This window comes from Cyclopterus lumpus, chromosome 23, assembly GCF_009769545.1.
Source record: "Cyclopterus lumpus isolate fCycLum1 chromosome 23, fCycLum1.pri, whole genome shotgun sequence".
In the NCBI taxonomy this organism is placed as follows: domain Eukaryota; kingdom Metazoa; phylum Chordata; class Actinopteri; order Perciformes; family Cyclopteridae; genus Cyclopterus; species Cyclopterus lumpus.
Window position 1 is genome coordinate 844,498 of NC_046988.1, and position 144,179 is coordinate 988,676.

At 43.0% G+C, this 144,179-nt stretch overlaps 2 protein-coding genes and 1 long non-coding RNA gene across 12 annotated transcripts; all 3 read right to left on the minus strand.

The window, feature by feature from the left end:
• Positions 1–20,325: 20,325 nt before the first annotated feature.
• On the minus strand, positions 20,326–55,307 carry braf (B-Raf proto-oncogene, serine/threonine kinase). 6 transcript variants are annotated; one of them, XR_004608952.1, is made up of 20 exons: positions 55,119–55,307; positions 49,387–49,488; positions 48,950–49,237; positions 45,722–45,825; positions 44,885–44,987; positions 42,878–43,026; positions 41,208–41,327; positions 40,931–41,090; positions 39,441–39,480; positions 36,065–36,201; positions 35,874–35,991; positions 35,258–35,342; positions 34,947–35,123; positions 34,823–34,869; positions 34,579–34,697; positions 34,339–34,470; positions 32,387–32,521; positions 28,519–28,672; positions 24,510–24,702; positions 20,326–24,361 (listed from the first exon to the last, which is right to left on the minus strand). XR_004608952.1 is itself a non-coding variant. In XM_034525842.1 (20 exons), the coding sequence occupies exons 1-20, from the start codon at positions 55,272–55,274 to the stop codon at positions 24,680–24,682; spliced, it is 2,469 nt and encodes an 822-aa protein (XP_034381733.1). In that variant the 5' UTR covers positions 55,275–55,307; the 3' UTR covers positions 20,326–24,679. The 6 variants fall into 6 exon arrangements, 3 of the variants coding, with proteins under 3 accessions (XP_034381733.1, XP_034381732.1, XP_034381731.1); XR_004608950.1 differs by having other exon boundaries at positions 20,326–24,392; XR_004608951.1 differs by having other exon boundaries at positions 20,326–24,055; positions 24,154–24,702.
• A 2,699-nt stretch (positions 55,308–58,006) lies between these two features.
• On the minus strand, positions 58,007–118,113 carry arhgef39 (Rho guanine nucleotide exchange factor (GEF) 39). Of its 5 annotated transcripts, none has more exons than XR_004608964.1 (13): positions 118,052–118,113; positions 113,956–114,127; positions 112,011–112,105; positions 103,044–103,164; positions 100,571–100,689; positions 90,442–90,512; positions 86,624–86,752; positions 77,204–77,433; positions 70,552–70,640; positions 65,982–66,096; positions 61,450–61,547; positions 60,374–61,338; positions 59,621–60,163 (listed from the first exon to the last, which is right to left on the minus strand). XR_004608964.1 is itself a non-coding variant. In XM_034526125.1 (12 exons), the coding sequence occupies exons 2-12, from the start codon at positions 114,103–114,105 to the stop codon at positions 58,189–58,191; spliced, it is 1,251 nt and encodes a 416-aa protein (XP_034382016.1). In that variant the 5' UTR covers positions 114,106–114,127; positions 118,052–118,113; the 3' UTR covers positions 58,007–58,188. The 5 variants fall into 5 exon arrangements, 1 of the variants encoding a protein (XP_034382016.1); XR_004608966.1 differs by having other exon boundaries at positions 113,956–114,151; positions 118,052–118,101; XR_004608965.1 differs by lacking the exon at positions 118,052–118,113 and adding an exon at positions 117,792–118,040.
• LOC117726076 lies at positions 59,621–60,277 on the minus strand. The gene is made up of 2 exons (XR_004608968.1): positions 60,164–60,277; positions 59,621–60,118 (listed from the first exon to the last, which is right to left on the minus strand). It is a non-coding gene; the product is annotated as an uncharacterized LOC117726076 (long non-coding RNA).
• Positions 118,114–144,179: the final 26,066 nt, after the last annotated feature.

Consider the following 144,179-nt stretch of genomic DNA (forward strand, 5'->3'; position numbering starts at 1 on the left):
GCCTCCTGGACGCCTCCCATTAGAGGTTTTCCGGGCACGTCCAACTGGTAAGAGGGAAGCCTGGGTCGGCCTGCTGAACCTGCTGCCACCGCGACCCGACCCCGGATAAGCGGGTGATAATGGATGGATGGATGGATATTGATAATGATTGCCTTAGTGCTGCATTTATCTCATTGTGGGACTCGATTGGCTTTTGTCAGAGTACAGAAACCCACTCACTGCTTTGGCCACACCCTCGACCTTGTTCTTGCATATGGCATTGACGTTGAGCATTTGGAGGTCTTCCCACAGAACCCTCTTTTGTCAGACCATTACCTCATAACTTTTAAATTTATACTCCCGGAGTATACACCGTTAGTCAAAGGTTTCTACACCAGATGTCTAACTGACAGTGCTGTAGCTAAATTTAAAGAAGCGATTCCTTCTGCATTTGATTCAATACCACATCTCAATGTGACGGAGGACTCCTGTGCTAACTTTAGTCCATCCCAGATTGATCATCTTGTCGATAGTGCTACAGGCTCACTGAGAATGACACTAGACTTGATCGCCCAACTGAAGAAAGACAGTGAGGCAAAGGAGGTTTGCTCCCTGGTAGAACCCTCAGACCCGCAAACTTCACGAAAGCTCGAAAGCATATGGCGTTCCACCAATCTGGAAGAATCACGCTTAGTTTGGCGAGATAGCCTTAAAACATATTAAAAGGCTCTCCGTAATGCCAGAGCAACCTATTACTCATCAGTAATAGAGAAAAATAAGAACAACCCCAGGTTTCTCTTTAGCACTGTAGCCAGGCTGACAGAGAGGCACAGCTCTGTGGAGCTGTGTATTCCTATAGACCACAGTAGTAATGACTTCATGAACTTCTTCAATGAAAAGATTTTAACTATTAGAGGCAAGATTGATGATCTCTTGCACTCATCCAGTGCCGATCTGTCATCAAGAGGAGTGGCCTTGGAAATGGCTGTATGCCCTGGTGTATATTTGGATAGCTTTTCTCCCATTAACCTAGACCAATTGTCTTCAACGGTTTCTACTTCTAAACTGTCTACCTGTCTCTTGGACCCCATCCCAACGAGGCTGCTTAAAGACGTGTTGCCTTTAATTGGCACCTCTCTGTTGGATATTGTTAATGTGTCTTTGCTAACAGGCCATGTACCACATTCCTTCAAAGTAGCTGTAATTAAACCTCTCCTGAAAAAGCCCACTCTTAATCCAGAGGTGTTGGCTAACTACAGACCGATCTCTAACCTTCCCTTCCTCTAAGATCCTTGAGCAGACCCGTAGAGATCACCCCGCAGCCCCCGCACCGCGGGGGGGCCTCGCAGGGACAGGGGGCCTCGCATGTCAATTTTTTTTTTTTTAATCCAACACTAGCCAGCGGACTCGGCCGTATTGCGGCTAAGTGTCGGCTGACTCGGCTGTGTTCCGGCTCGATGCGGCCAAATGTGAGCCACCTTTGGCACATTTCACTGTTGCCATGTCTGGCCCAGGTGTAACTGTTACGGACATGGGCAGATTCTGTCTGAGACATGGCAACCCGTTTAGCGGTTTATCGGAATCTGGGCCGAATAATGTAATAAATAAATAATATTACATTACGTAATAAGATTAAGATATCCCTCAAAGTTGTCTCTCTCATATAAAGCTACACAATGAAAACAAGTATTTAAAACTGGCTTTATAAGTTTTAAATAATAGTTGTAAAGGCAATCGTAACAGGCAACCACTAGGGCCTCCTGCTACGCGGACTGGTGTTATGCTGCGTTCACACAAAACGCGGCGCGAATATTCGCGTCGCTTTACTCGCGTGAGTTTCGACGCCCGACAAGTTGTGCTGTGTTCACACCAAACGCGCGTTTAGACGCGAAAAAGGGGGCATGGTTTATCTCCGTGGCTTGTCTCCGTAAAAATAGTTATAACTACCGCCGTCCGCCATGAAATAAATAGCCACTATTTTTACTCTATACTTGTTGTGGAAATACAACAAAGGTCGGAACACCAGACGCCCTCGTATTTGGGTTCAAAACATCACCCGTTGCCACAGCTCGGTGAATTTCACTGTCTTCTCCAGAAACTGCGTCTGGATGACTGCCGCTTCCAGCGCTACTTCAGGCTAACCTGTAGCTGTATTAAAGAGCTCGGGGGGTCCGCAAACCGCTACGATGTCCTCCATTGTTTTCTGATCTAACAACGGCAGGACAGTGACGGGCGGAGCATCTCAACGCTGATTGGCTATCGTATGGTGTCGAACGCAGCACTAAGGTCTAACAAAACAAGTACAGAGAGGAGTCCTCTATCTGATGCAATTAGGAGGTCATTTGTAATTTTCACCAGTGCTGTCTCTGTGCTGTGGTGTTTTCTAAATCCTGACAAACTCCTCAAATAAACTATTCTGATATAGAAAGTCACACAACTGATTTGCGATGTGGTACATGGCCTGTTAGCAAAGACACATTAACAATATCCAACAGAGAGGTGCCAATTAAAGGCAACACGTCTTTAAGCAGCCTCGTTGGGATGTGGTCTAAGAGACAGGTAGACAGTTTAGAAGTAGAAACCGTTGAAGACAGTTGGTCTAGGTTAATGGGAGAAAAGCTATCCAAATATACACCAGGGCATACAGCCGTTTCCAAGGCCACTACTCTTGGTCTCTTTTTTAAGATCTAAACTTATTTTTTGTTTATATTGATTGTGTGTAATCTTACATTATGTTGTGTTTGAATTGCTGCAAATGTATCACTACAGTAAACATGATCAAGAGAGCAAAACCAATTTGCAGTCTTTTTAAACCCAAACCATAAGATCTTTAAATTGATAAAACTGAACAGATTATTTGGCAATTAAGGAAACAGCAGATGTCAGTTGACATTTCCGAAGAAAAAACTTGCATCTGCATGCAAAGCAGGATACTAATTCACACTAATGGAATGCAAAATATTCCATACAGCTGGAAAATGTTTATCTGGGGGCATAACAATGCTTTGAGAGATGGGCAAGAGCTGGAGCTACGCTTTCTGGTTGTAAACATGGCATTTGTCTAGACAGTCGTATATTCATTCCAGAGCTGTATACAAAGTCTACCTCCTGAATCCCATTTCCATTTTGCTGCACATATTCAAATATTCTCCAGCATAAGTTTCCTTCTTCTGGCATTATATTGACCTGATGAAAATGAGAGAATTATCAAAGAGCCATTACTCATGATGTCCAATTAAGTCCTGGTTTACTGATGAGATAGGGCTTTACCAAAACCTATATCTACATGATTATTGATGAGTCATGCAGTTTTAAACCAACCGTAAATGACAAAGCCGGTGACCCTGCTTTGCATACAGCACTATAAAACTCCCACTTTTTGTGTGTTGAAAGTGGTGCAGTGAATAGTCTTGGATGCACCTGTTGTGACACCAGTCAAGCAGTCAGCAGCAGGGCAGATTTTTAGAACCCAGAGCCAACGGGCGAGCCACTGAAACAAAATATACGTCATTTACCCCAAGTGTCATTCGCGGATCAAATAAAGGCTTTGAGTTGCCCAATGTCTAGTACAGCAGTGTTCTTTTCAAGCTGCACCACTTAATGTATTGCATTGCATAAACAATTTCCATTTTCGCGTGAATACATTGAACAGTTGAATATGGCATATGGCTGTTATTTAATAAATGCTTGTCATAAGATCACAAGTGGAATGGAAACATACATGGGACATGGGGATGAATTAAACTGTCAATTGCATAAGGATGTATTATTGTAATTACAAAGGCATGTGTTTTTTCAGTTTTATAAAATTACATATTTTCCTCCATTAAATTCAGCCAAACACAACAACCTGTCTGTTTGAATACGGTGCTGGAGAATATGTTGTCAAGCTGGCTATATAGCTGAAGAATACATTTCTTACAAAATACTTTAGTTACATTACATTTCATTTATCCAAAGCGACTTACACTCATACACCATAGACACAGCTATAGGGAGCAATTTAGGGTTAATTGTCTTGCTCAAGAACACTTCAAATAGGGCAGGAAGTGAGCGGGGATCGAACTGCCAGTCCCTGAATGAAAGATGGACCTGCTAGCCACTCACCCACAGTCGCACACTGAGCTAAGTGAAGACAATACAGTAAAAGGATGCTCACCTACTGTGGTATTTAAGGAGGATTTCAAGATAGACAAGCTACACTGCACTTCATTACCATGGAAACTACAGCCAAGTCAGAGGTTCCAGATGAACACGAAGGAAAAGGCTCACAAGATGGTGTTGAAACAGGTATAGTCCTCTCTCTCCATCGCTCCAGAATATCTTGCTTTTCATGCTCATCAACAAGCTCTAGAGTCCGCTTAGATGCAGCAAGGGCCCGTGTTAAAGCAGAGGCAGCCAAAACCAGGTTGGCTTTCACAGAAAAGGAGAGTGAACTCAAAATTGAGTAAGCCAAGCTGGAAGCCAGAATTGACTCCATCAATCTACAGCAAGAAGATGAAGCTGCCCATGCAGAGGCTGTAGTGCTGGAGAGAGCAGCTGCAGATATGGATGGCTCGGACCGTAGTAAAGAAATGGAGTTCTGGCCCTTTCAAGAATGTGCACAAAAAAGAACATATGACTGTCACCCACCATGCCCGGTATCATCTCCCACAGGGGAAGGATGTTTACACCTTACGTCCAATACTCACACTCCAGCACGACATCAAACTCAGTTGCACATCATCATTACCAGCAAAGGGATACAGCAGCTTCCCACAGATGTGTTGCAGCCAAGAAATTATGATCATCAGCACAGTGCTCTCCCCAGGCAAAAGTCATCACACTCAGAACACAAATCACAATACTGCATCAGCTGAACTTGCCAAGTTTCCTGCTAAAAACCAGGTTCAGTTTCAATTTTCAATTCAGTTTATTTTGTATAGCCCAATATCACAAATTACAAATTTGCCTCAGAGGGTTTTACAATCTGTACACATACGACATCCCTGTCCCAGGACCTCACATCGGGTCAGGAAAAACTTTAATAGTGCTTATAGTTAGGGCTGAATCAGGTTTGCCCTGGTCGAGCCCCTTGATATGCTGCTATAGGCGTATAGGCTGCTGGGGGATGTTTTAGGATACACTGAGCACCTATCTCCTCTTCTCTCTCTCCTTATGGATGAATTTACATCTCTCCATTGCACCTTATTAACTCTGCTTCCTCCCCGGAGTCGTTGTGACTTCACATCTTATAGGGTCCATTGGACCTGGAGGTGTCTGATGCCTGGTGAGCCGGCCTCCTGCGTTGGCCCTGCTGATTGCCCCGCCCCCCCTCCTCTCTACCTCCTTCTGTTTCATGGATTGGAGTTCCATTCATACATTGTCATATTCATGTAATGTGTTTATGTAACTTTGTAAATGCTGTTCATTCTGTACACATGACATCTATTGCATCTGTCCATCCGGGGAGAGGGATCCTCCTCTGTTGCTCTCCTGAAGGTTTCTTCCCTTTTTTCCCTGTCAAAGGTTATTTTTGGGGAGTTTTTCCTGATCCGATGTGAGGTCCTGGGACAGGGATGTCGTATGTGTACAGATTGTAAAGCCCTCTGAGGTTAATTTGTAATTTGTGATATTGGGCTATACAAAATAACTGAATTGAATTAAATGAACAGAATTACAGAGTTACATAAACACTTTACATGAATATGACAATGTATGAATGGAACTCCAATCCATGAAACAGAAGCAGTTAGAGAGGAGGGGGGGGGGGGGCGGGGTGATCAACAGGGCCAACGCGGGAGGCTCACCAGGCATCAGACACCTCCAGGTCCAATGGACCCTATGAGACGTGAAGTCACAAAGACTCCGAGGAGGAAGCAGAGTTAATAAGGTGCAATGGAGAGATGTAAATTCATCCATAAGGAGAGAGAGAAGAGGAGATAGGTGCTCAGTGTATCCTAAAACATCCCCCAGCAGCCTATAAGCCTATAGCAGCATATCAAGGGGCTGGACCAGGGCAAACCTGATTCAGCCCTAACTATAAGCACTATTAAAGAGGAAAGTCTTAAGTCTATTCTTAAATGAAATGACTGTCTGCCTCCCGGACTGAAAGTGGAAGCTGGTTCCATAAAAGAGGAGCTTGATAACTGAAGGCTATATTAAAGTACAAGGCAGACAAGAAGACTCTGTATTTTAACAGTGTCAAGGGCACAAACCTGTCTGGACTGTGCAACAGGCTTCCCACTGTGTGGTCAGAGAGACTGGGACAAAGAGGGCCTGGCCAAAGTGGAGGATTTTATATAAACCTCCCCTCAAGAAACGGACTGCCAACCTCCAGTGGAGGATTTTACACGGTGCTGTCGCCTCCAATGCTTTTATTTCTGTTCTTAATCCTTCTGTTCTGAGCCAGTGCCCCTTCTGTGACCTTCGGGAGGCTATCTACCATGTTGTTACTGAGTGCAAGAGACTTTCAGGTTTCTTCTCTCTTTTAACATTGTTTTTTAGTCTTTTTTTAGTGTTTTTTACTGAGAAGGTTTTTATCATGGGAGCTGCCTACAAGAAAGCAGACAAAGAAAAGTGGCAGCTCCTTATCTATCTTTCTGGGGAAGACAAAATGGCCATTTATTTAAGCAGGAAAAGGCGAGTGGAGAACAGGGAGGGGCAGGAGGCCAGGGCAGTGTGGCTCTGTAGCATTAGGGCCAGACTGGCTGGTGTTCCGTTTTTATAAGTACATTGGTGATTTAGACACTTTTAAACAACGTTGGTGTTTTAATAATATTGTTTGTTCTGTTGTTGAAGAGGAGTTGGTGTTTGCACAGTTTATCAGATAAAAACTGTATTTATTTTTAAAACAAAACACCCTGTGATTTTAACGCATTAGCACTATATTTGAAAAATCGAATCGCTCTCCCTCTCTCTCTCTCTCTCTGTGTGGGACAGTGCAGCCGGATCAGTGTTAACACCGGAGAATGGCAGGGCCGGTAAGAGTGCTGGTGTAAAGCAGGAACTCAGAATGAGAAGCAGACCACTGAGATGACCAGGTAAGGTAAGTAATGTTCCTCAGAACAATTTATTTTGTCAGCCGCTCACTAGCACACCTGAGCTTGCACATATAATACACATATACATACAGTTCAGTATGCTCGAGGAAACGGAATAAAGGGAATAAACGTCTTGCTAACAGAGATGAAGCAATGAATAGCCTCATCAGTCTTCATATGTGCATGCCTGTTGTATATGTACCATGTGTGGACAATGTGATTACAGTGGGGAATGTACACTACCATTGCACCAGCTGCAACAGAATGATGGTTTAGAGGAGGTGCTGTCGTTCATTTCCTAGAAACATATTGGGGTTGTGTCATGGATTTTGGAAGGACACCCAGCTGCATCGGCCTGCATGGGTTGAAAGGTAACCTTTTGACCCGGAGGCTCACCTGACAATACAGCTGGTTGTGGTCAGGTGTGATCATTGCTGTGTGTTAAGTACAATTAACCTAGCTTAGCATGAAGACTGAAAACAGTGAGACTGGCTCTGGCTAAAGTTAAAAGATCCATCTACCAACATCCAAAGGTTCTCCAATTTACACGTATCTCATTTGACAGAAATGTATAAACAGCAGCATGTGTCTACTGCTGACCAAAATACTTTTTTAATGCTATTCTTTCACTTATCAAAAAAGACAGTCATCCTTCCTCTTGTAGGACTATGTCCATGCTCTAAAGAACAATGGCTGTGTGTGTGGATTGCAAACTTCAATACAGACTGTTAAGAGAGGATATTGACCACTTGAAGTCAAACTCTGGCAAAAAGATCAGCTCGAGATCAAAGGTTGTGTCTCTGTAGCTACTGCCCAGGCAAAGCATATCTACCAATCTGCAGTCCTAGCCTTGCTGTGCCAGTGTTACAATTAGTCTCGGCCTCTGCGGCAACGCTTCTCTGGCTGTCCTCAATACATGCCGGCATTGCTCAGGTCTGCTTGGAGGGTCCAGCAGCCGAAGTGAATGAGTGAGAGCCGACACCGGGCACTACTACCACTACTGCACCACTGGACAGGAATTTTGCTGGATTGACGCAGTCGGAGGTCCCATGGTCCCTGTTCATAGGTCCACTCCAAAGCTTTCTGCCGTTGATTAAAAAAAAAGGATACCATTGTGGGTCAGTGTGGGGTTCTCTACAACCTCTGGCTCTCTAAAACTGCTTCATATTCCCGATGGATGAGGCTCCGGTCCATCCTGGCAAGTCATCTGCAGTTTTCAACTTCACTCAGTATGCAGATCTCACATTGTCTTCATCATGTGGTGCGGTCGCAACAACCTAGAGCTGAACACGCTTAAAACCGTGGAGATGACAGTGGACTTTAGGAGAAGCCCCCCAGCACTGCCCCCCCTCATCATACACAACACTACTGTGTTGGCTGTGGAATCCTTCAGGTTTCTGGGATCCACAATCTCCCGGAATCTGAAGTGGGAACCCAACATCAACACCATCATCAAGAAGGCCCAGCAGAGGCTGTACTTCCTGCGCCAGCTTAGGTTAGCCAAAACCTCCAGACTCAAAAACAGTTTCTTCCCCCTTGCCGTCTCACTACTGAACAAATAACACCACTGTAGCATATATATACATATATATATTTATATTTATATACTTTAAATCCCTGCCCTTCTTGCCCTTCTCGCACTCTCCACTTCTTCTTGCACTACTGCTGTGCAACATTCCACAGCCACTGTATATTTGTTTGTTTGTATTGTATTGTATTGTATATTGTGTTGTATATTTGTATTAAGTTGTATATTTTGTGTAAGCACACAGAGTCACCTTACCAAGTCAAATTCCTTGTTTGTGCAAACTTACTTGGCCAATTAAACCTGATTCTGATTCTGATTCTGATCATTCATTTGAACTTGTTCTGAAATCTTTATGCTTCCATGTTTATAAGAGACAGGCTTCATCCCAACAAACAGAGTAGCCAAATGCTTTTGGCTAAGATTTAGCATGCTGTCTAATCCTCTTCATAAACATGACTATTTAGACAGTGCCCACTTTAAAAAAAAAAGTTTCCCTTTGGAAAAATAATGAAACTAAAAAGAGAGTGAAGAATTGCTGAACGCAGATGGCAAAGAATACAATTAGTAATCCATCACAATAATGTTAAACAACAACAAGAGAAATCAAACATCAGAGCAAGCATATTTTTTTCTAATCTGATAAACATCAACACTCACAATCCCAGATTGACTCTGGGTGCAATAGATTCTCTAGTAAATCCCACAATTAACCACTGTATCAAACTTCTGTTTTCTAAATGTGTTTGCTGGCTGCTTCAAGGAGAAAAGATTAGATCTGGTATCTGGCACCAGAGAAAGCACACTGCACTTTTAACCATATCTTGTACATGATGCTAAGTTTAAAAATGTTGACCTGGTTGATGTTTAAACTCTCAGGAAAACAGGAACATAACTGAAGCCCGCTATTTGTTCCCTTAACCATCAAAGTAATTGTTTTACTTTATCTGAAGACATCTTTGTCATAGTAAATTACTCTCTACAGCGTTGTGTCTTTGCGACTGATTTGAACTGCTTTATTAAAGACTTGTACATTTTAACACCCAGCAATTTTAAACTGTTTTAATCAACTGGATAGACTATTATTGGAGCAGCCTGATGATAAGCAAGTGTGGTACTTGATCAGGACTTGTCATTTAACTCACATGTGAAGCAAATCTCAAGGCTTAGTAACTATGGCAGGGCTAGAGTGAACGCATGGATACAAGGACAGAAACAAACACACTGGCACAGGACAAGGGCAGACTATAAGTACACATGAGGGAAGTGGAGAAACAGGTGGACACAATCAGGAATCAGGGAAGACAATCAGACTGGTGACACAAGAGCAAGGGTAAGTGACCTGAAACGAGAGGAGAGTTACTATTTCAAAATAAAACAGGAAATGACAAGACAAAAAGACCCAACAAAAATAAAACAAACCCAACAACTTCACCGCGGTGCGACAGATATGGTTTCTCTAGATGGCATTGCCCTGGCATCCAACACCACTGTAAAGAATCTCGACGTTATCTTTGATCAGGACTTGTCCTTTAACTTCCACGTGAAGCAAATCTCAAGGACTGCATTTTTTCATCTACGTAACATTTCAAAAATCAGGCACATCTTGTCTCAAAAAGATGCAGAAAAGCTGGTTCACACGTTTGTTACTTCCAGATTAGATTACTGTAACTCCTTATTATCAGGCTGCTCTAATAAGTCTCTTAAGTCCCTCCAGTTGATCCAGAATGCTGCAGCTCGTGTACTCACAACAACTAACCAACGACGGATCCGAGAGGGCGATGAGTGGAAGACAGCTTTCAACACCCCCACTGGATATTATGAATACCTGGTCATGCCCTTCGGTCTGACTAATGCCCCAGCCGTCTTCCAGGCCCTGGTGAATGATGTGCTGACAGACATGTTAAATAAGCAGGTGTTCGTCTACCTAGACGACATTCTTATTTTCTCGAGGGCCCGAGAGGAGCACGTTCACCATGTCCAGGCAGTCTTTCAACGCCTCCTGAGGAATTCTCTGTTAAGGCAGAGAAGTGTGAATTCCACACCTCTTCTGTCTCCTCCCTGGGTTATATCTTTGGACAGTGGATTGTGCAGATGGACCCTGCCAAGGTGTCAGCGGTTACGTCATGGCCCATCCCTGAACCAGGAGATGGAGACGGCTCTACAGTGTTTGGTCTCCGAGACTCCAGCATCCTGGTCCCAGCAGCTCCTGTGGGTGGAGTATGCCCACAACACCCTGACCAGCTCTGCCACTGGAATGTCCCCATTTCAGTGTGCCTACAGGTTTCAATCTCCATTGTTTTCGGCCCTTGAGAAGGAGGTTTCCTGCCCCTTGGTCCAGGCTTTCATCCCCCGCTGCCACTGTACCTGGACCAAGGCCAGAGTTACTCCGCAGCAGCCAACCGGCGCCGTTCCAAAGCCCCCATCTACCAGGTTGGCCAGAAGGTGTGGCTATCGACCAGGGACCTACCCTTGCGAGTAGAGGCGAAGAAGTTGGCACCCAGGTTCATCGGGCCAGCGGCGGTGAGGCTCAAGCTGCCCCGGGCCATGCGGGTCCATCCGTCGTTCCACGTCTCCAGAGTAAAGCCCGACACATCCTGAATGCCCCTCTCATGAGAGAGTTTCACTGCATCCACCATGACCAGCCCTCGAAGGGCTCTGGGCCCAAGGGGGCTACCCAGCCAGACTCTGTTCCCTCTCTTCTTTTGGCAGCATCAGACATCGGGGAGGATGAGGAGGAGCCATCTTCCGATACGGACAACTCACCCGCCGATGAGGAGAGAGCAGAGATGTCTGAGGAGTATTAGGCCTCCTCCAGATCCCGTCCGCCCACCCGGCGTGGCGATTGTTTTGGGACGTCAGGAGTCGTCCCTTAGAGGGGGGATTCTGTAACAGTTCAGCTCCACACCTTCTTTCTCTTAGTAGTTGTTTTCATTCTGTCTGCCTGTTTACTAACTCATTTCATTTCAGATCCTGCTTCATACCTGATCATCTCTCATTCCCTTCACCTGGTCCTCATGCTCGTCTCACCTGCAGCCCATTCCCTCGTTAGTCCCTCACTACTTAGGTCCCCTCACTTGCACTTGTCCTCTGCCAGATTGTCTTGTGTTTTTCTGACCAAGCTCTCCAGCATTCTGTAGTGTGTTTCCCTGTTTCTGTCTGTACTGTTCCTGCCGTAAATGATTATTTGTTATCTCTGTCTCGTGAGTCGTGCTTTGGGTCCCTGGTTATCGCCCCGTGACAAGATCAGGTTTTCCCCATAAAGTCTGCCAGTTATCTATGTGGCCCACATTGTTTGCAGGGCACCACCTTGACAACCAGCGGTTGAATGACAACATGCGGCTATACATGTCATCATTGATCAAATTGGGGATAGGGCCAGAGAAAATTACAGAGTCCGACATTGTCTTGGCATAAGTACACACCGATTCTACATTCATTTTAGTAAACTCCGAGCGGCGTAGTCGGGAGTCATTTCCGCGACGTGTATCACAATCTTACTGTATTTACATTTATCTTTAGCCACCAACAAGATTCAACGTTGCCTGCTCTGGACCATAGAATGCATATGACTGGTCCCTGGCCTTCACGTTTCTGACTATGGAGCTACCGATAGCCAGAGTGTGTTTCTCAGCGGGTGTGTCACTGAGTGGGGAGAACCGATTAGAAACGTGAAGAGGTTGGTGGTGCATCGTGGTCTTAAACTTATTTTTCCTTCGAACAGTTACCCAACCTTCCGGCTGCTAGGGAACAGCTAGCAGAAGCTACGTCTGGTTGGTCCACACCGGCTGTGGGTGGGGGCAGGCTAACTAATGTAGCTAACGTCAGAGCTTCGATGGTGCAGAGCCGTGCATCTAACCCACAGAGAACTGCCTCCAACCTAGCAAATTAACTTTTGCATGTATTGCATGTACCGTTATCATTAAGGGAGGCAGGGGAATAGCTATACATGTGACACACTGAGCAAGAGAGAGGCGAGGAAGAGAAGGAAGCCATCTCTAGCTGTTAAGCTAGTATGGTAGCTAACATTAGCAGAACTAAACAATGTGAAAATGAGTCAGTTTTTTTAAGTCGCTAAAAGAAAGAGATCCGAATATTTAAAATGTATAGCAGGTAATCAGCCACTTGTACTAAAGAATACCACACAATTAGCTGGAGCTGAGAATACGCTATCATAAATAAGACATGCTGGCAACTGCCGGAAGTAAGGCAATATGCTTACCGGCAGAACTGCTATGAACAGATCAGGTCCAGTCTACATCCAGGACATGGTAAACCTCACACCCCAGCTCGTGCACTTCGCTCTGTTTCTGACAATTGGCTCGTAGCTCCGTCACTGCGAGCTAAACACTCAAAAGTCACGACTGTTTGCTGTCTGGGCTCCTCATTGTTGGAACGAGCTCCTCATTGACATCAGGACAGCAGAAAGTCTCTACACCTTCCGTCGCAAACTAAAAACACATCTTTTTCGACTATACCTTGAATAGGGAAGGTAGAGCCGTAGTAGCACTTTAGTAGCACTTAAATGTCTCTTACTGATAGCACTTTGTAGTTTAACTTTATTGAAGAAATTGTACTTTCTCGATTCTTGTTGTTCTGAGTTGTACTCATGGTTTAATGCACTTATTCTAAGTCGCTTTGGATAAAAGCGTCAGCTAAATGACATGTAATTTAATGTAATGAAGGAACACGTCAGAATGGAAACTGATGATATGACTGCAATGACTGCATGCTAACTGAAGCTTGAAGGTATTGAATAAAATTACAACAAATGCATCTTTATTTTTCAATTGGCATTTATTACTACATGATAAATATGTATTATGACATTCATTATTATTTATTTAAATCTATGATTTACAGTTTTCTTTCTATTGCTAACATGCATTAGTCAAAACTATTGTTTTGGTGGTTTCAGTGAGTTTTGGAGGTGAGATTAACTGTTTGGCCAAGTTGCATGTTGGTAATGCAGACTAGGAAGTGTTTTTGAAAGTGTCTTCAGTATTCAGCAATGCTTGTTAGTAATTGAACAAAAATGTAACAGATTCATACTGCCATCTACTGACAGAGAGGGTCAACATGTTCAATCTGTGTCTTCTCATCCAGTCTGAGCTCTGCATTTAAATGGTAACTGGACCCTGTACTTGTATTTCTCTTCTAGTCTTCCAACCACTCAAAGCGCTTTAACACTACATGACATTATTCACCCATTCACACACTGATGGGAAGAGCTAAGGTGCCACCTGTCCATCAGGACTAACTAACATTCATACACCGTAGTCACAGCTACAGGTGACATTTGAGGTTGTCTTGCCCAAGGACACATCGACATGGGCTAGCAGAGCTGGGGATCGAACCTCCGATCCTTTGATTGAAGGACTATCCTGCTAACCACTGAGCTACAGTCGCCCATTTACTCAAGCAACAGTGCATTACGTGAAAACTAAATAACAACTCTGCACATACAGCGATTGCTTAGACTTAACTATACTACAAACTGTATTGCAACAAAGAATGCACTCTTTAATGGACAACTGGATAAATGCACAATATTAAACCACATGTAATCACTATTGCTAAGATGATCCCATTGGCCCAGGTTTATTTATTTGTATATATATATATTTCCATCTAGTGTTACCCTGATATGTGCTTGCGTAGAATTACTTTAAAATAATTGTACTTCCAGGTCCCCTGTCTTGCTTTGCATCTTTCTGCAAAAAAGAAAATGGCAAAAAAATTAATTGGCAAATTGTTTTTAATTGGGATATCTCGGCTCACCCTTTCTTTTAGTTAGTTAGTTTGGTTGTCACTGTCAGGTTGTCTGTTGAGTTTTCTGTCACTCACCTTGTCTCTCGTTTTGGACACCTCCCTCCTCGTGTGTTTTCCCAGCGTTTCGATCACTTCTGTTACCGACAAGTTTTTGCTTACCAATTCTGATACCTTGCCTGTGTGACTGATCCTGATTGTACTGAACCCACCTTGAGTTAAGACCTGGTTTTTGCACCCTACTACCGAGTCTCGTCTGTATTTGAGTTGTCCTCCTGGACCCCAGTCCGTAGCAGTGACACTAGTATCAGTTAATATTCAAATGTTTTTATTTGGTTTTCAAACATTGTACATTATACGTACGCCAACATCTGCATCCCAACTACTCCACTCACTACTCCTGAGGGGAGATGGACCAACACACCAAAATACAACAAAAGATAGAAAAGAATAATAAAAAGGAAAGACTCCTGTGGTAAAATATATGAATAAAATAAAGATTGTACACCAATTCTATCAAAGTAATGTTATTAGCAACATGTTATATTTCTTGTATCGTAACAACCTGTCACAATCCTCTGGCGACAGAGGAATCTACCAGTAGCCCTTGGTTAAATACAGGGTCCAGGAGATCGTCGATCCGAGGCATCGGGTAAGCATCGAAACGTGACACCCTGCGATAGTCCACGCAGAACCGTATAGACCCATCCTTCTTGACAACAAGAACAATGGGGCTACACCAGGTACTGTGGGACTCTTCTATTACCCCCATCTCCAGCATCGCCGCTAATTCCCTCTGAACCACTTTTCTTTTGTGTTCAGGTAACCTGTAGGGTTGTGACGTTTCAATCTGATGCATGATGAGGTTTGTACGTCCTGGCAGGAGGGAGAACACGTCAGTAAACTGCTGTTGCAATTGGGCAATGTCTGTTCTCAGGGTCCTGGAGAGATGGTCTTCACAAAGGAGCGAGTCCAGATTGGTGGATTTTTGGACCTCAGGCCCCAGCTCCTCTCTCTCAGATACTGCGGACACCACAGGACTCCGCCTCCTGGACTCCATGCTTTTAGGAGGTTGAGGTGGTAAATCTGTGTAGCTCTGCCCCTGTCAGAACACACCACCTCATAGTCAACATCCCCCACTCGCCGTGTGACCACAAAGGGCCCTTGCCATCCCTGACCTTTAACCTCATATTGGATCAGGAAAAACTCCCCCAAAAAAGAGAAAAACACCTTTCACGGGGAAAAAAGGTTAGAAATCTTCAGGAGAGCAACAGAGGAGGATCCCTCTCCCCGGATGGACAGAAGCAATAGATGTCATGTGTACAGATGAACAGCGTTACAGAGTTACAACACATTCAATGAATATGACCATAAATCTGTACTTCTCCGTAGTCTGCTGGGGCAGCAGCATTGGAGCTGGAGACACCAACAGACTCACAAAACGGTGAGGAAGGCCGGCTTCGTCATTGGCTGCAAACAAGACTATCTGGAACAGGTGGTGGGGAGGAGGATACTGAAGAAATGATTGTCCATATTGGATAATCCGGACCATCCTCTCCACCACCTACTGCAGGGACAGTGGAGCACTTTCTCCAACAGACTGCTTCAGCTCCGCTGTCACTAGGACAGATACAGGAGAACATTCCTGATACAGGAGAACATTCCTGCCTACTGCTATTAGACTTTATAATAAATCACCTCTGGCCAGATCCTTCTCAAATGAACATCAATAAACCTTGCACCGCTGTCACTTTATACTTTACATACACTGTATACACTTTCATAGCCCTGCTATTTTATTTTATTGTATATTTGTAAACATGTTTTCTGCTGCTTCACGTAATTTCCCCCTGGGGATGAATAAAGTAATATCTAATCAAACACAGCCAGGTCCAATGGACCCTATGAGACGTGAAGTCACAAAGACTCCGGGGAGGAAGCAGAGTTAATAAGGTGCAATGAAGAGACGTACATTCGTCCATAAGAGAGAGAGAGAGAGAGAGAAGAGGAGATAGGTGCTCAGTGTATCCTAAAACATCCCACAGCAGCCTATAAGCCTATAGCAGCATATCAAGGGGCTCGACCAGGGCAAACCTGATTCAGCCCTAACTATAAGCACTATTAAAGAGGAAAGTCTTAAGTCTATTCTTAAATGAGATGACTGTGTCTGCCTCCCGGACTGAAAGTGGAAACTGGTTCCATAAAAGAGGAGCTTGATAACAGAAGGCTTTGGCTCCCATTCTACTTTTTAGGACTCTAGGAACCACAAGTAGCCCCGCATTTAGTGAGCGCAGCTCTCTAGTGGGGCAATATGGTACTACAAGCTCCTTAAGATATGATGGTGCATCACCAATCAAGGCTTTGTAGGTGAGGAGAAGAATTTTAAATGTGATTCTTGATTTTACAGGGAGCCAGTGCAGAGCAGCTAATACAGGAGTCATGTGATCTCTTTTCTTAGTTTTTGTGAGTACACGAGCTGCAGCATTCTGGATCAACTGGAGGGATTTAAGAGACTTATTAGAGCAGCCTGATAATAAGGAGTTGTAGTAATCTAGTCTGGAAGTAACAAACGCGTGAACCAGCTTTTCTGCATCTTTTTGAGACAAGATGTGCCTGATTTTTGAAATGTTACGTAGATGAAAAAATGCAATCCTTGAGATTTGCTTAACGTGGGAGTTAAAGGACAAGTCTCGATCAAAGTTAACGCCGAGATTCTTTACAGTGGTGTTGGATGCCAGGGCAATGCCATCTACAGAAACCACATCACCAGATAATTGATCTCTGAGGTGTTCAGGGCCAGTAAAATAACTTCAGTTTTGTCTGAGTTTAACATCAGGAAGTTGCAGGTCATCCATGTTTTTATGTCTTTAAGACATGCTTGAATTTTAGCGAGCTGGTTGGTCTCCTCTGGTTTGATCGATAGATATAATTGAGTATCGTCTGCATAGCAATGAAAGTGTATGTAGTGTTTCCTGATAATATTGCCCAAAGGAAGCATATATAAGGTAAATAAAATTGGTCCAAGCACAGAACCTTGTGGAACTCCGTGATTAACGTTGGTGGTCATTGAGGCTTCATCACAAAACGGTGAGGAAGGCCGGCTTCGTCATTGGCTGCAAACAAGACTATCTGGAACAGGTGGTGGGGAGGAGGATACTGAAGAAATGATTGTCCATATTGGATAATCCGGACCATCCTCTCCACCACCTACTGCAGGGACAGTGGAGCACTTTCTCCAACAGACTGCTTCAGCTCCGCTGTCACTAGGACAGATACAGGAGAACATTCCTGATACAGGAGAACATTCCTGCCTACTGCTATTAGACTTTATAATAAATCACCTCTGGCCAGATCCTTCTCAAATGAACATCAATAAACCTTGCACCGCTGTCACTTTATACTTTACATACACTGTATACACTTTCATAGCCCTGCTATTTTATTTTATTGTATATTTGTAAACATGTTTTCTGCTGCTTCACGTAATTTCCCCCTGGGGATGAATAAAGTAATATCTAATCAAACACAGCCAGGTCCAATGGACCCTATGAGACGTGAAGTCACAAAGACTCCGGGGAGGAAGCAGAGTTAATAAGGTGCAATGAAGAGACGTACATTCGTCCATAAGAGAGAGAGAGAGAGAGAGAAGAGGAGATAGGTGCTCAGTGTATCCTAAAACATCCCACAGCAGCCTATAAGCCTATAGCAGCATATCAAGGGGCTCGACCAGGGCAAACCTGATTCAGCCCTAACTATAAGCACTATTAAAGAGGAAAGTCTTAAGTCTATTCTTAAATGAGATGACTGTGTCTGCCTCCCGGACTGAAAGTGGAAACTGGTTCCATAAAAGAGGAGCTTGATAACAGAAGGCTTTGGCTCCCATTCTACTTTTTAGGACTCTAGGAACCACAAGTAGCCCCGCATTTAGTGAGCGCAGCTCTCTAGTGGGGCAATATGGTACTACAAGCTCCTTAAGATATGATGGTGCATCACCAATCAAGGCTTTGTAGGTGAGGAGAAGAATTTTAAATGTGATTCTTGATTTTACAGGGAGCCAGTGCAGAGCAGCTAATACAGGAGTCATGTGATCTCTTTTCTTAGTTTTTGTGAGTACACGAGCTGCAGCATTCTGGATCAACTGGAGGGATTTAAGAGACTTATTAGAGCAGCCTGATAATAAGGAGTTGTAGTAATCTAGTCTGGAAGTAACAAACGCGTGAACCAGCTTTTCTGCATCTTTTTGAGACAAGATGTGCCTGATTTTTGAAATGTTACGTAGATGAAAAAATGCAATCCTTGAGATTTGCTTCACGTGGGAGTTAAAGGACAAGTCCTGATCAAAGGATGAATAAGAATGGTTGGTGGGGATGGAAGGGCGGCAGGGAGAAAGAATGTGTGGAGGATAAAGAAGAGGAAGACCAAGATATAACATTATTGACTTTGTTGTAAACCATGGTCTCTTTTTGAGAGATTTGGGGAATATGTTTTTTTGTTTCAACTCTTTATTCTGCACAAGTAAATTACTATATGCAAGGATATAAATAATATAGGATTTCTGATTCATTCTTGTTATGTTTATTTTAGTACAGTCAATAAAGTGAAAATCTTCAATAATGAAATAGTGATTTATGTGAAAAATCATAAAGAATATGTTACTGATTTATGTAATACTCCTTGTTGTCAGTGTGTTATAAGTGTTTGAGTAAGAATTGTTGCCGTGTTTTGGGACGTGTATGAAGTGTTTTAGTGGTTTCAGGTTAACTGTAATCACAGCTTTTTGCTGGAATTATTACTTTTAGAAGGTAGATTCTACATTGCTTTTGATTCTGCTAGAATAGTTCACAGTTCATTACATTTCCACATACTTTGTACATATTTAAACAACTGATGTGTTGTTTTGAGAGTTTGATTATATATCGTGATGAAGCCAACTCCTCTGCTGTCCTGCCTCACATACTGTCCGGATTAATTCATATGCCAAATTTTAGTGACAGCTGTTGCATACTACTGCACTGTGTGGGAGGATTAGCATCCAGTAAATATTACATACCTTCATATAAATAAAGGTATCCATAGTGTAAGCATGGTGTTGATGGATTATGAATAGGATGTGTACAGATTGAAAAGCCCTCCGAGGCAAATTCGTAATTTGTGATATTGGGCTATACAAAATAAACTGAATTGAATGTGAGAGACAGGCATCCTCTATGATTTAATGAAGGGTTGTAAATATGTGTGTATTATATTTTAGAGACGCAGACTGAGCACTGTTAGTCACCGTGTGATGCTCTGCTCCTTCCTGTTCCACGACCATCTGTCCATACGGACAAAACACAGTATTAGTGTGCTTAGGCCGTAGCCTCGTATGTGTGTGTGTGCAATGTGATATTACATTGATAAACACTTTTCCAAGTGATCATTTTAGTTTGACAAGCATTTAATAGAGATGATTGAATTTCTCCTGTATAGCATTAGAATTAGATTTCCAAGTCATCTGATATGTGTGACACTTTGGTGTCTGTGAGTGTGACTAAGTGTTTGTGACTGAGTGTCTGAGTGTGTGTGCATCAGAGTGAGTCAATGGAAACTCTACAGCAGCTCCTTGGTGACTCTTGCAGCATCAGTGGAGAAATACCTTCAAACAACAAATGGTTTACCTCAAAAGAATTTTCATAAACAAAAGGAAAATAAATGTTACTAGTTTTTACTTAATCAAACCTTTTCCCTGTTGATGGATGTCTGTTGGTCCAGTGATCCATCCATGCATCTGTTCATTCTGTACACATGACATCTATTCTTCTGTCCATCCTGATAGAGGGATCCTCCTCTGTTGCTCTCCTGAAGGGTTCTTCATTTTTTTCTTTTTTTTTTTTTAGTTTTTCCTGATTCGATGTGAGGTCAAAGGTCAGGGATGTCGTATGTGTACAGATTGTAAAGCCCTCTGAGGCAAATTGGTCATTTGTGATTTTGAGCTATACAAAATGAATTGAATAACTCAGTCAGAGGAAATAAATGACACATGAAGCACGCTACAGTTTTCATGCACTTCTTTAATATATCAGTTTTTCATATTCACAACAAATACATTAAGCTCTTTCTCCTTATGATACAGCCTTAAATATTTTTACACTCAACTGTTTTTTTTTCACAGAAGTCTGCCTATCAAAATGTCTTTTATTCTTCAATCTCTAAATGTTGAACATTTTATAATTTGTTACATTTGTAGTCTCCATGCCTCCGAGCAAACTGACAGTGTCTCCTTTGTACAACTATTTACAGGTGAAAAATAAATCTAAATCAAAACAGGTCTCCATGAAGTTTTTCATTACAGTTGATGGGTTTGAGGAGGATGTTTCAGAAGAGAAAAGGAAACTAGAGAACAGAAAGGTTTTGGGTAAAGAGGAGACAGAAGGGTGTGTGGCAGCCTCAGTGTTTACTACTAAAGATTCTATGAAGGTTCAGCAGATATAGGTCAAAGGAAAATAAATACAACGCTGGGAAAGCCAGCACCTCCTCAGGTCCCGTCAGGTGAGCACGAGTGTGAAGTCTGAATGAGCAGCAGCAGCAGCAGCAGCAGCAGCAGCAGCGGGGGGTACTGATGTCTGTGGAAGAGGACCAAGGCTGCGTGCTACTTCTAGAAATACTACTTCCCAAGATCAAAAGCTCTAGAACAAGCAAATAAGTCAACCTTGAGTTGAGCTTATATGTTATATATCCTTAACCACTCTTTGAGAAGAATGAACACGTCATCGTCAACATTTAAGCCAATATAGAAATGTACAGGAAGTTCTTGGAATGCTCGCTCACTCTGAGACTAAAGCTGCTCTGAGATCAGTCCGGCTTAAAAAAAAAGAAAGCTGAATAGGTTCGATTCTAGCCTTGAATCAGAATTATGTTGAAAAAAACAACTAATTGAATCGGAATTGAAAAAAAAAAGCCTGTAGATTTCAATGATGAAACTAAGAATCCTTTTCTTGCCCACACAACCTCAGCCCTTTCTGCCAGTACCAGTATTATTGGGCTATTTTAGTTTTACTGATGACAGAACATCCACATCATCTTCCAAAATGTCATGACAAAGAAATGAGATATTCCTATCTCTAGTGACACAAAGTCTCCTTCACAACCCAAACAAGCTCGTCTTCTGGTGGCTATACCAGTGGAGGTCAAGTATGGGTTGGAAGCCCTTAGAATCTATGGGTGGAACCAGGCACTGTCTGCTGATGGCTGGTATGTGGTCCACGGTGTTTGTGTCAACGTGCACTCACACCAGCGCATGCTCAACAAGTGTCTCCACAGCAATGGACACACAAGAAGGCATGTGCTGGTTTGCACCGCCATGTTTCTACAGCAGCCCAGAGGGGACAAACCCAACCCCGGCTCTAGTGAGAGCGTTGCACGTTTTCACCTGAAGGCCACCGTAGTTCTCCGATGAGTGGAAGACCAAAAGGTACTGCCAGTCGCCCGGCACTCAGCGGCTCACGCTACCGCAGTCTCAGAGAGGTGGGGGTGAGTGGAGGGGTATCCAGTTACTATTTTGAGCTCTCAGAGCAAAAGGTGACAGTCCTTCTGTGTTCCCTGACCTCAGCCACAAACCTGGCGAGTACTGAGACAGGAAAGTTGACCAGAACCAGGAACATTAGAACGACGTTGTAATAAACCTGGAATAGTCCACCCGCTCCACGTTGCTGCTGTACGACACTCGGTGTGCTGCAAGGCGAGGTGAATGCACCTGTATCTGCAGAGTGGTATCACTCGAACCCACAGACCACCCAATAGCAGTTGGACATTGAGAACCTTGCTTTTACCAGTAGAGATCAGGCGTTACACACATTTGGGTGAAGTTACTCTTCGAATATGAATCTGTTAAGGATATGCTTTTGTCTACGGTCTTAATCTGGGTTATATGACGTCAATAGAAATATCATCTTTGTGTATTCAGTCCAGAGATACTATAGATTATGTTTTGTAGTGTCTTTTTCTGGGCTAACAAACAATCACTCTTAACGTCTTGAGATGTGACGGGTTTCAGTCATTGAATGGCTCATCGAATTTAGTTATTACAATCTGAAAAATACAAACTCCAAGATATGGAAGAAAAAAGCAGCTGGAATGTATGGGGCGAAATGTCCAAATTACTGGAGGTGGTGATCAAAGGCCATAATGAAAACACTCCGGGGTCAGGGCTAGCTCCGCCCCTGCTTCTACTCTTTGTGCTAAGCTACGCTAAACTCCCCACAGCCCCATCTCTGTCCTGTACGCACAAAGATGAGAGGCAACAAAATGTTTGGTAACATGGTTGCTGGTGGGGGGTCAATGATAGAAAGACATACATCCTTGATGATGAGAAGAACCAATCTGTCAGTGTTTGGCTAGATGTTCAGCTCCACAATATCCATTTCTCAGACCAGCTGTCTCATCACTGCAGGTAAGTTGACATACTCGGCTTTATCGAAGAAGTTCTCAAACAACAACTGAGCCTTCCAGGCAAAAATATTCACAGTTCAGCCCCTGCAGATGGCTCATGCATTGGACATTTAATTTTGGGTCATCAGCTCTGTATGTCACAATTTATTCTTCAAGAAAAAAAAGAAAAAAAAGGCAAGTCGCTCATTTGCTTCTCTCCATCTCTACAAAGTGCAGGTACACAAGTCACAAAGACTTAAACAAGCGTCAAAAGAAAGACTGATAGCTTCAAAATAAACCAGTACTGAAAATAATTCCCACATTAAATAAAACAAAAATAAAAATCACATAAATAAGTAAATATCTGCAGGCCTGCCTGTACAGAAAAAGGCAAACACTGACTATAACAAAAGAAAAACAACCTGTAATAACACCGGCAACCCTCAACACACACTGGAATGAAAAAAAAGTAAAAGGTGCATGTTTGTAGAGAATGTAAATAACGTTTCAAACTTTTTATGACAGATCTCTCCAGATAATCACTGGTCCTTTAAGCAGGAAACACTGTGGCCCATCAGTCAGCAGCTGCAAGCGAGGTCCCCATTGTTAAGGTGAGTGCAATATTAAAGCCACGTGAGGGGGGAGGAAAAGAAAAACGACATGCAATTGGTATTACAAAGAAAAAAGAAAAGAGATGGGAGGTTGGGTGTGAAGCAAAAGAAAAGCTTTGTCGAAAAGCTGCTGTGTCACAACTTACTGTACACACTCCGTAGCTCAGTGTAAAGGCCGGCCATCAGCTTGGCTTTGACCCGGCGCTTTAAACTACATAAGAACCCAACTCATCTGCATTTCGCGCTGTAAACAGATCCTGTGGTCACAGAACACGTCACGCTTCTGCTGCTTTCACATCAACATGAGAACCTTTGAAAAGGCAGAGCGTGCGTCTCTTTCCAACATGGCTAAAGCTGGCTAATTAACAAGCATCTCATTGGTTGGCTTAGACCAGGTGTTTTTATGAGGAATGCCTCTGGGGGATCTCATAACACCAAACTAACGAGCAATTTTCCTTCCCAAAGAACTGCTCCTATTTTCGGTGGAAAAGCGTAGGCCCCAACACTTTTCTACCAGATTCCTGTTTTCATTTGAAGGTTTTGAAGTTTGAAAAGATAGAACAAAATATGTCGGTAGGTAAACAGCTGTTTCCTCATGGGTGTTGAATGTGTTGGAAGTATTTTGCAGAATGTCAGTGTTGAGCCCGCTGTGGGGGCTCAACATATGACCTGTGCTGTGTGAACGGAAAGAAAGCTTTCTTCTCAAATAGCCGCCATAAACAGAACAAAAAAAAGTAAAAAATCTGAAACATGAGAAACAAATAAGTCAGCTTCCTTCGGGGTTAACCATGCTGAGTAACTTCAGGCTCATCTCTGGGATTGGCTAACGCTTGGCTCTCACCTGGCCTTCCATCTCAAGCGGCGGACGGCAGGCCTCGTCTCCTTCCACAGGCCCCGTTTCTGCAGTTCAGCGCCTGGCTGATGAACAGCCTCACCTGCACAGGAAATGATGGGACGAGGGGCGCCCGACGCCTTGACTTCATCTGACGTTTGGCCTCCATCTCGCCTTCCTTTGGTCTTTATCTTTTCCCTCCAGCAGGCAAGTCCATCTGTGGAGTTTGACGTCTCCTCCTCAAAAACCTTTTGGTATGAATAGTTGTGTCTCTTGTTTTTCTTTCCCTTACTTTTTGTGCAATTCAAGTTCCTTGATTGTGTTTTGGGTATTTCCTAATTGAGTGGTGTGTGGTCGCTGTTTACCTGCTGGACAGCTTTTTGTTGGAAGGACTCCAGTGAGGCTGCCTTCTTCGGTTGACAGAGGAAGAATAAAGCACATCCTTTGAGACTATTTTTTTCAGTAATTAATGAATCCACCGCATGGACTTTTGAGAAGTGACGAAGAGAGATGGACTCCTGGGATCTGCAGCAGCTTACTTAAATGCCGAAAACTCCCCTAAAAAGCAATAAAGACAGAAGATTAGTGTGCAGCCACAGGAATGTCCATTCAGATTTCTCCGTGGGTACTTCATGATGTACGTCTGCATTAAAAACAGCAAAGCAGTTTTAACGAGGATGGTTCGCCAGGAAAACATGGCTCGTACTGCTACTACTACTGCTGCTGCTGCTGCTCGTACTGCTACTACTACTACTACTGCTGCTGCTGCTCGTACTGCTACTACTGCTGCTACAACTACTACTCGTACTACTACTACTGCTAATACTGCTGCTGCTGCTACTGCTGCTCGTACTACTACTGCTGCTGCTGCTGGTCGTACTGGTACTACTACTACTGCTGCTACAACTACTACTACTACTACTACTGCTGCTACAACTACTACTCGTACTACTACTACTGCTGCTACTACTGCTGCTGCTGCTGCTGCTACTACTACTCGTACTACTACTACTGCTGCTACTACTACTGCTGCTGCTACTACTCGTACTACTACTACTGCTGCTAATACTGCTGCTACTACTACTGCTGCTGCTACTACTCGTACTACTACTGCTGCTGCTACTACTACTGCTGCTACTACTACTCGTACTACTACTACTGCTGCTAATACTGCTGCTACAACTACTACTGCTACAACTACTGCTGCTGCTGCTACTACTACTACTGCTGCTACAACTACTACTCGTACTACTACTACAACAACTACTACTCATACTACTGCTGCTGCTACAACTACTACTCGTACTACTACTACTACTACAACTACTACTGCTGCTACAACTACTACTGCCGCTGCTACTACTGCTGCTACAATTACTACTCGTACTACTACAACAACTACTACTCGTACTACTACTGCTGCTGCTACAACTACTACTGCCGCTGCTACAACTACTACTGCCGCTGCTACTACTGCTGCTACAATTACTGCTCGTACTACTACTACTGCTCGTACTACTACAAGTACTACTACTACTGCTGCTACAACTACTACTACTACTGCTACTGCTCATACTACTACTACTGCTGCTAATACTGCTGCTACAACTACAACTACTACTCATACTACTACTGCTGCTGCTGCTACTACTACTGCTGCTACTACTACTCGTACTACTACTGCTACAACTACTGCTGCTGCTACTGCTACTACAACTACTACTCGTACTACTACTACTACTACTACAACAACTACTACTCGTACTACTGCTGCTGCTAAAACTACTACTGCCGCTGCTACTACTGCTGCTACAATTACTGCTCGTACTACTACTACTGCTCGTACTACTACTACTACTACAACTACTACTCGTACTACTACTACTGCTGCTACAACTACTACTACTACTGCTCATACTACTACTGCTCATACTACTACTACTGCTGCTACAACTACTACTGCTGCTCATACTACTACTGCTCGTACTACTACTACTACTACTACTACTACTACTACTACTACTACTACTACTACTACTACTACTACTACTACTACTACTACTACTACTACTACTCGTACTACTGCTCGTACTACTACTACTCGTACTACTACTACTGCTGCTACAACTACTACTCATACTACTACTGCTGCTGCTACTACTGCTTGTACTACTACTACAACTACTACTACTGCTCGTACTACTACTACTACTACAACTACTACTCATACTACTACTGCTGCTCGTACTACTACTACTCGTACTACTACTACTACTGCTGCTACAACTACAACTACTACTGCTACTGCTGCTACAACTACTACTACAACTGCTCGTACTACTACTACTGCTGCTACAACTACTACTCGTACTACTACTACTACTGCTGCTTGTACTACTACTGCTGCTACTCGTACTACTACAACTACTACTACTACTACTGCTCATACTACTACTACTGCTACTGCTACAACTGCTGCTCATACTGCTACTACTACTGCTGCTGCTACAACTACTGCTAAAACTACTACTCATACTACTAATACTGCTACTACTACTGCTGCTACAACTACTACTACAACTCGTACTACTACTACTGCTGCTCGTACTACTACTACTACTACAACTACTACTACTACTGCTGCTACAACTACAACTACTACTCGTACTATTACTGCTACTGCTGCTACAACTACTACTACAACTACTACTGCTCGTACTACTACTACTACTGCTGCTACAACTACTACTCGTACTACTACTACTACTGCTGCTTGTACTACTACTGCTGCTACTACAACTACTACTGCTACTACTACTACTACTACTGCTGTTACAACTACTACTGCTGCTCGTACTACTACAACTACTACTACTACTACTACTACTACTGCTCATACTACTACTACTGCTACAACTGCTGCTCATACTGCTACTACTACTACTGCTGCTGCTACAACTACTGCTAAAACTACTACTGCTGCTCATACTACTACTACTGCTACTACTACTGCTGCTACAACTACTACTACAACTCGTACTACTACTACTGCTGCTCGTACTACTACTACTGCTGCTGCTACAACTACTGCTAAAACTACTACTGCTGCTCGTACTACTACTACTGCTGCTACAACTACAACTGCTGTTGCTGCTAGAACTACTACTACTACTACTACTACTGCTCGTACTACTACATTACATTACATTTCATGTCATTTAGCTGACGCTTTTATCCAAAGCGACTTACAATAAGTGCATTAAACCGTGAGTCCAAACAGACACTTTCAAAAACACTTCCTAGTCTGCATTACCAACATGCAACTTGGCCAAACAGTTAATCTCACCTCCAAAACTCACTGAAACCACCAAAACAATAGTTTTGACTAATGCATGTTAGCAATAGAAAGAAAACTGTAAATCATAGATTTAAATAAATAATAATGAATGTCATAATACATATTTATCATGTAGTAATAAATGCCAATTGAAAAATAAAGATGCATTTGTTGTAATTTTATTCAATACCTTCAAGCTTCAGTTAGCATGCAGTCATTGCAGTCATATCATCAGTTTCCATTCTGACGTGTTCCTTCATTACATTAAATTACATGTCATTTAGCTGACGCTTTTATCCAAAGCGACTTAGAATAAGTGCATTAAACCATGAGTACAACTCAGAACAACAAGAATCAAGCAAGTACAATTTCTTCAATAAAGTTAAACTACAAAGTACTATCCGTAAGTGCCATTTAAGTGCTACTAAAGTGCTATCGGTAAGGGACATTTAAGTGCTACTACGGCATTTACTACTACTACTACTACTACTACTACTACTACTGCTGCTAATACTACTGCTGCTAATACTACAACTACTGCTGCCAATACTACAACTGCTGCTAATACTACTACTACTACTACTACTACTACTACTACTGCTGCTGCTAATACTGCTGCCAATACTACAACTGCTGCTAATACTACTGCTGCTACAACTACTACTAATACTACAACTACTACCAATATTACAACTACTACTGCTGCTGCTAATACTACAACTACTACTGGTGCTAATACTAATGCTGCTACAAAGAGAGTATGTATTGCCCCATCTATAAAGGGCTTCCTTTATATGTTCATTGAATATATTAACATAATCTATTTCAGATCAAGTCTGCTAATCAAGTGTACAGTCTGTGTAACCATGATATCAGTCTAATCCATATTTGTATCAATGTTTCTTTGGAGGAGTTTGTGTGAACATAATTGTGAATTGAGGCCACTGCCGACTTCCTTCAGTTCAGTAGTTTGCAGCACTAGTAAATCTCCTGAATCACAACATCCTGTTGAGACTAATGCTTGTGTATGAGCTCACCATAGCAGCCGGCTTGGATGGGGGTTTTGGGTGAGGCGCAGGCGTACAAGCTGAAGTCCTCAGTCTGAAAGCCGGCTCGGTTTAGCGAAGGCTCCGAGGCGCTGCGGTGGATTTTGGGTAATGAGCGTGCCAGCAGCTCGATGGACGCCAAGATCTGACAAAATACAAAGCAGAGCCGCATGGTCATCAGTCAGAATACTAACAAACTAACTCATTAGACAAACGCATCCACAATGCTGTGTGCTGTGGAACTAGTGAGTCATTGCTCAGAGGGCTTTACAATCTGTACACATATGACATCTGTCCTGGGACCTCACATCAGATCAGGAAAAACTCTCCCCCAAAAGACTTTTCAGGAAGTACTTCAATAAGTTACGACCAATCAGTGTCACATCTGTCAACCTTCCCGTTTATCTCTCGGCCGCCTTCCATATTTCACCCACTCTGCCATGCAGTTTAAATATTTCACCATAAATCGTATTTGAAAAAAAGATTGGTAGAAGAAATAACCGACGGGCCTATTTGATGGGTTTGCTACATTTGCCTCAGGTAAAACAGGTGGCAGTATGTCGGACATCTAGTGACCAGAAGAAAGGAAGAAGTACAGTATAAGAAGATAAAGTATTCACCTCATTCTTTGCCTGAAGTAGGACGCTAGTAGGACGCATCAATAATTGTGTAAAATACAAATGTTACTCACGCTAAATCAAAAAATAAATACAATTCAATCCATGGTTTTACAATAACATCACATCCACGGCCCTCCTTCTGGAGCTAGACCTGGAGGGGAGTTTGCTGGCGAGTATCTGGTGGCCGGGCCTTGGCACACAGGGCTTTGCCGTGGAGATAGGGTGAGGAGCTCAGACATCTGAAGGGAGCTTGGAGTAGAGATGCTGCTCCGTCAAATTGGAAGGGCCAGGCTGAGGGTTAGGGCCTCTGATCAGGATGCTACCTTAGAGATTACGTATCTCGTCTGGAAGAAGTGGAATGCATTGCTGGGCAGAGGGACGTCTGGAATACCCCCCTAAGGCTGCTGCCCCCACGACCCGGCTCCGGAAAAGCAGAAGTAAATGGATGGATGGATATGACTTTCATCCTTTTACATTATTGACTTATTATGTTGGTGATGACAGGCAGAGCATCTCAACGCTGATAGGCTCACGTTACTCTCATCCATTCACGTCTTTGCATTGACTGTGTAAGTAATCTACTTTGTGTTTAATTTACTTTGCAGCATTAAAAACATAAAAACCTGGATGACCTGCAACTTCCTGATGTTAAAACTCAGAACACCTCAGAAATAAATGATATAGTTTCTCTTGATGGCACTGCCCTGGCATCCAACATCACCGTAAAGATTCTCGGAGTCATCTTTGACCGGGATATCTTCTCTAACTCCCACATGAAACAAATTTCGAGAACTGCCTTTTATCACATGTAACATTGCAAAGATCTGTTCTTGTAGGCTGTTGCGACGTATGAATGGTTAGGTAGTCGTGATGAGCATGTGGCCCCTTGCATGTCATCCATGTATGAATGTCATGTAGTGTTAAAACGCTGCGAGTGGTCGGAAGACTAGAAAAGCGCTGTACAAGTACAGGTCCATTTACCACTAACTGCTCTCGGTCAAATAAATACATTTCAGTCTTACTTTTGCTCCCTGCACAATGCGACTGGTCAGTCATCAATCAATCACCTACAATCCTCCTACACAGGCCTGTATTGCATTTGAATTCTTCTTCACCTTAGCTCAGCATTCATTACAGTGGCCCACTATGTCTTAATCAGCCGTCTGAAGAACTATGTGAGCATCAGTGGTGTGGCGCTGGATTGATGGATGTGCTCCTCTCTTCTGTGGGTTCACTCAGGGCTCTATTTTGGGTTGCGTCCCATTTACCATATACAGTATATGCTACCCCTTGGACAAAACATACCAGGCACAATAGTGACTTTCATTGCTATGCAGTTGTACATCCGATTAAGCCTGGCATCATGTCCTGCCTTGAAGAGATAAAACATTGGATGTCCAAAAACTACCTCAAGTTAAATGACTCCAAATTGGATGTAAATATAATGACCCCCTGAACAGACTTTGAACACTTAGCTGATCAATTTGTGTAGTCTTGCTTTAATTAATTAAGACAGATATTTCACCTGCAGACCTAAAGAGTGCTTCATGTCTGGCTTCTTCCTGTATCTGCACTCTGCTGACTTCCTATGAGCATGATTGCTGCTTGAGATCATCCATCAAGACCCTAATAACAGTTTCAAAGGTTACCGGGCACTTACTATGGCTTATTTGCTGATGTTTTTATTATTTAGCAATTTGTAACTTTGTTCTGAAAGTTATTATTAATATTATAAAATAGCATAAAACTTGACTCTCCTGTCTGACATTGAACAAGAGTAGGGATAGATAAAGTTAGGACTATTGATACTCCTCATGGGTTTGGTTCTTAATTGATCCTCATGCTGTGCGTGTGTAAACATAGTGCTGCTGGATGAAATATCACTTTTCTAAATGTGTATCGACAGGCCTAAAGTATTGGCTTTTTACTTGGCCTTTCAGTACTGAGCGTAGTTTTTGTACCTCGGCTTTGCTCTGTGTGCGTGTGTGCGTCTCCTACCCATTGCCGTAATTAAACTTCCTTGTTCATCATTATGTGGAGAACTTCTCTCTCTCCCTCTGGACGAATTCATGTATCTTTATTGCACATTACTAATAATACTTCCTCCCCGGAGTCTTTGTGCCTTTTTGCCTCACAGGTTTCCATTGTTGTTGGCTGTGTCTGGAGTGGGTCCTGGCTCCTTGCCCCTGCCTCATGCCTCATGGGCCCGGCCTCCTGCCCTCTTAGCCATGCCTCCTGCCTGAAGGGCCCGGCCTCCTTCTCCCCTGCTCTGGCCTCATGGGCTCGGACACCTGCACGTTTGGCTAGGGCCCGGCCTCCTGCCTCCGTGGCCCTGCCTCCTGCCATGACCCTGCTGATGCCCCTTCTCTCCATCTGGATTGTGGTTATCTGGATCGTGTTCCATGCCTACTACTCATTATTCATAATTTCTGTCATATTCATGTAATGTGTTTATGTAACTCTGTAACTCTGTTCATTCTGTACACATGACATCTATTGCTTCTGTCCATCCGGGGAGAGGGATCCTCCTCTGTTGCTCTCCTGAAGGTTTCTTCACTTTTTTCCCCGTCAAAGGTTATTTTTGGGGAGTTTTTCCTGATCCGATGTGAGGTCAAAGGTCAAGGATGTCGTATGTGTACAGATTGTAAAGCCCTCTGAGGATAATTTGTAATGTGTGATTTTGGGCTATACAAAATAAACTGAACATCATCACATGGATATCTAAGAATTATGGCTTATTATTTTCCGTAGGTATAGCATGGAATGCTGGATGAGACCTGCCTGCAGTGTTATGGGTATGATCAGTGTTAAGCTACCATCAAATAAACTTAACGCGTTCTGTTGACGTTTCACAGCAGAAAAGGAGAGATTATGTTATTTGAGCGGCTGGGAGGCTTCTAATATGAAACATCTGTGGAGGAAGTGTTGCAATTCATGAACTGAAGCTTCACAATTGAAAGAATGGCAAAGCAGGAGGGAATGGAATTAATTTTTTTATGAAAAACATGAGAACGTGTGATATGACTATTGTTGTGTAAAGGGACATTACACTGAATATAGAAAAAATAACATGCTTTGCTCATGTATGAAAACGTATTACAGGGGATAGTTAAGAATGAAGCACTATCTCACGCAATAAAATAAATATCCGATTCTAAAACCATAATATTTGAGCAGTGATGAGCTTAATCTAGCATATGCTAATTGTCTACAGAAGCATTAGCATGTATTTGTCTCACCTGAGGGAAGAGAGGGCGTTCCTCTCTCTTCTTCTTCAGGCAGTCGGCCATCAGTCTCTTCATGGCCTTTGGACAGTTGCTGCGCACTTTGCTGAGGTCAGGAGACAGGTAACCTCGACCAACCATGAATATGATCTATTGAATAAAGATAGGAGTCATAACATCTGTTTGCTGGGATAAACATTTTGTAGAGCTGAAGCTTCCAATAAAGCCCAAATGTATGTGATTTTATTATTAGAAAAAGACGCATTCAAAAGGAATACAAACCAATTGCATTCATTTTAATTAAATTGACTGCATTTAAATGATGCATCAATGAACTCCAAATAAAGATCATACAATTAATAATGATGTACAAAATGTAAGTGACTTATGAAGCAAGCTGACGATCTTGTTTCAGCTCCTCAGGTGTGTGGGCTGAATGTTTGGCCTGTGGTGTTGCTGCTTTCTGGAGAACCGCTCATACAAACACATTCACACTTTGACACCTGCTACGACTGAGTTGCTTCACACCCACAACTAGTGGCTACTCGCTGTCAGGAACACCCGTGAAATACACTCTGGCTAAAGATGTATTATGATGTACGTCAGAGGCAAACAATGTCATTCATTTACTTAATAGAAACATGTTAACGGTTACGCTGCAGGTTCAGATTTGACTCGCAACATATCTAACAATTAAAGAATGATGCATTATAATTCATTTAATTATCCAGCATCATATTAGTCATTACATTAAAGTACATTGTGCTGATAATTCCTCTCTGCCACTCTTCACTCGGAGTGAACATTTTAGTGCAGGACTTTTACTATGATAGGTAGTAATAGTTTTACCATCAATTGTTACTAGTTTTTCTTATGTTGGAGTACTTCTTCAACCACATTCACAGTTAGAGAAAGGAAAGGAAAAGTTAAGATGACATTGGACTGGGGCCCCTAAGTCACTAAATTCACCAATGAAATGGACAAAAAAAAAAAAGTATATTGCGGGATAATTTTGAAGCATGAAATGGTATGAGGCACAGTGCATTAGTTTTTCTAAATTAACATTTTGAATGCTCTTTTAAAATTTAAAATGTGTACTTGTTGTCATCTATGGTGGTTAATTAAATATTTTTAATTTAAATATTTACTCATGCCATTTTTTGATTTAATGACATGATAAGCTGCTTAGAGCTAGTGTTCAGAAGTAAACAGTTTATTGCTCCACTAATATCCATTTTAAATTGCTGTGAAATATCTACTTTAAAGTTTATTGGCAACATCGATGTGACCACATCATGACAGCATTATCATTTACCTTTGCCAAGTAGTCATGTTTACTGAGTAGAGCTTGAACGCACCATTTAAGACAACGCCACCTTCGTTAGCGATTTAGTTCCGAGCTGGTCCCTCGGATTAGTCCGAGCGGCATGATGGGAATTAACTACTATATAATACAAGTTGTTCCTATTGTTTCTGAGGTTGTTCCTTTGGTTTATTTTGGACTTTCAGTTGTGACACATTTTGAACTTGATGTCTTTTTCACTCTGACACATGTGGTGTGTGTGTGGCTGTGACTGGCTGTGAATGCTCGTCCGATCAGCTGAAACCCGGCCAATCAATCTTTAGGCTCTAGCGATCAGCACAGTTTAGTCAAAAGTCACACCAGTAACTACCATAACGTTCTAAACCCTCAGTACTGTCCACCCTAGGGGGGATTCTCAGCTGGTCCACCTTACAGGGAGTGCTGAAGATGGGGCTAACCCCTTCACAATCAGCAGGTGGCACAAGACAAGAGGACTTGGCTTTGGTCGTGAGAAGTTGAGGCATTTATTCACCAGCAGCCTCAACTGAACACACCGTGTATGTTGTTTAACAATCGAAACATTACCCTGCCTTTGTTCAATGGCAGCTGGGAAATGTGTTTTGTTGTTTTTAAAACATCGGTGTGGTTCACCGAGTCCTCTTACCTGGTCTCTGTTGTTGATGTTGGAGTAGGGCAGTGCTCCTGACATGAGCTCGTACAGCACGACGCCGAATGCGTAGACGTCTGACTGGAAGCTGTAGGGGTTCTTGTCCTGCAGCCGGATCACCTCTGGGGCCTGAGAGAGCACAGGTTACAGCGACGAGCTCACAGCTATTCAGGAATAGTGTAATTATAAAGGACCGACAGAAGAAAAGACAACTTGGTTAAGAAGTTGAACACTGACCATCCACAGTATAGAACCAGACAGCTGTTCAAACTGGTGGGAGCCACTCCAGCGGGACTTGACTGTAGCTAGACCAAAGTCACCAATCTTCACCGTCAGATCCTCGTGGAGGAAAATATCTGGAGATGAGGTCAAGGAAACAATCCCCTTTTCTAATTTTGAGCTATTGAAGTCGGACTTCTGGGTTCTAAGGATGGAGGTCCTATTTTCATCCCTGATTGAGACAAATGTTTTAAAAGGATACTGTTGCTCTTCAGATCTCTGTGGATGATTGATTTGGCATGCAGGTAACTGCAGGAGGAAAAGAGAAAGGTTATGAGGCCAATTACACACACAGCGAATGCTTTTCCATCTGTGGGGGGACTTACTCCATGCCCTGAGCGGTCTGCCGGGCGATGTCAATCAGCTTGATCATCTCAAACTTTGTCTCGATGATGTGCAGGTGGTGGTACAGACTGGAGCCTTCACACCACTGGGTCACGATGGCCAGCTGAGGTTTGGTGGTGTAGCCCATGAACAGCAGGATGTTCACGTGACGCGTTTTCCTGGTGGAAAAACACACAGGTCGATAAGACAGAAGTGCAGCACTTTCTGTCTCGAGTAATAAGACGGTCTTCTGTAGGGGAGAATAAAGGTGCAGGAATCTACCCCTGCCTGAAGGGGAGGGCGCAGACGTTACCTGAGGACTCCCACTTCATTCTTGAAGGCCTGAAGCTGTTGAGGTGTGGGAGCAGTGACATTCAACATCTTCACTGCCACATCACCTGGGAGGAGATGGAGGACATGTAAATTCAAAGAATATTTATTCATACACATATATATACATACATACACACATATATATATACGTATATATATATATATATATATGTATACATATATATATATATATATATATATATATGTGTGTGTATACGTATATATATATATATGTATACATATATATACATATATATATATGTGTGTGTATACGTATATATATATATGTATACATATATATATATATATATATATATATATATATATATATACACACACACACACATATATATATATATATATATATGTGTATACGTATATATATATATATATATATATATATATATATATATATATATATAGTCAAATGAAGCTACAGTGTGTGTGTGTTCATGGTAATAAAAGAACATGTGCAAGTGTGGCTCATTGATGCGTTTGTAACTGGCTTACTTCCATGAATGATGATACCCAGAGGATGTACACTGTGCCCAACTTGATGCTACTGGTCTGAAAACAGAGGACGGCATTGGGCTTACCGTGCCACTTCCCCTTGAAGACGGTTCCAAATGATCCAGAGCCTATTCTCTGACCCAGAGTGATCTGACCCTCTGGGATTTCCCAGTCGTCGCTGGAGTCCCGTCTTCCCAGGGTTTTCTGTTCAACAGGACACTCGGTCAACACAAGCACGCAGACCAGAACAAGGGCACCATCTGTGACAATGTCTCACCATCTTATTGCGGTCCTCGGACGAGGACGAGGACTTGCGCTCCCTCTGTTGGCATGGTGACTTCTGTGGAACCTTGACATTGGTCAGAGAGCCAGGTAAAGAGGCGGGAGGCGTGGCCGAGAGCCCTGTGGTGGAACCTGGAGGGGGGTCAGAAAGGAAAAAAAAATACAAGGAGAGGTGAGGTGCATTGGTAAAAGAATTTAAAAAAACAGACCAAGCAGAAACAAAGAAAGGGCGGGGAGAGGGATGGAGGCTCCTGGATCAGTTGTGTGTTTGGTCACATGCAGAGGTGAGGGGAGCGTGGTTGGATGCCAGTTAATGGTTTAATAATCTAATTAAAAATCAGTTATTAACTACTTGTGTCAGGATCACAAAGGATTCCATGATGTTGACCAACAAGGAGCCGGATGTGAAACTGTTAACTCTTTCCAGTGTTTTATCCACAACAGTCTGCATGGAACATTTGTGAAATGACTTTTTAGATTAGTGTTCATTTTTTTACAGACTGAATATGATCGTCTTTTTCTCCATGACTAAGACGGCAAATGACTCCATGCACTGTAGCTGTTATAAACAGAACACCATTTTTGATTGTCGCGATTCTTTTTGATCGCGAGTATCAAGCAAAAGTGCTACTAATATGCCATCTTAATAAATACGTACACAAATGTATCTGACTGACTCGTTACGTAGATCAACTTTAGGTTTTTGGTGAACTTACCCTTCAAATACCTGAAGTCATGTTGATTATGTTCTTTTAAATCAACTAATGCAGTTCCGTGTGTGCTTTCACAGCATCATTTTAATGCCTTTTGATGTGACTAACTTTTTTTTCACACGACCGGATCCCATCACACTCCCATCACACACACACACACACACACACACACACACACACACACACACACACACACACACACACACACACACACACACACACACACACACACACACACACACACACACACACACACACACACACACACACACACACACACACACACACACACACACACACACACACACACACACACACACACACACACACACACACACACACACACACACACACACACACACACACACACACACACACACACACGTTGCTATGTGTTGGTGCTTTGGCAATATTGTTGTTGCAACATCCATGCCAATAAAGCCTATTGAATTGAAAATTGAGAGAGAGAGGGAGAGAGAGGAGACAGACAGATAGGAGACCGAGAGAGAGGAGACAGAGCGACAGAGGGGAAGAGACACAGAAAGAGAGAGAGAGAGAGAGAGATAGGAGACCGAGAGAGAGAGAGACAGAGGAGACAGAGAGAAAGACAGAGAGAGAGACACAGGAGACAGAGGAGACAGAGAGAGAGAGAGAGAGACACACACAGAGAGAGAAAGAGAGACAGATTGAGAGGAACACACAGTGGATGTGACACAGGGCTGAGGGTGGTGTGTGGGCAGTGGGGGTGTGGGGTGGAGAGGGTGAAGGACACAGGAACACACAGAGGCCTAACTACCTCGGAAAACAGGCTCAGGCTCAAAATCAAACACTATGTCATTGGGGTAGGAGTATAGGAGGGGGCTTGAGGTCCGTGTTCGGTGCTTCCTCAAGCAGCGGGCGGGGTGGGTCGGGGGGGCTGCAGGGCAAAGAGAAACAGACAGACCATCACTGCTACTCACCCTGCCCGTCTCACCTGAAACTAACTACTGTCCATGGCTACAACTGAGTCCTCCTACCACACTACATGTCTTACGTCAGGTAGGCTTCACACTGCTAAATGCAAGATCTACGCAATACATTGGCACGTTTAGGCAAATATTTGCTCTCTTTTCCTGAAGTGAGATGAGGAGATGAACATCACTCTCGCATCTGTGTGCTAGGGTGGTTAGCCTAGCTTACCATGGCGACTGGAAGCAGCCACAATGCACAGACTATCACCTCAGAAATCAATGATTGACACCGTGTGTCTTGTTTTTTAATCTGTACACAAACAGAAATTCTAGAAGGAAAAAAATAGTGTAGTACCACTAAGTACTTAGACCAGTCAACCAGTTAGAACCAGTTGCTCAGCAAGGAACGCCTCTAAACTCATTGAGAAGCTAATGTGTTTGCTGCTAATGTCTAATCAATATGACTCAATCTGTAACTTAACTGAATTGATAATACGTTAGCTAGCAGCTAGCCAGCTGTTAGCATGGTTTAGCTTCAACAGTCATGTATTGCAGGTATTATAACTGCTGTGCGTCAAGTCTGTGAGAAACAAGACAAGAACTAAAACCTGACAGCACCGTGCACTACAGTGTGGAAGCCCCACCCTCTCAACTTGGCTTTAGCATTAGCATTAGCATGACATAGTAGCTTGGATCTGCTGGGAGGATTGTCATAATGTTGAGACTGAGATTTTCTCTTCAGCTGTTTTTCTTAATAATGCTGAGTTTAGCCACTATCTTAACAGCCATTACCTGGACTAGCTAGCTGGCCAAAAGTCAGGTCAATTACATATTTTGGATTCTTGTTCCATGTATAACACTTGGCACACATTTTAGATTGGATCTGCATCATGTAGGGGCGCGATTATACTGTGGGGTGGCAGCCAACAGGGTGTGGGCACTTGAGGGGGGTGGCCGCCGTTTCTCATGGAGCCCCAAAAGAAAGCATATTCTATTTTCCAGAATGTTCAACTAATCCTTTAAGTAAATTGCTAGTTTGACACTGAACAGTCTTACAAGTGTTGCTCTGGATTCATGAACAGAGGGTGAACCCATTCAGTGGCGTTGGCAGTCAAACGTACTGGAAATATGCCATAGAAAGGTCAGAGCCCTCATTCAGAAAGGTGGAAGACTTCTCATGTTGGTCACATATCCAAAACCTTGGAATTAGCCCTTTACACTCCATTTCTTCATGAACTACTGCATTTACTTGAACGGAGCGTGCAACCTTGTGGCAGTCTGTATGTTTCTAGAACTTTTAGGTGCCAGCTGATGTTTCTCAACTATAATTAGCTCTCATTAAAAAACATGTAACCTAATCAATTATCTTTAAATCATGAAAACTAAAACAGGCCCCTGATTAACTGAAGCTGTTTTTAAACATCACTACACTTGCATTAGCTATGCGTGTTCCTCCTCACTCTTCTGGGAGCAGCCCCGCCTAGCAGAGCAGCTAAGGGGGGGGCCTGAAGTTCTACCGTAAACCCTGACTCACGAGATCTCAGCTCCTGCTCTCAGTGGATGGTAGGGTGCAGGACTAAACAGAACCGACTCAATGTCTTGGGTCTGATCTTCACACACACACACAAAAGACCAAGAGCACGCAGACGCGGGATGGTGGGAAAAAAAGGCATAGAAAGAGCTACAAGTCTCCAGTCTGGATCCTTACCTCCATCAGACCGTGGCAAGCCTTGATCTCGAATCAGGTCCTGAAAAAAAGAGGCAGGGGGAATTAACAATAGAAAGACCACACGCACACGCAGGAACTGATGTTGGAGGTTTATTCATGTTTTCAGAACCAATGCAAGAACTGATGTGTGTTATGACTCAATGTCATGTCAATTTTAGGGTTAAAAGTGACATTCGCTATAGGTGACCAGGATCGAGTCAATCGATTTTAATGACTCCACTTCATGAACATCCATCCAGATTCTGGTAAACTGAGTCTAAGCTAGACGGCTGAAGCTCAGTGGTCATCCTGTAACTGCAAGGTTGCCGGTTCGATCCCCGCTCTCCCCATAGTTCATGTTGAAGTGTCCTTGAGCAAGAAGCGCCCCCCAGTTGCTCCCCGGGCGCTTCACTGCAGCCCACTGCTCCTTTATAAGTAAGGATGGGTCAAATGCAGAGAATAATTTACGCAATAAAGGATACATTATTATTATTAAGCTATTACACAAACCTGGGCTGCAAATGTTTCAAACAAATAAATGTCCAAATGAATAAGAAAGAACACAATTTGTTCAAGTTCATTCGAACACATCCTGAGTCAAAATTATGCTGGAGTTTATCTTCAGTGACAAGACAGAGTTGCTTCATAAATAGGCAGCAAACAGTCGTACCTTTACAAAACAGAACTGAACCAAGGGGGAGGCCGTGATTAATATAGTGCTTACATCATCGTTTTCCAAAAGCTCGCTTTTCCATTTTCCACACTAAAATCTTATTTTCGTTGCAGTCCATTATTCACCAAGTCAAGGTAGGCCCGTCAGTTTCATAATGAAATAGCTGTGCCCTTCTTAGTGGTTGGGGTCCACACAGCTTGCCTGGGGGATTCAACTCTGCAGGGCAGAGTACCGCTACACGGTGAGGGAGGGTCCCCTTATGGGATCACGCCCCGGCGTTGGCCGGCTGCTTTTCTCTGCGGCGGTGCGGCTCTAAAAAGGGCCAGGATGAAGGTGGTTCAGGGCTCTGCCGGTAAGCTTTACAGAACCACATTTGGCCTCTTAAAGGGCTGTGGCATTAGTCCTTGCTGCACCCTTCCTCCCTTTGGGGAGGGACGTGGCCCCTGCTCCCTACGCGAACGTCTACTGGCTCAGTGTGTTCTCAGGACACTGAGGTGATGTTGGTCTTGAAACAAGGACCCGGTCTCGTTTACCACATTTCTGCTGTGACACAACATCTTGCATTGTCTACAAGCTGCTCGGGGAACGTACTGCTTTGGTGGAGACCACATTCAGCTTTTTACAGGTGGAGCAGGGCTGGCCAATATTTAGAGTTATCTTTTTTTCTGTTTTCGTATTATATTTAAAATGCATACATCGTGAAGGTCACCGTTTGTCAAAAAGTAACATAGATGATAGCTGCTACTAAAATCTGCCAAATATAACAGACACACATCTATCAGAACCAGTCAGTCCAACAAAGTGCGAGCAGACTCACATCGATGTTGACAGGCTCAATGGTATTGATATGGACGTTGGGGGCTGAGGACGAGCGGTCCCGCTGGCCAAACTGGTTGCGGTGGTCCTCCTCATTGGGCCGGAAACTGGGCGGGATGGGTATGGACTTGGACGGGGACACAGTGGTGTGGCATATAGAACTGGAAAGATGAATTATGTAAGTGAAAAGTGGACCGACTTTTTGGGACATTCACATTTCTGCTATTTTTTAAGCACATTGAATCTGAGTGACAGAACACATTAAGACGGGGACTCACTCGGTGGAGTCTGATGGGGGGAGTGATGGACAGGCCTCAGACACGGGGGTGGTTCCCTCTGAATAGACCTCCTCCTGGGTAAACGGGTGATGCTCGAAGAATTTGGAGACTAGCAACAAGCTGCAGAACAAACATCATCAAGATTACTTGTCTGTTATTCAATTATTCTCCACACAACTTGTTTCGGGGGTGGAGCCTAACATCAAATGTAATCAGAAGACACTAGATGACACACAGCTGTACAGCGTGGTTAAGTAAGGGCCCAATAAGTTGTCACGTTCTAACATCGCAGTTGTTCCCGAGAAAATCAAGGACAGAATCAACATTTCATTTGCAAAAGCAAAAAGACCAAAAAAAACAGTTGAGAACAGACCAACAACTACATTTAGCGACCTTTAAAGGTTCAACACTCGATCCATTTAGCATCACGCACCTACAATGTTGTTCAACTCATAATGGCCAGTTTAAACAGGAAAGGATCAAAATCGATGCAGCAGAAATATCGTCTTCTTCCTCCTGGCGGTTACATTATCCACAAATCAACTCAAAAGTTCAGTCTGATATTTGGGTGTTTTGTTCCTTGCAAATAGTGTAGCCTGGAGCCTCTACAGGTGGGAAGTCTGGGAAGCTAACTTCTTTCTAACGCCACACCTCCACATTTCTCTCATCCCCCGACCGATGCTGATTCGAGTGACATCACTTGGGGTCATTTATCATTTATCAGCTGGATACACTAAAGGCTTTTTAAAAACGTTGTATCACAATTAAGGATCTCAACACATGCACACACACTGATGTGTGAGCTTTGTGGAGTTCCACCAGTAAATATATAGAGCTCAATGTTTGGCAAGTCTGACGTGGAACAGATGTATTGTTGACTTGGAGGCATCACAATGCTATAGTGAATACATTTCAGTCTCATACGCCAGAATAAACACACACACCAGATTCCTGCTCAAAATTAACTAACAGCAAGTGGGCAGCAGTGAGAACAAAAGTGTTTTTTTATCTAGAGGAATGAATATATTATAACATGCTGGCACTGATTGCACAGAATGTGTGGCCATCCTGCACAGCGGCATGGAGCGCAGAAAGAGAACCCCCCCAAAAAATAAAGTACCTTGAAGCTAGTGACTGTGAAGCAGCATGTGTTTATTTACGGGCCGCATCGTGGGTCCCGTAAATAAAACAGCCCTCTGAGGCAAATTTGTGATATTGGGCTATACAAAATAACCTGAATTGACTTGGATATAGTCAGGGGGGAACTGGTCAGTTCCAGTACTGAGCTGGCGAATGAGGGTTTGCAAAACTGGACCTGTTAAGGTTTCGGCCATCTGGAGCTTTAGACGGAGCTAACATGGTTTTGAATATCGTATGTGTTGTAGTTTACACAGCTGCCTATTTTGGCCTCCTCTTATGGCTTGTTAAAGCAGGATAAAGGCCTATTTTGCAAAATATATTCAATAACTACATCATGTGTGCCAACAATACTTATAGGGACTGGGTGAGTTGGTACTGAGTATTACGTAATAGTCCCTTTCAAGCACTGCTATAATAACCCAAATCCAGGATCCCAAGAGATTCGTGTGCCATGACACAACGACATTGTACAGTTGGTTGGATCTCAAAGTGGTTGCAGCATCCTGGTCCTTCTATCGTGTATGACTTACTCTAGTTGGTCGTAGTTGACACACATGAGGGGAACCTCAGTGCTGCAACGCTGGTGGAACTTGTAGCCACAGGTCTGACAGCGGAAACCCTGGAAGAGCAGTTTTCTGCAGAAGTCACAGAAGGCCAGTGTGAAGAAGGTCTTCCTCACCTAGAAAACAAACACAGAATCAGAACCAATACGGGGGTCAGACACTTTCAAGTGAAGAGGGGTGCCAGTCAGAGTCACATCTGACAAATAGCTTAGTCAAATGTGTTTGTTTTTGATACACTTGACCAGGTGTTGAAGTCTCCGGTAGTTTTGTACCTTCTAGAGAGGGTGCTTTGGTGGAAATAAGATGGCAGGTATGTATAGTTGGTATATAGTTGGACTATAGTTAGTCTTGTACGGGAGTGTGACAACACGGTAGATGAGATCCTTCATTATGCTGAATGAGGTATTAGAGTTAATGACTTGACCTTTTGATACAGGGCCTGGCATTCAGAGTCTTCCTGCTGCGCCTTCCATACATCTTCAAGGGACATGGAAAGCCCTTTTGATGGTCCCGAGGAAGTAGACATAACGCACGCACGCACGATTTCCTGTTGAGGCTCGAGAGAGGACATCTGGCCCGATGTTGTACTTTTGTACCCATAGAATAGAGGAAAGATCTGTCACAACAGTGAAAAGGCGACCTCCACTTCTCCAATGCCACACCAGAGCCGAGCGTTCCAACTCTGACAGCATAATTCCTCGGACATCATAGAAACTCTGTTCCCAGAGGAAGAGAGTTCAATAACATTGTCCTTCAGCATGTCATCAATGAGCGCCTTTGTCACCTTCAGCTTAGGAGGGGGATACACAATAGAGTTTGTCGAATGGGAAGTAGATTGGTGAGAAAGACCTGACGTTTCAACAGCTCAGTGGGTCCCACTTTTGTTGTACAAATATCTGCGTGGTTAAGCAACAGGGTCTTTAACTGGGTTTTCCTGTGTTCCTACAGATGAGAGTCCTGGATTGCCTATTGTAATAAGTCTGAGTCTTCCAAAGTGGTCAGTGTAGTACAGAAAGCAGCATGGTTGCTAGTCTCACCCTCCTTCAGTAGAGAGGACCAGTATGATCCCCTGCATTCCTGTGAAGAAGGAAACACTTCAGTCCATGGGGTCAGTTTGTCTTGTGGAGTTCACTGAGCAGAGTATACAGTATGTTGAGCCTGTAACCACAACAGCTTTGCCTCTCCAGTTCCTTACAATGTATGACACGTTTAAGTGTCGTGGTAGGGCGGTGCCACAGCTCCCTCCAGGGTTGTTGAACTGCATTAAACCCTGCACAAAGGAATGGGAGGTAATGCACGATGCCCATTGTGCTGTGTGGGTCAAGGTGGTAACTGAAGGGCGGTTATGTTCGACTGCAGATTAGGAGGGATGTGGACGTGTTTGCTGATGTGAGTGATAACAGTGCTGTGGATTTGGTTGCTGAGGGTGGGAGTTTCCAAGACTGGATTCGGACAGGAATATGGAGTATGAAATCTCAAGCAGTAAACCACAGGGGTTCTTTTGTTTTGGGGGGTCAGGAGTCGACAAATCCACTTTCTCACTCATACTGCGCGGTTAGTTTGAGGGTTGAGATTGGATGATTGCAGGTATTGACTGTGGGAAACATGAATGAACCCTTGACAGGTGGTGTTGATGTAGCTGGGCAGAAGCCAGGCAGTTCACATCAGCATCGGGAAACGAGTGATTCTGCTCCTCAGCTGTTTTCGTTAGAGGCATCTCTGTCTGTCCATCTGATCACTGATATATACATATCGTTTATGTCTTTCATGATAGATTATCAGTTGTTCGTAGCACATGAAGCTCAAACCATTGCGTATGCCGTGGAGCTCTGAGCATCCCAAATGGGTTTCCATAAACGACCAAAGGACGCCAGCATTGCTTCACTGAAAAGTGTGGATCTTACGCGTCTAGTGTGAAGGCTGAGCAATATAATTATGATGATATGTTTATCGTCACTGCAGTACAGTACTTACAAAGTTGTGTGTGGTGAGCGGAACATTCTCCAGCACTTCTACGTGTAACTCTTCTCCCGTCAGCCAGGAGATGTCTGTGTCCCAGCCAATCGGCTTCTTCTCTCTGAAAGAAGGGTGGAGTCAGGTTAAAGGTCGACACCTCACACTGCTATTTATCTAACCAACTTATCCAAAGTTGCGCAAACATGACCATGATGATTTCCAAAAGAAAAGCAGCACTTGCCACTTCGAGAAAGTCAACCTTTCAAAGATTAATAAAGACAAGGTCCTCTTGCTACTCCTTTTTTTCACCCCAGCGTAGATTTCACAAAAAGAACCGATAGCATTATCACCAAATTGACATACAAAAGCGTTAGACTAAAAATGAACTGTTCAGATTTTGTATGTTAAACAATGCCTTCATTTTCCTAATTTTTTCAGATATACATTTATTGTGCCATACAGCCTTGTATTGCCAACGTTTTCTGAGACCTGCTCGCCTAAAGCTGGTCAGCATCCATGGTCACATCAGGAAGAAGAGTGTGACCTCAGCAGCTCTTGATAATTTACAGTTGGCTCCGATGTCCTCGTTACTACAGCGTATCAGGGCCATTGTAGATTTTCTTAAAGAAATTATTATGGAGCACGTTTCTTTCATCTCTGAAGTTTTTTTCTACCAATATTACACCCCTCCCCTGGCTCCTTAAAAAAAATGTACCGTCTGTGTCCCCAATACGCAGTAGTACTTTGTAGAGTTTTAAAAATAAGACACATTTAATTTTGCAGGAGGGCGACGTATTTAATAAAGTGAGTGAATACTTAATATCAGTGATAGGATGACATTTCATGTAGACTTACCCATCCTGTACCCTGTAGACTGCACAGCACTCTGGAATGAGGCCTCGCATCATCAGAGCTTTCTTCAGTGAGTCTCTCACAGTCATTCCACAGCGAGCAGGAACCTGAACACACCACAACAGCACTCGCTCAACTGACAGCAAAAAGGAAATAAGCCGACAACCACACCAAGTGTGCATGTTGAAACATCCAACTGTAAAGTTGGAGTGAGAATGTTCCTTGTAGTGATGAGTTCCATGGAAACCATGGTCTCAGGTGTACTGGATTTGGGGTGGGGTTTGCAGGCTTGAGCGTTGCTGATGGTCAAACACACAAACACAGCACTGCTGCTTCAATATATATATATATATATATATATATATATATATATATATATATATATATATATATATATATATATATATATATATACATACATACATACATGTATATATACATATATACATACATACATACATACATACATACATATATATATATATACATACATACATATTCACAGCCTTTGCTCAATACTTTGTTGAAGCACCTTTGGCAGCAATTACAGCCTCAAGTCTTCTTGGGTATGATTCCACAAGCTCGGCACACCTATTTCTGGGCAGTTTCTCCCATTCTTCTTTGCAGAACCTCTCAAGTTCCATCAGGTTGGATGGGGAGCGTCGGTGCACAGCCATTTTCAGATCCCTCCAGAGATGTTCAATGGGGTTCAAGTCAGGGCTCTGGCATGGCCCACTCAAGGACATTCACAGAGTTGTCCCGAAGCCACTCCTTTGTTATCTTGGCTGTCTCTAGGAAGAGTCCTGGTGGTTCCAAACTTCTTCCATTTCCAGATGATGGAGGCCACTGTGCTCATTGGGACTTTCAATGCTGCAGAAATTTTTCTGTACCCTTCGCCAGATCTGTGCCTCAATACAATTCTGTCTCGGAGGTCTACAGATAATTCCTTGGACTTCATGGCTTGGTTTATGCTCTGATATGCACTGTCAACTGTGGTACCTTATATATACAGGTGTGTGCCTTTCTAAATCATGTCCAATCAACTGAATTTAGCACAAGTGGACTCCAATCAAGTAGTAGAAACATCTCAAGGATGATCAGTGGAAACAGGATGCACCTGAGCTACATGTTGAGTGTCATGGCAAAGGCTGTGAATACTTATGTACATGTTATGTTTTCATTCTTTATTTTTAATAGATTTACAAAAATTTGCAAAAAACAGTTTTCACTTTGTCATTATGGGTTGTTGTGTGTAGAATGTTGCGTGTGCGCGCTCCTGCAGCAGAACACGGCAGGTTAAAGACCGCTGTAATGCTTTCTGCTGCAGGAGAGGCACACAAACAGCCTGAAAGAGCTGAGCAATAAATGAGCATTAAGAAACATCGATGCTGGTCTGTTGCCGTCATCGTGCTTCAGGAAACTCAAGTCGGGAACGGAGAAGCGTCACAGCGCTGCGTGCCGTGCTTTCTGCTGCGAGTCAGGCTGCGAGTCCAGCCTGCTGCTCACGTCCACCCCTCACAGGCACGCTCACCGTAATGTACCGCATACCGCTGGAAAGTGCCGCTTAATGTTCACAATCCTTTGGAATTACATCGTAAAGTGTTAACTTTCGAAGAGTTCCGGTCATTTGAATTTGGCATGTCACTTTCTGTCGCCGGAGACGGGGTTTGTACTAAAAATGAGTTTTAGAGTTGTAAAATTAACAGCTGCATCCAGAGTATTTTTCCTCGGCATAACGAAGGCACATCAAACCCACGGGACTGCACCGCCCCGGACCAACAACACTGTTCTTTACTTTTTAGTTATTGGCTTTTACTTGCAATTCATATTGGTTCACACAAACACTCCATCAGGGGCGTCATTAGGCCTATTTTAGTGGGGCTACAGAATGTGTCTGTCGGTAGTTGTTAACGAGTGTCCAGGTCAAAGATTCCAGCATTTGTAGTCCTTGACCCGCTGACCTGAAGTTGACTCCAACACTTCCTATTCTTCAGCCTGAACCATGAGATAATATTTTTTTAAGTACCGTTTCCCTCTGTTCTGTGCTCTAAGTACCGATACACCTGGCTTGATTTCTAAGTACCTTTACACCTGGGCTGTGTACAAAGTAACGTTACACCTGGGCTGTGTACAAAGTAACGTTTACACCTGGGCTGTGTACAAAGTAACGTTACACCTGGGCTGTGTACAAAGTAACGTTTACACCTGGGCTGTGTACAAAGTAACGTTACACCTGGGCTGTGTACAAAGTAACGTTTACACCTGGGCTGTGTACAAAGTAACGTTACACCTGGGCTGTGTACAAAGTAACGTTACACCTGGGTTGTGTACAAAGTAACGTTTACACCTGGGCTGTGTACAAAGTAACGTTTACACCTGGGCTGTGTACAAAGTAACGTTACACCTGGGTTGTGTACAAAGTAACGTTTACACCTGGGCTGTGTACAAAGTAACGTTTACACCTGGGCTGTGTACAAAGTAACGTTTACACCTGGGCTGTGTACAAAGTAACGTTTACACCTGGGCTGTGTACAAAGTAACGTTTACACCTGGGCTGTGTACAAAGTAACGTTACACCTGGGCTGTGTACAAAGTAACGTTTACACCTGGGCTGTGTACAAAGTAACGTTTACACCTGGGCTGTGTACAAAGTAACGTTTACACCTGGGCTGTGTACAAAGTAACGTTACACCTGGGCTGTGTTCTAAGTAACATTACACCTGGGCTGTGTTCTACACCTGTTCTACAGTGCTCAGAGAGGACTGAGCACTGTAAATGTCAGCCGAGATTACAACTGGAATGTTAAAATCATGAATTTAGAAGTGAGAGCATTGGGGACTACTTATTCTGTATCAAATATTATTTTTGTACATTCAATTGTGGTCATCATATTTTATGAAATCCTCACCATACAAAAAAGGTATTTTTCATTAAATCAACTTTCTCAAATGGACACAACTTTCCCTCCTCTGTTGCTCTCCCTGAGGAGTCTTCCTTTATTTTCCGTACATTTTTTCCTAATGAGGAGGGGGTCCAAGGAAAGAGGATGTAGTATGTTGTACAGCTTGTAAAGGCCTTTGAGGCAAATGTGTGATATTGGGCTAAATTAATCAAATTTTAGTATATTAAATGAATGTGATTTTGGTTTCTTATACTCTTGGACAAACAAAATCCCAAATCTAAAAATCATGTTCACTGCATAGGCATCCTCAGAGAGGACATCAGACATACCACTGTTCTCTGTTTGTTGGGCAGGAAGACCCTGACGATGGGCTTCTGGGGGGAGCGAGGGTTGGCTCGGCCGGCGTCGATGGGTGTCTGCAGGACAGACAAGGTATTGGGGGTTGAGGGAAAGGCCTGAGCCCCCCCAGCGAGCCCACAATCTCCCATCTTGACCTCCAGAAGGGCTGGCATAGGAGAAGGAGAGCAGGAGAAGTCTGTGCCGTTGCCCATGGCCTCCAGCAGCTGCTGCTCCCTCTGCTGCAGGGCGTCCAGTTTACTGGTGTACTCCTCATAGGCCTGACAGACGACACACCAGAGAGCATTGACTCAACACTTACTTATATTGCCTTGTAATGTGTTAAGGTGACGTGAATGCATGGATGTAAAACTTTTATTTACAATTACAAACTGCAATGAAACTGCATTTAAAGTCAAAACTGTCTTACCTCTAGATATATGGAAGGAGGGTTGTGTTCTCCTCCAAACTTGTCCAGAAGGGCCTCTAAGTGTTCCTGTGTCAACTTTATCATCTGTTTAATATTCCAGATCTGTGGAGAAGCAACGCAAACAATATTACCAATTTGAAATCCTTCAGTAAATGAACAACCAGTTGACGTTATGCAGATTACATTTTCCTGACTTAGGGGAACAGTTTTCCAAAAGATTCTCACCTAATGCCAGGGTCAGACTACATCATAAAAATGGTCACGAGTAGTTTTTGCCACGAATTGTCCAAGAGACATGGCAGACTGCACTGTCAGATAAGGATGCACCGATTCCGATACCACTATTGAGTACTAGTAAAACTACTCTAATACAACTGCACCCAAAACCACTATGGCAAGATGAATTAACATCTGGTCAGTTGAGCCTAATAAGCTGCCAATTTGCAACAATAGCCCAATGAATAAACAGGTTAAATCTATTATTCATTGTCAGTGAAGTGGATGTGCAAAAAAGAAGTCGGCAACACTTCAATTAGGTTGTCAACTGCCCGACAGAACCGGTTCTGTAAGAAAGTGGTATGGGTGCATCCCTAATCCCGGACCAATCAAAGCCTGCCATCTTTCACAACAAGTGAACAGTAAGAAGCCAGCTGAGCTAGCTACACGGCTAGCTAATGTGATGCCCTATTCACTGCCCTCGTACCACCGTTGGCTGTGTGAGCGTTACAGCGTGATCTCACAGGTCACACTGGCAGTTGGTTGGACCACATGTCCTTTATTTGGTAAATAGTAAATGGACTTGGCTGCAGCAGTGTGCCCTTGACCGTGGCTGCAGCGTACCAGATGGTGATGGAGGTGGTGAGGATGGACGATGGCCGTGTAGAGTAGTGGTAGGGCTCCCTAGGCATCTCACCATTTGGTTTCAATTCAGAGGCTACGATGAGATAACACGATTATCAATTCATCTTGATGCATCAACATTTTTGTATACACAAGTTATTTTTTCTAACTGACTAATTGTAAAAGACTGCATATTTGTAATGATTCATTATAAAAATAAAAATAAATGAATTTACTTCCATTTTGTTTTATTAATTCAATATTAGTAACAAATAGAAGAGATGTGTCAACTGGAGTGTTACATTTACCAGCACTGCAAAGAGAACCAGCAAGAAAAGATTCAACTGGGCCTGTAGCAGCACCCTGGTAGTAAGACATCATTCAGCTTTCCTCAGTGACTCCATGACTCTAGCTTTGGTTGTAGAGTCTCGCTGTGTTCGTGAAAACGTATCTCGGTTCAAAGTGTGTGACAAGTGAGAAAGCTCTGGTTCTCAATGACTGAGACGAGGTGCAAATCCTTTGAATATCGGTATCAGCAGACAGAAGGTTTCTGAAACATGAGTCTAATAGAACGTGGGCTAATTTGATCCTAAACGGTAATATGGTTGGTTGGTGTGTCTTTCAAACCAAATAGCTGCCACGGTGCTAACGTAGCAGCTAGGTTGCTCATGCTACAAGCTGTGGCCGTGCTCTTCTTGCAATTGGGTCGCAGAGGGTGTGGGCGGGACCTCCATTCCACCGCTACAACCCCACAACCACTAAAGAACAAGATGGCAGCGCCTTGACCCGGGATATTTGGGCCGCATGTGTCAATCTAAATTAGTCTCAGATTGCTTTATATCATACTCATAATACTTTTTGTAATCTTAAAACTGTGGCTAACAGCTAACACAGAGGATTCATTCAGTTACATTATGGAGGGAATTATGAGCTGTTGTCCAACGAGAGTTCAAAGCAGGTTTATTTTTCTTATTGTTTTTTTATGAAGAAAAAACTAAACAAATTTGAGTATTAAAGTAAACATTATAGTTTGTTAGTTTAGAGTGGTTGATTATTAATTTTTTGCAATAGTCTTTATCCTTGTCGACCAGGTGTAATAATCAACCCATTAGTAATTAGTAAACACGCACAGGGCTGTAATGAGCGCTTGCCGGCTCATCATATTTGACTTTGGAGGTGCAGATTGAACACACAGCAGCCGATGTGAGCAAGGCCGGCTCCTTAGTTTGCACGGGCCATGACGTCATGTGAGCCACACAGCGCGTGAACGTGCGCTCCCAAGGGTCGTCTTAGTTGCCGACACACCGTACCTGTACATCATGGGGCTGATTGTGAGGTAGTCAGATTCCCACATTAGGTATCGAGGTAAAAGTGTGCTAAAATATTCCTTAAATCAATGACTCTCAACAGGAAGCTTCAGAAAGTTAACGCTGTGATTTTCAATGTACAAATCAGTCACTGCTCATTGGATTGAATCCGATGAATTAAATATCAGACAGAATAATGAAGTGAGAAAAAAAATAGCAATTAATTCCCCCTATCTATACCGTATGAAAGCTGTAATAACCTAAGCATTTTACTTATTTGCAAATCATGACATTTAAAATTGCTTGGCTGTGCAACATGCGTTAGAACCGTTTACTGGTCTGTGTGGGCTTAAGAGGAGTTCACTGGTAATCATTAGGGGTGGAACAGTACATACAAGTCATGGTTTGGTTTGAACCCAGGTGTAGGAGTCAAGAGTTCAGTGTGAGTTCAGTACACGGAAGAAAAATAGAAAATACACTGCAAAGAAAATAAATGAAGGGTACACTTAATCATCACAGTAGAACACAAAGTCAATGACAATAAATCTATATCTCAAGTGAAAGCAACAGGTGGACAGGAGCGGCCACAGCAACACAACCCCAAAAAGGGAACAGACCATTTCTGTCTCCTGATCATTCATGGATGGTTTTTCTCTAGTTTTGCATTTTGCTCGTGCTCTTTTCACTACTGGTAGACCCGGTGTCAGACCTTACACTGGTGCAGTGGGCCCTAGGACCTGACCTCATGTGGCCAGTTTGGAGGCAGTCCCTGGATGATGAAGGCATTGAAGCCATTGACTGGCCTTCACGTTCCCCAGACCATCCAATAGAGAACCTCTAGGACGTAGTGTATAGGTGCATCCAACATCGCTGTCCAGGAGCTCACTGATGCCCTGATCCAGGTCTGGGAGCAGGTCTCCAAGACACTATTTGACGTCTCATCAGGGTCATGCCCAGATGTTGTCGGGAGTGCATACAGGCATGTGTGGGTCATACACTCTACTGAGCCACATTGTTATGATCAAATTGTTGGATTTTTGGTCATTTTGAATCCAGCACTCAATAGGTTAATGATTTTGGTTTACATTGAACAATCTTATGTCATTTTGTTCACGACGAATTACACAATGAAGATCATCAATAAAGATGTTCAACTTGAATAATTCATCGGCTCCAGCCCCTGAATAGGACGAGCGGTTCGGGGAATGGAATCAGAACTTGAATAATTCTTCCAATGTTTGATTTTAGTGTTCCCTTCATTTTTTTGAGCAGTGTAGATAACAATCAATCATTCTCCTTTCATTCATTTTGAACTGACACACATGCAAGTGTCCTGCTGGGGACTGGGGGAGCATTTGGTCCACTGGCAACTTACTTTTAGCATTAAAATAGGATTTCAAGTGCTCCTCTATTACACTGTACAAACATTTCCCCAAAAGCCAACAAGTTATAGGCTGTGAAACTAAAAAGCATCTCATGCTATGAAATTGAAAATACTTAAATAGAATAATAAAAAATAAAACTTGTGCACTAATGTTACAATCAGTTCCACTGTGGCTGTATGCCAATGTAAATGCCAGGCGGTCTACCAGCTGTGGTGTTTCCTTTGCTCCCACCATGGAGTGCTAACCTCAGCACTTGTTGCTACGGGTGTGCAGCTAACGTTTTACGATGCACCCATCTGGTCCCCCAATGAGTGCATCAATCTACGCAGCATGTATTCTGTGTGTGGCTGCGGTCATTGATCCTTGAAACTCAAACCCTGACTGTACTGCGTGGATCCCCCTGATCTCTGTCGGTATTCAGGGTGCAACGGATCACAAAATACATGAGGTGGCGCTATGACTATGATTCAAAGTGGGTCTGTGGGTGTCACTTTTAAGGCTGGGACTCAAATGTGTGAACTTTGTAAATGAGTCCTCTCAGACTGTCACACAGGCGCATGTCATCCCATGCAGTCAGCTGATTGATGTTATCATTCAGATGCAAACAACTCTCCCTGCTGATGCCAGTCACTTTAACTAAGAAGCCATGTCCTTTGATGATTTCATGTTGTGCAAACATAACTAGAACAGCTGATATTCAGCTCATGGGTGTTAAAGCATCCTAGAATTCACAATAACAATGGATCATGCTCTCAACTGGCGACCATCGGACGCTTTCAGGAGCAGAACTTCTGTCTGAATGTCAACTGCATGCACCGGGGTCCAAATGTAGTTCATGCCACCTCTAAACAGGTCATTGCTCAAGAGGCGGAACTACTTTTGGGATTAGTTTGTTCCACTGAACGACATCAATCGTTTGCATGTGAATAAAAGTTTCATGGCATGACACCTAGGTGTTAAATAGGTTTCTGCTACCATCATCCCAGCCCTCTAGATAACAGGCTGCAAACAGCTGGAGTTATGAGTTTTGATTGAATATTTAGTGATCATTTCATGTTTAATAGGAGAAGGAAGCCACCCATCTCACCAGGAGGAGAACTCCTCTGTCTGTGGAACAAAAGCTATGCCCTCTGTAGCTCTGGGGGAGCTTTGTAGAGTCTGAGAAAGTAACCCTGATGACGTCATCGTGACGTCAGGCTTACCTCCGATTGGACATGGAGACCACAAATGAAGGAGAAGTCAGTGTTACGAAGTGGGCGTGTGGAGCCCAGGGGCATGTGGATGGTTACCAGGTCTGGGGGGACTTGTGGGAGCGAAGGACTAAAAGTCCAGATCTCTCAGACTCTGCATTTCTGGGTCGACCTTAGACTTCACAACTACACCACTGTCAAAGGGACTTGTTGACCAGAAAGCTGAAGGGACTTGTTGGACCTTAGCACGGGGCCAGGGACCACACTCGTCAGAGGGACAGGCCACAGAATACAGAACATGGCTCCCTCTAGTCATATTATCATATTATGTTTCAGGGTAGTTTGAACTGGGACTGGAAGTATGCTGCGCTGGTGCACCGGGAGGCCTCTGACCTGCTCACTGAACAGTCAGTGATGAGGTCACAGCCTGACAGAAGGTTCCGCGTGCGTACGTGCGGTGATGGTAAAGCCTATCATATAAATACAAGTAGCATGTGTAGCTAAATTAGCTACAAACACGACTTCAGTTAGCCTCCACCTCCATCATCGTCTTCATCATCATCTCGAGGTAAAGGACCTCAGTGGATTGGTGAAAACGGAACTCTGGGCGCATCAGAGCGCGTTAGAAAACACTAATTGCGTGTCTTTATTGCGTTAACAGCGGTGTGCGTGTGTGTGCGCACCAGGCTGCCGCTGCAGTGAGCCTGGAAGACGAAGCCAAGAGCGAATGGAATAAAAGCAGCAGGCCCGAAATCAACGGGGCTCGGGAATGGACGCGTCCCCTCCCGCTGACACCGCTCCGCCGCATTGTTCCGGCCGCTGGGAGCCGCGTGTCATGGTGGCGCCGTGTCCGTTAGGTGCGTCGCCTCGGTCCCCGGCACTGCACCCCCCCGCGATCCACGGTTACAGCCGCTGTTCCCTGAACATTTACATCCAAGTACCTCCGCTCGGAGCCCGTGTCCCCCTGCCCAGCTCGGAGCCCGCTCCCCCGCCGCCGCCGCCGCGCTTACCTCCTCATCCTGCGGACCTCCGGGGATCCCCGACGTGCAGGAGGAGTCCAGCCCTGCGCCCAGCTCCTCCAGGCCCGGCTCCCTGCCCGGCTCCCGCTCCGCGGTGTCTCCGTTAAAGACGGGCGGTAGGGACTCGGCGCTGCTCAACGCCGCCATTTTAAACTGCGAGGAACTGAGTGGAAAATAATCGAGGGGAACGCAGGCTGGCTGCGGCCAGGAGGGGGAGCCAGAGACCACTACGGGGCACGGGCACCGGCGGGTTGTATCCTGGCAATAAAGATGTTTTCAATTGTTTTATAATGAATGCAAACAAGAATGTATTATTATCATTATGCCCTGGTTAATAGCTCATAAGTATAGCCCCAATAGATCATGGAAACCTAGTCATTAGTCAAGGTTTCAACATGTTATGGTTCACATGGTAATATTAAAATAGGGTTCACTATATGTGCATTTGTTTTTATGTTGTATTGTAGCTGGGTTTGTTCTGCCTGATGCAGCCCGTTATGTCTCTGGTCTATTGTTGTGCCCTTTCTTTTTGCTGTGTATTGGTTTTGTTTATATGTTGTTGTCAGTTTGTCTGTGAATTTTATTTCCATTTGATTTTGTTATTTTAGGCTGCCTTACAAACATCTGGCCAGGGACAGCAGATGGTAATTAGCTTCTCTGTCTAACTCTGGCTCACTTACAGTCCTACTGTTGATTAGTGTGCATTGTCCCTGCAAAATAAATGAATTAAATAAAATGTAAACAGCAATTTTGTATTCGGCCTCCTGGCCCCACACACTATTATACCCAAAATCCATAAATACACTTTTCCTGGGTCCTGGAACACGAGGTCCCAGGTTTATCATGAGTCCGTTCATTGGTGGTAATTTGATTATTGTCAGCTTTGCTTTCTGGATATTGTGAGTAAATCAATAATTTAAAATAAGGATTGTCCTTATTTTGTTGTCCTTAGATTTCAAGCCTGCTTATGAAAAATGATAATCAAAAACCTGCAAGTGGGGCTGCACGGTGGTGTAGTGGCTAGCACTGTCGCCTCACAGCAAGAGGGCCGCGGGTTCGATTCCCGGTCGGAGCGGTCCTTCTGTGTGGAGTTTGCATGTTCTCCCCGTGGCAGCGTGGGTTCTCTCCGGGCTCTCCGGCTTCCTCCCACAGTCCAAAGACATGCTGCAGGTTAATTGATCTCTAAATGTCCCATAGGTGTGAATGTGAGAGTGAATGGTTGTATGTCCCTACATGTGCCCTCGATGGACTGGCGGCCTGTCCAGGGTGTCCCCTGCCTTCGCCCTATGTCAGCTGGGATAGGCTCCAGCGCCCCCGCGACCCTAATGAGGATAAGCGGTATTGAAAATGGATGGATGGATGGATGGATACTGCTGTGAGAGATGTCCTCTAATTGTTGATTGTCTGGCTTTATCCACCATTGGCTGGAGTGTTTCACCTGACCCAGCTCCCCTTTACCACACATGTGCTGGCTTGGCTTGACTCGGTTAGACTCGGCCAATCAGCCCAGAGGGCCAATACGTTTGAACGTGCATGTAACCGTTTCACAGCCAGTCAAAAGGACTGTAAAAAAAGGGATAAGCAAATTTAATTTCCTATTTTTTAAATTGTATTATTTATTATTTTGTGATTGAAAACGTTCCATTATGAAGCATCAAAACCAGGAAATGTTGAATAAAAAAAAAATCAGAAAGCAGTAATCTAGTGCACATCAGAATATTCCTATTGGAACTAACACAAGTCATACAGATGATTATTAGTGTGTTAGTGTGTCCTGACCTGGTATCACTGTAATATTGTAATTACTGTAGTTCACGGCCGGTCCTGTCATGTGTCGGTGTGTCGGTGTGTCGGTCTGTCGATGTTTCATGTGTCGGTGTGTCGTCTGTCGTGTGTCGTCTGTCGTCTGTCGGTGTGTCGTGTGTCGGTGTGTCAGTGTGTCAGTGTGTCAGTGTGTCGTCTGTCGTCTGTCGTGTGTCAGTGTGTCGGTGTGTCGGTGTGTCGTGTGTCAGTGTGTCGGTGTGTCGGTGTGTCAGTGTGTCGTGTGTCGGTCTGTCTGTGTGTCAGTGTGTCGTGTGTCAGTGTGTCGGTGTGTCGGTGTGTCGTGTGTCAGTGTGTCGGTGTGTCAGTGTGTCGTGTGTCGGTCTGTCTGTGTGTCAGTGTGTCGTGTGTCAGTGTGTCGGTGTGTCGGTGTGTCGTGTGTCAGTGTGTCGGTGTGTCGGTGTGTCAGTGTGTCGTGTGTCGTGTGTCGTGTGTCAGTGTGTCGTGTGTCGGTCTGTCTGTGTGTCAGTGTGTCGTGTGTCAGTGTGTCAGTGTGTCGTGTGTCGGTCTGTCTGTGTGTCAGTGTGTCGTGTGTCAGTGTGTCAGTGTGTCGTGTGTCAGTGTGTCAGTGTCTCAGTGTGTCGTGTGTCAGTGTGTCAGTGTCTCAGTGTGTCGTCTGTCGGTGTGTCAGTGTGTCGTCTGTCGGTGTGTCAGTGTGTCAGTGTCTCGTGTGTCGGTGTGTCAGTGTGTCGTGTGTCAGTGTGTCAGTGTGTCGTGTGTCGGTCTGTCAGTGTGTCAGTGTATCAGTGTGTCAGTGTGTCAGTGTGTCGTCTGTCAGTGTATCAGTGTGTCAGTGTGTCGTGTGTCGGTCTGTCAGTGTATCAGTGTGTCAGTGTGTCAGTGTGTCGTCTGTCAGTGTATCAGTGTATCAGTGTGTCAGTGTGTCAGTGTGTCGTCTGTCAGTGTATCAGTGTGTCAGTGTGTCAGTGTGTCAGTGTCTCAGTGTGTCGTCTGTCAGTGTATCAGTGTGTCAGTGTGTCGTCTGTCGGTGTGTCAGTGTGTTTATATCTAAGATTGTTTCGTTCAATTGATTTGACCGAAGAACATCCAACTCATTTACATCTTTGTTTAGCTGCCGGCTCTGATGGTCCGATGGGGGGCGGAGCTGTAAGACCTGGTCGGATGGTTGTAGGTTCCATTTCTGATATCTTCAGAACCTGGTCGTCTTCGTTGAGGTTTGGCTGGAACCGCTCTTCCTCGTCTCTCAGCGGGATGCCGGGTCAGGTGGACACACCAAGAGTCAAAGTAGTAGAAGCGAGAAGAAGTCGGTGCAGCTTTATGACGGGAACAGCAAAACCACATCTTGATTATTGAATTTAACCTGACTGAACAGAATTATTACTAGTTACTGACAGATTGGTTTTAATTCTTCCTTATTTGAACTCTGTGCTATCGGCTGCAAAATGATGCCAAAAAGAATATAAACATGAAAAGGTTTAAGTTGTTTATTAACAATTGGATGTTTCATAAAGATGCGGTCATAAAACATGGTAAGTCTTTGTCGGGAGAGCAGTTTATTATTTCAGAATGTGTCAGACATTTCAGCTTCATAACTTCTTGGAGGACTACAAATGCTTTAATCTGCAGCTTTCAGAGATCCTGCTTGATGTCATAATGACACATATAAACCGTTTTAACATTTAATTCTGATTTCTGTCTGATTTTGCACATGTATGCTCCTTTAAAAACAGAAGACGTGATTCCATCCTAAACACAGGGACCCTGCTCATTGGAGGAAAGGAGGATCAATGAGGTTCTATGATTGGTCTGAATTGTTTTCTTTTTATATTTTGTATTTCTAACTTAAGAACAGGTGAAAAAAGTCTAATCTACTTTTTTTGATCAGTGAAAACAGTTGGTAAAACAAAATGTTGCGTGTTGTTGTAATACTCATTTCGGCCACAAGAGGCTGCAGTGCACCACTCCCCGTGTTGGAAACGGGACTAAAAGCCTTCCTGTTTCCTTCCAGGAGAGATTTAATTGACATAACCTTTATCTGGCAAGTGGTGGGCGTCTCTCCTAAAATACTGTATGTTCAACTTCAGAGACATTTATATTGTGATTCCCTTTAACAAGTGGATCTCATATCAGGTACATCCATAGCAATATTCTCAGCTCAATATATGCAGAGGACCTTTATTCCTCAAGTGTACATACTGCCTAACCTACAGAGAGTGAACACTGTATGTTGTGAGCAGAGTCAGAGGTCACAAGGCAATATCTGGTCTCTGCCTCCATCTTGTGTCCATAAATCCGTACTGCAGCGTGACAACAAGCAGTATATGAGTCGTGATTCTGGTAAAGATATGTGAACCTGTCACTCAGGGACATGTCTGTCTCCCTCATGTCAAATCACTTGATCTTCTTACTTTTATTAGTATTTTCTATCTGTCATGTTTTGGTTAAATTTGAACATCTGTAAACAAACTGTTGCTCATTGGAAGAAGATGACTGGACTATATTTAGGCTTCATCCCTTCCAGTGGAGGCGTGTGAGGAAGACATCTTTTATTCCACTTCATTTCTCTTGTTTAGAGAGAAAACATTACGCTGCCGTTCAAGGACAAATTATGCTTTTGTTCTTTGGACCAGATTGTTATTTTTAGTGGGAAAACGTGTGTGCGACGTTCATGAGGTCAAAGTTGATGGTGTAGTGACCACATTTTGCAAAAATGACTTCTTTAGAGTTTTATTGGGACATTTAAATGACATCCATCTCCATTCATGATGTGTAAACCGCGTAAAAGCTTTAATGAGCTAAATGATCTGTAAAATACACACCAAGATGAGCAAAATGCTAAATAGTGTTAATAAAATGCAGAAGAGAAGCACATATTTGATGGTGGGTTAATAAAAGATATAATGAAGGATAAATAATGTGATAAAAAACATATAGAACTTTACATCTGGTTACCAGGGTTTCTTGCCTGGATGCAGATAAGTCACAGAAATCATCTCCAGAATGCAGTGCAGATGATTAAATGCACTCATTCCATTCATCATGATAATAACAACCATAAATCATCACAGTGTCTCACACATGCAACAGTTATGAGAATCTGTATATCTGGCAAATAAAACAATAAAATCAGACATTCCAAGAGTTGCACATTCGAACAGAGGATCATGTTCGTGTGAGGCAGTAAAGCGAACCGGGCTCATCGGTGGGACCTGGTCCAGTCCAGTCCAGGTCATGTGGAGATAAACCCACATGACCTGGTCCAGTCCAGTCCAGGTCATGTGGAGATAAACCCACATGACCTAGACTGGACCAGGTCATCTGGAGATAAACCCACATGACCTGGTCCAGTCTAGGTCATGTGGAGATAAACCCACATGACCTAGACTGGACCAGGTCATGTGGAGATAAACCCACATGACCTGGTCTAGTCCAGTCCAGGTCATGTGGAGATAAACCCACATGACCTAGACTGGACCAGGTCATGTGGAGATAAACCCACATGACCTGGTCCAGTCCAGGTCATGTGGGTCAACATTCTTGTTGTATTTGTAACATTCTCATCACATCCTGACGACAACTGAAGGCCTGAAGGGCTCTCGCTGTCGGCTCCAGACGGCGTCCCTAAACTGGGCTGCTCATGTGGATTATGGTTTTAATGCAGTCTGCTAGTTTCTCAAGATGACCGACCATCCATCCATATCAAGTTGGAAGAATATATTCGCAGTTATAATTATGGTTATTATATTGACAATATTATATTGAATATTGACCACCATTAAATAAAAAAGATAAGACATTATAAGACAATAATCAATATAATAGTCTATTATAGCTATTGATATTTAAAAATAACACTATTTATTTCATAAGTGTTTTTCCCACTGACACTTAGGGCCCAAAGGTGTCAAACAGCCGTCTATGACAACAGACATGAAATACAAGTGAAAACAACATTAAAAAAAAGGGTATTTGGCAACAAATACATATTTATATTGATAATCTAAAACTAGCCCTGGGGTCCACCTGTAACCGGCTGAATATTGGGTCTTTTCCCATCATGTATGTATGTATAGTTTATTTTAGAACATATCCAAAGCTTCTTTTCCTTTCTGAAGTTTGCCTGTAAATGCAGTGTAAAACCAAGACTGATGCACAGAGTGGTGCATTCAGGGACCACCACGGTGAACTCGTCAAAACACCGCTGCACTGCAGCTGTTGGTGTTACAACATTGTAAATAGAGACAAGCAGCATCAACATATATTTGGTGTGTAAAACAGCAGATGGAGAGTTTCATGGACAGGATGAGCAGAAGCTGCTGTTATTAATAATCTCCAGATGCACAAAGTTAAACTCTCAGACAGACGGTGCAGGATCATCTCAGAGGAAGTCCTTCAGAGGATCACACAGCTGGAAGTGGACTCCTCCGCACTGCGCACACACACACACACACACACACACACACACACACACACACACAGTTAGGAAAGCGTTTGCATGTAAGAGGACTGACAGCTGATGAAAGAACTGAAATGAGCCCACCTGTGCTCTGGAGCGTCACACTGCTTCATCCTCTTGGGGGCGCTGCCCATCCACTCAACTGGAGGCTTCTGAGCATGTTCATTGGTCTCACTGCTCACCTGAGGAGAGGGGCAGAAGAATGGATGGAAACTGGCTTTAGTGTGAAAAGGCCTCTGGAAAACGTGGTTTAAATTTGTTATATTTCCCAGCCACAAATAATATGTACGACTAAATGTGAGCATCAAACAAAGACGGGCTGTCCAGAGATGTGAAGAGCCCATGAGTGGAACATTTGGTACCACGCTAACCAATCTAACCACACTAACCAATCTAACCACGCCAACCAATCTAACCACGCCAACCAATCTAACCACACTAACCAATCTAACCACGCCAACCAATCTAACCACACTAACCAATCTAACCACACTAACCAATCTAACCAATCTAACCACACTAACCAATCTAACCAATCCAACCACGCCAACCAATCTAACCACACTAACCAATCTAACCACACTAACCAATCTAACCACACTAACCAATCTAACCAATCTAACCACACTAACCAATCTAACCACACTAACCACGCTAACCAATCTAACCACGCCAACCAATCTAACCACACTAACCAATCTAACCACACTAACCAATCTAACCAATCCAACCACGCCAACCAATCTAACCAATCCAACCACGCCAACCAATCTAACCACACTAATCAATCTAACCACACTAACCAATCTAACCACACTAACCACGCCAACAAATCTAACCACACTAACCAATCTAACCACGCTAACCAATCAAACCACGCTAACCAATCTAACCACGCCAACCAATCTAACCACACTAACCAATCTAACCACGCTAACCAATCTAACCACACTAACTAATCTAACCACACTAACCAATCTAACCACGCTAACCAATCTAACCACGCTAACCACTCTAACCATGCTAACCAATCTAACCAATCAAACCACGCTAACCAATCAAACCACTCTAACCATGTTAACCAATCAAACCACACTAACCAATCTAACCACGCCAACCAATCTAACCACACTAACCATGCTAACCAATCTAACCACGCTAACCAATCAAACCACTCTAACCATGTTAACCAATCAAACCACACTAACCAATCTAACCACGCCAACCAATCTAACCACACTAACCAAACTAACCAATCAAACCACGCTAACCAATCTAACCACGCTAACCACTCTAACCATGCTAACCACTCTAACCATGCTAACCAATCGAACCACACTAACAATCTAACCACGCTAACCAATCTAACCACGCTAACCAATCTAACCACGCTAACCAATCTAAGCACACTAACCAATATAACCATGCTAATAAATCTAACCACGCTAACCAATCTAACCACGCTAATCAATCTAACCACGCTAATCAATCTAACCACGCTAATCAATCTAACCACTCTAACCACGCTAATAAATCTAACCAATCTAACCACGCTAATAAATCTAACCACGCTAATCAATCTAACCACTCTAACCAATCTAACCACGCTAATAAATCTAACCACGCTAATCAATCTAACCACGCTAATAAATCTAACCAATATAACCACGCTAATCAATCTAACCACGCTAATAAATCTAACCAATATAACCACGCTAATCAATCTAACCACGCTAATAAATCTAACCACTCCAACCACGCTAATCAATCTAACCACGCTAATAAATCTAACCACTCTAACCACGCTAATCAATCTAACCACGCTAATCAATCTAACCACGCTAATAAATCTAACCAATACAACCACGCTAATCAATCTAACCACGCTAATCAATCTAACCACGCTAATAAATCTAACCAATACAACCACGCTAATCAATCTAACCACTCTAATAAATCTAACCAATACAACCACGCTAATCAATCTAACCACGCTAATCAATCTAACCACGCTAATAAATCTAACCAATACAACCACGCTAATCAATCTAACCACGCTAATCAAGCTAATCTTCTAACCCACAGGTCTCAAACTCAAGAAGAAATAAATCCTGTGCTTTTATTTTGAAGGTAATTTTTTTCTGCAGCGGAGTGCCGACTGTTCACTCTCCTTCATGCTGCGTTCACACCAAAAGAGAAGCGAACTCTCGCGTTGCTTTACTCGCGTGAATTTACGGACTATTTGTGGTCATTCGCACTGAAAGCGCCGGAGAGGCGTGGCTTATCGCCATTAGAAACAGTTCATTACCGCCATCTACCATGGAAGAAATAACCACTATTTCTGCTTTGTACATGTTGTTCCTTCCAGAAACGTCGGAACATCAAGCCCTTGTGTCTGGGTTCATAATATTAATATGATATATTATATATAATATTATCCGTAGCCGCACACAGCTTCTCCAGGAACTGCGTCTGGATGACGGGCGCTTGCAGACGATCGTGACGTCAGTCTTCTCGCTCTCCTTCTGGACACATTACAAACTCTACTTCTTCCCCGGAGTCTTTGTGCCTTCTCGCCTCTCAGGTTTTCATGGATCGTGGCTGTGTCTGGAACCAGGCCTGCCTGGATGTCGTATGTGTACAGATTGTAATGCCATCTGAGGCAAATTTGTGATTCTGGGCTATAGAAAATAATCTTATCACTAACCACTCTAATCAATCGTATCACTCTAACCACTCTAATCAATCGTATCACTCTAACCAATCTAATCAATCTTATGACTAACCAATCTAATCAATCGTATCACTCTAACCACTCTAATCAATCTAACCCCACCACTGCAAGTGCAACAAAAGCACGACGAGCTAAAACCCAATAAAGTTCTTTTATTAATGTAATCTGCACAACAATGAAATAGTCAGTTTGATTTTTTTTAACGGACTAATCAGTAAAATAGTTCAGATTATTCGGTAGAGAATTTGTCGCAGCCCGACAAACATTATTTATGGGGCCAACTAAACCTCGTCATCACATTAGAAAGTCGCCGTGGTGAACTGGTTACAGGTCACATGCTCGCACTTCCAGCAGGCAGGTATTTGCCTCCAGTGTTCACTCTCACTTTAGCTCTGGTTTAGTGTCCTGAGCTGCTAAAGGCAACGTAAACACGATTTTATATTCAGTAGTAGAGTTTTCCATTACGACAATGACCCAACACATATGGCCAAGGCACCAAAAGGAGTGGCTCAAGAAGCACCTTTTAAAAACTGACCTGTTTTTTAGGTTTCTGCTCAAAATAACATACCCAAAATAAAAAGTGTGTATCTCCTCTACCACAAGACTATTTGAATAATGTTGGTGCTATAATAAAGGCAATCCATGTGAGAGTTTGTTCAGATGTGTAAATATTAGTATATATATGTTACTGGTTAAGAGTAAATAAAGATGAAACAAAAAAAACAAAAATAGACGTTTCAGGTTCGCCTAGGAAAGAAAAGCACTTTCAGGATGATTATCTCTTGGAAGGATGCAGAGCAAAGGTCTAAACCCAACCAGATTATATTAAATATGGGAACAGTCTCTCTGAAAAAGTGAAGCAGAACAAAGTTAGAGAGGCTTTAGTACAGAGAATTTAGGCGAGGTCTCCAAAATGGGCATTTGGGCACCATCTGTGCAATTTGAATTTTCTCATGTTCCAAACCACATATTTCACTTGTATATTACTTATGGTGTTCAATACATCCAAATACAGCAGTCTTTGATGTCTTCTAATCAACAAAGCAGCATTTGCTGACTGTAAAGCGATGAAGCAATTCATGTTGCCGTGTTCTTTGGCTCATATCTCGGTGATGCTTTGGTGCAGAAGGATTTTGTAAAGATGTTTAGAATCTGTGTTAAATCCTCTTGCTCTTTGCTATCTGGCTTTTTCTGATAGCACCGAGCTACAGGTTGCTAGTTCTGGAAACGTGCTGAGTGGGCTTTTTAGAATTCTTTTAGTTGGTGTTTGAGTTGTGTTGAAATAGCTTACTAATTCTTGTTGCCCAAGTTCTGTTGTTTAATTTGATGTATAACATCAAGATATTTGCTCATGTTTATTGTAATGTTTTACACATTTCACCCCATTGGGGGGCCATGGTTTTCAAAAGGTTTTAAGGTCATGGAGTGGCCGAGCAAGTCTGAATCCCATAGAAAATCTGTGGGGGGGAGCTGAAGCTTCGAGTTGCCAAGCGACGTCCTCCAACCCTTGAGGATTTGTAGAGGATCTGAAAGAGGACCACAATCCCTCCAGAGAACCTGGTGACCAACTACAAGAAACGTCTGACCTCTGTGCTGAAAACAACACAGTCATGTTTTGGAGGGGATCAAATACATATTTCATACAATCAAATGCAAATAAATGTATAACCTTTAAAATGTGATTTTCTGGATTTTTTATTTTATTTTCTGTCTCTCACTGTTCAAATAAACCTACCATTAAAATTATATACCGTTCATTTATTTGGGCAAACTTATAAAATCAGCAAGGGATCCAATACTTATTTCCTCCGCAGTATAAGAGGTGACTCCGGAAGTTAAAGTGAAATTGATGCATGTTTGTCAGTTTGTGTGTGTAACTCACCACGTTTCTCTTCCTGCTGCCGCTCGGCGTGTTGTGGTCGTCGGCGACTGATCGGAGAGGTCTCCGGCACAACTCGTCTCTCTGATGGACGACAGTCTGCTGAGGCTGCAGCTTCCTGTGTCAGACATACGCATAGCTAAAGGTCAATCTCAGGGGGCAACACTTGTTCTACGTGTCAGTGTTGTACTCGTAGTACCGGTCCTCTGTCTCAGCTGCCTCACCTTGATCATGGGCCATCCTGACCATGATGACGCTCCTTAAGGGCAACTTATCCCCTTAAGGTGTTAACTTATCTGCAGACAGTGAGTCAGACTACTTTAGGAGGAGAGGATGTTCTCACACGACCCATAAGCCACAAAATGGTCAGACGGACCACGTGGACTAACTCAAGACAAGGACTTTGGATCAACCATGGCACTGGAACCGTCTGACAATGTGTCTGACCTCACCGCTGAGGTCATAGAGGACGAAGAGACCCATCCAATGGTTCACAAACACACTTAAATACACTTTGCCTTGATATGCTGAGCCTGATTCCTTTTCTTGTCTCTCACCCAGGATATACAAGGATTTTGACTGGGACACAATCTTTCAAATGTTGCTTATTTACACAACCGCAATGGATTTTAAATAAAGCATCAATATGTGGTTGAAGTGTAGACGTTCAGCTTTATTTCTATGGAGATAACACAAATATGTAATTAACTGTTTAGGAATTAGTCATTTTTACCCAGTCCCCCACATTTTCAGAGGTTCAGAAGTAATTGGACCAACTAACATGATTGTAAATATAATGATCATTTTTAATCCTTAAGAAAGTCTTCCACCCAGTCATCACCTTCTGCCTTCACTTTTATTTGAAGGATATGAAAAGCATGCTCATTGGGTTGAGATCAGGTGACTCACTTGGCCGTTGAAGAATAATACTATTATTATTAATCTCAGTATGTGTTGGTCATTATGCATCTGTACTGAGGAGCCGTTTGGCCCTAACCACCTCAACACTTCGATCAGCTGTGACATCATCAATGAACACCATGACCCAGTTCCATTGGCAGCCATACAGCCCATGTCACAGCTCTGTTAACCAGAGGATGTGGTTGGCTTTGGGTCAGGAGCCGTTCCTTTTCTTCTCCACACTTTTCTCTTCCCATCATTCTGGTACAAGTTCATCTTGGTTTCATCGTCTAAAGAACCGTAATCTAAAACTGATCAGGCTCATTCAGATGTTTTCCTGCAAATCTAATCTGGTCTTCCTGTTCTTCAGTGTTTTGCACCTTGTTGTAAACCTTCTGTATTCAGGTTCATGAAGGCATCTCTTGTAGACTTTGACAAAGACACGCCTCCTCCTCCAGAGTATTCTGGACCTCAGGATTCTTGTTATGAAGGGTTTTTTTTTACCAAGGAAATAATTCTGCTACGTCTACTTTACAAATCTTCCGGGCCTTTTGGTGCCAGTAAATTCTTTATTTTTCAGTATGCAGCAAACTGTTGATCTGGTCACTCGTAATGTTTCTGCTATCTGTCAGATAGGTCTGTATAGCTTATCAGCCGTTTAATGGCCTCCTTCACTTGCATTGACACCTCTTTGGTCCTCATGCTGAGAGTTCCCTGGACCAGCTACCAAATGCAGATTCTACATGTTGAATCATCTCCAGAACTTGTTGTCTGCTTAGTTTGTCATGAAACGAGGGAACAGGCCACACCTGGCCATCAAATTGTCCAATTACTTTTGAGCCTATGGAAATGTGGGGGGGGATGTGTACAAATGGTTGTAATAATGTGATATTTTAGTTATATCCACTGGATTAAAGATGAAAGTCTACACTTCAACCACATATCGGTGTAAAGTTGTGTAAAGAGGAAAAGACGACAAATTGCATCACAATCCAAATACTTATGGCCCTGACTGTAGGTACTCATATCTACACAGGTCTGTCTGTCATGATAACAATATCTACCTATTGATTAATTGTGTAATTGTTTAATAAAATCTTTCTTTCATTGATCAGGTTTCATTCAGTGATTTACATTCATATTTATATTCTGTTTGGCATCATTTTATGGGGTCAGATCAGTCTCAATAATTGCAAATGCACACACAAGATTTACAAATGTTTGATTTACAAATGCACACAGAAGGATTTACAAATAAATTAGACTCACAAATGCACGCAGAACGACGTGTCTGCGTTTATTTATTTGTCAATCGCACTGCATTTGTTTGTGGATTCTTCACATGTGTGTGGATTTATGAGACTCCCCTGCGGTGGATAGATCCCCCCCCCCATTGTTGTAAGTCATTGAAAGTTCGGTTTAATCTGTTAAATCTTGTAGAAAATCTTGGCGCGGCACGAATGACGCGAATAGAGCGAAGCGAAAAGTTCGCCCGCAGTCATTCAGACGTCGTCGGTGAAAGTCACCGAGCTGTGATGTTATGTATAAATATATACATGATATTAATGTTATGAACCCAAACACGAGGACGTTAGATGTTCCAACGTTTATGGGATGTCCACAACAAGTATAAATAAATAATAAGGAAGAATTAAAACCAATCTGTCAGTAACTAGTAATAATTCTGTTCAGTCAGGTTAAATTCAATAATCAAGATGGATGTGGTTTTGCTGTTCCTGCCATAAAGCTGCACCGACTTCCCATCGCACTGAAGATTGATCTCTGAACGGTGCAAAAATGTGTATGAATTTAATCAATCAGTCAGTATTTCATGTGAGTCACTGATCCTTCGTGGTTTTCCTTTAGTTGTGCTTCATCGTTATTCATTGTACTGTTCATCATATTCGTCATTCAGTCCATTCAGTTTGTGTATTTCATCGTTTATTCATTTATTTTCTGTTTAGCAGTTTATTCATTTAGTTAGGCCAATAAATATTTAATTTACAAATAACTTTTATAAGTTACGATTATATTTATAATAATTGTTATTATGATTATATTCGTTCTATGTTATGAAGATTTAAACAACACAACATCATGTGTGTATGGTTACATTAATGGCTGATTTGGACATGCATCTATATGGAGAGGAACTACATTGCTTCACTTTGCAAAGTTGGATCAATATTATTAAAAATAATAATATGAAAATGAGCTCCAGTCCTGCACAGTACATATATAATACATGGATCTCACCTGAGAAGGGGAGGTCAGAGAGCAGCTGAAGAGGGGAGTAAGAGTTAAACTGTCTTCAGCCTTCACTACATCCCTGCTGGTCAACCTCATGTCACCAGGCATTGATCTGCACACTAATTAAGTCCCTTGGCTAGGACGTGTGTGTGTGTGTGTCTGTGTGTGTGTGGAGATATCAATACCATTTTTTTTTAACGAAGAGTGAACCAATAGAAACTTTCTTGAAGTTCTCTGCAGACAGACAGATGGGAGCTGGTAGATATGTGAATATTTGTGTGCGTGTGTGTGTGTGCCGGGAGTATTTTGCCAGGAAAATACCAATCTGATATGACTTCACCACCCAAAATAATACATTTTTTATAATCATTGAGAACATTCGATAGATTCAGGGATGTCAGGCCAGGCAGTGTCTCTTTTAAATCAATAATTTAGCCTATGCGTGCACGCGCACACACCTCCCCAGTGGTGTGAGTGCTGCTGACCCCTGGTCCTCTCAGTCCGCCCTCTCCTCAGTCCTCCACCATTGCTAATTACACTCCCTGGAGTTTAGAGCCGTCAGCTTGCAGCTTGCAGCCCCCCCAATCTGGGTGGTCCTAGCTCTTTGACAGCCGCCTCCCTCTCCTCTCTGACAAAGTGATAAACTAATTAGCCTGGCCGGGCATGCCGGGGTCGGGGCCTTCAGCGGAGCTGGCCCCTCAGCACAGCGGAGCTGACCCGGACCCTCCTCTGGGAGGAGCAGGGGCCTACTGAGGTCTAGCTGATCAATGATGAGTCGCTGTCTGAGAGAGACAGGCTTGAGGTACAGTATCAGAGTTTTACTAAAAGTCATTCTTCACCCACTGAGAGTTAGGACAATCAAACTCCTACACCCACACACCCACACACCCACACACCCACACACCCACACACACACACGAAGTTTGCAGCTTTCCACAAGTTAAGTAGAAACCAGAACACATCCAAGGTGTGAAGTTTGGAGCCCATCGGGGTCATAGTTAAACTAAATAACCGTTTCCTATGCCCCGTGCCGCTCTCGTCCAGCATTCGTAGCTGTACACACGAGGAGGATGTGCAGTACTTCGTAGATATCCCAAAGTTTAGAGATGCACAACCAGCAGACCGTTGTTGGTTCCCTGAGGGAAGTCCTTTATTTCACAAAGTGCAGATTCTCACCATTTATGGCAAAAACATTTCTTTAACTTGCATTTTCATGTATAAGATACTTTTAGGTGAAGGAAATATTCCTGATCATTTCAAGACCTTCTTCAAAGTGAATTCACAGATTCATTCTTACTCAACTCGTCAATCTTCAACCATAAACTTACATTCTAGCAAGTCATTTGTAGGACTTCTTGAAAACTCAAGCACCCTGTGTGTGAGTGTGTGTGTGTGTGCGTGCGTGTGTGTAGCAGCTACGTACCCGATAGCTGAGCTCAGGCTTTGGTACCAGTCATTGAGATCCTCCTGGTTGCAGGACATCAGCAGGAGTTTGGCTTTGGGGAAGGTTACCTGGAGAAAGAGGAGGAAGAGGAGACCGCTAAGCATGATGGGGTTCTCACACATTGTCAGGACTTTTCAAGGACCCATAACCAGGGGTGGGCGATATGGTCATTGGATGAAATAACCTACTTTTGCACACTGCTGTGTGAATTAAACACTTGGCAAATGTAAACTGCTGAGTATTTTCTCATGTTATTATGAACTTTAGTGCAAAATGATCTTAAAATGCGATTGTTATCAATCTAGGCAATTGTGTATCACGATATGATTTCACCACTATGATTCCATTGACGTTAAAATATTGTATTGAATTATGGAACAGTCCTAACCATAATAACAATGTCCACGAGCATTTACTACCTAGATGTACACAAACAGAACTGTATAGTATATTTTACTTCAAATGTTTATGAAAATAAAAAGGGCAACATTTCTCAATCTCTAATAGTTGGTTTTGTTCATATTCACTTCAAACTCCAGGCAGTCACAGTATTAAAAACATTTTTCAGACTTTACTATTTGTCCATAAACACATCATAAACACATTTTAAACCCCCTTAGCCCACCTAGATCACTGGAGACCCATCCCACCACCGCATTGGGCTGCTCAGTGATTCCATGTTTGCTCTGTTGCCAGCTTTAAAAGTAGTAAATGACTGATGTTGGAGCTCCGGGCTGAAGGAATACACCGGAAGCTTCACAAGCACTCACATCTCTCTAGCAAAGGGTTTCAAATGAAGGAAAAGTGAACGGTACCGTCAGTGTATTCTTAGTGCGCCTCATTAGAAACTCCATCAAGGCTCTCAAATGCTACACAGACTTACCAGATCCAAACATTATTTAAGCTTGCTGGCAAACTGAAGAAATGTACGTGATGGTCGCGAAACATTGTCACGTGTCAACACACACGTTTGGTCCAAGGCTTCAGAAGATAAATGCGGGGCCAAGTTAGCGTTACATTTATCTCTTTATCACCAAGAGATTACTGGAACAATGCATTACACCAAACACAACCAACTTCTATGACGTTTCTGTCATTTCAAAGATGTCACCGGCTACGTGGGGACTTTTCCCTCTCAGCGTACATTTAGACATTGGTTTCTTAGTGACTTCTTTGTCGTCTAATGTTGGACTGAGGACAGACAGTGACTCTATTGCCTCTCCATGTTCAAGTGGTATTACAAGCTAGAGGGGTCGGGGCTAGCTGGTGGACACAACGTCAACACTGTGATCATGTTAGTTTAATTGTTGAATGTCTTAAACTCTAAGTCTGGCCAGATCGTACACGTCGCACCTTTAAAGAACTTGGCCAGGAGGACTCAGTTTTCCAGGACATTCCTCAGAACCTGCACCATGATTTGGTTTCCCAAGAGGCATGCGAACAATACTAAAGTGTAGATGTGTTAGCTTCTGGTTGTGTCGTAGTATCCTCATCATCTGTCAGTCGTCATGAAAGGGCCTGAAACTGCAGTGACATTATACAAACAGTAGAGGGCAGGCCAAAGCAAGCAAAGAAACCTCTCTTCAGGTACAGCAAAAAACCACGGCTGCTCCTCACGGCCTCCAAATACGGACATCTGAAGGTAAAGAAAACAGGGAAACAGAATCCGTCACATTCACCGGACGTGTTCTCAGGACTCCTTCCCAGAGTGATAGGTCCTCTTCCTTTGAGTCAACAGTAACTACCAACTCTTTCATTGGCGTCGCTGAAGCCAGCCGCAGATTGTACTCGTCAAACAAACCAAAAGGAGCCCAAACAAAAAGGGGCTTTTAATTACACCGGGAAAGCTATTACAGGGGATCAAAATTAGGCCCGCAGCATATTAAATGACCCTTCATATTTACCTGCAGCCTCTACACAGGAAGCTAGCTTGTTGAGGTGACATATCGATTATTTCCATGCGTATTTGGACAGAACTTAACACTGGTACAGAGGAGTGTATAGCTCATCAAACATAATTATGTTTTTACACAGGGGAGGGGGGAGTGTCTCTCATTATACTTTAAATAGATTAAGATTTCACACGTACCATCATCAAAAGTATTATCTAATTACAGAGTTCAGCGAGTAGGGCCGAACTGAGTGCCGCATGATATTAGGCACTCGCCACTTGGGGGACGACGGTTGATTTATGCACAAATAGATTCCACTTCTATTGCAACACGGTAATTAGGGATTTGTCAGGAAATCTGACCCTCTTAGGTAGAAATTACTTTGTATAATAAGAGACGGCAGAGCACGGAGCCTCATCGGCGCACATAATTTAGCTTGATTATTTATACATCAAAGGGAATCTGTCAGGGATGTGAGAAAATATTCAAGCGGCAAGGGGGATATTAGCGGGAGGAAGACTGCAGACGGAGGGAGGGGGAGAGCGAGAGAGAGGGAGAATAAGGAAGGTCGACAGATGGAGAGAGAGAAGACAGAAGATGAAGAGGAAAAAAATGTGGGGCGAGCCACAAATAAAAGCTAGCTCTCTATAAACATGTGTGACCAAAAAAAAAAAAAGAACAGGAAATTTTAATATAAGGTATCCCCCCCCCCCCTTTCAAACTTTGCATATAGATTGCCATGGCATTTACAGCTGTCAAATTTAATTTGCCTTTAATTCTTCATGGCCCTGGACGAGGAGGGCCCTGGAGTGCTGACAGCCCTTTTCCTCCAGCTCAGGTAGGGGCCCGGGATCAATAATGTGTCCTTATGAGAAATTACGTGTAATGCTATTGAGTATGCATTTGGGCCTCGGTGGGATAAGAGGCTAATGAAATGCCATTTCTGCCGTTAGATAACGCGCGGCGGCCTCGGCGACAGGCTTGAGGAAGATGTATTTACTGGAGGGCCGGAAGAGATGGATATGCAGCCTAATCTGATCCAGCAACTGAGAGATTCCACACACACACACACACACACACACACACACACACACACACACACACACACACACACACACACACACACACACACACACACACACACACACACACACACACACACACACACACACACACACACACACACACACACACACACACACACACACACACACACACACACACACACACACACACACACACACACACACACACACACACACACACACACACACACACACACACACACACACACACACACACACACACACACACACACACACACACACACACACACACACACACACACACACACACACACACACTTCATTAGTCCCTTGAAGGATGCCTTTAATTCACACTGCCTCCAGCAGATGAAGTCACACAGGCCTCGTCATGACGACACGTCTCCGGGTCCCAAATCTTGGGTTGATTTCTCTCAGATCCTATTGGCTGATTATGGGGCAGGTAAATCAGCTACTCTGGCACCAACACGCTATCACATTTTTAGGAATAGGTATCAAATTACAATACTTATCATGGAGCTGACCTCTGTGTGTGTGTTGAATGTCTCAAAAACTAAAGTTAAATAGTTTTTTATGTTGGCTCGAACCACACGTTAATTACCTGATTAGCCAATCAATATGAAATCTGAAGAATCTTCAGTCCAACTGAATATCTAAAACAAATATGAATAAGAACATGAAAAGCTAGACAAGAAAAATAAAGACGTAATATTGAGCTCCAGAAAAGTGTAATGTGACATTTTTAAAGACCAAAGGATTCATTTCTTAATTGCAAAAAAATAATAGATGAATCAATCTATGAATCTATAAAGGAGTTGCAGCCTGAATTAGATTAGACTGCTTATGTTTATACAGCATTTACAATGATGGAACTATTTACATATATCTTTTGGGAAGGGAATCCACATGAGGCTGTGTTAAGTGAAATATTGCATGCGATTTGGGATGGAATTTAACCTTTTTTAATTCCCAAGGAATTACAAAAACAAAACACAATTTCATGGATGCAACAATAGATTATTTTCATTTTCGGATCCATCTATTATTACTTTTTTAATAATTCAGGATAAAATTGTACTAAAAATAGAGCTGAAACAAGCAGTTATTCAATTATTTGATTGACAGAGGTTATTGGCAACAATTCTGGTCATTTGTTAATTATTACAGTTCCATCCTCTGAAAGGTGTTTCTGTTTTCTATCAAAGAAAAGTGAATATATTCATGTGTGGGTGTCACCAATTAAGAACTGGGGGTGGACATTTTTTCACTTTTTGGACACTAAAAGGTTAATTGTTAATGAAAGTAATCATAAAGTGCAGCCCTGTTTGAAATGACCAACAGACACAGCACATTGAACACATTTACTAGATAGAGCTTCCTAAATGTGCTCCATGTTTGATATCTGTGATGTATAAAGGTTATAATTATTATTATTATTAATAAGAATGAATGAAGGATGATAATTGTTTTATTGCCTCAGCGTCTTCATGTCAAAACGTTGGACAGCAGCAGTGTGAGCAGACATTAGCAGCACAACATAAAGAGCTCTTTCTGCCAAGATGAATATTGATACCATGCAGCATTGGCACTAAACACTCGCTGCATAAGCGCTTCCGTTACTCACTCAATGACGCGCGACTCGTTCCTTTGAATGTTTCATGACAGCAGCTACATCATTTAGACACAATTTGTCAGCCGGCAGCTGTAGCGCGACCTGGGAGACGGATCAGACTGGGAGGAGAGACGCGCTGCCGGTTCAACTCCTGGGCTACTTCGACAAGGGTGTGCAGTGATTAGGGAGGAGGAGGGGGGGGGGGGGCAGGTCTTCTCTGACAATCACCACTAAGAGGCATGTTACTTCAAGGGAACCTCTGTGTACAGATCATACAGCAGCAAAGTAAGCAATGAAATAATGCCCCTGCTAAGGACTCAGTCGTGTGTGAATTCAAATCAAAGAACAGATGTCTCCCCACCTGCTGCCCAACAAACACTCAGAGAAACTTTTCCCAACGTGTTCTACACTTACACGTGAAGAAATGTATAATCCGGTGCCAGCTACTTTGTCTGAAATATGAATTTGTGATATGATCCAAAAAACAGACGGGACTTGATGAATCTGTTCTGGTAAGCACTAGAACAAACAGAAGCAACATATCCTCTTGTTCTTATAAATTATGTTTATCATTGGAGACATGAAACATACCCAATGTGTGTCACCCAACATGCTGAAGCATGCGAGTACACATCTTTTAGGATGCACTGAACTGGAATAACCCCGTCACTTCCTGAGAGCCTCCTTGCCGTTTGGAGATGCGTAACCATGGTAACTCGTGCCAACCTCATGTGATAATTATTTCTGAGAATCATGAAGTCTGAACTAATAAAAATAATAATTACGTCTAGCAAAGTTATACTTGCAGTGGTATCGACGTTACAGAGCTGTCTGTTAACCAGCGGGCTGTCGTGCCCTGTGTTTGTACAAAGATGATAATATTTAATAAGATTTAATGACAAATGGACACATTAAAGCGCCCTGCTGGTCTTCCCACCACTAAAACTCATTCATACACTCGTGGCAGAGGCTGCCATGCTAGGTGCCAACCGGCCCGTCAGGATCATAATAGATCGAGATAGAGTCACACACACACTCACACACTGATGGCACAGCTTTCAGAGTCCTGTTGGTTTCAGTATCTTTGCCCACGCACACTTCAACACGCGGGGATCGAACAGCCGATCTCACGGTTTGCTGACAACCTGGTCTGAGCCAGAGCCGCCATCATATCCAATTCACGTTCATACGAATGTTTGGAACAAAAACAATCTCACATACTTTTTCCTGATCCGATGTGAGGTCAAAGGTCAGGGATGTCGTATGTGTACAGATTGTAAAGCCCTCTGAGGCAAATTTGTAATTTGCGATATTGGGCTATACGAAATAAACTGATTTGAATATTGTTCTAGTGTACTAAAGAGCAGGTTATGATGGCATTTTGGACACAGACAAAGACTAATTTAATTATTTAAAAATGTAATAATATTCTAAAGTATACACTGCACACATTTCTGTCATATTCATGTAATGTGTTTATGTAACTTTGTAAATGCTGTTCATTCTGTACACATGACATCTATTCATCTGTCCATCCGGGGAGAGGGATCCTCCTCTGTTGCTCTCCTGAAGGTTTCTTCCCTTTTTTTTCCCTGTGAAAGGTTTTTTTCTATTTCTTGGGAGTTTTTCCTGATCCGATGTGAGGTCAAAGGTCAGGGATGTCGTATGTGTACAGATTGTAAAGCCTTCTGAGGAGAGTTTGTAATTTGTGATTTTGGGCTATACAAAATAAACTGAATTGCATCGATTTTCCAAGTATGTTTTAATATCATATGTATACGGCACGTGCACATGGGAAGGGTTATAGAAAGAGATGCTGGATAAAATACACAGTCCTCGTTCTATTAAAAAAAAGTATTAAGTTCAGTTTTGGAATAAATATTTGCATTAAACAATTTCTTGTATTTAGATAGACTTGTATGTAAACCTATCCGATCCTCATTTGGAAAATATATGAAAGAAACGTGAACTTTCGTAAGTGAGTCAGTATTAATTTAGTTCCCTCTCTGACCGAGCTGAACCCCGTCTAATACACCAGTCCTGAAACTTTGTCTGACACTCACGCTGAGGAGGCCTCCCTGGCTCCGGGTGTGGCCAAACACCTTCTCCACAGCGCAGTCCTGCAGGGGGAAGGCGCGCTGGCCGGCAAACTTGTCTCTGTTGGTGAATTGCAGCGGACTGCAGCGCTTGGCCTGCAGCAGCATGTCGGAGAACAGGAAGAACATTTTGGGCGTAGCGTCCACCCCTTTACGAGGAACCACCTTCAGCCAGCCCTCACGGATGTACCACCTCCCTGTGAGAGGAACACACGGGAACAGAGAAAATCATTATCTGGGACAGCTCTCACAGATAGCAGAGACAAAGAGTGGGTGCATCCCAAGTCTCTTAATTGTATCCCTGTTCCCTCACTCGTCTTTTCCTTGCGTCTTAGTCCCTCCCACCAGAGATGCATGGAGAGATGCAAGGAAACCATGTGAGGAGAGAGGAAACGAGGAAACATGTTTTAAGAGAAATGAGACGTCGTTTCCTAGAAAGCGTCACGTGAAGCAACGTCGATTTCTGATGACTGTGGCCGCTGATCACGTCTCGATCCATCTGATCACGTCTCGATCCATCTGATCACGTCTCGATCCATCTGATCACGTCTCGATCCAGCTGATCACGCCTCGATCCATCTGATCACGTCTCGATCCATCTGATCACGTCTCGATCCATCTGATCACGTCTCGATCCAGCTGATCACGTCTCGATCCATCTGATCACGATCCATCTGATCACGTCTCGATCCATCTGATCACGATCCATCTGATCACGTCTCGATCCAGCTGATCACGTCTCGATCCATCTGATCACGTCTCGATCCAGCTGATCACGTCTCGATCCATCTGATCACGATCCAGCTGATCACGTCTCGATCCATCTGATCACGTCTCGATCCATCTGATCACGATCCATCTGATCACGTCTCGATCCATCTGATCACGATCCAGCTGATCACGTCTCGATCCATCTGATCACGATCCAGCTGATCACGTCTCGATCCATCTGATCACGTCTCGATCCATCTGATCACGTCTCGATCCATCTGATCACGTCTCGATCCAGCTGATCACAGTCAGTCGACTTTAACAGCTGGAGAGACTTTTGATGGAGTTTGTGTCTGAAGTTCTGAACACATGATCAGTGGAACGGACTTGTTTTCTGGTCCCGAACATTCCAATAAAAATTCACTTAAAATATTGATAAAAATGATTGTATAATGTTTTCAGTTGATTTAATGGTGTTAAACTACTACCTATAATAATAAAGACAGTTATCAGTCCTGTCAAAGTGGACATGTTTTCTCTCTCTAGTCTGTTAGTGTTTCATCTCTCCAGCTCTCTGACTTTAAATTGTATCCATAACAAGTTATTGAGAAAAATAACAGATTAAGAAAAGACTAATGTTTTTTATAAATAAGTTGTTTGTGGTACTTTTGTTGTTCAAACCTACAATGAACATATATTTGAACCAGATGGTGAATGAGAAAACAAATCTACTATATAACTTGAGTTTAATCTGGTGAAATCACATAACTGATGAACTGAGTTTGTAAGTCGCTTTGGATAAAAGCGTCAGCTAAATGACATGTAATGTAATGAACTATGAGGGGGTGTGTCGAGTGTTTAAACACTTCCTGGAAGCCCCCTCTCGTGCCTCCGGGATCATGTCTCAGAGATCCCTCCCAAGAGCTTTGGGACGGCCGTCAATATGGCGGCGCAGAACAACTTGTGGTTCAAGCGAGGAGCGAGGAAGACTATTAAGAGACTTGGGATGTACCCAAAGAGTTTGTTTGGGGCCATTTAAAAGTGCCAAACCCCTGGACTGTAGGTGATGGGGTTCAATGGCATTACGTAAAATCGGAATCAGCCGCCACTCACCTGCTGGCCACAGTAACACAGTGTATTACTGTGTATTGCTTCAACATGGACGTACCTGTACGCGTACAAGGAACTGCTACTTGGGTTGTTGGTGCATAACATAACCATAGTAAAATACAAAATGAATAACTAATGTAGATCTGAAATTAAATGAAAGCTGTAAATGAGAGAATACTATCATAATATGTACAATGTATGGCAATTCAAATGGAAGAGCCTTGCAGTTTTTAGAAGTGGTTGTTTTTTAGGTCATATAGACAGATGTTAAGACGTTAATGTAACGCGTGTTTGGATACATATCAAGAAAGGGACCCTCATTATCATGAGTAGTCCGCTCACTTTGCTTTTTGGGTGACTTTGAGGTGAAAGTGTATAGAAACAGACCATCTGATGCTCTGTTTTATGCATGTTGGTCATGTAAAGGCATCAGTATTAAACTGATTTCATAACCAGTTCAAAGTTCCTCACAGTAACTTGAACCCAAACCTTAACCCAGGACCTTTTGAAGCCTAACCCTTACCATGTGGAGAATGGGATTCATTTCCTGACATTTAAACACAGGTTGAATCTTCGACTAGTCGACACATCTAAAAGTAAGACACATTTTAATCTATAAGGTAAAAAACTGTCAGGAAAATGATTGCATATATATTATAGGCGAAATCACTAACCACATTGTATTTTAAATGACACTGAAATCAATATGACTCCAGTGTCCGCTCCGGTGGACTGGTTAGGAATGTGCCTCACAACGGCGCTGCTATATATAATATAAATGTGTACATTCATGAAGTAACACTAAGTTTCACCGACTAGTAGTTCTAGTGCCGTATGTAGCAACGGTTAATCGACTAGTCGACCAATCACGCACATCCATATTGAGATCCCCAGTGTCCAGTTACACAGCTTACTATTTACACTATACAGCCTGTGATTGGACGTTGCACCAGATGTTCCATAGTGCCATATTGACATATCACTAACACCATTCCTAGGGAAAACATACATTGGTGTGAAATGAACTAATAGTGTTTGATGTAGAATCACTGGTTCAACACATCATGGCTCAAAGCTGCTTTGTGATAGAATAGTCATCCTACCATACCACTGTCACACGGGAAACCTGCATGTTCATGCACCACTGAACACACTGAACAGCCACATTGGACCCATTCATAGTAGTCACAAGTTAATCCCCATTTATCACCTCTCACATCCTGGAGACTACAGCTGTAGCTCCTGACCCAACACTGTTTAAACCACTGGACAACACACAACTGTACACAACTGCATTGCCAAATAAAGACGCGTTTCAATTTCCCTTCCTATACATTGGGTCTTGTGTAGATTGTTACTGAAATGCTATTTAAATTCCAGAACCATCAAAATACAAACTCATGTTCTGCCGATCCATGGCCGACCCACATTAGGGTCATCGATTTCATCTTGCTTGGATTTGTTAATATTATTATATTTTTATTATTAAAATTATCGTTACATCCCGTCAGCAATCAATCAATAAATAAATAAACTAAACAAACAAGAAAGAAGTGCAATAAGCCCGTCCAATCATTTATGAGGACATCCCGCCTCAGTCTTCCCTCGGACGCCAGTCTGAGTACTAACGATAGCCATGTTCATCGTTTACGTTCATTGTGATCGTTTTGGGGGAGGGCCTTTGGAGAGAAGCCTGAATTCACGCGCTGTAAGTGTTGCTGACTTGTTGCTGACTTGTTGCTGACTTTCTCGCTAGATTTATCGACTTTAGGAGCTCGTGCTGCTACTTTTCCTGGAAAAGAGGTGGCTGGGTTTTTCAGTTGCATTAAATGAGGTAACACAAGTGTGATGGTGCACTGATGAAAGCCGTTGTATTTGCGGTGTTATGGGTGTCCGGAGAAGCGGCACAGTTTGGATCTCTGGGAAGGGAGATTTAAAACCAATCCCCAATTATCACAGTATATGATAATCTACCGAGATCTTGGAGATTATCTTTAAGCAAGAGAGCTAACCAACTAACTTGTTTTTAACTCTTCAGGCTTTTTTCTCAGCAAAGACATTCTACTTACATTAGCAGGCATCTCATTTTAGGCTTCTGTTACAATTATATAACCTGCAGCAAATGATAACAGCTGAAACTAAAAGACAATCACGTAATAGTGGAAATTAAACAATGTTCTGCTGTCTGGTCAACAACACCAACAGAATGACAACTCCTCTCTAGAGAAAAGATGGAGGCTCTGAATTATTCACTCTTACATTGCCTTCTGCTGCTCAGTTCATTTGCAGTTTTAGCCAGAGGTTGTCAACTTTCTTCTTCGAGATCTTTGAGTTTGAGTTATTGTTGACTGAAGGTACTTGCAAATATTCAAAACAGAAAAATTAAAATGTTGATGAGGGATTGAAAAGGATTTGGATTCAATACCGAATTCGGAATAATAAAACGCCACTGAACCACAAAACAAAGATAACTCACATTCAGATGGACCACCAATGCAGGTTCAACCAGCATCACTATGTCAGTGTGAAAATGGTTATAATCAGTGTCCTCGGCATCAAATTGCTGTGGAGCATACAAATAATGAGACTAACTAAGCCGTGCTGAATTGAAAAGATAAATGAGGACGAAAGAATCCAAGACGGACTCAGTAGGAGGTAAGCAGACTGTGAGTGAAGCTCTCATCTCTTTCCCCATGATTGGCAGCGACGTGATGATAGCTAATAAGCAAGAGGCTGACATTTGGATAGATAAGATGAAGAATTCTGCCTGGGTCCGGGGTGTTTTTGTAATTGCCCCAGCCAGTAGCCTGTGATTGGAGCTAGCCTGAGTGGCCAGAGCTGTGCCTCTGGGGCTTCGAGGGAACATTTTCAGGTACAGACAAGCCCACTGAGATTAAGTGGCTAGGGCCAGGCGGGGGTCAAATTGCTTTTAAAATGCCATGGGTCTCAAACCAAACCGTCAGGAAACACACCGTGACTCTCTCAGGTGTTGTGTGGAGATTGGAGCGTTGGGTGTGATCCTCCTAATGAATATTATATAAATAAAACCCTGCTTGAGCCTTATACAACCCTTTAAAGACACGGAGTAAGTTTGAATGTGTTGCTACAATCACCACTCAGAACAGGACATTTTGAATAAACGAGAACTGGAGTGGGAAATGTCCTCATGAACCAGATCCCTTGCACCCGCGGCTCTTTCCCGATTAACTGACGGACCTGGGGCTTCCATCCTTGTGGTAACTGACATATTTCACTGTCTATTCTTCCTGGCCTCATAACTGCAGTAAAAGGAAGTTTCATTAAGTTGAATGTAATGCTTTAAAATCTTTATAAGGAGGTACAAGGGCCAGGAAGCGGACTCCATTTGGATGCCCGTGTTGCTCTAAGTGACAAGTGACGTTTTCAGGTACGTATGCAAACTGACAGTAGCAGTGCAATCTGTAAGTGTGTTAGATTAGGAGACTGTAGCAGGAAAGCAAATGTGCTTGTTGTTTAAAGTCGTCCATCATTCTGTGACAGAATGTGTGATCACATGTAATGAATGCATGGGCAGTAATGCGTTACATGTTCGCTCGAGCATCAGAATGCTGCCAGTGTCCAGCGTGCTGAAACTGATGTGTTTCAGTGTGGTGATTATACAGACATGCTGGGATCTCCCACATGACCAGGAAAAGGTCTTCACCTACACAGCCCTCCTTTGCTTTCCAGTTTAGGGGGTGAGGTTTGTACTCTGGGGGGAAATAACATGGACAATAAGTGTCTTAATGTCCGACACCTATCTCTTGAAACAAAAACAACGACTTCAAGTACTTTTGTTTTGAAGAAAAATGTTAAACTAAATCCAGTGCTACTTTGGAAAGCAAACTGTAGTTTCCCTAACCTTTAAAGTTGTATCAGCTACCCCCCATCAGACCCCCTGATGGACAAAGTTGAATGAGCCAGAGGTTGGATACGCTCTGTGTGAGGAGCAGTCCCTTTGTGGACCCCGTTCTCTTCAGACCCCCTGCACACATCTGACCATCCACGGTGCTTTGAGGTTCAAAGAGCAGGAAGTGCCAAGCACTCCTCTCCGTGTCCGGGCCTTTCAGCTCCCCTTGTCAAAGAGCACCTCTGCTCTACTACAAAGTCTTTTGGGCCGGACCAGGTGTGTGGTGTGTGGTGGTGGTGGGATGGGGGGGCTGCTGAGGAAGGTGGGGCAGGAAGTAAAGATTGATCTACAAAGGGTCCCGTTCCCCCTGATGTGTCCGACTAACAGAGGCCGAGCTGCTGTGGCAGAAAGGGGGTTGAGTTTTTGAGTTTGGCCAAAGACTTCTGTTACTTTGTTTACTGAACAATACTGGCGGGATTTCACCAAATCTAGTGGAAATTAGGATTATTTAGGCGGCCCCTGTGGACAAATGCAGTAGTATTTTCTAGAATGAAGACTGCATTTCCCATGAGCGCCACCGCTTCGTATTGGAAAGAACTTCCAATATTCGTTTTCCTGCAGCTTGTGCATTCATTTTGGAAGTGAGTGAAAGAAAGAAGTCATCAATAAGTTTACTCACTTTGAAGTTCTAGACGATATAAAAACTAGTCACGTTGGTCACCATGCTGATGATCATCATAAGCGCTGCAGTGCCGGCTTTGTTCCAAGAACGCAGCTAATGTTAGCTACGTTGAAAGCGTTAGCTAGCTTTCTTTTAGGTAAATTCATATTTTGGTGTAAAACCACATTTAGCAAGGCATTTTATAAATAAAACAGCATCATTCATTGTTGTGCTTACTTTAGGAAGTCCTAGGTGTGTGTGTGTGTGTGTGTGTGTGTGTGAGCTGCCCCCTCTCTAGCTAACTAGCGACATTCCCAAATCACATACCTATTGTTTCCCATATCACATACCTATTGTTTCCCATTTATGGCTCGTTTCCACTTAGTTTTAAAACCCTTAAAACAGCTGTTACAGATGACTACCAGGTTAATTCAACATTGATAACGGATTACGTTGCTGACCTTGTTGTCAATACTAACAGCTGTTGTGTTTTATAATTCTACTTCTGCTTACTGTAGGAAACAGCTGTTAATGGTGCGTTTAGTGAGTAGCGGCGTGTCTTCAGTTTGAAGTCACTTTCCTTTTCTTATTAATGCTTATTTTGTTCTCCAACTATTGTGAAGTTCACACAGAAACCAAACGCTCTCCAGTACGACAGAGACCACCAGCAGAGCTACGAGTGAGAGAACAGACAACAACGAAACCGAGAGGAAACGAGTTGACCAAAATTATTGATCCACAATCTAATACATTTTGATTCGTAAGTGTTCATTTCAAAGTACATTTGAGAGAGAGAGAAAGAAAGAGAGAGAGAGAGAGAGAGAGAGAGAGAGAGAGAGAGAGAGAGAGATTCAGAGCCTTGCAACTCAGTTTGAAAAATAAAACTTTACAATTTGTCCGTTTGAGTTGTTGATCTAAGTATCAAGCACTACCTTTTATTATTAAAGACTACTAAAATACTGTTCTATTTTCTGTAACTAAGCAACCAGTCTCCTTCCTGTTTACACCAGAACCCACATACACGTCATGTGATATTCGTTTTCAGGCGCATGGATGGACATCTTTTTTGTTTTAAAACTCTTAAATGGAAACGTAGTCGTGTGGATGGAGCCTAAGAAAGGCCAGCCTGACATATTTACATGTCAGGAAAACAGGAAGTGGCATTATAACATATGCTGTGAAACACACTCCTGGTTGTGTATTTCTGATTCAGGATGTGGATTTTAAAATTCAGGAAATATTAGATTTCGATTAAAAAATACAAGTTGAAGCTATCTTTATGGTTTTTGTATCAGATTGTGGACTATGAATCAAAGTTCAAACATCTGAGAGGAAGAAATAAACACCCTTAGATCTGGTTATGAGAACCATTGCAGTTCCCCAGAGCCAACGAGGATGTAAATCGTCATATTGGAAAAGCTGGAGCCAGAGAATGTCTGGATTGTTTGCCTGACGAATAACTTAAATGATTAACAGGGCAACATTATTTATTTGTCGGTGAATTAACTGATAAATCTCTGAAATGTTTCAGCACTAAAATGGAGAACAAATATCCTATGGATCTGTGTAGGAAGAGCATTTAGAAATTAAACATTCAATAATTTCTGTTTCTTTGTTATTCTTAAATGTACATTAAAGTTTAATTTAATGAGGTTGTCTGATTGGCCCAAGACACCTGAGATAACAAAAACACCACAGTCAGGAACATAAAGGGACATCAATTGGAAAGAATCAATGTGAAACAGGATAGAAAATGTGAGACATCTTTGTTTCAAATTGAAGGAACAGGCAGGCAGACACAAATCTGCGGCCTCCCAAAGAAACGGGCCGACTGTCTGCTGTATCGATGTCCCATTGATTCAGGCTTTGTGTCTCACAATCGCCCCCCCCCCCCATCTCCTACAGAACTACTTAATATGTTGGAGGGGCTCCGGCGCTTCTCATCTGTACAAGGCAGAGCACTTTTCTTTTACCCACATTAGAGGCAGTGTTGGTGGGGAGGAAGGAGAGTGGGTCGGTGCGGGGTGGGGTGGTGCTGCTGCTCTGAAGTCTGCCTGGTGGGACCGGAGCTTTATTAGCTGGAGAGGAAGCCGGCAGAGTTGCGAGGGCCTGAGAACTCGGATGAGAGGAAGCTTTTGAAACTTCCCACATCGGCATTAGAGAGATGAGCTGCTATTCAGTGCTCGCTCCCAGCCTGCACCAACACATCCGCAAATACACACATGAAAAAAAAAACACTCTCATGGCCACACACACACACACACACACACACACACACACACACACACACACACACACACACACACACACACACACACACACACACACACACACACACACACACACACACACACACACACACACACACACACACACACACACACACACACACACACACACACACACACACACACACACACACACACACACACACACACACACACACACACACACACACACACACACACACACACACACACACACACACACACACACACACACACACACACACACACACACACACACACACACACACACACACACACACACACACGGCTTCCTTTTTATCTGCTGGTCCACAAGATGAGGCTGGGCTCTAATTGGTCCTGGGGGAGATTGGCAGGGTGAGCGGAGCAACGAGGAGGCCAGACAAACAACAGGAGGGGGAGTGGCAGGGAAAAAAAGGCCCACCGCTCTACAAGTAGAGAGGAAACCACAATGGAAAAGGGAAATAAACGAGGGGGAGAAGCACACTCATTCGCTAACAGTTAGCATTAATGCTCTATTAATGAAGTGGGCCCAGTGTGCGAAACACTTACGTTTCCAGCAGAAAGTCCAATGAATTCTATTGATTAAAAGCAGTCAGAACGTCTCAATACTGAACTTCATTTCCCTTCAGTTTATCTCTACTCGTCTCCCCCACATGTGTCCCAAAGGACACGCAGCAACAGATGCAGACAGGTAGAGAGGAGATGGAGGTGGTTCTTTGGTGGGGGGGGAGGGGGGATGAAAGGAATATGTGATCAGAGGCTCTAACCTGCAGCCGACACCTTCGTCTTTCGCCCTTTCAGCAGTTTCTGCACCCGGCATAGCTGCAGGTGGTTCTCATGGCACCGGCGATTGTTCTGGATACGCTGGGACACCTCGTCCACCGCGGTCACCGCCCCTGAAGGAGACACACACACTCACATTTGTTTGACCTTGCATTGATTAACTCCTTTCTGAGTTCCGCTATAATCTCTACGGGTATATATTAGACATCAAATATATAGCCATATATGATTGTGATGACATACCCAGATCTGATTTCATTATGACTCATTTAACTTGGTATTTAAAGCAGATAGCTCTCTCTGCTTGCATTACTTCTTAACAACTTCAATAGATTTCTTCCTAAATCACAATATTTATTGACATTGTCATATTCATGACCATGCCCCTAGCCAATTTTACAGCCATTGTTTGAATACTGGCTTTTATGTGAGAATTTATGGTAATCCTGATTCTAGAAGTGCACGCACTGTGATGTGACTTCTGCTGGCAGCCACCAGGGATTGACTGAATTTCACTCCTTATACATTCACCCATGTGAGCCCCCCCCCCCCCCCCCTTGGGCCAACATACTAAATAAGGAACAAACCTGTGAAGCAGTTTGCAGCCTGATTTTGCTCGATCTCATCAGCGAGAGAACTAAGTTGTGCAAATTAAAATAACCAAACAGTTCTGATTGGACCCGACGGGGGGGGGGGGTTCAGTGTGTGTTAGGACGCCTTAACATGCTCATATTAATTAGAGAATCGGCCTGGCTGTCAGTCTGTAATTGGATGCAAACAGCAGCTGCCCCCAATAAGCACGGCTCACTTTGTTAAATAAACCCATTTAGGAGCGGAGGTGGATAGGTTGGCTGTTGCTCGCCACACAAGCTGGATTCATTACAGTCAGACGACGGCGAGGGCTGTTCTCCTGCTTTTTTTACCGTCTTTCATTATGTTTTAAGTTGTAGTCCTATTTGCAAATAGATGTGACTCCATATGAAGTCTTTTGTGAGGGCTGACAAATCACAATTCAAACCTTCAATCTGACCACGGCTACCCATAATACACAGAGCCCAGGGTGGTTTAATAATGACCTACGGTCACTCAAATTCTAAATGTAACACACCGTGGGCACGTTTTAGTCACTTTTGGGTGGGGCCTAAAAAATTAGAATGTAATTTATACATTTGGTGTCTAATTCTACTCTTTTTGTCTCAGTTTAAATCATTGAAAGAATAAAAACATAAATGTAAAATAACAGGTGACCCCAGACATTTGAGCAGTAGAATGAATGAATGAATGAATATATATATATATATATATATATATATATATATATATATATATATATATTCTACTCATATTGGAAAATCCAGAAATCTTATATTTAATTATTGTACTTTATTTGTATTAATAATGTTAAATGTTGATTACATGTACAGTATATCTGAAACATTAAAATAGCCTTCTCAGTGGGACACAATAGATGTGACGCGATCTGCTAGAAGGGATGTCTCACTCTGTTGGAGTTGATGGAACTAAAAGACACGGTGACAGTTGGCTAGCTCAGTGTGAGAAGATTTCACCCCCAAAAAATGTTCACGTCACAAAAAAAATATTGTTTCAATGTTACCCGAGCACAATTAACAAAATGGTGGTTTTCATTTGGAAATATCTGATCCAACAGTACACAAAAGAAGACAAATCTGACAAATCAGCAACTTTCAGTACGAGTAGTGTTCTATTCTTAACACTATGGACACCGTGAGCCATACTGAGGAATAACACCCTGGCCCACTCAACAGAATAGCACCATAAAACAACCAATCAAACTGAATTATGCCACATGTACAGTATCTGAAGAACTCTTTCACTAACTTTTTGTTTTACAAAGCTTCACAATCACAATGCAATCATTTAAAATAGACAGTTGCATCCAATTACTGTGTTCCAGCAATAATAATTGCTGTAAACATTTAGACTACATCATTAACGCGTCCAAAATAACAACAAACAGACGGATTCTAATTTCAAGCTCAACTTTTTCCGCTTTTGTTCCGAGCACTGAAAGGAACTTGATCCTCAGGGTGATTCTTCTACACTAAAATAATCACGGCCTAATTGGCTCGCTTAACTTCACAACAATTACAATGTAAACCAAACAAGGCATCCGTGTAGACTTTTTTTCTTCCCTTTGTTGTACGTGTTTGGAATACTTTCCATTGCCTGCTTTAGAAAAACAACAACTCCTAATTACAGTATTCTTGGGCTGAGTTCTGGCCGAGGCATTAATAATACATCCGGCCCATTAGACATTCGGAAGACGTCTTCCGCAGCTCTTTATTCCATTTATTCACTATTGAGACAGTGCTTGACTTTATGGAGGGAGGACTGTTAACTTTCATTGTTAGACCTCTGACAGAGTTGGAGAGCTGCGTCAGGTCAGACTTGGTTACAGTGGAGTCAGGCGTCAGAGGGCCGTATTAAAGCGGGCTGATGAAAACTCCTGAAGCACTGCAATTACAACAATTAAATCCAGCCTGAATGCACCGCGAGGCAAAAAAGGGGAGCTTGGGGGGGGGCAAAGAAGAGGAAGAGCAAACTGACAAAGCAGCACAACAAGAGAAAACAACAACAACAAAGCCTCTTGTGATTCTATCTGCTAGTCTGCTTAAACATATACAATGTGATTTGTCTGGAATTTCTTTTTTAAATAATTCCCTTTACAATACAACCGGGACGTACGTACACACACACACACACACACACACACACACACACACACACACACACACACACACACACACACACACACACACACACACACACACACACACACACACACACACACACACACACACACACACACACACACACACACACACACACACACACACACACACACACACACACACACACACACACACACACACACACACACACACACAGTTTAAAAAAGGATCTCGTAATGAGAAGAGGAAGAGGCGATGGTGGAGCACATTTAGATATGTACCTTCATCTTAGAGTCAGGGGCTGTTTTAATTTGTAAGCAAAGGCAGCACACCAGCAATGAGATTTTAATTGATACACATAAATAATTCCATGTGTAAATTACCACTCGAGTCAGATCTGCTGTTTATTTGACGATTGAAATGAGTCATTATCGTGATTCGTGTTGATGCTGGAAGATTTTATTTATTAATATAGCTCCCGCTTAATATCCTCTGATCCGCTCCCAATTAATTATGTCAAAATCCACATCAAACTAGAACTTACACGCATATTGAGCTTTGCCTCGCTTTCCTTGTCTCCGCTAGCCTAGCCAAGCGCTGCGGTGACAAAAACAACAAATGAGGAATGAAAGGGAAAGCCAGCACTTCCCTTTGTTCCTCAAATGAAGATAATGACGACGGAGTCTGACTGCTGAAATGAAAGTCTTCACAGGTTGGGTTGTTGTTTGTTTGTTTCCCTGCTGTCGGAGGACTGGCCTTACATTCTAGAGTTGTACAGCTTTACTTAACCATCCGGTGTTCCAAACTGCTTGTCGCAGAAAAGACGCGTTTCACGGCGAGCGAGCCAAAAAGCCTTTGTGACTATTGATGTGGCGCCACGCGCTCGTCACTCGCTGTTAGGTTGCCGTCGCTGACGAACCCGTCTGGAAGAGGAGGAGGTGACAACAACATCGACCCCAGCTTCACACATGTACACATTTGAGCTTGCGGCTCCTGGCGCACTGCAAACGCACTCGGGGGTTAATCTGCAGATTGAAATGCGGGGAAACGATTATTGAGGCAGCGACACAATAAGAAAAGACACGTACTTGAAAGCTGCTGAAACTCCGGGTTGTCTGGACTCGTGTTGGCAGCCAGGTCCTGGAGGAAATGTTTATACCTGTGAGGAAACAGAAAACAAACAAGGTCACTTCTCAACACATCACTGGAAACAGTAGTCACTGGAACCACGCGCTCTTTTCATTTCCATCCAACGTTACGCCCACCGACCCCAATCAGAACCACAGCCACAGTTCTTTGTACCGTCATTGCAACAATAATGAGTGTCACTCTCAAATCAACTGGACTCTCACAATGTCTGTGATCACGCGAGAAGTGTGTAAATCACGCATCACACAAGAATCCATCTTGTCAGGCTTCAAGTAATGAGTTTGTGTGAGGTGAGCTAGAGCTCGGACCAATCAGCGTCCTGTGAGGAGCTGTGGGCAGCCAGGGGGCGTGGCTTAGGTGTGTGTGAGACGACATGCTGAGTTGAGTGCTTGTTCCAACAGCTGAAGAGGTGAGCGTATGTGCTGCAATAGCACCAGTGATCAGAATGTTCCGTCTTTGAAAGCAGAGCAGAGAACGGCACTGATGGCTTCAGAGAGTTTCATCCAATAACCTGCAAGTACAATTTAAAACGGTTCCAATGACGGCCTCTCAGAGGGTCAGGTTGTTACTAAATGCACCTCAGACGTATCAAAAAATGAAAAAAATGGTGATGACTTGAGCTCCTGATGGATGGGCTGCAGATGGAGAGAAGTTGAGCTTTGAAGTAGTGCTGGAACATGACCAGATGTGAACTGGTTTTACTTGCGCCTTCTTCAGACACCAACATTGGCAGAAAACTATTGAAACGCTGACTATTACTCCATCCAGCGATTATAAATGATGAGTGCATTGAAGAGCTATTGTGTAAAGTTTAAAGGAGACTGTGGTGGTGGGCGTGGGGAGGCTCAGATGCAGAGGGGGCGGAGAGCGTAGTGGACGACACGGCTGGTGCCTCGGAGGCGGCAGGAGAGCGCTCACACGACAGCCCCAAAGAGTACTGCAATTATTATTAAGAACTCTCGATCCTGATTTGTTGCCGTCATTGTGCTCCGGCATTACACAAGTCAGTAACGGAGAAGTGTTACAGAGATGTACTATGCTTTTCAGGTTGCTGTAACAACACTTTTACATGTTTAAAAAACAAGTCTGCATACAGCTACTGTATATTGACCCTGTGTGTGAAAAGTCTGTTCTAGCGCCCGTTTCTTTCCTGCTCCGTTCGTAAAAGCCTCCCCTGATTGGTCAGTGAGCTTTGTGGGCGTCCCTGCAGCTTTGGAACCGGTGTGAAGGCGTTTGGCTTCACTAGAACTGTGCCCGATATCTTTTATTCCACAACTTCACAATGGTGAGTGAGAGTCCCTCAACTGCAACTCGCATGCACAGCTTGCAAATGGGCTGCATGATAGCGATGGGTTCAAAGCAAGATATTAAAATGTGCACGGTCACATTTTGTTTGGTTCTGACCCCTTATGATGTCAGAACCAGCATCAAATATGGCTCACTCATTGTGACAACTTTTCTGATAGATAGAGCTGGAGAAAAAAAAGAAAGGGTTGATTTTGGGGGTAAATTTGGGTCGAAAAATCATAGAGAAGTGCATTTTGCATAATATACAACTTTAACTAAGTTCACATCCAGACTGATTGGGAGGACACAAAAATCAAAGCACAATTTAGAAAATGCAACCAATCGTCGTCCCAGTTTCAGTTTCCATCTAAAGTAAAAGTTGTGAAGAGTGTCAGCTTCCTCAGAAATCTTTATCCTTTTGACTAGGATGAGGCGACCTTGAAGTGTATTGACAATTGACATTGATTTCCACTGTCTGCCTGCCTTTGGCCTCTTTGTGCAGTCTGGGCTTGTTTTAGAGACGTGGTGGTGCCAGTGAAAGGGGCTATTAGTGATACTAGATGACCACACACCCCTGCTGCTGGTCCATGTGGTGGCATGAGCAGGATGCGACATGTGTTGGAGAGCGACAACAGTGGTGTTTGAGTGTGTGTGTGTGTGTAGAGAACAGAACAACACAATGCGGGTTCTTCCAGCTGCACTTGGGAACTTGCTTGCTTGACTAAATTTGGAAGACATCATCAACATAGAATTCAGTAATGTGATGCATTTACTCAGAACTCTTTTGGTCTTGAAATATTTGGGTATTACGGTCTGTTCCAAGTTCCAGTGTCATTAGGCAATATAATTAATATTTTTATACAGGCTGCATTATAAATATTATATAAACATATATCTCTGGCAACAGCATATACACAGGCTGCAGCTAGTAGCTCCCTCACTCGCTATATTGTTTTGTCTTGATTTGTTATTTTTCCGTCTGGAGCACTAAAGGCATATGACAGAATCCATTCATCAACATCAGGAAGCGTGGGGATTAAAGTGCAGCAGACTTTGAGATGATCACCAGCCAGACCTGCCGGACCAAACGGGACCAGTGAGGAGAACCCAGATGGAAGCTAAGGTAACGCAGCTAAGACCTAAGGCCACTCCAGCATTCTGCTGGCTATCTGATGCCCGGTCGCAGAAAAATAAGATGGAGGCAAAAAAGAGTTGATGTCCTGTTGTGGCGTCACAAATACAACTGCATTTGCCGTGCGGACAGCAGGACTCCAGAGGAACGAGAGGCGGTGGACTGTCGAGTTTTAACCTTTAAGATGGTTGTCATGTTATCTGCCCACAGAATGGATTTATTATGCTGCCGTTTATATACCTTATGATGCAAACAAAAAGAAAATGCAGTTGTTCAAATAACTGTCAATAACTCTTATTGTGAAAAAAACAGGAAGTTAAGTTAGGTGCAATGTGCAGAACACACTAATGGACGCAACAAGTGGTTTTCAGAGTCTGCACTGACAACAAACCATTTAACACGTTAAGATCTCTACTGAAACCCCCCTGCGTGGAGTGATGTATGACATCATCAGGACATCACGTGCGACAGCTGTGGGCAACACAGCAAGAATGAATAAACACCAGAAACAGACATCAGCTGTCTATGAAAACCAGACCAAAAGCACTCACAGAGTCCACTGGGAAAAGGACAAAGGTCACCGAGAAGAAATCAGTGGGTGGTCAGAGAGAGATCAGGTCACAACTTATCACCATGGCAACCAAGCAACTCCATCCTCTGAAAGAGGCCATGAGGTGTCTTTGAGGGCTTGGCCTGAAACTAAGCTGGTGGTGTGTGTGTTGAAGTTCAGAGCAGCAGGATATACGTGGAGGGTCTGTGGGTGGAGGAGGAGGAGGAGGGCCCTGTTCTTGTCGTCGATTACTCATCGGAAATGAAACGGAAGCCTAACAAGACCCAATTAAACCTCCTTCAATTAAGAGACGCTTAAAAAGAGAAATCCTTTGAATTCTTCTGCTTCTTGTCTCGTCTTGTAATAACAAACACATTACAGGCATTATTAGCGATGGATGCCCTCATTCTTATGAAAGGAGTGGAGACGGAAATCTAATTAAAGCAACTGTGGAACAAAAAGGAGCGCTCTAATGAGTATCATTGCGGCACACGTGAAATAATGTAAACGGAACTCTCTCGTTTAGCTGCCCGGTCCCGCTCATTAGCAGCAAGGCAGAATAAAGATAATGAGAGGATATCGTAATCTGAACCATGTTTACGACAGCTCAGATATTCTAATGAAGAATGCAGCTTTTGGAAAGCATGCGCTGGTGGAGGCGTGGGCCCGCCTGCCGTTGCAGCCGGAGCTGCTAATTCCTTTATAATATGCAGATGATATGCAGGCTTTTCTCTCCCTCTCTCCTGGCAGACATGTCAGGTCATTTGTGCGTTTGCGCAGACGTCAGTAAAGAAAAGAGACAAAGGAGATCCGTCTAATTATTTTACTTCCCATACATGCATTAAGGATTCAAATGTGTAATTAAGAGACAAGATGCACTGGCAGGCTTCTGCACGGGTTAGTGAACATGGCATGGGCTTGTGGGTAATTACTCAACTTTAATAGCTTGAAAAGGAAAGGAATGCACATCCGTGGTAAAAACAGAGGACTAGAGATAGTCCGCGGTCCAAACTTGAGCAATTAAAATGTAATATGAAGTGATTGTGAAGAGCCTCTTATCTTTCTGTGAAAGGGTGACTAACAAGGATTGACTCAAAGAGAAGGGAACTATGTAAATGTAGACATTAGGAAACACTTTTTAGTCAAACTGCAAGAGTGACTGCTGCAAAGAGTCAACTTAAATCAGAGAGAGGGTTTTTTGTTAATTTTGCAGGGAATTAATTAGTTCTGCCTCATGCACTTCAATGATTGCAATCATCAGTAGAGAAGCCCCCGATTTCAAAGTCAGTCGAAGCAGCTGATAACACAGGAATACAGGAGGCCAGGTGATTAACCTGTAAAAACAGTCTTGACTACAACAAATCCTGTAACTGGTAAGGGTTACCGAACTGGAGAAGGATGATGGAAAAAGGGGGCAGAGCAGCTTGATATTTCCCAGTGGGAAATCGACGGCTCTTCCAACCTCAGTAGGAGAAATGGCTTTACAATTGACTTCTCATTCACCCATTCACCGGTCACAGCCGCCAGCCTCTCATCGCTATCGAAGACACTGCCTCCTCTCCTCTACCGTCGGGGTGTGTACCACTACCGCTCAGACGTCTGCATCCAGATGCAGTCCGTGATCACACAGAAACCACACAAATGCGCTTTGTAACGCTGCCACACTGACATTTGTTGGATTCAGCCCAGGTTACTTTTTACATGATACAACTGTGGCTAAAACACATCCATTTTTCATTTGTATTCAAAACACTGAATCAAAGAGGCCCCAGTCTTCTGACAAACAAATAACAGAAGTGAATATCGAGTAACTTTTAAAGCAGTCCTTAAAGGAGGATTAACCTCAGTTCCTGGGTCAATGTCATCCTTCTGAAATTGGTAGTTCAATAACGCTTTATGGACTCATGTCCAGTCAGTAAAACCAAGAGGGTAAACGCGGTATTGAGTTCTTCTCAATACAACCCCTTTATGCAATTTGTTTTCAAATATGAATCCTTTAAGTTTGTCTGTGTCAGTTAGTTATGAGGGGCTCACATTCAATCAATCGAATCTTGAACTTCTCTTCTCAGCTATGAAGTGCGGTCTCCGTGTTCAGGGCCAATAGAATCAACTAATGATTCACAACAACAACAAAAACCCGTCTCACACCATAATCGAGGCACTTTGTTTCATTGCGAGCCTCACTTCAAACTTAGCAGTGAACCACAGGGTCAATTGACACGCAGACAATGCGACGCAAATTATGGACAGGAATACAACTCGGTGCTCAGACCATGGAGAGGAGCCACTTAAGTAAGGCTACAATTTTCAGAATTATTTCAAAAGAAATTAATCAATGCTGTGGCCTTGTGCTGGAGAACCTCACCGTGTTCAGCTGCTGGAGATGATGGAAGTACCTGAGCACATAAAGCAGTCAATTTGAAATCCCACCTTGACAATTGAAAGACTAAATCAAGCATGGCCAGCGCAGCGCCACACTTCTCAATGCTTAGCAAGTATGACAATGACCCCGAGACCTTTGGAGTTGTACGGCCTTTACATGGAGCATGCTCAGTCTCTGCAGTGGGCCGACCGCTGGGCCATTCCCTTGTTATACTTAATGGTGCTCAGCTTAGAGCGACTATATCCTAAGGCCTCCAAGCGCCGCCATCTCTATGAGAGTACCATCTCTATTATCGACACAAACACGGCCAATACAGGCAGAGAGGGCTGCTATTCACTGACACAATCAACTTGAGACCCCATCACTGTCATAATGGTGATCTCAGTGGGGAGGACGCCGACGACCGCTCCAGCCTGCTCCAGTGAATGCCACTTAATAAAGGCAATGATTTTATTCCTCCCCCAGCAGCAACATAAGTATCCACACTCCGGGCCCTGCTCGCCATCCATCATCCTTGAATGGCGATAAGTGACAACAATTTCCCCCGCTATTCCCAGCCACGAAGCCGGAGCAAGGTAAGGCACCAGCCACGGATGATTATCTGGCCGTGCCACTTAAAATCATCATACAATTAAGACACATCCCCTGAGTCTCCCAAGTTTTACCGAGATCGACAGACGAATCGATGATGATGATGATGATGGGAAGTGCGAAGAGAAAGACGGAGCTGGAGAGAATGAGGCCCACTGATTATGTGTCAGACACAAATACAACGGTGGTCAGCATCCTCTTGTGAGGAGGAGGAGAGTACTCGGTTGCATGAAAAGTAAACAGGCCTCCCACGCTTGTCCAGACAATATTCCCAAGACATTTTCAATGACCGAGAGAGAGGTGAGTAAAATATGAAATGTACTTGATGCTCGTACACATCAATGTGTTAAATCAAAGAGTTATGGTACTTTAGAGACAATATAGTTATCTTTTCAGCACCGTGCAATATTACATTTCCATTTCATGCGCAATATTAGTTTCATTAGTCTATGTGCAATATAATCTTATACTACTTTTTCAATATTCTATCTACAATTATCTGTCTCAATATCATGCTCAATATTACTTTTCTATTTTAGTCTCTATTAGACACTGGTGTTAGTATCACTTCTCATACACTTTGTATTCTTACTCTTATTGCTATTGGGTTCTACATTACAATGGTGCCAGTATGTTGTCTGTTATTCTATGGTTCACATATGTTTATATTTAATAAGCTATCTTGCCCAGCCTGAATAAATAGCATATTTTCTGTTGAATTTGTGCTATATTCACACAATGGAAACGGCAGCAAAACTGAAATAAGTAGAAGTGTCAGGATACCAGAAATGTTGTAGTGAAAATCTATGATTTTCGATACCACGTTAAAAATATTAAACAAAAACAATAAACACTTTGAGCTAGTGTTGAACAGGTTAAACAGGTACTTATTCCCTCTCTAAAATGTATTCATATTGCTGTGAAATAATCTCCTGCAAACAACTGTATTAATTCAGCTTTCTCGCTAATAACTACATTTTACGAGATGACATTTGAACACATGATAATTGACCTTGGCCTGAAGTTTACGGGAGGCCCAACGGCTAACATTAGCTGGGGTTGCTCCTGCCGATTGTTCACAATGTAGCATCATCAGGGGGATATAAACTGGGTGCGTCCCTGGAAGCGTTGATAGTGAGTTCTTAGACGGTAGTAGTATCGAGCCCTGCTCCAGTACTTATGGTATCGGAGGTATGTAGAAAAACAAGGATTATTACGTTTTCAGAAATTCAACATTGTCTTGGCACCAAAGCACTGGTTCTTGTGACATCAGTACCTTACATGATGAAGTGTATGGTGCGTCCCAAACACTTAACAAAGCTTGGAATACTGCATTTCCGAGTTTCCCGTTATCCCTGAAGTGAAGGTACAGTGAGGAACTAAAGGGAAGGAGATCCTTTGTTATCGAGCAGCAAGTAAACATGAATGAGACACACAGCAAAGTGTCTCAGATGTTAAGGTGAAGGGTCGTTCATCTCAGAGACAACTTCTCTCTACGCTGATGGAAGGACGGAACCTTTAGAGAGCTCAACTGTACATCTGTAGACACGGGAACGTGAGAGGGGCCTAATTAAGATACAAAGCAAGCAGCTTGATAAACCACTGTCAGATATCTGCTGCATTGGAAGGCACGTTTCAGCCCATTTCTCACCATTCCGCTAATTAACAGACAAGATCAAGACCGCATGAAATTACAGCCAACAAAAACTCGTGCTTAACAAAAGAGACTTTGACAGTTTCTGGACAGTCTGAGGACTTGTATGGGAGCTACATCAAATAATAATAATTACATCTGTCACAGAGACTATACATTGTGCAGTGCAGCTGGTGAAAGGGAAAACAACGAAACAGCAGAAGCAGGAGTCAAGTGTGAAATCTATGACCCATCTCCACCGTGGAACAGCACCACCATAACAAGTCCACAAACACTCAGCGTGGTGCTTTGTTCCAAAGGGACACAAGCTGGAAACATTTGAAACAGCTCACACCGTTTTCCGTTGTGATGCCCACTTCTTTCCTGTGTTTATGGAATGCCTCTGAGGTTTTCTGAGCTTCATGGAAAATAGCGGTGGCTTTTATTGATATATCATATCATCTTAGGCACAATAGAATTTGTCCCTAACCTGATGTCGCACATAATTAAATGTTTTGAAAGGGTTATCCTGGGTCAACAGAGTAGACACGTCTCAGTCTTCCAAGATCTCTTGTAGTTGGCATACAGGAAGGGTTGAGGGGTAGATGTTGCACTACTTTTAAAGCTCCACAGTATTTATAATCATCTTGAAACAACTGCTATCTTAGGATCATATTGTTTCACTTCTCTTTTGCTTTTAATATAATTCAACCACACCTATGACTTTTAAACTGCACAATACAACTACTGCTAGGGTCTTGGATTACCTTTTGTTTCAACCACAGTTTGTCAGGCTCGATAAAAACTTCAGACATTATTTTAACTAAAACTGGAGCACCACAAGGAATTGTTTTATCCCCCTTGTTAGTCTCACTCTATACAGCTGACTATAGGCAGAGCCATGTGTCCTGAAACTTCCAAAGGTTCTCAGATTACTGCGGATGATAAAAACAGGATCAATAAGATGATCAGAAAGGCTGGTTCAGTGATTGGCCTTCACCCGGACTCACTAGAGGTCACTATAGAAAAAAGAGTTTCTTTTGAAGGCCATCCACTACTCCATGTTTTTAATGGACTCAGAAGTTCATTCAGTGAGAGACTCAGGAGGCCTCAGTGTTCTACTGAACCACTAAGACGTTTTTTTGTTCCAGCAGCAGTTCGATTTCTTTTAATGAATAGCTTTAGTTGTGTTTTTTTAGATTTAGCATCTTTCTGATGTCGGTCATGTTTTATATGGCATTTGCTGGTGTTGTTTGTTCCTTGTAATGTGTTTCTTGTCTGTTGTGCACTGTGCACTGTGTCTATTGTTGTCTTATAAGTCTATTGTTGTCTGTAGGAATTTTTGGTGGAAAATGAGTTTCCCCACTGGGGATTAATAAAGTTTTATAATCTAATTATCTAATCTAGTTGCTTCCTTTCCATGTTTTTCATAACGCTGCAACTCCAAAGGGTTTACAGCACTGACAAATGCTTCGTGGAAGCATTTACAAACAGAAAACAAAGGCGGACATAGGTAGCTGACATGGCTCACAGGATTACAGGATTTTTACTAAAATAAAGTAGGATGGGAGCCAGAGCCTTCAGTTATCAAGCTCCTCTTTTATGGAACCAGCTTCCACTTTCAGTCTGGGGGGGCAGACACAGTCACCTCATTTAAGAATAGACCTAAGACTTTCCTCTTTAATAGTGCTTATAGTTAGGGCTGAATCAGGTTTGCCCTGGTCCAGCCCCTTGATATGCTGCTATAGGTTTATAGGCTGCTGGGGGACGTTTTAGGATACACTGAGCACCTCTCTCCTCTTCTCTTAACTCTGCTTCCTCCCCATTGGACCTAGCTGTGTCTGATGCCTCCTGCCTGGTGAGCCGACCTCCTGCCTTGGCCCTGCTGATGCGGGGAGAGGGATCCTCCTCTGTTGCTCTCCTGAAGGGTTCTTCACTTTTTCCCCATGAAAGTTTCTTGGGAGTTTTTCCTGATCCGATGTGAGGTCAAAGGTCAGGGATGTCGTATGTGTACAGATTGTAAAGCCCTCTGAGGATAATTTGTAATTTGTGATATTGGGCTATACAAAATACACTGAATTGAATTGAAATTGAATTACCATAAACTCCCAAGTAGTGGCACAGGTCTTAAATATAGTCCAACATTTCCCCTGTTTTCTGATCTATTCCTGTTTGCATTGAAAGCAATGTAACTGATCTACATTGCCTTTGTCGTTTTTAAAGAATCTTTGGCGTCTCTGGGATAATCTAGATTTGATCAGTCTAGTATAGTGGATTTAGAACTGGACTTGGACCAATGTGGTCTAAACAACTGTGAAATATACCCTTTTTGCATTTTAACACACTGGGCTAGGACTTTCGGGTTGAATACTTGCTGGTTTCTCCAATTTCACCTACCCAAACGTTATTAACTTAGGAAGTTATTATAACTCATATAGAAAAAGAAATGTCACATCTGGCCTTTTCATTTAAACAGAAAACAGGAATCTTACTGATCGATCCGCTGAACAGGAAGTTGAAGTAAATCCTCGAGCTTGTGGTTGTTGAACTCTGGCCGGGCTTCCTGGAGTTTCTTAAAGCGTCTGAAGGCCTTGTTTTTCTTCAGCTGGATCTAAGACAGCACACAAATGGTTGGGAAGTTATGCTCAGAGACATGCAGACACATTTACAAGACGCAACTCTGTGCTTGGCAAAGTGATACGTTCTGAGGTGCAGTTCGTTTGTTCTTGAAATCACATCCAAACAAAACAGCTTTAGACATTCCCACCCTAAATGTTCTGCATGCTTTTGACTACAAACAGACTCATAAAACATGTCCTGTACTCAGCCCAGACTACACATCATGTGCTACACCTTGTTTTATAACACTCTCTGACCAGCAACTAATCAACAAGAACATAACATAGCTCAGGAGCTGGACTCACTGTGAGCTAAGTGGAGAGATGTAGATGTTATTAAATATGCATTTGCACATCATGTCGGCGTGAGTATATGTCAACACTCGGATGTCAAAAAGACTTATCTCGTCAATCCCGTGAGTCATCAAAATAAACATTGCGGCTGTGTTTAAACAGACCCGAGGAGAGATCTGCCCGCTTTCACGGCTTTAAAAACATCAGTGTATGCCACTTAACTTTAGATGCCAGTTGTGTGTGTGTGTGTGTGTGTGTATGTGTGTCAGCTCGAGCTGGACATGGTTAGCAGACAGGTGGCGAATAAGTGGAATGATGCACATGTGAGAGGAATCACTCATCAGGCTGAGGCGGTATAGTAGTGACAGAGTAGTAGTAGCCCTCTGAGGTAACCATGAGAACGGTGATCCCTTCATTATAACTCTCTCTCAATGACACGGCTACTGTACATGTGGACTTGTGAGTTATTGCTGCACCTGAACGTGCAATATCAGATACCGGTGAAAACAACAAAAGGCACAGGTCAGAATTCCCTCTTACATCTATTTATATTGCTTTGAAACAATCTCCTTCAAACATATAGATTTATTCAAGTTTCGCCAAAACTAAATTAAATGTTCATCGATATTAATTATTATTATACTTAATTTACCAAACAGAGCGTGTACGCATCATAATGTACCTCAATGTAATTATTCAGCTAAGTGTTACAGTTTAACACCTGGTGTGTAGTACTCGTAGTGTTGGTAGTTTCAAACTGCATGAGAAGATCTTATCGTTGCAGTACCATTCCATTGAACGTCCATTCAAAATAACAGTGAATTATCACGCAGCCCAATACTTGCGTGTGACATTGCATAATGGACACTAACATTGCTTCCATGTGTTCAGAACACGTCTTCACTACATCTTGCAGACATAATGTTTGATATTTAATCGGATTCTGAAACAAAATCAGGCGGACGTGGGTCAAAGGTTACCGTCATTAGAAGACCGATCACCTCCCGCACACCTGTCACCACAACACGCCTCCCTGTTCAGTCAACTACAATTGATGTCAATCTGCAGTAGGATCAATGCAAACTTGCGGGGCTTGGTCCATAATCAATGCAATTACTCAATGTTCTGCAGACACGTCCTTCCTCTTAATTAAGACAATGTTATTGTTGATGCTTTGGTGCAAAGCTATCAACAGGACATCCCAACAGGCTGCTCCAACAAACAAAGAGCCGCTCCACCGTGATCGATGTCACTGATCAGATAAGTCGACCGTATCAGGATGTGATTCTTGTCATTTGTGAGGGAGTCAGATAACAACATTTAAAGAAAAATGAAATATTTATAGTCCAGCAATTTGGGGGACAGGCTCATTTGCTTTATTCCGATACTGAAATGAAAAACATTGATTTCAGTCTCTTGTCTGGGTATGAAGTATGGAGTATGGAGCATAAAGACTGGACGCAGCCTGGCTTTGTTCAACGCTCTCTCAGTGCTCTTTGATGCCTAAAGCGCACTGATTAGCCAACGACTTGGGAGGCGTTAGGATGCTGGAACTATTTCTTGGCACACAAGAAATCCATCCGCCCATTAGTGTCTCCTGTTATAGTGCTGGTTGCCACATGGTATCAAACCTGGCAACCCCCGTCAAGACAAGACTGCAGTCGCTACACCGAGCTGTCGTTCACCAATGAATAGTTCCAGCATGTAACTCCTAGTAAAACCACAAATTGTTGAACATAAGAAAAGTGGTAGCTTCATCAGAATAAAATCACAAAACCAATTCATTTGGAATAGCCTGATGCTATCCAATATGTACATGAAAGTGTTGCCATGGCATCGCTGACAGCAGTGGAATTGATGGCGTCAGCAACAAAGAATCCAATAAGCACTTGAGCATTTGTTATTGTGTATTCAGTCCAATAACTGGAATACATTGGCCAATTTCCCCACGGGGATTATTACAATCTAATCAAATCAAACGTAATAAACACCTTGTAAAAGGCTCATCAGTGCGACAGGAGGTGTGAGCACCATGGAAATACTGTGTTCCTACCCCGAGCACTCTGCGGCCATTGTAGATGTTGTCCACATACGTGTTGTAGTGGTGCAGATGTGGACACATCTGGTCGAAGCCTCGGCCAAAGTAGCCGTTCTCCAAATGGACAAGCAGAGATCTGCAAAAACAACGATAGGTTAGATACAATTAATTACAAAAAGAGCATACAAAAGGTGGAACTACTGAACATTTGTAATTAAAAGTTGCGATTTGAAAAAGATCTGGAGATAGCGATGCAAATAGACGTGTTTTAACAAGCTGTAGGATGAAAGGTTTCAGATGGCTTTCATGAAATCTGAAACTCAGCCTGTAGTTCATCAAGGAAGAAGTAGTCTGAAGTTTAATTTACCAAAAATAACCTGCAACTATAATGTCATTAATCTGCTAATTATTTTTCAGATAAATTGAGAATCAGATAATCAGTGTATGAAATAGTGAAATAGAATAGTATCTCGAAGCTGAGGACTTAATAATCATCCTCTTAAAAGTTGCTCTGATGTCTTTATAGGAACTACATGTCTGTATAATAAATAAATAAAAATTAAAGGATATATCAATATCATTTTCCACTTTCAGGGAGTTAAGCCTTTTACTCATCAACGTCAGTTCGGATCATCACCAAATATTTATTAGTTTTTCACAGTCTGGGATATGTCTGACTAGCGACAACATTGATGTTCATGTTTTTTTGATGTTCAGTGAACCAGAAAAACAGCATGTTTGCACCATGAGGCAAACATGAGAAAGTGGCTCAACCTGGTGGAAAATAAAAGTCAAAAATATCATTTTGAAGCCTGGGATCAGGGAAAGCTCAATGTAATAGAAGGCAGGACGTTATACTTTAATAGCGCTGTGATCAAACATCGATGAAATCTGTCATTTGCATTAATCAGCCAAAAGGATTGGAAAATATAAAAAAGACAAAATGTCTCGAGTGAGGCGCAAAGTGAAATGTCTTGTTTTGTCAGCACAAAACCCACAGATATCCTGTTTTATATGATCTCCATATTTGAGAGGATGAAAAACAGCGTTAATGATTAATTGTCAAACAGAGCAGTCGGTTAGTTATCAAATACACCACACATTTGTACGGCGTGCTGGCCTCGCCACTAAAAGCCGCTGTCGACCATGTTTAGAGGACGCAAACAGGCACGCACTCATTACCCATTCACAACAACACCCTTAACTCCAACACAGGACACGGCAGAAGTAACTACTTTATATGTGGCATATTTGTTGTGCATGACAGATCTCTGACACATTCATTTCAAAGTGCGCCCCCCCCCCAGTGAGCATTTAGCCTCCAGTCAAACCGCATTGGACTTTGAGTTAGCGCGCATTACTGCCTGACAATGCTCCGCTGCTCTGCATCAGTGGGGAGAAGCAACTCAAATAAGGCGCCATCGCTTCTGAGGCATCGTTTCTCGGCAAAAGCACACACGTTTAGAGGGAAGTGCGGAGGCTGAGCAAAGTTCAGAGGATCGCTTCCCCGTTAATGGTGGGGGTTTTAGTGGGGCGAGGTTCTGTGGCGTCATCTGAAGGCCTCTCCCCGTGGATGACATAGTTACCGGGACCAAGGCGGTGGGTCTACCTTCAGGGCATCCGGGGCCACTTTGTAGTGCGAACGCGCCAGCCGAACTCGGGGAGCAAAACAACCGGATCAAGGGAGAGGCAAAGCCGTCGTTCAGCCTGTCAGGCACATTACAGTAACACGGACGCAATTGGTTGGGGGTGTTGACAGTTGTGAAGGAGCTTGTTATCCAAACTTAGAGGAAGTACCACATACACACACAAGCACACACACACAATCCGACTCTCTAATGATGTTCCCAGAGACTTCTGTTCGTACATGCTGCAAGAAGGAGCACTTTGCCGTTGAAGTTGATTTAAATAGATTTTAATGAAGTTGTGTGCCAAGGTAGCCTCTGTTCATAATCAGGAGACGCAGGAGCAGCCGAGAGATTTCTAACGAGGGCAAAGGACGGCAAAAACGGTGTTTCCGGTTTTTCCCTCCCCCCCCCCCCCTTCTCACTGCCAGAGGCTATTATGATAAATATGAAATTATGGATTACATTTTTTTCCCACTGCAATTAAATTGTCTGTCCGTCAGCAGCAGGATGAAGATAGCATTAGCATACTGTGCGTTTCACGTTAATCCACATCAATTCCGAGCAGTGGCGACATCTGGGGCGGATAGAACCTCGACCAAACAATCCGGGCCGAGGCGCCTTCATTTGACGGCGGGGGGGAGTCGAATACTATTTGTTAGGATACAGCATCCGCTAAACATAAATGACAACAAAGCCCTAACGTAGCATTCCGACGCTCTACATGAGTGGTGAGACGCGACTAATGCTGCGATGACTATGCCACTCCATGTCTGTTGTACCACTCACACTACATCGTGACCCCCCCCCCAGCCCCAAGCCTCCCCCCACACACACACTTTCAAATGCAGTGATTGTTCGCTCCTTACTGGATCCACCGGTTCCTTTTGTCATGTGAGCAGCTGGGGGATAATTGGGTTGCTCCTTCTGCTGGCTGCTCTCTGTTCACCATAAACAGTCAGAAGCAGAATGACTGGTGCATCAATACATCCACGTGTCCTTTGCCTTATGTATCTCGACAAAGCATAATGAAGGCGCAACTCGCTGCTACGGGTCGGTTCCCTCTGCACTTTGGAGTTGAGTAAATAAAGATGGAAACATCAGATGCATATACCTCCGCTCTGCACACACTGACACTTGTATTCATTATCAGAGAGCTATTAGGCCGACGCACACGGCTGTCGCAGAAGCTTTGCGCCATTCAAGTGCTTTCTTACTGCGAAGTGAGGATCAACAACTCATCTAAGGAATCAGTGCCCAGCTTACAAAAAATCTTCTTATGAATATATTTCTCTGATGAGGATGCAGATTCACTAGCAAGGCAGGGATTCTTCAGATCTACACAACACCCAGCATTCAACTGGAATCAAATGTGAGCTTTTGCTTTCGATATGTGAGCCGGTTCTTATTGACCATTTTCCGTGTTCTGCATTTGATTTATAACAGTGTGCAGCTGATTAGCTGATAGTTAGCAGAACTAAAATACATTTACATGCATTAGTAGAATAGATTGTGTCCCTCGACTGTAGTTCTACTGAGGATGTCATTATATGTCCAAGTGCAGGGATCCCGACATGGTGGAACCTGATAATCTTTTAAAGGGACATCTAGCTGTGGGGTTGCATATTGCAATCCAGGCGGCAACCTCCAGTACTGCAGAATGAAGCCGATGCAGTGTCTTTAAACCTGCATTCTCTCTACTCAGCGTCGGAAATACACGAGGGCAAAGGGCAAAACTGCCCCGAAGAAATATCATTTTGCCCCTGATATCACTAGGAGAGGAGCAAAAAATGCCCCCATAATTTCCTCTAATAATTATGATAATTTAATGAACTTGTCAAAAACATCGTAGCCCTGACCCGGTCCAGTTGCCATATCATGTTTTGGATTTTCACCTCGATGTTGCGTGTGCGTGATGAACCGAGTGGAGCTTCTTGACCTCCTGTGAGTGGGAGGAGACATTTTCGCTGTCAATCCAGCACACGTTGAATTCTTCTGCGGACAACGTCAAGAAATACGTGGCCATCGCCTCCGGTGAGTGATAACTAGTAGTAATTATTCTGAACTTATTTAGTTCGCTTTAGCTCTTAGTTAGCTCTGATAGTGCGTTAGCTACAAAGCCTCGCTTGCTAGCTAGCTAACGTTAGCCAGAGTGAAGCCACATCCTCATAAGTTACTGCCAGGTACACAAATACAATTAGTTGAGACTACAGTTGACTGGGGGTTTCAAGGGTTACATGTTTAGATTAAGTCCCTTATCACATGTAACATACTATTGTTGTTTTTGTTTGTTCCATCTCAACACAGTGGAAGACCCAATGATGATCTCACTGGAGGGACCAGAAGAAGAAGATGCAGCATGTGTAGAATCTGCTGTGAGAAGAAAGCCAGGCGGCCTCACATAAAACCCTCTGAGCAAGGCAGCAGGTCAGACCAGCAACTTCTCCAATGGCTGACAGTGACACAGATGACAATGATGAACTGGTGCTCTTTTACAAATAAGCCACTCATATGTATATGTACATAATTATTATTTGTCTACACTGTACATATAATTTAATATTTGTTTTCATTTTCTGAAAAATTGGTTGTAAATTGAATTTAAATAATCTATGTATAGCCCTTTTATTACGTTTTATTAAATTATTGTATATGTTATAATATATAAAAAAGTTATAATTGTTAATAGTTTTGTAAAAAATGTAATAAGAATAAATAACCACAAAGAAATAAGAATACAATTTAATATGACTGTCTGATTTCTGTTTTTTGTGTTAAAACAAATCTAAGAAAACACTTTAAATCTGTAGACTACTGAGTAATAGCCTTCTTATTGTCATTTGATGATAGTTGCTCATATACTGTCAGCCTAAATACGTATATTTATTATTTTGAACAAAGGTTAAATGTTATTTCACAAGTTTCAAAAAGTGCCCCCAATTTTTTCATAAATGCCCCTGGATTTCAGACAGTGGGGGCAATTTCTGAAAAAAATTTAATTTTCCTAACCTGTCTCTACTGACCATGAGGGGGCAACTCCTCTGGTTGTATAGAATTCTATGAGAAAATAACTCTTCTTCTCTCTTGATTTATTCCCTCATTATACATTGTAAACATGAGTTTATGGTCTGAATCTCTAGTTCCAAGTCTTCTTCAAATGGTAAATAGACCTGTACTTGTGTAGATCTTTTCTAGTCTTCCGACCATTTAAAGCTCATTAACACTTCATGACATCATTCACACCCATTCATACACTGATGGGAGGAGCTAAGGTTCCACCTGCACATCAGCAGTAACTAACATTCACACACATTCATACACCATAGACACAGCTACGAGAGCTATTTTGGGGTAAGTAAAGTAAAGTGAATTATTAAAAGACCATAAAGCAGGGTGTGCTTTACGGCGGGGCTACTGAGATTGACAGGTCTCTGCCAATACCAGAGTTGTATAACTACGTCAGTCCTACGCTTTTAAAATATGGTAACTTTTGCTCATGGGATGCAAGAAAAACAACATAACCACGGCAAAATCATTAAACTCTAGCCTTCAAAACATCAGTCACAAACCAATGGGTGACATCACGATGACTATGTCCACTTCTTATACAATCTATGCTCCTCCCTTTCCAAGACTGCGCTAACATGAGCCGTATACGAAGTCTCCCTTCCCTCTAATGGACCTGTTTCTTTTTACAGCAATGGTGGATTGTGGAGCCGCTTAATAGTTCCCCCAAAATGGGGAGCAAATTCTCGCAGTGCCGTAGAGATAAAGCCAAACAGACCGCTTGTGATGAATGAATCACATTTAACTAGAATGCTGGTGAGCAGCTCATAACTTAAACCACAAACTACACAACTTTAGAGTTAGCCCCTTGCACCAAAGCTAACATGTCTTGGACCGGTCTGAACACTGAACGCACAAAGTCCCAACTGATATCAGCCCTTTGAGAAAGGAGACCAAAGAAGTATACATATCAAAGTGATTAAGCATTAGCGGGATTAGTAACTGCAATGTAGCAAATCAATACTAAATTGTATTCCTCGACGCTACTCGAGTCCACTACTCCAACAAGGAGCGACTGTTGGTTGTGTTGAGTGGGTTGTCCTTCAATCAGAAGATTGGTGGTTTGACCCCCGGCTCCACTAGATGCACGATCTAGGTCTAGGTCATCCGGTAAGCATATTGCCTCACTACCGGTTGCCAGCGTGTCTGCTTTCTGATAGCATATTTTCTCAGCTCCAGCTAAACCAAGGTAATTGTGTGATATTCTTTAGTACAAGTGGCTGATTGCCAACTGTACATCTTACACATTTAAACACTCGGATCTCTCCTTCTTTTAGTGACTTATCGCTAAAATCTTATTTTCACATTGTTTAGTTCTACTAACGTTAGATACCGTACTAGCTTAGCAGCTAGCGATGTCTTCCTCCTCTCGCTACCGGTTTTCCCCACTACAAACACCACAGCACAGAGACAGCACTGGTGAAAATTACAAATGACCTCCTAATTGCATCAGATAAAGGACTCATCTCCGTACTGGTATTATTAGACCTTAGTGCTGCGTTCGACACCATTGATCATGACATCCTATTACAGAGACTGGATCAGTCGATTGAAATGTTTTCTTACGCCTGATTCATGAACGCCTGTAAATGTGTTCTTCCACAGCGGAAGTGTTCTCAGCTGCGCTCCCCAATGAGGGGAACGTAGTAGCCGTGGTGCTACAGGTGGGGCGCAGGGCGACATGCAGAAAGACCTTTATTGAGAACTTCACATATTACACACGTTCAAAGCACACAGACATAACACTAAGTCATTAATAAATACATGTTGAAGTCCCTGTACCTTCGTGTACATGTTTACGTCACGACGTTAACAGGAATCCTGGCGATGGCCAAGATTCTTGGCGAGTCGCCAGGTCCGACCTCCGTGAGATCGGATTTTCTGCTGTTGCCCTTCAAAACAAAAGCTCAACATTGAGCATGAATTGAGATCGGCTTTTCTGCTGTTGCCCTTCAAAACAAAAGCTCAGTTCAGAACGAAGCCCAGATGAGAAAAACTTTCATGAATGCCAAATTTGTCCCGAAAACTGCATCAGTGGAGTTCAGAAAATCACCAAACAAAAATCCAGGAGCCAGCTCACAGACTGCCTCAGACTGTCTGTCTGTGCTGATGAGCCCAACTACAAGCTCACAGACAGTGTCTAGTCACAGACAGCTCACTGACTGGAGTCACATGCCTTCTGATGGCATTGTGATGGGACACAGAGCTGAACTGAACTTACATTAGTAACTAACTGAGCATGTTGTCAGTGATGTGTTAGGCCAAATAAAAAGCCTCAAGTTGTAAAGTCTGAACAGTGTTTTCCTCTAACGCCTCAATAGGTAGATCTTGCCTGTCACCAAGGTAGAGGCCAGGGATCTTGGGCTTAAAAAGGTTGGTGACCACTGGTTTAGTGTGTTCAGGTCTGGTACTAGTATGATTATACAGTATGATTCTTATTTCACAAAAGACGCCAAAGTTTTCAAACGTTAAATGATGTGTAAACACAAGTTCTTTTTTAAAATGATATACTATGTAATCCAAAAATGTGGGACAACTGTCAATCTGACCACATACTTCATACTGTTATGAATCAATTTGACCGAGACAGTGCACTTGCTGATAGACGCAGCAGCAAGCCCTTTAACATTATAGTTAGCCTGTTTAATGCTTTAAGACTTACAGTCTGGACCACTTGATGTTTTCTTGTGTGTCAGATGGAGGAGAAAGTCACCCACATATCCATCAATGAGAGCTAATCATCATCACTGTTATCATCAGTTATCCTTTGCACTGTCACACACATTCACCGTATACCCAATGTCAGAGTGAAAAAAGCTAAAAGAATATGGTGAAATCTATTATCAATCACTGAACAGTGGTGGATCAGTCTAGCACTAACACACCGTCTCTCCATGGACCATTTTTTAAACGGAGTGCTTGCCATTATGTTTCAACCATTGATTAAATAAGGGGCTCATAATGAAGATGTATGGGGACTGCGGAACCATTTATTCAATACATCAGACTGTGTAATTCATACTTCAATCTTCATTGTAGCACTCTCAACAAGAAAGTCTGCCAGTCTGCGGAGGATGAGAGCCTGAGGGGAACCCACACAACTCATTATTTAGTGAGGCAATGGAACTCCCGATCAAACTATTCACTCCGCATTTTGTCAAGCTGTGCGGTAGGTTTGGCCGGTAACAAGGTATTATGGGATACTACGGTATCTAGAAATACCGACGGTATGATTGTCAAAACTGTCAGAACAAACGCTCATGTTTCCATCATACAGATACGGAGATGCTGTATCGGTGTTTGACTTCGTCGGGATGAAGTATCTGAGGTTTTGTTTTCATTTTTATTTAAGATGTTTTTAGAACGGAAATGTTGTATTGTTTAAGTGGTCTGAAAATGCAGCAAACTGGGGTCCCTGCATTAATTACGTAACATTTAAACATTCTTTTTAATATCTTGCTCTGATTTTTGTTTCTTACAGTAGTAAGAGAGAGTTTGACGTTATGGGTATTAATATACTGTAGCTGTAAACATAGCAGTGCAGAGTGTATCCAGTTTATTTGCTGGTGAATAAATTCAACAGCTCTCCTAGAATTGGTTAAATGCTTCAGAGCCTTTTTTCTGAATGGGCAAGACTCAAATCCAGTGAGGCTACCAAATCTTATCTTAGAAAGAATTAATGTTTCAATCTTACCGCCATTAAAAAACAAAACATCCTTTTTTATTTCAATATTCAAAAACCCATCATGAGTCCTGTTTTTCTACAGGTTTACTGGAGCTGAATCCAGTGCCTTGGCATGTACACATGTATCAATTTCAAACATCCATCTTGTATTTATACAACCAAACTTTTTTGGGGTCTTTCACGTAGACAGTAGTGGTAGGACTTTAGTTTCTCAGTGGCGTGAACGCAAGATCAATGTGACGTCTCGACGTGGTGGTGAGATCAGCTCCCATCAGCTCTGACTTCCTTTTGGCCACGCTGCCCTCTGAGAGCTTCAGCAGCAGCTAATGTCGGCAACAAGAAGTCAGGATTTCTTTATGGTCACAATAACGCTCTTCACTCGTGATATCACTTGGAGTAATTACAGCTGATATGCATTATTGTATCCACCAGGGAAGGGAACACCTCTACAGTCCAACACAATATCATTGACTTCTGCTAATGGTGGAGATAAGGACTACGCTTTGGTCGAGTTTATCTACACCGCATTCTTAAGCAAGAGACAAACCATCAATCCTCATCCCAATATCCCGTAGGTATTCTGTAAATTATTCAGAGGATACTTACTGGTTTACTGAATGAATGGCTTTAATTGAACTGAAGATGCCTTCTCTCATGTCCTGCTTCAGGGTTCCTTTGGCCTTTAAGATCTCCACAAAGTACTGTGACAAACAAGAGAGCCAAGGGAGACACAAAGGGGTTATTTCTCAGCACGTGTATTAATAAGATAGAAGTGAGCTTGTCACTGATGAAATACTTCATGATGAGGAGATGCTTTCATTGATGAGAGAGAGCAAATGTAACACCAGCACACAGCGACTTAAAGGTTATCAGTCTCTTTCATTCCAGCCCAGACTGACTGTTAGCATCACATGGTTCTGTATATCTGCATGGCTCATACGAAGGACCAGTATAGAGGAATGTTGTCGCACCGCAACACTCACAATAAAGCGACAGCTGTGCCGGTCTCAAGTCATTTGAAGTGAAAATGGGATTAGCAAATTGAATGTGCATTAGGCCTAAAATGACTCCTAATTGGAGTGAACAGGGGTGGAGGGTGAGTAATTGTGTAGAAATGAGGCTGCAGTGGTGGGTGAAAAAGCCTGTTTTCTCCGCGGGGAGTAGGACTACCATGAATGCTACCTTGAGTCTATGTACGCCACAGTGCAATGTTTCAATGTAGCAGTGGAACATACTGTTTAACTTTTGGCTTCTGACAATGTTTGACGTGGAGACTTTGTCTTTTTATCACTGAATATTCTCTTTTATTATGGAAACGAATTATACAAATATTATAAATATATATATTTTCTTCCCAGTATTGGTATGCATCAATGCAGATAGTTTTGGTTTTGTGTGTCGTGGTTTTAAGATCCATCCGAGATATATGCCTCCACCCTAATACAATGGAGGTGGATGGATTTTTTTTTTTTACAGTGGAAACATCTTGATCTCTATGTTCATTATAATCATCCGCTCATAATCATAATGTGTCATGCAGATTACCATCTACAGCTTTGCTGTATGAAGTTACTAGATTTTATTGACAGTTTCTAATGACAGCAGAGCTGTTTCAAACGCAGCTTTTGTAGTTGGGTTGTCGCAAGGCATCATGGGAGTAAAGTAAAAGAAAATAGAATTACCATGTCGTTGTGTATGAAAAGAGCCAAACACTTGATTACTATACTAAAATGATTCAAGCAGCACTTGTATGGGGTCCATCCCAAGCTGTTTGATCCACATGAGCCGTTGATCATGGCAACTGTAACTGTGATCACTAGAAGCCCTTTCCACTGTGTGTGTGGCCCTCACAGCATTGGAAAATTACATCTTTAAACTTACGTATGTGTACAGATTGTAAAGCCCTCTGAGGCAATTTTGTAATTTGTGATATTGGGCTATACAAAATAAACTGAATTGAATTGAATTACAAATGGAACTTGGGCGTGACACTGGATAGCCAGCTGTCATTCTCCACATCATATGCTTATGGTCAGCCCATACACCTGAGCCCAATCATTACGCTCTGCTACTGCCCTTCGGCTTGCTGCTACGACTAAGAGCGCTAAAATGTTCAAAAGAAATCGTGTCAAATTTTGTTTAGAACCAGTAGATATAAATCATCCCAGCCATTCACAGAAATGCTAAATTCATGGAAGTTACACAGCAATATTAAGACATCACTACAGAGACGGACTTTCTCTCAGCACCCCCAACTCTGAATGGTTTCCGATGCCCCTGTTTGCATTTGCATAATATGTAGACAGATAAAATGATGAATCCTGAATCAACGTGATAATTTCCTTTGATAGGCAAAGAGGGGCCTTAAATGGAACTTAGGGACTGAAGAGGACGTGAGACCTCAGGGAGAGATAGATGAGGAGAAAAAAAAGAGGAGGTGAGAGGAAAGTGTACAGGGGAGGGAGAGGAAGATGAGACAACAAAAAACATCCAAATACAGTAAGTCTGGCCTAAAATACCAAGGTTCAAGCCGTACGTGTCCGGTACGTACAGTGGTGACCAGCTCCAGCTGTTGGCAGTAGCGTTGTTCTGTCTGCACCAACTCTCTGGCCGTTCGGCTGCGTTTCCTCTCCCAGCGCTCCCTCTGCTCCTGGATACTGGTTCCCCCGTTGGGACCGGACGGACCAGGGGAGAAACTCATGGTCACAGTGAGCAGGACGACACTGCAGATAGACAAGCAATAAGACCTGGCCAGGTTTACAGACAGATAAACCAAACATTATGCCATATACGAATAAGTGTATTCTTTCTCAGCCAGAAGTTTACCAACAAAACCAGTCGTGTGACATTTACTGTTATTAAGTTAGTAGCCTATAGTAGTAGCCTATATTTTTTTCGTCATTGCCATTTCATAAGAGGTTACTGTATAAAATGTAAAGTATCCCATACTATCTCAATGGTGGATCATGTGAAGTAGCTGGCATACTCCTTCACTATAAATGTCTCCCACTGGTTAGATATCAGAAAGCTCTTAATTTAAAAGGAAATGTTCAATGTGCATCAACAGTACCTTAACACAGCTCAAACAGAGCAGGAAAGCCATCAGTAAACAGTAAGTCTGATTTCTAAAAGGCAGGGATGTAGAAGTCAAACTAAACTCCAAGCCACAGATATCCAGTTTTAGCTGCAACAGCCTTTGGACCTCAGTCCTGTGTATGAAGACAGCAGTCCGAACTTACACCTCACTAGGGCATTAGAGATGCATTTTAGCATTGACTACTCCCAAAAAGTAGTCAACAAGTCGATAAAACATGGGAGATATCATCATATCTTTTTACTCCATAACAATGATCAATTATTAAACCTTATTCTATCACCCACCCTGAAACACTGGCCGATCATAGTGAAGCATCAGCCGCGGTCTGACCATAGAATGTAAATAAGGAGTGAACGTAGTCATCACGACGTCACCCATTGGTTTGTGAACTGACTTTTTGAACATTTGGAGTCCGGCCATCGCCATGGTCGTTTTTTTGTTGTTGCAACCAATGAATGAAGTTACCGTATTTGGAATGCAGAGGAGTTACATAGAGACATATTGGAGTCCCTTCTGTCTGCTTCCCACTAAAATCCCTTTTTGTTTTGTCCAAAAATGAGTTCATATTTCTTCAGAGAGTGCAGTGTTAGTGATAGTGTGGGATAGATGGGACCTCTGACAGCTTAACAGAGTAGCTGCAGGAGCCAGTGCTTAGCAAATGGTCCATTCTCATCAGAAATGTCTCACTAATGTGGGCGGGACCCACCAGGCCTGTTCGAGCTGGAGATACTCTACAGTAACAATGCGACTGCATCAGGGAAAGTCTAATGCTGCGTTCACACCAAAAGCGTTGTGAATCTTTTGCGTGAGTAGTTTACATGCAAAGTCAATGCACAGATGCGGATGGATGCAGATGACGCAAGTAAACTACAAATAGTAAGCTTAGCATAAATTGGCACTCTAAAACTACGAGTAGTCTACAACGATGCAGTGCTGACTAGTGCTTTTAGTAGTTGCCCCTACAATCTACTATGTACAGGATAGGCAATATGTTTATCTGTGGTTATTAACTGAATGAAAGCAGCCTCCTAATTAGCCAGTAACTCTGACATGTGAACATATCACTTATAAGGTCTTTCTTTGTTGCCAATTTTGCCCCAGCAGGACACTGAACATGAGCCGAGCGAGCCAATCCGAGACAATTCATGTCTACCCTGCTCTTTTTACCTGAAGGTGAACTAACATAGTAAAGGGAAAACTGACGACATGATTAGAAGTGAAAGAATTGCTCTGAAAACTGGTCAAATTGAATAAAGAATTGATCACAGTTATGAATCTAATATAAACTACTGGCAGGTTGCAGCTCCTCAAACATGAGCATTTACTAAATGATGAATGCATACATGTCCAATGTTTGGACTATTGGACAGTGATTCAAAGACCCGGTATCATTCATGTAAGGAACATTTTAGTCATAAACAATGTTAGTTACTGGTCCCTATTACGTGCAAAATAAATAATGTTAGTCTCTCTCAAACACTGGTCTGTCCATTAACCAGCTGCGATAATCATCAAACCCTTCCCCAGCTGACCTACAGCCCTGGAGAAGCAGTGCCCCCCTCCCTGCCTGCACTCCCTCATTATTGTCATCTCCTTTGTATTAGCAGAGCGAGTAGTGGGCAAAGAGCAGGGCTTCAGCAGCAATTAACCCGTGTACTGTCCCTGAGGAACCCTGCACCGTAAACAAGAGGGCCTGATCAATGTTAACCAGGGTACACTTCCCACCAGGGAGACGCTCACACGGTGAGCCTCACTGGATGTGGAGCCCAACTACAGCGCCATCCAACAATACACCTCTGCGGTTCATCAGGAGGCTTGCTCAGAGTTTCGTGAGCTGAAAATGCCAACGCCTCTGTGTGCACCTAAACGCAACTCAAAACCACACCGGCATTTGTTCTTGTTGAAACGTTAGAACTGGGTTAGTTGAGACAGAGCTTAAAGACATGTAAAGTTTACAGTAGATGGGCCATTTGATATCCTTTAAGCTGGCATAAGCAGAATACATTTCACTAAATTGGCTCCACTACAAGAAACATCTACAGTTGATCCCAGTAAGATATGTAACTAAACTGAAACTAAAAATGCTCAGGACGAATAGGCAAACTCCATCAGCTGAGGAAGAGTTTGATGTGACAGAACACAGGCAGCTAGGAAATGGACCAGGGTTGTTAACTCCTGTAGATATAAAGCTAAGCATCAATTAGCAACTTCACATCCTATTTTCATTCATATGTATGTGAATTCACAGCGTAAAGTATGACCCAGTTTCATTGTCCCTCCTGTAGAGTTGTGGATTGTATATATACTTTCACATGTAAATAAGAAAGTTTGTTTTAAATTAATACATAAAGAAAGTTATGATAATTAATTTGGGTTATTATGAGGAATATTCTGGAGGAATGTATTATAAAGCATAAGAGATGATCACTGTGTTATTATTCTGTTTGTTGATGACAAATGTAATAATTAACTGTATAATGCATGATAATTAATGATGTGTTATTGCTTAGTGATGTTAGTTAAAATGGATGTCGATTGAAACCTGAGATGTTACTTTTATTCTGAAGGCAGGATAATAGGTTTTATTCTGGAGGGAACTTCCGGTCTCTGACCGGAAGTGTGAGCTTTGACCCCGCCAGCTTAGAAATAATTAGCTTAGCGAACAGAACGGCGGCATTCTTTAAACTAGCCAATGGAACTCACCTTTAGGTGTGAACTCATGTGCATGACCTTACTATCGTCCCTTTGTTCTGGAGAAATAGTTCTCCTGGATTGGCACCTCGAGACAGGTAACGGACTGGCTGCTCTTTGGGAGCGGCGGAGTCCGTCTGTGGAGAGCGCTTCCTTTCTGGCTCCACGGCCGTGAACGCTATATGACTGTTATCTTTGCCATTAAATATTGTTAAACTTTAATTCATTGAATCCTGGATTCCATGCGGCCCGGGACCCGAGGTATGAATAATCTTACAACCACCAACATTCCAACTTGTTTTAAACTCTCACATGAATGGACAGGTTCACATATATTAAAACAGCTTTATGTGCCTTAGTCAGGGGTTGAACTCCTTAATCAGATAGAAAGGCAACAATTAAGGCTTAATTCCACTTCTACAGTTTTACAGCTAACCTTACTGTGACATGCCGATGAGAAGAGGGCTTATCAAGTTCTATAGGTAGGACATCCAGGGGTGTTGTGACGTATAGATAAAGTTCTGACACGAGTTTCAGTAAATCCCAAGATATGAAACACGCAGCGCTACGTAACTAAGCCAACACTTCAGATTACTTACAGTTTGCTGAAATGTTTATTTCATGTGTCAAACTCGTATTCCATCTTACACTCTCCATAAAACACAACACTTCCGTATCCTTTTATCCGACGTCGGTACCACTCTCTGTCGCAACGAGAGTACCGCTCGACTTGTGTTACTGTAACCTGTTCAACAACAAGCTAACATGATCTGTTTCAGTAAGCTACCGCTGCTTCGTGTCAACATGGAACGTCTCTACGCGGCTCACACTCCGTAAGTACAAATACCAAGCGGCTTACCTTCAGGTAACGTCTCCACTTTGAATTCAAGGCGCCCTTTTCGGTTTGAGCTTCCTACTTCCGGACTGCGATGCCATCGCGCACGCCGATTGGCTGGTCCGCACCGAGCCAATCACAGGACCTCCCCGCCCCCCGCTGTCTGATCACAGTTGGAATGCCGCTGTGACAGCTCCACCCTGACCTCCAGAGACATGCGGACGTTCAATGGAAATACTAATATATTATAATATAAACCATGTTACATTTCCTAAACTCCAACATTTGTGTTTTCATATTATAATGGGGGGGCCATTATAATATGAAAACACGAATGTTGGAGTTTGTAGAAGTGTGTAATGTGTGTACAAGCACTCATCTTCATAATAACATATAGATTAATTATTATACAAGATTTGACATTACATTTACCCTGTTAAGCAACTACAGTGAAACATGTTCATTTCGGGTTGATATGCAGGGCTTCAGTCAAAATAAAAATGAGTACTACTGTTTTTTAACGGATACAAGTGGCCGAAATGAGCTTCCTCCGTAGGGTGGCCGGGCTCAGCCTTAGAGATAGGGTAAGGAGCTCGGACATCAGGGGGGAGCTTGGAGTCGAGTCGCTGCTCCTTCGTGTCCAAAGGAGTCAGCTGAGGTGGTTCGGGCATCTAGTCAGGATGCCTCCTGGACGCCTCCCATTAGAGGTTTTCCGGGCACGTCCAACTGGTAGGAGGCCCCGGGGAAGACCGAGGACACGCTGGAGGGATTATATCTCCCGGCTGGCCTTGGAACGCCTCGGGATCCCCCAGAATGAGCTGGAAAGTGTTGCGGGTGAGATGGAAGCCTGGGTCGGCCTGCTGAACCTGCTGCCACCGCGACCCGACCCCGGATAAGCGGCTGATAATGGATGGATGGATGGATGTTTTAACATATATGTGATGTTGTATCTTGTAGTTAGTGGGGTCATAGTGAATATTACCCACAATTCAGTTGCTGGTCATTCTGTGTACCTTTTATACCGACAGATATAAATGGGTTCATTAAACCTTCTTTAAGTGTTTTGACTCAAACAGCATAGTACCTTGTCCGATGTGAAGAACAAAATGACATAAGAATACTTCTAGTGTTTTAAATTAGATTCAATTTGAACTTTAAAATCAACTTGAATGGACTTAGTATACTCCCCAGGCTTGCACTATGTTTATACCATGTTTTCATATTACTAATCCTTTTTGTCAATGAATAAACATTTACGCTTCTAGTTATAACCATAAACATGTTGATTGAAACGAATAAACGATTTTGTTACCTTCAAAATATGGGCTATATTGTGAGGAGTAACATTTTACGTTTGCTTATATGAAACCCCTTGATTTTACTCACAATATAGCTGGCTTTTAACGTCTAAAAAATATGTATTTTTAACATCTAAAATATATTTACATTATATAGTTATAATGAAATTGTCTTACTCTATTATTGTATGCCAGAGTGCATATTTGCTGGTAATGTGATTGAACATAGAGGAATATGCAGCATAGAAGGACACAATTGAAATGATGAAGGTTTCAAAAATAGGTTTTGACTTCGGGGCCCTCATCAGGTCCTCCAGATCAGGCATCAAAGCAGGACCCAGTCTGAGGCCCTTGTCATGTGAGTTGATGTTGCTTTAGTGGTGGATAGCAAAATATACAAATAAAACCAGTGAGCGACCTGCAGCCTCTCGGGGCCATGAAGTTGTCTTTAGTTTAGTCTGGCTCTAATATAATGTGTAGCTTAAATCGGCCAAGAGGACTTGGTGATCTTGTTTTCTCTCTTTTTTTCTTTTTTCAGCCTCCTCTAACTCGTTCTGAAACCTCAAACAAATGTTTCTGTGTGAAGTTGTATCTTTTTACTTGAAGATACAACTGAACTGGCAACAAGTGGTGAGAGAGGGTGCACCGGCTGATATGAAGACAGCACAGCTCAGCAGTTTGATGCTCATTATGAGATAAAAGTAATGCCCTCTGTAATCAGGCCATGACGCACAAGGCTAATGCATGAAATCCATAAGAACTGAGGACTTTAAGTGTAAAAAAATTAAATAGGATGCATCTTTCTGGAGCATATCCGAGGCTGTGGTTCCTTTTTGCCTGCAGCGCCGCAGAGCAGCGAGAACACTGACATCTAGTGCTGATAGAGGCTGAAAGACAGGACGCAAGTAAGGGGGGGGTCAACAACTCGGCTGTACACATGTAGGGCTGGATATCTCCATGGATTCAAGTTGTGTAGAAGGATGTTATTTCACCACTTTCTCTCATTTACTCAAACCAGCTGATGCACTAATATGTTATTTATAGTCACAGTAAATAGTAGCAGTTTCTTTCACAAAATTCTGATTTGTTTACCATTTTTATCAGTAATAATATTTCACAATATACAGGCAGTATATCAACACCCCAACCCCCCCCCCCCCCCCCCCCCCCCCATCTCCCCTGTTTAGGGTTGTTAGCACCGTTAGGGCCATCAGCACCGTTATGGCCGTCAGCACCGTTAGGGCCGTCAGCACCGTTATGGCCGTCAGCACCGTTAGGGCTGTCAGCACCGTTATGGCCGTCAGCACCGTTAGGGCCGTCAGCACCGTTATGGCCGTCAGCACCGTTAGGGCTGTTAGCACCGTTAGGGCTGTTAGGGTCGTCAGCACCGTTAGGGCCGTCAGCATCGTTATGGCCGTCAGCACCGTTAGGGCTGTTAGCACCGTTAGGGCCGTCAGCACCGTTATGGCCGTCAGCACCGTTAGGGCTGTTAGCACCGTTAGGGTCGTCAGCACCGTTAAGGCCGTCAGCACCGTTATGGCCGTCAGCACCGTTAGGGCTGTTAGCACCGTTAGGGCCGTCAGCACCGTTATGGCCGTCAGCACCGTTAGGGCTGTTAGCACCGTTAGGGTCGTCAGCACCGTTAAGGCCGTCAGCACCGTTAGGGCCGTCAGCACCGTTATGGCCGTCAGCACCGTTAGGGCTGTTAGCACCGTTAGGGCTGTTAGCACCGTTAGGGTCGTCAGCACCGTTAGGGCCGTCAGCATCGTTATGGCCGTCAGCACCGTTAGGGCTGTTAGCACCGTTAGGGCCGTCAGCACCGTTATGGCCGTCAGCACCGTTAGGGCTGTTAGCACCGTTAGGGCCGTCAGCACCGTTATGGCCGTCAGCACCGTTAGGGCCGTCACCACCGTTAGGGCCGTCAGCACCGTTATGGCCGTCACCACCATTATGGCTGTCAGCACCGTTAGGGCCGTCAGCACCGTTAGGGCTGTTAGCACCGTTAGGGCCGTCAGCACCGTTATGGCCGTCAGCACCGTTAGGGCCGTCTGCATGTTACGGCCGTTAGCACCGTTAGGGCCGTCAGCACCGTTATGGCCGTCAGCATGTTATGGCCGTTAGCACCGCTAGGGCCGTCAGCACCGTTCGGGCCGTCAGCACCGTTATGGCCGTCAGCATGTTACGGCCGTTAGCACCGCTAGGGCCGTCAGCACCGTTAGGGCCGTCAGCACCGCTAGGGCCGTCAGCACCGTTATGGCCGTCAGCATGTTATGGCCGTTAGCACCGCTAGGGCCGTCAGCACCGTTCGGGCCGTCAGCACCATTATGGCTGTCAGCACCGTTAGGGTCGTTAGGGCTGTTAGCACCGTTATGGCCGTCAGCACCATTAGGGTTGTTAGGGCCGTCAGCATCGTTATGGCCGTCAGCACCGTTAGGGCCGTCAGCATGTTAGGGCTGTTAGCACCTGTGGTGGCTGGGGGCGCGGTTAGGCTCAGCTGCGGAGGGGTGTGGGGGTGGTTTAAAGTGGTTCAGGGAACAGGTGCTGGGAATTGGCCTCAGCTGCAGGGAATCAAGGCCTGAGTGACTCTACCCTATATATGGGGCATACAGTTGGAGGCAGGAGAGGGGGGAGCAGAGGCACAGTCGAGAGACAATAAAGTATATTACTAAACAGATCCCTGTGTATGCTCATCCTTTGGTGCTGGGGGAAGAAACCTGCATGTGACAGCCTATAACGTGTTACACTGGAGTGGGGCCCCCTTTTTAAAAAAAAAAAAGCACCCATGGAGAGCGTAGAAACGCACCCAGATCTGCCGACCCAGCAAGCTATGGCGCTGGGGCAGATGCTGGCGGGAGTGGCAGCGATGCAGCGGGACCAGGCAGAGGCGAACCGGCAGATCCTGGGGGCGCTCCTGGCCCAGGCAGAGAGGCAGACTCACGCCATAGAACAGCTCGCCTCTGGGACAGCTGTGGCGATGCCGGACCCTTTACCCTTTACGGGGGTGGCCCTGCATAAGATGACGGCAGCGGACGATGTCCATTCGTTTTTGGAGACATTCGAGGCGGTGGCAGAGGCATGCGGCTGGCCAGCGGCGGAGTGGGCGGTCCGCCTCCTGCCCCTGCTCGCCGGGGAGGCGCAGATAGCAGCCCGGGGGCTGGCCCCGGCAGCCTGGCACTGTTACACGGACGTGCGCAAGGGGGTCACGGATCGGCTGGGTCTGACCCCGGAGGATCACCGGCGGAGGTTCCGCGAGGCTACGCTGGGGGCCGACGACCGGCCTTTCATATACGCGCAACGGCTGCGGGACGCCGCAACGAGGTGGCTACAGCCCAGCAGCACGGAAGCGTCGGAGGCGGTGGCAGAGAGGGTCATCTTGGAGCACAGTTCCTGGGGGGGCTGCCGGCGATAAGATCTGCCATTCGTCATCATTCAGGAGGACTTTGGTGAGTATTTGAAGTCACTGGGTAATTAAAATGTCATGAGATTTAATTTCACTCAAAATCAATTCCTCCCTCCCCACTTGCTATTTTTCTCAGCTGGTTTTCTGCATGTGAATCTTTTGGTGTCTGAATTAAAGTTGTGATGGCCTCCTCCCAGCTGCTCTCTGCACGACGTCCATGTTCTGCTGGTAACGTGGCGTAGCAGTCGAAAGAGAGTGAAGCAAAACTCTGCAAATTGCTAAACATATCAAATTAATTTTTAACAAGAGGATTATTAAAATGCATGATATTGGTGGGCCCACTCTTTATTGTTTTCAATTGTATTGTGTTTCCACTACATTTGGTATCATAATAATTGGCCCCAAAACAGACCAGTGCAAATTAGGCCTCTTTTGCCTCGAGGCTATGGAGACACGAACGGTACAGGAGACCACAGACAAAGGGTCCTTTTTTTTTTTTTTTTACCTGAGGATAGGAAGAAAAAAAGTAAAAGCGCCAATAATCTACACAAGTGGAGGAGCTCTCCCAAGGTTCTGGAGCCCTTCGGTGTTTTATTCATACCAGCGATTGCCAGAGGACTCATAATTGACCTCTGCACTTTGTGAAAAAAATGAAAACCTTCATGAGATGAAAGAATGTGATGTTTTGTAATTCAACGTTTGAGTCCCCCTCTCCCCAATCCAATTGTATTGAATTGCAACTCGTGAATTATTCAACACGGAGGAGACAAGGCCGCTGGAAGATGTTATATGAAACAAGGTTGCAAGACCAGATATCAAATAAGTTGGCTCCAAAAAAATAAAAAATAAAAAAACCAACAACAACAACAAATAAAAGTCACGCCAAAATAAATAGGAGCACTGTTGGACAGAAATCTCTTGAGTGAATACAGGTGGAAATATTACTGTCAAATAGCACTTTTTTCCACAGGATGCTGGCCCTTGATGTGAAAATATCTCTTAAGTGTTTATTGATGTGGAAAACCATTATCTACCTCTGCTGAAGGGGGGAAAAGGCTTCATTTATGTTTTAATGCTTCAGCGCCGGCTCGTCACTTAACTTCTGAGTTGTGATTAACAATGTTTTTGTCAAATGGTAATCATGGCGTCAAGTGTTGACACTTGAGTCATGCTTCTGGGCGGCTGACAAGTACATAATTGTATCAGTTAAGTTCATAAGTTAAGGGGAAAACAGGGTGAGATGTCACCAGAGATCACCATAAAGCTTTACCAGGTGATTTCTCACATTGAGACAATTTGTTGTTGGATTACAAGTTTCCCTAAATGTTATGTTTAGAAATGCAAATATGGAATTCACTTATTGAATATGTATTGTGTACATTTTCAGAAAAGAAATCCATCTTATACATGTTGTTTAAATGAGGCTATGAATGATAGATGAAACCTTCAGAATATAGAGAGGAATGAAACTGGACTGTTTGGTGGATGTAAGAGCTGCTGAAGAGGAGATTTCTGGATTAAAAAACCTTGTTTAAAGAGAACGGCTGTTAAAGAGAAGTATCGTAAAATTACAGACATTTTGAAGGTAAAGGAACTTATCGGTAAAACCATGAAACTTCACCAGTTGATTACTGTCATTAAAACAATTACTCTTGTATGATATAAGAGGCATTACACCATGCTAATTTCTGGTGAATTTAAGTGAAATCTACATACGCTTAGACAAAATATACATCTAAATGTGCCTTTTGGATGTTAAGCAAATGTTAAGATTTAGATAAAAGCATTAGCATTGACAATAAATTACAAGGTTTTGAATCCTAAAAAATCCCCAAAATGTAAAAAGGTACAAACATAAAATACTTGTTTTAATTATTCGTTAAAAAGTAACACTATTGTCTTTGATAGCCTTGGTTGAAACTCTCGGTCAGCCTTTGGAACCTGGCTCTCCACACCTGCTGCTTTGTGTTTTGCAGAACGGTGAGCTCATTAAAGTGAAATGACCATTTGGCCTTCGGAAAGAAAAAAAAATCGCATGGAAACAAACAGCTGTACAAAACTAAGTGACACTCGAGTGGTGGAGGACCATCAAAACAGCCACGTGTTCGCAAAACCCAGCGGTTTTCATGGATAATGATAAACTGTCATGCCAATTACTGAAAGCACTGGATGGCAGGATTTTTTGATGTGTGTCAATGAGGTCTGCTCCTAATTGACGGTCAGGGACACTAAACTTGCTCGAAAGCTGTTGCTCAAGCATCAAACTGCAAAAGGGGAGTGTATTGAATTGTTGGAAGGACGAGGTCTGGAGAAAGGCTCCAGGATATTACAGCACGACTTCCAGGGCCCTGTTTGTGCTCCTTTAAACGAGCATCGCATAGCCAGCCCAAGGTGAAGGGACTGACACTGTCAGACTGTGGTAAGAAGTCGTCAGCATGACATCATCCATTGGTTTGTGGTCTGTGATCGACAATTTAGGTTTTTTTTCAACCAGAAGTGACACGAGAGGGTGTCTTACGTCCATGAACTGAAAACACAGTGAAAGGGTTAAAGGGCTCACATTACAACTGCCAGACTTGACAATGCCACGGTAGTGCCCTGTCAATCACCTTGTGCCTCCGACCAAAGCATACCCTGCTTTATGGTCTATTTGACTCTAAATTCAATTCAATTCATTTATTTTATTTAGCCCAACATCACAAATTACGAATATGCCTCGGAGGGCTTTACAATCTGTACACATAGGACATCCCTGACCTTTGACCTCACATCGGATCAGGAAAACTCCCCAAAAATAACCTTTCACAGGGAAAAAAGGGAAGAAACCTTCAGGAGAGCAACAGAGGAGGATCCTTCTCCCCGGATGGACAGAAGCAATAGATGTCATGTGTACAGAATGAACAGAGTTACAGAGTTACATAAACACATTACATGAATATGACAATGTATGAATGGAACTCCAATCCATGAAACAGAAGGAGGTAGAGAGGAGGGGGGGCGGGGCATCAGCAGGGCCAACGTGAGACCGGTTCACCAGCATCAGACACCTCCAGGTCCAATGGACCCTATGAGACGTGAAGTCACAAAGATGGGATCATAATTTACTAAATGAACATCACGCTGTATTGAAGACGATATTTACTGAGGGGATTAATCAAGTGAGAAGTAGAGGGTCATTTTCTAATTGGACTTCAGATTCACTCCGATGAGTCGCCCCCTTATGGCCTTTAGAAGAAATGCAAGTTTAAGGAACTTCCATTTTGGTTCCACTTTTAACAGCCAGAGAATGAGGCCCAATATCAATGCGTTGTATTGAAATAAGTAAAAGAGAATCAATACATAAAACAAGTTCAATATTAATAATCTCATAATAAAGTAATGAACTAGAACTATTAATTGTCAAACTAATAATAACACTAGTTGCATGTTTTTTTTCAATGCTTTGTAACATGTCATGTTTCACATGTGTACAAGCAGTTGCACCAAATACTTCTGACATTGTTTCAATTCAATATCAGTTAGAGACCCAGAAGAATGAGAACAATAAAGTTTAAAGAACATTCTGAAATATTCATCAACATTATATGCAGCAGAAGAAAAGATAGAAAGAAAAGTGAGTTAAGCCTCCAATGAGCCCCCAACTGCAAAAAGAGCAGCTGTCGTCTTAAGGCCCTTTCTATTTCAGTTTATATTAATCAGTTAATCAACGTAGCACACACTAATCACCACACAGTGAACCTGAGGTTAGAGGAACCATACCTGACGTAACCATGGTAATCATACACATCCAAGATGTAGTGGCAGCTGTAACTTCAGAATGCTAAAAGTCATGCAAATTCAAAATGAGACAAACATCTCACTGAATAAAATTGGACTAAAGATAACCAAATGACTCAAATGTGACAAAGCTAATATACATGTGTGTCCAAAGACGAGATGAGATGGCAGGGAGACCATTGGCTTGTGGAGGTTCCCTCTTGTGACATGGAGCTTGAAGGATCTACTCCACCCGAGAGCCACACTATCAAAACTGAGAAAGGTTTAGTACTCATTGATCGTATCACTCTACTGAAGTACAGTTTGCTTTATTTTTATTTTTATTTCAGTCTTTGCAAAGGGAGTTCGAGTTTTCTGTTATTGCCTATTTACTCCACATATTATTAGTACTGCTCTGGATGTATTGCGGTTTCCATGATTCAGCTGTCTTCAAATTAATCCAACAATGAATGGACAGTAACATTATTTCACATTTCATATTTATTAATAATAATAATAATAATACATCTAATTTATATAGCGCTTTTCAAAACACACAAACACGCTTTACATAAGGCATAGACATACAAAACAAAACTTAATAGAAAGACAAAGAGCAAACAAACAACAAATCGAACATGTCAGGTAAAAAAAAAAGAAAACTTGAGAAGCTCTCGGTACACATACGACATCCCTGTCCCAGGACCTCACATCGAATCAGGGAAAACTTCCAAGGGGCAAGGCAGGAGGCCGGCTCACCAGGCAGGAGGCATCAGACACAGCCAGGTCCAATGGACCTATAATAATCCATTTAATTTATATAGTGCTTTTCTAGATACTCAAAGACACTTTACATTATACACCGTAAACACAGCTACGGGGAGCAATGCAGGGTTAAGTGTCTTGCTCAAGGACACATCGACCTATGAGACGTGAAGTCACAAAGACTCCGGGGAGGAAGCAGAACCATGACCCACAGACCGGCAGAAGATTTATTCTTTACACAACTCTTCTGCACGGCTATAAACACTTCTGCACATACTAGGTCTTCTCTTGATCCTCTTTAGCACATATAGTTTGTGGTAAATTACCTTAAGGCCCAGTAGGACGGTCCAGCAGATGGCAGTAATGCTTATGGCTGCCGACCGCCATAAAACTCAACAGAAGAAGAAGGAAAATGGTGGGATGCTAGATGTAATCGGTGGAAGACATCTCGTATTATTCTCAGGCCCGTGGTGGGTGTGGAGCTGCTTTTGAGTTATCAAACCAGTGTGAAAGCAGTGGTGTAAATGCTAAACACGTGTCTGATTCCAATACGCTCTTATCGGAGTCGTGTGATTGATCAGACGGGCGTAACCCTTCGCCTGCTTGTCCCTGCGATATTACTGCTTTCACTCACACGGACTTACCGCCATTGTTTCCCTGAAATGTTATGAGGTCTTGAGAGTCATTTGAGATTGTCCCTGAATAATGATCCCTGCTCCTCATCACACATGAGCCATGCAGGAGGCGTTCCTGAACCAGCCAAACAACGTGTCTGGAGGTCAGCACAGGAGGCTGGAGCCGATGAATACCTTGAATGTATGTATGTGATTTTGGGCTATACAAAATAAACTGAATTGAATTGAATGTGGTTTGGAGCCTTTCCCCATGAAGGCAAGAGCCAGCTGTTAAGGGTGTCAGTAGGCTTTTTGTCCAGGGGGGAGGGGCTTTAGAAGCTGCTCACTGAAACCATGTAGGGTGTGTCCTGATACAATTGCAACTAACACCTGCCAGCCAATCAGAAATGAGTATGTTTGAGGCCATCTTATAAACTATATGCACAAAAACAGCAGAGTGACTTCATTTCCTTTTGGAATGGGTAATCACCCTCAGCTGAAATGACGAAGGACATAAGAGAACTTTTTCATTAGTGGTCAACAATTGAAATTGGCTCATTTATGCTGGTTTCTGAGCTGACAACTGGAGTTCCATGTTGAAACAATGGAATGAGCGCTCACGTGTTTGTCTCATATTCATAATTACACATCAGGCACGTTAACGGTACTAAAGGGGGCCACAGATGAAAGTAATAGAGTCACCCCTTTAAATTGAAGTATTTACTTCAAGCAGAGGTTGTCAATTTAAAAGGCAATTACAGTCGTGTTATCTTGTGCTGCATGTGCTGGTTTCAGAGGACGGACCTTGGTGAAGACGGGGTTGGGCAGATGAGGGGAACTGTGAAAAAACTAAGAAAAGAGATCACATTACTCCTGTATTAGCTGCTCTGCACTGGCTCCCTGTAAAATCAAGAATCACATTTAAAATTCTTCTCCTCACCTACAAAGCCTTGATTGGTGATGCACCATCATATCTTAAGGAGCTTGTAGTACCATATTGCCCCACTAGAGAGCTGTGCTCACTAAATGTGGGGCTACTTGTGGTTCCTAGAGTCCTAAAAAGTAGGATGGGAGCAAGAGCCTTCAGTTATCAAGCTCCTCTTTTATGGAACCAGCTTCCACTTTCAGTCCGGGAGGCAGACACAGTCACCTCATTTAAGAATAGACTTAAGACTTTCCTCTTTAATAGTGCTTATAGTTAGGGCTGAATCAGGTTTGCCCTGGTCAAGCTCCTTGATATGCTGCTATAGGCTTATAGGCTGCTGGGGGATGTTTTAGGATACACTGAGCACCTATCTCCTCTTCTCTCTCTCCTTATGGATGAATTTACATCTCTTCATTGCACCTTATTAACTCTGCTTCCTCCCCAGAGTCTTTGTGACTTCACGTCTCATAGGGTCCATTGGACCTGGAGGTGTCTGATGCCTCATGCCTTGGCCCTGCTGATGCGCCACGGTGACAAGGCAGAATTCTGCTGGCTACTAAGCCACCGTGTGGTCCTCTTGTCTGAACTGGAGGTCACAGGATGAGAGCTATGGAAAAAATTACATTAAAGAGATCTTTGTAGGAGGCCCCAGGGAAGACCGAGGACACGCTGGAGGGATTATATCTCCCGGCTGGCCTTGGAACACCTCGGGATCCCCCAGAATGAGCTGGAAAGTGCTGCGGGTGAGAGGGAAGCCTGGGTCGGCCTGCTGAACCTGCTGCCACCGCGACCCGACCCCGGATAAGAGCTGATAATGGATGGATGGATGGAGATCTTTGTAAACACAGTAAAACAAGTCATTCAATTTTTTTGTGCTAAAGATAAATAGTTGAAATTATGTTGGAATTATGTATTATATTATTATTATTTATTATGTTTAAATTATTTTTTTAAACTGGAGGTTGTAACAGCAAATGATTTTAATTTAATTTAATTTCATAAGCGGTACTGGACATGAATCAGAAGCAAACAAATATTGTATTCTTGTTCGTCCTTGTATACTATGTACTGAAGAAACGGAAAAGTTAAATATTTTTAAGTATTACAGTTATATATATAAAGTAAATATATATATGAATCAGTTATAAATGTCAAAACCTGGGGAACAAGGTCGATGATATCTTGGTAATGGGTTCAACATCCTAAAAGCCACCTGACTCCACTGATGTAAAACACTTCAAACTGGACACAAATGTCATCAAACTATTTCTACTGTTCCAACACTGGTTTGAGAGAAAAGAACATTTTAGAAATGCTTAGCATTATGTTAAATGTTGTATATGTTATATTTTGCCTATATGGAATATGGAGACGATGCAGATAAACTTCAGTATAATATACTCTTACACAGCATTTCTGGCATGAGGTAAAGATATCTTTATCCACTTTAAAAAAAATTACGTTTTGCATAATATTACTATGTAGATCAAGCAAGGCTAGTCTCTTAATATAAGTATAAGACCGTCTTTTTGAAAGTGAAAACAAGTTTTAAAAAACTATATTTGTAAGTAATTTGAGAAGATACATAGAGCTTCTTGTGCATTATCTGTAACTTTTGGAAAAATATTGAGCACTCATTATTTAAGTAGTGGGACATGTTGAACTATCATCTCATGCAGTGGCAATACTCATGAAATCAATATGCAAAGAGCTCATGGTGTTACTCATGCCTTACTTCACAGGACTCCTCCCACTTCTCAATGATATTAGAGCAAAGCAAATTCAGATTAACTTCAAACTGGAGACATTCATGTAAAGGTACAAACTTATTTTTTATGATAATACTACAGATTTAATTATGCTACATTTACATCCTGTCAGCTGTAATTCTTTCTGTGCCGATGGTCCGCGAGCCCCTCGGGCCGCTCTGACTCGTGGTCGTAACTGTGGTGCTCATTGCACATGCAGCGCCTTTGTTCAAGACCCAAAAGAGATGCCGCAGGACAATAAGGAATTTATATTACTCTGTTTTTATTATGTTGACTAAAATTAGTCACTGAAGTTATACCTCACACATATCAATGGAGAGAAACACGGTGTCAAAGTGTCTGAAACTCAAAGATAGAGCTCTCTTTACTCTTTAAAAGTATATTATGGAATGAAGATGAGCAGATATTAAAAGGAGCTGGCACGCCGACAAAACAAGCAAACCTATGGCTTATCTCCGCGATAGGCTTTGGCTGATGTTTGGTATTTGTGCTGGGTTTGCCAGCCCTAAGTCAAAGTGATTATCATTTTTGTAGAGTTTCAGCAAAGTGTATTTTATTAATATGCAGTAGGTCTGACCACACGTTGTCACTGAAAAGGCAGCACAAATGAAAATAAATCCAAATGATGAATCCTTTTCCGATCAGCGCACACGCCTCCTTTGCATCAGGAGGTGCACCCCTCTCTGCCTCGGTGTATCACCCCAAAGCTGAATCCCCCATCGGGCACAGAGCCTTTAAACTCAGCAGAACACCTCTTTACCCGCAAATTAAAGCACTGCACTGGTGTGGCGCAGGGCTCTGCACTGGCTGAAAGAAAAGCAGGGCAATTACTTGGAAAGAGTGAGCCGGGGGAATAAGCCTCATCCAGGGAGGAGGTGTGGCGTGTACTCAAACTTCTTAAATACAAGCAGGGCGGAGGGTGGAGACGTGGTATAAGGAGAGGGGTGGGGCGCACTCTAAAAACGTCCTCTCTGAAAGTAAATCAAAAGAGCAACTGAAAGAAAACAGTCCTGGAGCGGGGAGAGAAAAAAGGGAAAGCCTTGCAGGTTCATTACATCATGGAGAATGGAAGTTGTGTCTGTGTGTGTTTGTGTTTGTGTGTGTGTGAGTGTGAGAAGGAAGCAGCAGAAAGTCTGCAGGCAGTCAGAGATGGCCGCTCTCCAGTGGGGATTGCTTTGTTGTCTTTGTTTAGGGTGTAGATCGACAGACTCATGGGAGGGAGAGGGGGGTTTGATTGTGTGTGTGTGTGTTAGAGGAAGTGCTCACTGGGAAGTTTTCATGTATAACAGACCCAAACCCCCACCAAAATCTATCCTCAATTCGTTGTCTCACCTTTTCAAGGAAGCTTCCAGGAGACAGGATGCACAAAAAGTGCTTTCCGACGAGTCTTCCCCTTTGGAGATGTTTGTCCGTGGGGAACTCCCCAACATGGAGGCGTCGACAGGGATACCAGCCGCTGAGGGATTGGCAGAGCCCGCTGTACTGTCTGGTTGAAAGAAGAAGCCGCGTTTGATAATGTTACTTTGTGTGTGTGTGTGTGTGTGTGTGCATCTTATTTTGACTTCCTTCATAGCTTGAAGGCCATATTAGCCACTGAGTAGCATGGAGCCTGGCTGGGACTAACTACAGGTATACCTACTGCAACATGGATTCCAGTCAATCTGCGCATCAAAATGTCTGCTTGTTGCATGTTCGGTTCTCAGAATCAATATTCCAACAGCGACCTGAACAGAATTATGACCGGACCTCCACCATTACAGAGCAACGGGTGTTTCAGTTTAACAAGCGACCACGTTCACTTGTGTCTTTCAGCTGAACGCATCCTCGGCTGCTTGTAGCAACTTGTGTGCATGGTTGGCGTAGATAATAATGTATTTGGAAATAGGACACCTACATGTTTCAACAGTTGCCGTCATTATAAGATGAAGATCTATGAAGCTCAGGTGAGATGATCAAAATCTCCAGGAGAGCTAAATGGACCAGGTACTGAGGTTGTTTTCTCAATGGACCCTTCTCTAAGTCCCACCCCCGAAAAGTATTGAATTTAGAAAAATACTGTATGGACACAAAAAATTCATAATTTCATAAAAATCATTGTCTGAGGATACGTTTTCCAAAAAATAATATAATTCAATTCAATTGAGTTTATTTTCTATAGCCCAAAATTACAAATTAGCCTTAATCTGTAAATTGACCTTTGACCTAACATCGGATCAGGAAAATCTCCCCAAAAAATTGAAAAAAAACCTTTCACGGGGAAAACAGTGAAGAAACCTTCAGGAGAGCAACAGAGGAGGATCCCTCTCCCCGGATGGACAGATGTCATGTGTACAGAATGAATAATAACATATTTTCAGGGAGTGCGGTTCGTAACAGTGTGGGCTCCATGATGGCTCTGACAATTGGAATACCAGAATGCATTTCCTTCCTATAATCTATCTGCTCAAAACAATATTTTAGTATTTGTATTTGTAGAAGTATGTGTCCTGCACATGAATACATAGAACAAGTTGATGAGAAACCCACTCACATGTGTGCATATCTCCAGGAGACATATGGCTCTCATCCCTCATACAGAACCTTTTCAGTGGAACGCTAACTGTGGACATACTGATTATTAACAGGTAAAACAAGTATACCTGGACATAAAATGAGCCTTGTTTTACAAGCATTCACAGTGCAGAGCTAAAAAGCCTCCGCAGGACTTTTGTGTTCCCGTCATCTAACTTATGTCCATGTTCTGTCGCCCTGTCCTCATCAACATAAAGAAGGAGGAAGTGGTAGATGCAGTAGGTGCGTTACCGCTTGCTTTAGTGGCCTTTCCTTCCCAATCACTGCTTTTGCGTTGACTGAAATTACATATCTGCTAACCTAACTGCCCTCCATTCAGACATCTTTTGACTGTAATAAATTGCCTCTTGAATTGCAGCTCCATAAATGGCTCTTAAATGGAGATCAGGTGTTAGTCTGATGATGTTTTAATTGTAACTTGCGGAATGTATTAGCCGTGACCTACAGGCTTTTTGTGGCAGCTTCCATTCAATATGTATGTGCATTCCGACACCTTGGGTTTAGAAAGGTTAATTAACCTCTGGTGGTAGACCTTTCCTTTGCACTTAACTTGGTCTATGTCCTGATAGTGCCATTAACCCGCGCCCTAGCCTCTTAACCTCCTCTATCATTACCCACGTAAAACCCATTAAAACTTCCTATTGATTTTTTTTTTTACATACAACCTCTACATTTTTCTGAAAAGCTTGGTAGCATTCTTCATATTCCACATGCATTAGCATTCTATAAACATGTTCGGTCGGAGCAAGAAGCATTCGTAAATCAAACAACGACATTTTACATAAATAAAACATATTATTAGGTTTGAGGTTTGTGACGAATGAGACTGGAGTACTTTTAAATTAACTTGGTTCCGGACCTCCGATGTCTTAGCAGGGTCAACTTTATTTGTGTACTGAATAGACAAACAAGACTCAGTGATTTGTTGTTCAAATCAAACGCAAACTCAAATGAAATTACATACATAAACATGTACAACAAGCAGTCAAATTATTTAGTGCTATAAATATATTAATACATATATATATGTAATACTATAAAATAGTAAAATTAAGTAACAAATATTGTGAGACAGTGTGACCATGAAGAGTTTCAGAAAATATAAGGAAACCAACCATACAGTACGTTACAGTAGACACAATTTATGGCAATTGATCGATGGATTCTGAGTTATGGATGGTCACTAATTCAGGATCCGGATGGCCTGGGGGAAGAATTTCTTCTTCTTCTTCTTCTCCTCTTTCTTGACCTGACCGCAGCGGTGAGCAGTCTGTTGTCGGGGTGACGGGGGTCTTTGATGATCCTCTAAGCAATTGGTGTAAATGTCTTGTTCACATTGGATGGTGGTCCAGCTGACCTCACCACCCTCTCAGTGCTGCTCCCCAACCGGGCATGGGGGCTCTATACATCAGCAGTCCCAACCTTTTGTTGCGCCAGAGAACGGTATGGAGTAAGACAAGATTTTCACGGACCAATGTATGGGGGATAAATATGACGAAATAAACTGAGACGACTGGCATAAACACAACTACAAAGTGCATGAAGATGTTAACCACTACGCTGAATTATTGCCACATTATGCGGAGCGGTCTTTGTGAGTGAGAATCACCTGTAGCGTAAACCCATATTTTAAGTAGGGCTTCTGATATCTCCTTTTAAACGCAACTTTCTTTTTCCTGGAAGTCGTATGCTCTTCTTCTTCTTCTGTCTCCTCTTTGGGCCTTTCCCATTTCCAAAGAAGCTCTCCAAACACGTCTGTTTTTTACTAATTTTGATTTGCTTATGGCCTTCATTTTTGGGGTAACGTATCACGTGACCGAGACAAGCGTCGTGACATAAGTCAAGAGGCACAGACGGATATCCATCTGAAGCTCTCTCTACTCCTCTAGGGATTTATCATGTTAGTTGTAATAGTGTTTTATTGGGTCATGCACAAACCAATTTGCACGTTTAAATAACCACAACCCGACTGATGGACAGTGGACCAGGTGCTTTCAGGGCCACAAGAGGTGTCGGGCTGCAGGGCGAAAACAGTGCCTCCAAAATATCAGAGCAATGAGCAGCCAAACACTGCATGACTGACACATTTATAACACATTAATGTGAAGCTCTCTCTCTCTCTCCAAATGTCTTCTGTTTCTCTCTTTACATGTGTCAGAAACACTGAAGTGCAATTAACAGGGACTCTGCTTTGCTGTTTGCTCGGTCGCCACAGCAACATCATTGATTAACACTTCAGCTGTCGCCAAATTAACAAAGTAAAAGCCCCCATTAACAGCAGGGCATCACTTGTGTGGTGCAGATCTGCTGCTTCCTTCACAGGGCAGCATGGTTCCCCGTTTCAAACTGAAACACCTTTGTCTCACTGCCAGTCAACATTTCCTCAGACACCTTAAAGGTCTGGAGGCAAATTAGGGCTGTACGTAAGATTTGTGTTGTTTTCATTCATTTGATCTGTTAACTATTAGGTGTGTGGTTTATGCTTTGTGCTAAATAGCACTCATTTAGTGGTTGCCAAGTAACAATGAGGAACAAAACATCAGTTGGGTGAACCTCACTTTTTTCCACCTTCAAATGGACCCGTTTCACGGCAGACATTTTACTGGTGAAAGCAGGAAATGCATAGGTGTAATTAGTCAAAGGAATGGCGGCTGCAGTCCATTCAGGTTAGCCAGCACCGTGGCTCGGGCATTGTGCATGCTCACAGAAGCTGAACACTCTAGTGTCAACAGCGCGTCAAAAGAAGACCACACACCTCGCGGGAAACGCCCCTTTTCTTTTCTTCTCTCTACTTTATTGCTAACAGTCTAAAGACAAATGAATGCCATGCATGTAAATGAATGTCACACAACATTTTCAGGAAGTTCATCATTCAAATAAATAAATAATAATGAATAAAATAATAAATAACGCTCCTATCAGGTGAAATGTGAACCAAGACATGACTTTGAATTGCAAGACTCAGAGGGTATTTTGAGGAATAGCTATACATGAGACACTCTGATCAAGAGGGAGCGGGAGGGGGAGAGGAAGACATCGCGAGCTGCTAAGCTGGCAACCGGAAGTGATGCAATACGCTTACCGGAAAGAGAGAGCGATGCGTTCAGGAACCTCCAGTTCATGTCCAGCATATGAAATGAATTCCTCAAAACAGAATACTGTTTTGAGGAATGCAAAACCAATATTCCTACTAGAGATTATAATGTACTGAATTATTCCTCTCAGCTCCATGTACACCGGCATGTTTGCTCGATTGTTCTAATGTGTGCTGTGACCTGACTTGGGAGGACCTGTGTTACCAAGGAACCATGACTTGGGAGGACCGTGTTAAAAAGGAAGCATGACTTGGGAGGACCTGTGTTACCAAGGAACCATGACTTGGGAAGATCTGTGTTATCAAGGAAGCATGACTTGGGAGGACCTGTGTTACCAAGGAATGATGACTTGGGCATGGTCTGGCCAAAGGAAGAAATATATGGATGAGTGTAAATAAAGTGCACATCACATCTGGAACTTATCCTGATAGGAGACATCGAAAGAACAAGTTCTAAAGAGGCATAACTTTGCACCACCCCAACCTGAGCAGGTCGTATCAGCCACAATAACTGTGGGTAAGACAGGGCTTTAAAGGATCATATTTTAAAAGTAATATGAAAAAGTGAAAAAGCTATCAAATAATTTCTAATGGTAGAGAAGTATAAAGTTGCGTTATTGGAAATACTCGCGAAAAAGAACCACAACACATTGTCCTTAAAGTTGGTACAAGGAGCATTCCTTTTGTGTTGATTTTGGCGGTCCCTGTGGACAAAAGTGGTAGTGTTTCTGAGCACCGGATTCTCTCTGGACAACTGCTCATTTTACTGCAGCAGGGTCTGACAATCTGACCCACGCAGTCCTGGTACTGGTTCTACCGTGAATTCCTTGTAGTGGGAGCACTGGGGTGTCAGGTGCAGCTGTGGGGCAACGTAAAATGGTTTATATGAGTCACCGGTCAGGTAGGAGGGGCCCCTGGCGCAATTTAGCCTAGGGCCTCAGGGAGGTCAGAGCCGGCCCTGCCCAAACCAAAATATGTTTCTAAATCTAACACAGTAGTTTTGGAGCCTAAACAGCTTCTGCACCACGGCGCTCTGATCGCAAAACGTATGAAAAAATTAGAAATAACTTTTTCTCAAATATCATAATCATTTCAATATTTCAAAGATATGTTGATCCTTTACACGACTGTCAATGAAATTAAATAATATATGATATCATCATACTAGGCTACGTGATGAATTCATTTGGAACACATTACAAACCACACATAGAAATGTAGTTATTGTTAAAGAGTAAATGTAAAAGAAGCAATTTTTAAATGAAAAATGAAAAAATGTGACGGATGTACAAAGTCACAAAAAATCCCACCTCCAATAGAATGTCATTACGTTGGATACTTAGCACGCAATAAGGCAATGACACATTTAAGATGAACAAAGAGCTTAATACAAAAATGCAAGGACATGTTTGTGGTTACTAAAGGAAGCCGGGCTCCAAGTCAGCCTGACTTTATCTACACTGAAGCAGAGAGGGACCATGTTTGGCATTTCCTGTTCTCTAATCCCAATTAAAATCCAGGAGGAGGGGAGGAACATATCAAAAGGAAAGCTGTCCCAGAGATGGGTGTGGGCTGGCGGGGTAATTATTTTGAAGGGTATTAAGTCATCAGATTTACTTTTATCTTGATTGCATTGTTGTCGTGCATAATTAATGGGGGGAGCTTATTAGGAAAGGATGATTAGGCAAATTACACAGGTGTCTGATGCATTTTTCATGATGATTTTTGCCAGGACAATCCGAGATTTCCATCTGTTCGGCTCTTATCAAAATGTCACTTCGGGGGAAATCACTATACGACACAATAAAATGCAAAATGCAGGCTGGCAAAAAAGAGGAAATAAAAGTAAAGCGAGACTTAAGGGTTTGTGCATAACATAAACAGGGAATAGTCATTTTAAAGACATTCTCATCATCAGCAAGCTTTTGCCAATTGGGACAGAATAAGCTGCTTCATTTTAATAGACATTGGGAATTTTATGATTACACTGTGCAAAAAAAAAGAAAAATACTTTGTCCTTCAAAATGATGTGTTGTCCAAGCTCATTCACTATATGTAGGACATTACTGCAGGTATAATTAAGACTCACCTTCATTGGGTCGATAATAGTGGAAGCATGAACAAGCCCAGTATTATCCTCCGCACTGTGTTTCTCGCCGCTCTGCTGTTCTTTGGAAACATTCTATTAAACGCTGATACTGATGCTTAGACCTTCACTTTAACTGAGCGGTCTTTCAAATGCCTCTCTTAAAAGCCATCATAAAAAGAATGGCTCTGACCTGGGTTTTGGTTTTTAATTACACTTTGACACATTGTGAATAGTTCCCCACATTTTCATCAACAGAACTTTGATGCAATGAGGCAAATTGAACATTTAGCCAAGCACTTGGAGCATTTGTCCAAGTTGAATCACTGCAATCATTCTGCTCATCGAACTATAGGTAGTGATCATGGCAACCAGAGTAAAGTGAGGTAAGACACTATCACATTTATAATACTGAGCATGTCTGCAGACTGGCAACATTCTCCCCTTCCTTTCCAATGATCAAACCTCATCAGCTCTTGCATTATTGAAAGGAAAACCCTTCCTGGCTCAGTGTGACCACCGTGACTTATCTTGGTGTGGTCCTCTCCCGCTCCCCTTTATTTGGGTTCCCTAAGGACTACTTCAATGCCCCCTCAGATCATTAGGCTCTAGGGCGGTTGGGTTTTCACCTCTCACACCTGTGAACCGTCTTCATAAATTCCACCCGAACCACAAGAAAATCAGCAATGCTGTTTGTGCTGCTTTCATCTGAGCCTTTCCTCTTGCTGTTGGTTGCTGCTCATTTGTCTGGCGACTGAACCAACCCCTTCTCACTCCCAGCTCGACAAACACAGGCTGTGGCTGACTGTACCTACAGTCAGTGGCCCCTCGGCGCCCGATACCGACGCACCGAGGCGTCACTCAGAGCAACTGAGGAAAAATAAAGAGCGAGAGAGTCTTCTTGGTGGTGGTCAGGGTAGATGGATGGGTCAAACATACACAGACTTTCACCCAGAAGACTGCCGTTTGTGTCCCGAGTGAAAATCAATGGTGACTCATGTTAGTTAACTTTTGATAGGTTACTTACTTGACTAAGGCCGCCTATGGAGGTTACATAATAAGCTTAATTATTTAATGTAAAAAAACGTACTTATTTGAACCCAAACCACAATTTTTTCCTGAACCTAAATAGGTGCTTTTGTTTGTAACCTACAAACTAAATAAACCTACTTGGGAGTTTATTTTGTAAAGACACCATTCATGCATGCACAAGCAAAAACTAATAATTTCCTGTGAAAAATGAACGTTTATTTTGAAGAGACAATACTAATCTTGCTGCATACTTGTATGTATGCGGGGATAGTGTGTTTCCTGTGAACACTGACATTTATTTTGAAAAGATGGGCAGGCCTTATATGGTCGCTCTGTCTCTGTCAGTGTGGGATAAGAGGCCATTTGTAATATGTGATTCTAAGGTTTAACAGCTGTTTCAGCAGGTCCCTGATATCTGTAGACATGCTCTTAAAATATGATTTAAAAAAAATTCTATTACAGTACACCTATATTTTGAAGAGGCACGGAAAGTACGTGTACAGATTGTAAAGCCCTCGAGGCAAATTTGTAATTTGTGATATTGGGCTATACAAAATAAACTGAATTGAATTGAAAAAGTTCAAGGAGGTGAGGGTTAAGCGAATTTAATCCAAAAATATATTTTTGAAAGGTTTTTCCTAAAGTGTATTCAATCGAGAAAGTTAAAAACATGCCTGCCAACAATGTGGATATGTGTAATATGTGTTGTAGTGTCACGGGCTGTCGCTAGGACAGGCTAGCCTGGGGCGGTGCCAAGAGAGAGATGAACACAGGCACGTCCGAGGGTATTTAACAAAAAGTCCAGGTTTATTTCCCATCCCACCAGCAAGGTAACATCCAAAAACAACAAAGTATCAAAAAAAGGTCCAGTTAGATAACACAAAACATCCCGGAGGAGAAAGTGGTTAATTAACCAAACAAAAACTCAATCCTGGTGAATCCAGGCTACGAGGTCCTCTCCCTTGTTGTCCTCTTCCAGGTGCTCGTGGGTTCACCTTCCGCTCTTCTTTCTCCTTCCCAGGTGCTCTCCCTTAAGTCTCCCAGCCCTGCCTCAATCAGGTGCCTTAAGCAGCTGCAGCTGGGTGAGCGGTGAGGCAGGCTGGGAGATGTAGTTTTTGCACTGGTGGCCACTCTGTAGCGCCCATCCACTACCTGTCCCCTTGTGATGCCACAGTGTATACTGTGCTCCCTAGTGTCTTTGCGTCTTTCGCCACATCCATCACACATGTGTGCTTCTGGTAGGAAGTGTACCCAACAATTCACAGCAATAATTCATCCTGTGGGTCATGTGCTGTATCAACGTAATGTCCATTCACAATTTCCCTCTATTTTATGATCTGCTCTTCTACAGTGGGGCTCTTAGACCAAGTCGGGCAGTCAGGGTCAGAACATGAGCAAGTATTGGAAAGCACAAGCCAATGGAGCTAGTATGGCTAGGAGGCTAACTGCAGCCTTCCACTCTACATACACAAGTTATGATTGTCAGGGCCCCTCCTTTGCTGCTTCTATGATTTTGCCATGCGCTTCATATTTTGCACTTGGGGAATGGACTTTTGTAAAGTATCTTTCTAGTTTCCCCACCACTGACAGCGCTGTTCACTAGTTCAGTTCATCTAGGGGCTCGACCAGGGAAAACCTGATTCAGCCCTAACTATAAGAGGAAAGTCTTAAGTCTACTCTTAAATGAGGTGACTGTGTCTGCCTTGAGTATCATCTGCATAGCAATGAACGTTTATGGAGTGTTTCCTGATAATGTTGCCCAAAGGAAGCATATATAAGGTAAATAAAATTGGTCCAAGCACAGAACCTTGTGGAACTCCGTGATTAACGTTGGTGGTCATTGAGGATTCATTGTTTACAATAGGATGTCATGATCAATGGTGTCGAACGCAGCACTAAGGTCTAATAATACCAGTACAGAGATGAGTCCTTTATCTGATGCAATTAGGAGGTCATTTGTAATTTTCACCAGTGCTGTCTCTGTGCTGTGGTGTTTTCTAAATCCTGACTGAAACTCCTCAAATAAACTATTCTGATGTAGAAAGTCACTCAACTGATTTGCGACTACTTTCTCAAGGATCTTAGAGAGGAAGGGAAGGTTAGAGATCGGTCTGTAGTTAGCCAACACCTCTGGATTAAGAGTGGGCTTTTTCAGGAGAGGTTTAATTACAGCTACTTTGAAGGAATGTGGTACATGGCCTGTTAGCAAAGACACATTAACAATATCCAACAGAGAGGTGCCAATTAAAGGCAACACGTCTTTAAGCAGCCTCGTTGGGATGGGGTCTAAGAGACAGGTAGATGGTTTAGAAGTAGAAACCGTTGAAGACAATTGGTCTAGGTTAATGGGAGAAAAGCTATCCAAATATACACCAGGGCATACAGCCGTTTCCAAGGCCACTCCTCTTGATGACAGATCGGCAGTAGTTGAGGGCAAGAGAGCATCAATCTTGCCTCTAATAGTTAAAATCTTTTCATTGAAGAAGTTCATGAAGTCATTACTACTGAGGTCTATAGGAATACACGTCTCCACAGAGCTGTGACTCTCTGTCAGCCTGGCTACAGTGCTAAAGAGAACCCTGGGGTTGTTCTTATTTTTCTCTATTACTGATGAGTAATAGGCTGCTCTGGCATTACGGAGAGCCTTTTTATATGTTTTAAGGCTGGCTCGCCAAACTAAGCGTGATTCTTCCAGATTGGTGGAACGCCATATGCTACATGTCATCATTCACCCACTCACACACTGATGGCAGAGGCTGCCATGCAATGTGCCACCTGCTAACTAATCCACATTCATACACCGATAGCACAGCATTTGGGAGCAATTTGTGGTTTCCTGTCTTACCCAAGGAAACTTTGACAGGAGGATTGTAGGATCCGGGGATCGAACCCCCGCTCTTCCAATAGGAAGACCGCCTTATGTGGTCCAAAAGTCAATCCCACTCCGTCTCTGAAAACTGGACATCAAGTAAACTGATTAAAGTAAGAGCATACAAATCAGGATTTCCTGTTGTTTTTTATATCTGTGTGCTACTAGCTAATATACTGATATGTTTCAGGCTAACATCCTAATTGAGCAGATTGAACATCCGGCAAGTTGAATCACAGTTAAATACTCCATTGAAACACAAATACTGTGGCTCACTCTTGAATCAACATTTTAATTGTAGGCTTCAAACACTTGAAATAGACAATGATGGCTCTGGAATGGCCTCGTAGTAGTCTCATCTCCCTGTATGTCTTCAGGTCAGACGTGTACTTGGGATTAATGGAGCATCTGGAAAGGAAGGTGACAAACTGTCAGGACTCTTTGGCCTGCCAGGTGGCCTCCTGGCCGTCCCGGATTCCCTCCGAGTCACATTGGATAATGTTGCAGTGGGGATGATGATGAGGAGGGTGACAGATCAAGAGAAGTTTGAAGGATGGCTGAGTGGACAGACGTGTGACCTGAGAGGAGAAATTGGATTTGGCTCCTGTCTCCTGGCGCTGGCAGAGAGGGTGGCGACAAGCTTGGTAAACTACCCCGTCACACACACACACACACACACACACACACACACACACACACACACACACACACACACCCCACACACACACACACCCCACACACACACACACCCACACACACACACACCTCCCCTCCACACCATTTCCATTTCATTTTCCGCAAAGCATGAAATTAAAGCTATTTATAACCTGGCTGATAATTACATTATACTTATTCCATCACGATTAGGTTTCTGGTTTTTATGATACAATGTCACAGTTTTAATTAAACCGTCTCTGGCAGCGTGCTTGGCCAGCCACCCTGTTTATTCACTCCTCACGTGCTCCAACAGCAACTCAGGGCCGACGCGTCCGCCTGATGACACCCTTTGATTGACAGCACCGTCGCCTGTGATTACACTGGTAATCTGAACAATTTGACTTGGATACATCCTCCATTTGATTGTGAGCCTTAAGGGTGGATGTGATGAAGTTTGACACAGATGGATTATGTCACCTTTAAAATGTCCCAGTGTCTGTTTAATGGCTAATTACATTATCAAAGCAAAACCCAGACTGGTGGAAGTCCTCCGTCACCTTGGAGGAATTAATGATTGAATTATGAATCAAAAATCCCCAAGGGGAGAAAAAGAAAGTTGAGATCTAATGTTAACAGTGATACTTCAGGAAAAAAAAAGGTATGTGAAAATGTACCCTCTAGGTATTGTGCACCGAGACCTAACTTACGGGAAAGAAAGAAGAAGTTGGTGAATTATTTAACAGTGGTATATGCTCAATAATAAATAGCCGATAAATAAAATATACAAGCTTGTCTTGATTAAGGTGTGTGTATTCCCCTCCCCTGGCGCCGACAGGCCTTTGATTCACATATCTGTGTTTGTGCAGTCCTCCTTCCTCCTCATATTCAACATTTCCACTTTGTGTAACACAGTTGAAAAGGCATTGGTTCTTGGCTGGAGGGATGTTGTATAGAGAGGAGCCAGAGGAACGCCTCGCCTATGGCAATGGCTCAGGGCAGAGATAGAAGTCGGACCACCCTGGATGCTCATTCATGTTTCAGTGTGCAGGGAGAGTATGAGTGTAAATGTGTCCCACTTGAGTGAATTGTGGTTATGGCAACAAAAATTTGTGGAGACCAGTAATTAATACCTTGTGGATATTTCTCTCTTTTTCTTCCCTCTGTTGATCGATTAAATCATGCAAAACACTCCTAATTATAATGTTCCCCACAGGATGATTTGTGTCTCAGAGCCGACTGCAAATGTCATGGAAGAGTGTTTGTGGCACCGGCATTGACTCTTAACTCTGCTGGAGACAGATGGGATTGAACTTTGT

Excerpts from the sequence above, each read along its gene's own strand:
- braf (XM_034525842.1), bottom strand. The coding sequence starts at position 55,274 with ATGGCGGCGTTGAGCAGCGCCGAGTCCCTACCGCCCGTCTTTAACGGA. Across the intron at positions 41,091-41,207 it reads CCCCCATCAGACTCCACCGA|TTCTATATGCCACACCACTG; the intron begins GTGAGTCCCCGT and ends TCATCTTTCCAG. Across the intron at positions 28,673-32,386 it reads AACGCCCTCTCTTCCCTCAG|ATCTTGGCGTCCATCGAGCT; the intron begins GTGAGACAAATA and ends GTATTTTGTCAG.
- arhgef39 (XM_034526125.1), bottom strand. The coding sequence starts at position 114,105 with ATGAGTTTCTCCCCTGGTCCGTCCGGTCCCAACGGGGGAACCAGTATC. Across the intron at positions 103,165-112,010 it reads GCCATTCATTCAGTAAACCA|ATCTCTGCTTGTCCATTTGG; the intron begins GTAAGTATCCTC and ends TTGTTTTTGCAG. Across the intron at positions 86,753-90,441 it reads GGAGTTTCAGCAGCTTTCAA|GGGCGGTGACCGCGGTGGAC; the intron begins GTACGTGTCTTT and ends TGTCTCCTTCAG.